Source organism: Leptosomus discolor, chromosome 5 (assembly GCF_034619465.1).
Source record: "Leptosomus discolor isolate bLepDis1 chromosome 5, bLepDis1.hap2, whole genome shotgun sequence".
In the NCBI taxonomy this organism is placed as follows: Eukaryota; Metazoa; Chordata; class Aves; order Leptosomiformes; family Leptosomidae; genus Leptosomus; species Leptosomus discolor.
Window position 1 is genome coordinate 488,445 of NC_141395.1, and position 142,855 is coordinate 631,299.

The window sequence follows — 142,855 nt, forward strand, 5'->3', positions numbered from 1 at the left end:
TCCACTACGCACAACGGGTTCGTCTCCATCTAGCACGCGAAAGCACCAACTCCTCCCAGAGGTTCTCGTTTTGTACAAATGGGGCAGATTCATGTTTTCTTCAGTAGCTTGCCAATCCTCATACTGGTTAAGCATGCAGTGAGGTTGGAGGTCACCAAAACAGGTAATACTGTCTTTTGTGTCTGATTGAATGGTCAAGCAGCAGCAAAGCAAACAGGTTCAGTGTGTTCATCTGACACAAAGCTATGCTTTTGGGGGGGAGGTGGGGGTGTATTTTTTGAACCAGCCAATCTTGCAGCCACATAATCACTGATGCAAGGAAGGAACAAGAGTACACAGTTGAGAAGGACAGAAGAAATTAGAGAAATCACTAAATTGAGTGCAGGAAAACATGTTTTAATTCTTCATTATCGTTAGTCTCCACTCCACACCTTTCTCAGGTATCTGGATAGTTTTGCCAGCACCGAGTAATCCCTCTCCCTGTAGCGCAGGCACAAGGTGAAGCCAGACCTTCCCAGGTGTCTACACTCAGCCTGTTCCAGGGCTAACCTACAGCAGTTATTCTATCACCCAGTGACCCCTCCCCAGTTGAGAAAGGGAATCAGGAAAAGGAGAGGAGATCTGAAGGTTGAAGCAAGAACATTTAATGAAACAACAAAACAAATCAAGTGCACAAAGGTATACTCAGCCTAGAACGTCTGACCCTTACAGTCCTTGGGAGCAGGAGGAACCCAAGCAGGACCTCAGCGTGAACCCCAGCCAGAACTCCAGCAGGAACTGCCCCCTTCCTCAGCAAACCTTCCCCCTTTATAAGGGCCACGACATCATGGTCTGGGCTACACCTGGAGCTCACTCAGGGCAGCTGCCCTGGCTGACTCCAGACTGCTAACAGCCTGCCTGGCATGGCTGGGCTGTGCTTCTGCCCCAGCCAAACCAGGACAGCAGGTTCCCTGCAAGGCAGCAAAAGTGGTGCTTTTCCACAGCTTCTCACTCACTTCCCTTCGTATTCCTCTTGCCTTCCTTACACAGGTTATTCTCCCAAGTTTTCTCCTTACCTGTGTTCCCGCTTCTGAGCCTCCCATTGCTGACCTGAAGGCAGTAACAACAGTCACCAGAGCAATTTGTGCCAAAGAGGTAACATAATTCTCATGAACTTGGCCCTAGGATAGGATAGACCGTATCCATTTCATGAGGGAAACATGAGAAAAACAACGAGCAACACCTCATCACTAAAAATCCTTGTATTTATCTAGCTACAAGATTAACTCAAGCAAGGAGTAAATCACCAAGGACATCAGAGCGATATTCATCAGTACAGAAGAGCTCCAACAAGCTAAAATCAACTTGCTGTGACACTGACATGTTACTATTATACAAGTTATTCTTCTAAATCTACAATCAAGCAACAAGGCACCTCTCAGCCCTTGGTCTAAGATTCTTCTTTTATCATCCTTTATAGCATAGGTGAAAGCCAAAACCAAAACAGGACTTGATACATTTCTACAGTTTTTACATGAAGACATGATTAAAACTTATCTGATTTTTGCGTTACTTCACAGGCATGTCTGTACGCTGCCACGTATGAGTAGTTCCCATTAGCTCCATCCTGCTGCAAGGATGGAGTGTTGCTCACCTACAAATCAGCAGCGATTTACATTCCCAAGCTTGGTGCAACCAAGTGACTGAACTAAGACAATCTCTGTATTGTGTCTACCAGCCTATAGTTATGTGTTTGGATGAAAAGACAGCAGATGACAACTTGTCCACTTGCAAAGATGATGCAAGCAATTAAAAATGGATTATGTAACAGGTGGCTCAAACATTTACATGGAAAACAGGTTTTAAAATTTCCAGTTGCAGTAAGTCAAGATACTTCAAATACCAGAGTTCACACAGGCTAAACATTCTGTCACGATACCACTTTTCTTTATGGACATTAGCAGCGCAGAAGTTCTGTTCAAGTGGACTTAGAGATGAAAGCAGGGAGGTAAATGTATTATCTGATGAAAACATGGAAGAAACTGAATTCTGTCATGACAGGTTAAAGACCCACCTGCGCAATCGTGCAGACTGAGTCCCACAGTAACAAAAGAAACCTGCTGCAACTGATACACTGCCCAAGAAATGTGGGAGATGCGTCCAGCTGTCTTACTGCTGAATTTAGCGTCTTCCTCATCCCTTTTTCTTTCCTGGATATGTTTTTTCCTCTCTCTCTTTTATTTAAATACATGCAGGTTCAAAAGACATTTGGCGCTACGTCCTTTTTAAAATGTTAAAAAATTATTACCATAGCTTTTGGAGAAATACATTTTTGTTACAGCTCTTAGTAAAAGACAGCCCTTTTTTTTTTTTTGGCCAATGGCTACATACTTGAACTCCACTCCAGTGAGCAGGCAAGAGTCTACATCTGCAAAAATCCAGTTGTAACATGCTCGCGAGATTAATATTTTTAATAGCTTTCAAACTAACCATTCACCAGAAGAGATCAGACAGGTATAGCAAGACGACCATTTTGAATAAAGACATATTTACGATCATACCCTCAAAGCCTGAGGCACCATTTGTAGCTCACCTTAAAAAAAGAAGAACCTTTGTCATCTGAAGGATGTCTGGAGAGTGTTCATGCTTCACAAACATATCAAGTACCACAAGCTACCTGGCAATAGAGTTTTCAGTAGTTTCAGTCAACAAGGCCCTGTGCCTTAAAGGAAAGGCAAACGACAGACCCCAAATCCAAACCCTTCCTTTGGACCATCCCAAGTCTGTATTGCTCTGGTCTGCTGATGCGTCTGGATGCACCGCCATTTAGAACCACCTCATCGGAGCACAGTGCTCAAAACCAGCTCTGCAGACTGGCAAACAAGCCGCAGATTTAACCCGGGGCATATAGTTCAGCCTCACCCTAGTGCAGACTGAGGGGGAGGAGGGACATGTAGCATCACAGAAGGATTTTAGATTTTCCAGACAGACTGTTGGTGACAAAGACATTCATCAGTTATTCATTCAACCATTCATAGAAGGATAAAGTCTTAGCTTGGTGTTGGAATAGTTTCAATTAATGTAGGGTGTGAAGTCATTCAGAATGAATGCCACAGAACAACATAACTTAAAAACTGTAACAGCTGAGTAACTGCAGTGCATGGACGCTGTGCAGTGCTGCTACCCAATGCTTGCAACGTGTAGGAGCTCCAAACTGACACCTTTCAAACCCCCACCTGAAAACTACTGTAAACAAGCAAACGGGAATTAAACTGACAATAACTATAAGTAAAAATATAAACGCTACCAAGCAGAACAAAAGCTGCAGCTGCTATTCAGTTTCCACTTATATTTTTCTCCTGGCCCTGTAAAATTGTTACTGAAGTATTACTCTACACATCATTGCTAGATATAATGCTCACTAACTGTAGGCTGATATATTTCAACTGGAAGTATTACTGAACCAAAGTTATTTTACATGCATTTATAAAAGTATGCTTCTCAATTTTATCATGTAGTATGTTGGAAAAAAAATTACTATATAAACAATTTTCCCAAAATAAAAATCAACAGCTACCACCACAACTTTAAAAGACAGCTGAAGGGTTACAGACTCCCTGTGTTTCTGAGGGATGCGGTATAATGTGCACCACTGAGATCGTCTGGAACTAGATACCACCAACCCCCTGTGCATCCTGCCTTTAAAACCCCCCCGACTAGATCAGCAGTGAGACTTCACTTACAACACAGACTCATGTATTTTTACGGACACTGCAGTCTCCATCTCTGTGCTGAGAACCGTGGTTCAGGAATGAGAGACCAATGAGCAGCAGCTTCAACTAGGTTTAGCAGGGAGAAAATTCTGGTTTTACTCAGATACATTTATAAGTTCTTTAATGCAACCTATGGTTGTTCCTGCTCAAAGGACTACTACAGAAGTAGCAAATTCTTGCACGCCATGAAGATAGATTGGGGAATACCACTGTTCTCTAATAAACATGGCTATGGATTAGGAAAAGGTTTTACTAAAATGAGGTTTTATCAGTCACTAAACTGTAGCTTACCCTTCATTTTGCTCTGAAACAGAACTGCACAGAAAATCTCAGTTTGCTGCTAGGAATGCTCTACATGCAAACTTCTATATTTATGCAAATGGAGTGCCCTCCTCTTCTGTTCTCCAAGCTAGAAGCTAAAAAAAGCGGCACGTAGTAGCAAACTTTACATGAATTAGCCAAGAGGTGTCTGGCTTTTAAGGCCAAAATCACCAATCAATCAGTTCTCCAGTCTCCCCAAAACAGAGGTATTCTTTTTCTGAGGTATATTTGACTTTGTTTACCCTAAAAAACTTTAAGTACTGGTAGCAGGATTACACATCACTCTACTCAATAGAAATACTAAATTCTCTATAAACACTTTATAAAGAGATGAAGAGCTGTGAAGCATCCACATTTACAATTGACATTATGATTAGAGGAGATCAAAGACAACGGAGTAACTTGAGGAAAACCGTAAAGCAAGGTGAAGGAGCTAACGTTGGTCAATAGGAAGTTACAGGGATGATTCCTATCAAAGTGAACCATATGCCTTCCCACAGTAAGGGGCGGGCGACAGAAGCTAACTGTAAAGTCAGACACACTTCGGTTAAAATGTTTGGCTAGGCACAAAGACTTTTTGCAGAAGTGTCATATGGGGAAGAACTCAGGTCAATGGTACATTATTTAATGTCAATACTTTTAACCACTCTGAAATAGATGCCCACAGTGTCAAGCATGGACAATTCAGTACACAGCAACAAGAAAATTCAGAGGGACAGAAAACTATATGCTGAAGGAATGAAGATTAAGTGTGGAAATGGTGAAGAAGGGAAACAAATACTGAATGATGGCAATGGTTCAAGTTTTTTACTGATGCTCAGTTAAAACAAGAAGAAACTCTCAGACCAGTATTCACAGGCTTCCTGTTGTGTGGAAGTACCCCATCTTTATGCAGCACTCTACGATGATGCTAAAATGCAATTTTCTTCCCTCAGTGAAAAACATTTCTTCCTGTAAAATCTGCTACAGGCATACAATTTTGTCATGAGATGGCAATATTCCGCATCAAAGTTTACCAGTTGGAGACGCAGTTTGAGAGACCTTTCCTGCCTCAGTTCCTGACTGAAAATATGACTCAAATGTATTTTAAAAGCTCAAATCCAAACTTTCAAAGGAATCTCAAACAGTGGTCACAAAAACATCATTCTTATTTCTACCTTTTAATTCCCTGGCCCATATTCTAGTCTAATTCTAATTTATGAGACAGGAAAATTAAGCACACCAAAGCCAGGAACAGGCACTAGAACTTCAAGTGTTAAGAAATAGCGTGGATTTGTCAAGAGTAGATTATCTCAAATCTACGTAATTTTGTTCTATGACAAGAGCACTAGAAGAAATACATCTCGAATGTACTTGACACTGCCACATGGCCTTCTGACAAGCAGCCTAGATAGCACAGGTGAAAACATCATGGGGGAAGAGAGGTAACCTGTGCAACTTGTTAGACAGTTGTAATCAAAGCAGCAGTTAATTTGTGTCAAAAGAAGGCTTGAAATGGGGCTCTGTCACAGGTGCTGCCTGGACACGGCTACCCGGGACAATGAACGAAAGCCAGCCCCACTGCCAGCATCCTGTAGATGACGGCTGGGGCAGGGAGGGGAACACGGGCACCGCTGAGTGGTAGGGCCAGCATTCAGAGATGTCAGCTATAGGAGAATCTGCCTAAAAACAAATGCCAAGCTCAAAACCAGCTGACGCCAACAAACTGAATGCTGAAGCTTGCCTGCCCACCCCAGTGGCACCCGCTGATGTCGTGTTACCTCCACAAACCCAATCCTGCCCTGCCTATGTTCAAGTTCACCCAGGCTACAGAGATTATCAAAGTCCTGCACCGAAGCGGGAACAAATGCAGTACAGAAGGCAACCAGCAAGACAACAGCTCTGCAGAAAACAACATGAAGCTGGGATGCCTGTAACCAAAGCACTTTCCTGTGACAACGAAAAAGGAGGGGAAAGAAAAAAAAGAAAAAAAGATACCTCATTTATCAGTCCTGCTTATTTTCCATTTCCCACCGCACTGAAATGCACAATCTTCCCAGTCTGCTTAGCGAAAGAAGTATAGAAAGCTTTGTGCATGCACCCAGTTTCAAGTTGGATCAATTGAAAAGTCAGAAGAGAGCAACCAAAGCTATGCAAATTTTATGTAGGAGTTGCCTGTGTTTGGATACAAAACAGAAACTATGGGGAAAAGCTGAAATATTGAAGTCACTGCAGGAAAGACAAAACAATAACCAAGGATAGTATTTAAAAGCTACTGCCATCTTCTTGCCAGCTATCAGTCAATATCCATGGCATGGATTATTTAAGTGTTACTGTCTCTTCTAAAAGGGATACTGGGTTGCTCTTCCCCCCCTTCCAAATTCCATTTTTTAGACCTTTTCATAACTACAGATAACAAAAAACCCTAAATGCTCACAGTTAGGATTTAGATATGCCTGACAATTAATACTGATATATTTAAATAAGCAACTCTACCACCAGAAAAGTCACAAACTTAATCAGTTCTTTGCACTGTGCTTTAACATAAAGCTCAAAACGAGGGCTAAAACACAGCTATCAAAAACAAATCCTCTCAATAACATGAAGTAGTTGAAAAATTACACCATCTCAAGTCTTAAAAAACCACAACAATTCAATACTGTTTTAGGGGTTTTCCACTTTCAAAACAGAGAAAGCGTGCTCTTGCTTGCTCTGTGCAAGCCCAGGAAAACGCCAATGTAATAACTTAGCAGGAAATACACTCATGGATGACAACAGCAGAAAAGAATGCACTTCCAGAACTTCCAAGATTGCTATTTCATATAACACTTAAATAGTAATTGTAGTTACAGGCATATCTTTCCATTTTTAGAATGTCTTAAGCTTCATAAATATACATGCAATTTCAGATAGCTGATATCAAACTGAACTTTGTGAGCACTGTAAAGTAAGGAGGAGGAAGCAGCTGGGCACCAGGCAGGAGAGCACCCCAAGCCAAACAAAGCCCCAACACCCTGCAGTAGAATACAGTACTAAAATCAGTCCTGTTTGGAAGGGAGGAATCAACAGGAAACACCCGTATTACTATAACACAGGACCTGAAAATACTTGTTACACATATCATTTATGCTACCCAAAAATCAAACACTTCAGCAAGGTGCTTCAAGTCACTTGCTAGTTATCTTTTCAACACCACAGACAGCAGGATAAAATTACAGATGTTAACAGGGTAGGTATCTACCTAATTGCATTTTTTGCCTTTCTATTTGTGAGAAAGGCCACTTCAAATACAAAAATTTTAAAATTGAGCTTTTCAGCAAAGGCACAGAAGAGGTGCTACAGGGGGTTTAACCTCTTTTTTTCTTTTTCTTCTAAAGCTCACTGAGCACATTCCCCAGTAGTTCAGTCCTCATATGACCAGACAGGTAAAGCTGTAAACGCCAGAGCAAACGTTAACGTCCTCAGCAAAGGAGGGGCAAAAATGGGCTCAAAAATCTACCTTACATTTGTCTTGTTTAAGGGAAGTGTCTAACAGTCCACTTCTTTTGTCAGAAAAAAAAAGGACAACAAAAACTTGATGAAAAATGTCTGCACTATATAGTCTGCATATAACTATTTCTTCAAATAACATTTTTAAAGCAGATGCTTCCTTACAACGGCAAATAAAGTTTGTAACATTTTTCTCTACAGTACTGCTGCTGGTTAACTCCAAATAACTCTCCACACACCTTCTGACGGACATTGTTAAAATCTTTTTTATGTGTTTTAAAAATAGACTGCAGCGAGACTATTAATGCAGACTTCAGATCAACATGTCCAAGTATGGCAGGGTAAACACACACACTCACATATTACCTTGTCCCGTTTTTATCTGGCTTTAATATTGATGCTGTTGCTACTTCTCAACATCCTCTTGTTGAGCCACAGGAAGGATATGCCCAGCAATTCTGTCAGACGCATGGAACGAGCCAGAAGTCCCCCAACTTGTCATTTACAGTAGTTTTAAAAGGTAGCACTTAGTTGCAAGTGAACTGCTAGAGTAACATGCCCACACTGCTTGGGAGAGTCTCTGTCCTCGACCAGCGAGGAAGCCCACAGGGCTCTGAGCCAGCCGCCACCGAACAGAGCACGCATCTCCGGCACAGAGAGACGCAGACACAGAAGAAAGAAGCAAGGCTGGCCCAGGACAACACAGGCTTCCTCCCAGGAGGATCACCCTGCCCACAAACTGCTGCTGCAGCGGCACTGCCAGTGCTGGGGACAGCGGGAGGGCTCTGCCCCGCACTGCTGGGGCTGCCCGTGCTGTGGGGTTGGGTCAGTCTCCAAGGCTGAGACAGATACCGGGGATCCAGGCCTCACCTCGGAGAAGCCAGTCCAACACTCTTTCAAAAGCAAGGTCACCACCATCACTGCTCCTACACTCAACAGGAATGAGAAATATTAAGCCTTCAGACAAAGGAAAATGTAGTAGAACGGGCACAGGACAAAGCTCTGACACAAGGCTGGTGACATGTTCCATACTTGTCACCAGCAAACACCTCACAGGGGTGGGCCAAGTCTTTAGACCTCGTTATCCCCAAATAAGTCATCACGGAAGTGAAACACTTTATTTACTGGAACAGCAATACAAACTCCAGATTTCACTGAATTCTGAAGAACTGATGATCTAACCTCGCTGATGACCTACCTGCAAAAGACTGAAAAATTCGTGTCCATGCCAAGTGCAGCACGCTCAAAGCCACAAACTTTCAACAGCAAAAAACTCTTCCTTAAAAAACTATAGATTCAGTGTCTTCACAACAGACTTTTGTGATATTTCCAATTTATTAGTTATAAACTTGATCCATTGGTGCATTGTAAGGCCCACTGACCAAAGCATAATTCCAAAGACAGGATAGTCACATTACCAGCTTTCAGCTTCAGAGAGAAGTCATCTCTCTGGAGCCTGCTCACTTCTGTAAGTGGGTCTCCTTCATGGGAAAAAGGACAGAGTTTGCAGCATAACCATTAATGCTTTTTAGTGACTCTCCAACAGCAGAGAAGAGATAGCTGCTAGAGTGGCCACTCAAACTTTGGGGAGGAAGCCCTATTAGAAACAAATACCACTGGAAACTTGGTCCTGTAAGACAGCTTTTCTAGACTTTGATTGACGCATGAATAACCATCACCATGGTGGGGCACAGTTATTCCTTTCATGGATACGGTGATGAAAGACCAACTAAACCAACAAAAAAAAAGACTACTTACTCCACAAATTCAAGCCTAAAAGACAAAACAAAACAAAAAAATCAGTTGCTGAAATAGCCATGGACCCCATTGTTATGGACTCAATTAAATTTTAAATGGAAGGATAGTTTAAGTAGGCAGATGTGTAACTGAAGTTGCTGATCTGAGAAGAACAAATCTTAGGAAGTAGCAAACATCATAGTGAAATCAACCAGCTGAGGTCAGTAGAGCTGCCTGGCATTAGTGCTGCCCATGGAACCAGTGCTTGGCCAAAACAGTGGAAGGGATGACACGCAGAAGCATGCAATGTACATCTAAGCCAGCAAAGAATTACTTGTCTGGGAAGCGTACTTACTTTCAAAGAGACACAAGCAAAAAAGTAGAGCAGCCCAAGAGGAGAGGAGGAATCTACACATCCATAAATTTTGAGCACTGCTGTTCTCCAAGTCAAATGACATGGAATTAGGTGAGTTACAGACAATCAAGCCAAACAAGACTTGCTAAAGCAGCAAAGAAATTCTGAGAGTAGCAAAAACATTTGTCTGTAGAGGAAACACAGTCAGGTAACGCCCTATCAGCTACCTATGGCAGAATATGCTAAACATGGTCTCTGTTTTCAAATGATCACGATTATGTATTCAGCCTGTTTATGGGAAGGAAGATAAAAAAGTAGTGTTAATGAGAAGCTCCATCTGGAAAGAAGTTTCTCCACTAGGACTTCCCTTGTGATCCATCATGTTTAACACTGTCAAAACAGCTGGCCTTCATGTGTCTTCCAACTTTGTAGGGCCTTTGGTAGGCAAGAAGGGCTTGGGGCACTAAGCAGGCATGTTATTATGGAAGACCTCGAGGAATTAATCTTGCTGCTGTTCTTCACCTAAGCTATAGACAGTGACCGATTAAAGTTTCTGTAACAGATGATAAGGTCACCACAAAGCAGTGACTGGTGAGAAGAACATGGACTCACTAGCTGATCCTGAGAGATGGCCACAGTAACAGCACATGACATTGCAGAACACATCAAAAATACGCTTTCAGTGGAGATTCTGAAGTGTTGCTTCCAACACAAGTTAACCCAGTGCCTGGTACAGGTCTTGTTTCTGACATTTGCAGGTGGTTGTGCTGGTCTGACCGAACCCAAAGGCTGTCATGATGATAAAGGGACCAAACCTGCCTTTCGCACAGGCAGAAACCTTACAAAACAGAGACTGAGGAGATACTATTTTCTAGGAATACTTGGGGTAAAAATGAGGATGAGTAGATATTTGAGAAAAGACCAAATAGGTCTTAAATTACCATAAAGAAATATATCTCTGTAACTGTAAATTAGGAAATTTCTCAATGTAATGAACATCTTGGAAAAATGAAAAAAAAAAACCAACCCCACAACTGAATACATCACTTGAGAATAGAATTATTGGTGGCTATTTTCTTCACTGTTGTAATAGCACTATTAGGATCCTTGGAGTTGGCTCCTATCATACTGGTATACCAAATTTATTTTTTATTTATACAAATAAAATCGTATCTACCATAAGGGAAGCCAAACTACTTCAAGCACATAGTTAAAACAGCAGAAACTAGCCAGCTCCTCTGGGATGTGTTTCCAGTCAGTATTGTTTTGATTCATATCCTGCTGGCAACTTTGCAACTGGAAAATGTTAAGGTCAAATCAAGGTGATTTGCTTGCTTTCCTTCTGTGGTAGGGCCATTTCAGTTAGGGCTCTTGAATAAAATATACACAAATATCTTCAGACAGTAGCTGAACTTATTAATAATCAAAGCTATTACTAATTTAGCATCCACCCATAGCATTCTAACAATGCAAAGCTCATCTGGACATCCACGGGATTTTTAGAATCATGTGTTCAGGTTCCACCATGTTTAAAGGTACAAATCGGCATCTGAAAACAAGCAGTTCAAGCCACTGCATCTCCCCCTCTGCTAGCTTTATGGTAAGACTTCGCATTTTGGTTTAAGTTCATCGGGGATCTGCTCCTGCCTGTTCCGTTGAAAGCTAGTCAAGGCCAAAATGAGTAGCACAGGAAAACCTACACAGCTGTATTGTGTCACAACAAATGACAAATCCACTGAGGGAGATGCTGAACGTCCCCTACCCAAGTAAATCTGCACAGGTAACTCACCATTCTATTTGAAGGTAACCTACACATAAATCCTACACAGGATTTACACAGCCACATATTCTTTGATCTAGATGAAGAAAGGATCTTGATGTTGGCCAGGTGAGAGGGGCAGTCACTGCATCTCCCAACATATGCTTCGAATAAAAAAGGCAAAACGGAAATGAAGTCAGGCACCAGCCCTACATCATTGCAAGATGGAAATGAAGTCAGGCACCAGCACTACGCCATCCAATGTTACCAGGTCCACTTCCAGTACACTGGGCAAGACTAACTATACTGAACACTAGCTCTGCCTTCAAGGCGAAGCTGTGAGGAAAACTAAGGTGCACTTAATACTGGAAAGGCGCAGTTTGTGTTTGTACACCTACGAAGTCGTAAGTCTTATAAATTTAAAACATCACATTGTGAGGCAACATCACGCCTGCTGCAAACTGCTCCACGTTCGTATTAGAAAAGCAACTGGCAAGAAGTACAAACTTTGGACCGTACAAGGCTGTCCTTCAGTTATGTCCTCCGAAAGGCAAACCCAGTCCCCAATACTACTGTAAAGATAGCTGCTCACTCCACGCGCTATGTAAGATTACTAAATGCCTTAAAAATAAGAAAGCATTGTCTTTCAAAAAACAGCATATCCTCAGTTACAAGCATCGTCTTCAGCTTGGATCATTCTTTTTCAGAGACTGAAAAAGTTCAAGTATCACACGCAAGTAGTAAATCCAGCTCAAAGATCATCAGAAAAGCTCCACTGCGTCGGGCTAGGGGTTCACCTCGCAGGTAATCCTGACTGACGACGGCCTACAGCAGCGCTTGAGAAAAAGGGGCCAGAGAAGTACGCGCTTCTGTATCCCCAGGTTTCTCCCCCAGCCACTGCGAGGAAACAAGTTGGCTGTACAAACAAGACTGCTTCCAACCTTGCATGACTGCATTCAGCTGAAACATGCGAATTTAGTGGTAAAACAAATAAAAAGTCCCAACTTACTGTACCTTTGAAAAAGTTGTGTAAAATGAAGAAGAAATATTTTGAAGGGACACAGAATATTAGCTGTTTCCCAGTTTGGCTTTTTTTCCCTCCATATTCTGTACAGAATCTTCTTTTAAAACGCTTAAATACAAATGCCAGATTCTTGCAACAAAACATGCTGAAGAACAGGAGTTATTCATCTGCTGTCTGGAACCAAAACTTGTTTCTGAAATAGAGTCCAAGCAAGCTTAAGAGTTTTGAATTTCAACAGACTATACTCTTCCGTAAGGATTTTCACCTGATGCCCTCGTGTAAGAAATTACAAAAGCTGTTGACAAGTGTAAATATAGAAGACAGTGGTACGATGGGAAGGTTGATAAAATGAAAGTTGTAAACACTAAGAAAGTTAAGTTCAGTTCTCACAACTACATCTTTGCTCTCCTCCTGTCTGAGGTTGTGACCAACTGCCAGAGCAGAGGCTCTGTAGTCCGCTGTTGATGAGTTCATGGGCAGAACGGCATCGCAGAGGTTTCACACTTAGTATTTAGCCATACTGGGGGGAGAAGGACACGTCACACTTGAATTCCTGCAATTAGCAGGCCCTTTTGCACCCAAGATAAAAGTCTGTGGCCTGGCTATAACTTGTGCAATGTGCCAACCGTTTCAGTCAGCTGCAGCCCACCCGTAAGTCGGGAGATAAAGCGAAGGCAGCCTGCCACGCGACCCTGGGCAAGGAGGGAAGGAGCAGACATGGAGTTCACGCAGTAGGACGTCCTGCCTCCCCTGCCTCCAACACGTTTATGTTTGCCCATCCAAAGATGTGGAAGCGAGGCGGACATGTCAAATGGTTGGAAAGAAACGCCTAAGCAGGTGGGCGGCTGTTTGCCACGCAGACAACAGGAAGCACCTTTACCCACTGCCTGCTTGTTGCAGTGAACCTGGGGAAAAAAAACTCACTTAGGATCACACAGAGCCAATTATTAGCTCAAAGAGAAGCATGAAATGTTGAAGAAGTTACTTGTTTAGTGTTAGTAGTCCTTGATTTTGTAAGAAAAACCATTCTATACAAGTAAAAGAAAGTGTTCGTCTGTTGGACTGCAAGATGAAGGATCCCTGAGCTGCTATTCTGATGACAACACGCGACTGAAGGAGGTGCTGTCGTAAGGCTTCTGAAGCGTGATCATTCTCAGCTTCCATTCACAAGGAAAAGACAGCGTTTATGCCTCAAAGCGCAGAAAGCGTTTGCATAGCAAGATACTTTGTCTGCACAATACTCAATCATACTACAATCATAACACACAGGTTTGAGAACACTCAATCCAGAGACATTGTTCAGGAAACACCAGGAAAAAAAGCCCCAAACACTGAGAAGCTGAAGACTCACAGGTGTTCTCTCAAGCAACCAAACCAGCAACTTAAAACCAACCCGCTGCAGAAACGTTTCTACTGGTGGCAATACTGTATTTTTATCATTTGTATTGATGCATCCCGATGACAAAGCTGCATGCGAATTAACGACTCTACCAACCTGGTATTTTTGCTTCAGCTGTTTTAACCTGCGAAGATGCACTCCTAGGACTAAGTAACTAACAAATGAGCTTCCAATCAGATAGTCTGTGACGCTGTATGTAAAGCATTATTTTCAACTTTCTCTAACAAAACCTGTCTGGAATGTTACCACAGTAAAACATTTTTGTTCTGCTGTAATACGACGCCTATGATGCTTTTAGATGATGGGAAAACTCTGGGAAAATTGCAATAATGTGCATTACCTTTGCTATCTAAAACAAAAAAATAATTCTATCTGCCTTTCCTATTTCCATTTTCAGTCCTTCTGAAATATATTAACATTCATATTATAGAGTAAATCAATATACTAGTAACACGAGACAATTTAGTAATGCAACACAAACTAATACAATGAACTGTACCATTAAACTAGCATTTGCTCCCATTCAAATAAGGCAAGGCTTTCCAAACCTGACAAACGGCCTGCGTCCTAAAGCAGGCAACTTGTGATATAAAGTATCTTCTTTTACATCTATTACAATAAAAAAATATACTAAAAAATCTAGTCATTATGAATACCAGTAAATATATGAAGTTTAATAAGAGTAAATTTTCAGGCTTCATTAATGCAGGAGCAACTGACTGAAGGACAGTGGTCTTCCTGCTCCTTTCCAAGCTCTCAGGGTTGGCCAAAATAAAACTCAGTAGCTCACTGGACAAATCCAATTCCTGTATTCAGTCTGCCTTGCTAATTCAACAGATTTTAAGTTACCGAGTAACTTTGGGGTGGGGTTTTTTGTTGCTCTTTCTAGTTTTGTTTGGGGTTTTTTAATATCTATTTTTTTATTTCAGTGTCAGTACATGACTTGGTGATTTTTTTCTGTTGCTTAAAAATAACCTCTGTTCCATAACAGCATTAAAAAGCTCTCTCAGTATTGGAAGACTGATTACATCAGCCTGAACACGAAAGCATCCCACAACAGGCAGTGTTCTCTACCAGCACTTCAGAACTTCCTTGATAAATTTCAAGTCTTTGAACCACAGTAAGGTTTTGTGTCAGTCTTGCTACTCTGTAAAGAATTCTAAACAATTATTTTTAAATGTAGCTTCTAGAAAAGAATGCATTTAATTACAGTGAAATCTCACTAATCTCGACGTATGCTGATGCTGTGATTTATGCTAAGAAACAACGGCAAAACTAAGAAAACTTAGTAATTTTTTTTCTTTATTGGATAGTCCAAACAGCAAGGAGCAAATGGACACATCTCACAGACCCATGCGCCAATCTGAAAATCCTGGGTTCAATGTTTCTTCATCTCATTTGAAATATAAAAAAGCTCCCAGAAACAAGTGATGTATTGCATCGATCATCTCACATGCCAGTGTTTTCCATTTCAGATAAAATACAGCACTGGTTATTTTCATTGCATTAGTTAAAAGGACAAAGCTTGGTAGGAGGGATACAGAGAAGCAACAGATGGCAAGTTCTGCTAGCGTGTCTTTGATTAAGGCTGCATCAAATAACGTGGGCCAACAACGCAGCGTTATTACTGGACGACAAGCACCCTGGATGAAGGCAGGTACGCACTGCAAAAAGTCACATTCTTGGTAGCTTCTCCTCCGCTCGTTTCATCTATTCCCTGAAGTTTTGCCTTTTTGTTTGTAAGCTCTACGGAGCACTGATTTCCCTCAACTTCATAGAAGGGCACGTCTATTGGGAGTTTAGGCACTGTTACAGTACAAATGAAATGTCCTGCCATGATATGCTATCATTTTCATAATGTTGTTTTATTTCTTAATAACAAAATCTGGCGATTTTGTTTTTAAATAAAAACAAGATGAAAATAATAACTCTTTTAAAGATCTGTTTCCCTATATATCTTTAGTTACCAGGCAAGACTTCAGTAGGAATCTGCAAACAACAGTGACAGTGTCACACAAACACATCCGCACACAGAACTTCTCCCATTAACACTCCAGCACATCGCTTCTCCAGAAGTCCTTGAAATTAATTGCAAACATCCACCGTCGTGGTTTTATTTTTGTGAAAGATATGAAACACTTCATTTTTAAGCATGTCACACTGACATGGAAGCTAAGGAGTTGTCTCTTGTCTGAAATTGTTTCAGAGATCAGTGAATTTTTTTTTTTAAAAAAACCCTGGAATTATTACAGAAGTGCCACTACAAAGTAAAAGTGTTAATTCTAAGTGGAGCCACTGTACTGAATGTCAGCATATTCGGTAACACCTATCAGTACCAGTGTGGGCTGCACAAATCGATCCAGGAAGAAACATCTGGGAATTCGTATCCTGCGCTCATACTGCATCAGCAACCGAAAGCTTCCAGCGGGCAGCTCAAAGCCAGCGGGGAGCCTGCTGCCTGACCCAGCCGCGTACACACTGCGCCCCAACCCACAAGCAAACCTCCATCAACCCTGCTCCGCACCAAGAGGCTAATGGGAGCTGTCACAAGGTCACCAGTGTTCACCCCCCAGGCTCACCTTCACGGTAACAAGCGCACCAGCACTCAATTCATGGGTTATACAGTAACAGAACGTTCTGCCGATACAAGATGACGAAGAGTGTGGTTTTGGAATTGAAAAGATTTCCTTTAGGATGCATCTGCCGCTGCCGTTCTGGGCAGGAAGAGGACAGAAGTACACAACAAACTGGAAAGTCTCCTGTTCACATTATATTTCTAGCAGAGATGGCGTAAGTAAAATTATTTAAAGGAAATTAAGATATGAATTTGATGCTTTCTATTTGGACATGTGTCATGCAAATGCTTTTGAGTACATATATAAAACCCCATTAAAAGTACAGCACATGTGATAGCCTAAGGCTTTCCATACCACATATGCACCATAATGAGGTTTCGGTAAGAAGGTGAAGAGAGGAGAAGTTTTTGGCACCCACACAAACAGCAATCTAGAATTTTTCTAGTTTTTCTTCTTTCCTGTTCCCTTACAGCTGAACCTCATTTGAGAAAAGGCAACGCCTGGCACCACACTCCAGCTCTTCCTCAGATCTCTGCCACTTCTTACCGTGCCTGGCACTAGGAAATGCTACCACCTCCCTGCCTTCAGCCCCCCCCTGCTCCCAGGACACTCTCCCTCTTGCACCTGCTGCCTCCAGAGGTGGCTCCAGCTCAGCCAAGGACAGTACCGGACCAGACTGACACCGTGCAGAGCTGCTCCTGCTGCGGCACAAGTGCTCTCCAGACAAGCAAATCCCACCGGAGCTGTCCCACTTACTGCTCTGGGATGCACCTCATTTGTAAGGGAATGGGACCCGGCGCGCTGAACTCCTATTTACGAATTCAGCGAACAATAAAGGCTACCTAATTACACAGCAGCTATGAACCATCCGCTTTCAGACCCAGGAGCTAAAAGGTAACTTTGTTCACTGCCCACAATTGCCACCCCACGGTTGCATAAACAGCAAGTACATTAAAAATCCCCCATTGAGCTGTGATGCAGAGAGCAAGTTCCAGCTCGTACACCTTCAAAGGGTTTACAAGAGATTCCTTTTTTAACAATGAACTAATCACAATAGCAATCAGAATATTCAATTAGCTATAGTATTGATTTAAGGGTCACAAAACCCCACCACATTTCAGGTCGAACACTCGGATCACAAGTCTTTTACAAGCAAAAGGCCCCACTACATGGGGGTGGGGGGGAAGAAGTCTTAATTTTAACTATTCCTTGAAGAATGGATCACTCTCAAGCAAAGTAGTAACCCACAGATTGATTTTCTCCACTAAAAGGCATAGTTGAAATGATTTTTAAAAGCCATTAAACACTGGTTGTCAACGTCTAGTGCTAGGCAAAAGCTTTGTAAAACGCTCTGCAAATTGAAGTGGGGGGAGGAAGATCTGTAAGAGATGGCCATGGAGACATTTTGGAGAAAAACAGTAATTTCTTTTTCTCTTTTAACAACAATACCTTAAAATTGCAGTAACAGGAGGAAAACACATGTATATTGAAGGTACGCCTAATTTTTTATAAAAAAAATTCTGTTAAAAAGGCGTCTTGTTTAAAACTAATGAAACACTAAGAATGGATTTTCCCTAACTTTTCCCAAACGTTGTCTTCCTTTGCCTGTAAGAGTGGGATGCAATGAAATGACTGGAAAGTTAGAGACAGCCACAGAAATCCTCTACAGAAGGGGAAGGGGAAGGGGAAGGGGAAGGGGAAGGGGAAGGGGAAGGGGAAGGGGAAGGGGAAGGGGAAGGGGAAGGGGAAGGGGAAGGGGAAGGGGAAGGGGAAGGGGAAGGGGAAGGGGAAGGGGAAGGGGAAGGGGAAGGGGAAGGGGAAGGGGAAGGGGAAGGGGAAGGGGAAGGGGAAGGGGAAGGGGAAGGGGAAGGGGAAGGGGAAGGGGAAGGGGAAGGGGAAGGGGAAGGGGAAGGGGAAGGGGAAGGGGAAGGGGAAGGGGAAGGGGAAGGGGAAGGGGAAGGGGAAGGGGAAGGGGAAGGGGGATTCCACGGCATGGTCCACCACCGCAGTGCCCCCACTGCTCTTCAGGAAGCAAGGGCTGGTGCACGGGGCCGATCCTGCAAGGAGGACAAGCCTGTGCTGGCATCACCTCCCTGACCCCGGGACACACGCCCGCTCCACCGCAGACTGGAAAGGCACGTCCGCCTGCCTTTTAGTGCCCCGGAGAGCAATTAAATCTCTGCAAGGTACCATTCAAAGGGCTTTCTCCTTAAGCCTTTGCTTTTAATGATAGTGTTGGGGATTTCATTAGTAAAAATTAAATAAATAGATAGACTGCGAAGCTAAAGGAGTCCTCCCTCCTGAACGTGTCTCTCCTCTGCCTGGGAAGAAAAGGGAATGAGGCACTGGGGCAGAGAGGGAAGAGGCAGGGAGTGGGAAGGGAGCACAGCTCTGGACACCGGTGCCAGCCGCAGAGACCTGAACCAACGAGAAGCTGCGATTTTCTTCCGTGCAAGCAAAAGCTTTGGGAAGGTCACCCGAGGCAGTTTTTGGCTGTCCTCATCTACCTCCTCCCTCCCTCTGCAAATCTCCCCCAAGCAGAATGAACGAGTACTCCGTTTGGATAAAAAGCACATGAAAAGCTACCCAATGAAGCGGGACCTATTGCGGGCCTTAGGAAAAGCAGCCGAGGGGCAGAGAAGCGTCCACACCAGCCCAGAGAACGGCTCCACGCTGGCAGCCCCAGCCCCCTCCGCACACCGGTGAGGTGGGCTCCACCGCGGGAGCCCAGCACAGCTCACAGCGAGATAGGCTGCGCCGAGGGCTCTGCTTCTGCTCCCACCGAGCTACTCGCCACCTTCACCAGCATTTGAACTGCCTTACCGCCAGCAATACTTGCAATCAAGGCAGAGACAGCAGCAAGCAGTATTTACAAGCCATGCCCAAAACTCCACTTTCGGGTCCAGCTTCCTGTTCCCTTGCACAGAAAGCTACCCTAGGCCAAATTTACTTTTTTTTTCTCCTTAATTAGTAAAGTTTGAACCAGTTTAGTTTACTTTTGAAGTAACAGTGCATGCCAGAGTCACAGCGATTCACTGCCTTATTTTCACTAGAGAAAAAACCCCACACAAACCTCACCAAAACCTCTGAAAATCCCAGACTTTCGAACAGCACCAACACAAGTGACTCACAGGACGTGCAGGCGCTTCTCACCAGATGCCAAAACGGGCTCTTTCTGCACGAACTCCTGCCAGGTGTTTCCCGCCAAACCCTGGCAGACGAAGGCGCTGTTCCGTGGTGACCAGCCTGCAGCCTCTCGTCCCGCGTCCCTGCAGCACGCCGGGCTGGGGCTGCCTGGCAGGACGGGCCCCGGCCACGAGCAGGGCTCCCCTGCCCCAACGGCTGCCGAACCCTTGCGACACCAGCCCCCCTGTCTGCGGGATGGCCCCATTCAACCGAGCTGTAGGGGCTTTTTTTTCCCAGATATGTATCGTGAGTTCTGCTTGCTTTGTATGGGTCTATAACATATTACAATAACTACATTCTGGCAATAAACGAAATTATTCTTGACTACACTTACAACAACTTCGTTAAGCTCAGGGGGATCTCTGAACTAGTCAGTGCTTTCTTGCACCAAATAAATAACCAGGTAAACACCTGCAGAACTTGCTCATTTTCAGCATCACAACTAAGGAAAAAAAAAAAAAAAAAAAAACCCGAAATTAAGACAGTACTCACAGAGCCCCGTCTTTTGGAATTGCTTTAGCCTTTCATCTGATATAAACGTATTTAAATCATCTACATAAAGTGAAGCACAAGTACATAAAGTTCTTGTTTATGTTTCCTGTTTTGTTACTACGCAGACTGTTTCTTCCACTGAGGCGTCCCTCACAATGCATGCAGATTTCCTACACTGAACACCTGACGCAGCCTACTAATTAAGATTACTATTATTTTTACATACCACGTGCTATCATTCAACATTAAAAAATACCCTAAAATGCGTTATAGATGCTATTTTGCTAGTACATGAAGCTGCCATAAAAAAGTAATGTTTCATCTCACTTTCCTTGTTTACATTGTGTGACTGAATTCATCTGTTCATTATAAAAGCATTCTGCTTTACTATTAAAAAAAAAGCAAACACCAAGAGGAGTGTTATATTGTTGACATTTTAAGAAAAATTAGAACAAATTCTCCCCTCATAGAGGGCTACTCTCTCACGGAACTTGCTCCAACTGTGTTTTATAGCAGAACTTCCATTATTATCACTGCTATTTATCCTTAACACCTAATAAGATGAAAGGAAGAGAGACATCATTTTTACTGGTAAAGGCCCATCAGCTGTTCTACCTTTAATTAAAAATATTAACAGCAACTTACTTCAGTAGCAAGATAGCACTTCACAAGCAACTTAAGCCACAGGAGAAAGTTACTGCAATCTGTCTTTTCACAGGCAGGTTACATTAATTTGCACATAATATTGTAATAATTAACTGAGATGCTACAGCATGTCAGTGCCAGCAACAAGCTTTTGCCCCCAAAACACACTCCTCCCATTCTAAATGTCTTGGACAAGACTGAATTAGTGTATCTCCATAAACTAAACAAGCACATTTAGTAGGCTGTCATATTTTTACCTCAGTGAATGTATTATTTGGTGGTTACCTTAAAAAATACAGTTATTATTTAAAGGGGAAAATGCTACCGTTCCTGTCTTCTAATCTCTGAACTCCAAGAAATCAAAACATGAGAACGCTGAAAAAACTGAAAAGCTAGTTACTGAAACATTACTCCTCCAAGTCCAACCACACCTTTTCCTTCAAACAGTCAAGTCTTGAAGCAATGACTAATGCAAAATTAACACGGAACAGAAGGTTATTTAAAAAAAAAGTACAAAGGTCTACAGGCCAAACACCAGCGCTTCAGAAACGCAGAGCTCTTCAGCGAGACACCGCCGCGTTGTGAAGCGCTAGCTGGGAGGGGGAAAGGGCCAGGCAGGGCTCAAATCCAAAACGACGTTTTTCTGGGGCATTTGGTATTTCTTCCTCCCAAGCAAGTTACAATCGCATAAGCACAATTTTCAGCAGAAACAGCCTGTGTTCAGCGCCAGCATTAACCCTACCCTTCCGAGGCTCGACTGCAGGCTGCCCCAGCCCCGGCCGCTCCGTCCCTCCGCCGCGCTCGCACCCTCCGCCAGCCCGTTGCGGGGCGCCCCGGGCACGACCCGCGGGCAACCTTGCTGGGGCTACCACGGGCCCGCGTGTGCCGCGGCTGGCCCCGTGGGTTCCCAGGTGCGCGGGCTGCTTCTCTCCGGCCCGCTTCCCTTTTTTTGAGCGGGGAGGGGGAAGATCAACTGCCGAAGTTACCAGCTCCGGCAGCCGCGTTCCCGCTGCACGGGCAGAGGACCCCCTGCCAGCCCTCCGGGATCGGTAACGGCACACAGCTCGGGCGCACAGAGCTTGAACGAGCCTCAGCCGCATTCGGGAACGCAGCGACGGGCGCCCGCCTCGGGGCCGGGGTCCGCCCGGCAGCCCGGGACGGAGACCCCCGCCCGCGGGGAAGCGCGCTGCCCGCGGCCTCCCGGCACCATGATTTTGCCCGGGCGGCCGCCCAGGCCCGCCCCGCCGGCACCCGCGATCCCCCAAAGTTTCCGCCGCGGCCCCGCCCGCCCGCCCCGCACCCGCGGCGCCGTCCGCACCGCCCCACGCCCCCCGGCTGCGCGGCGCTGCGGCCGCGGGACGCGCTCGGCGGGGCGGCCCCGCTGCTGCGGCTCGGCGCGGCCCCGGCCCCCGCCTGCAGCGCCGCGCATCGCCCCGCGCACGCGGCGCCCTCCGGCGCGGCCGCTGGCTGCGCATCCGCCGCCCGGGAGGGAGGCAGGGAGGCGGCGGCCGCGCCGGGCTACAGGCGGCGGGCCCGGGCTCCGCGCCCCCGACCCACGGCTGCCATGGGGCCGGCTGCGACCCCCACTGCAGGCTTTCCGCGCCGGCCCGCGCGCACCTGCCCCCGCGGCGGGACACCCTACCCCCCGGGCTGCCGCGCTCCGCCGCCCCGGTGCCCGGCGCGGAGCCCAGGGCAGGGGCCGGGCGGCAGCACCTCCGCCCGCAGGGCCCGGGCAACGCGGCCAGGCACCGGGCGGCAGCACGGGCGCGGAAAGCACGCCATGCTCCGCCCGCGCGGAAGGCGGGCAGTGGCGCCGCGGGCCGTGCGCGGGTCCGCCCGAGGCGACGGGTCCGCCCGAAGCGGCGGCTCCTCGGCCCCGCTGCCCCGGGCCCCCGGCGGGCTCCGCCACCTCACCTCCCGCCTCGCCCCGACCAGCCCACGGCCTCCCATAGCCCTCACCTACTCACCGCGCGGAGGAAGGAGGAGGCGGCGGCGGGGCGGCCGGCCCCGCTCAGCGCGCCGGCGGGCCGCAGCGGGCCCTAGCCCGGGGTCTCCATGGTGGCGGTGGTGGCGCCGGCGCCGCCGAGCCCCGCCGCCCGCTCCGCTTGGCCTCGCTCCGCCCCGCTCGTGACGTCAGCTCAGCGCCCTGCCCTGCGCCCGCGCCCATTGGACAGACGCCGCACAGGGCGGCGCTTCATTGGCTACTGCCTCACGTTAAACCCGCCAATGGCGGCACGAGTTGAGGTTGCTATGGTTGCGGATGCTGTGAGGCGGTGGAGTGGAAGGAGCTCCCGGCTCCTCAGCGCGGCGCGCGGGGGTCGCGGCCGGGCCGTAGGGACGCGGCGGCCCCGCTCCGCGCCCGGGGCGGCGGCCGGTGGGGTGCCCTCAGGGCGGGCCCGCTGGGGTAGGGGACCCCGCCGGAGCGGGAGGCTCCTCTGGCGCCGCCGCGGAGCCCGCCGGCCTCCTCGCGGTGAGTGTCCGTGCGCGGCGCGGGCGGGGCGCAGGTGGCTGGAGCAACCGGTTGCAAAATGGCCGCTGTGGCGGTGCCCGGGGGGGTGCCCGCGTGTGCTGGCGGCCGGGCTCTCCCGGCGTGGCAGCGGCCTCGGCGGGCTGCCGCTGCGGGGTGCCCCCCGCCCGGCCGAAGGCGGCCCCGGGAGCGGTTGGGGACGGCGTTGCGGCCGCAGGAGTGGCAGCGGGCGGTGCCTTCGGCGGGGCGCTCCGGTGGCTCCTGGCGGACTGCGGAGCTCTGGGAAGGAGGGAGCCGCAGCACCGGCAGCGCGGGGCTCCCGCCGGGACGCACGGCCCTCGGCTCTTCGACCTGACGGGTGAAGTCAGGGTGTTTATGGAAAATGAGGGAAGTACTTCAAAATCCCACCTTTTTGAAGCTTCTAGTACTGGCCTGACTGTTTTTATGGCGTAGAGAATGAGAGATGGAGAAAAGAAAAGCCGGTATATCTGAAGATACTGTAAAACACCAAAAATAAGGTTTGGGTGAGGGTGTGTGTGTTAAATGCTTGCTCTTCTTTTTGAGTTGTGTGACCGTCCCGAACACAAAACCCCCCTGTGTTTCTCAGGGGTTTCTGGCTGATACCATTTCCTCTCCTCCCAGTCCGCTGCTGTCACAGTTGCCATTCATTGACTAATCCGGTGATAACCCTGTAAATGGCAAAAAGAAACCAAGACCACGTTGTCGCTTGAATCTTCCCAGAAGTGCATGTATCCTCATTTTACTCTCTTAGGCTTCTGCCCTTTATCTTTTCCTGAAGTTTCTCTAGTACACGAAGAAGGTTCCTGTAGGCAAACTTGTATTTGGGGTGTAATTCAGTGAACAGCTCTTGCTGTCTTCAGACGTTGTCTTATTCAACCTCTTCCATTGTGTTGATGCAGACTGTGTAGGAATCCTGCTGGAAAATAGCTGTGAAAATGGTACCTGCATTTTTACTAGTGTCTCTCCTTCCATCCAGATTAGTGTTCCAGTTCAGCATGCAGTGGTATGCACCATATTTTTATCTTGGCATAAGGACATGGGACAACTCTGATGTGTCCCATTTAGTCAGTTCTGATGCTGCAAGTAGAGCTATGTCCTTACCCTCTGTTCAGAAAGGAACTGCAGGAAACACGTAGGGGGTAGCTGAACATGGAGAGTCACCTGTAAACTCAGAATTCATACAGTCCGTTCTTTTAATTCCCACTTGGAATGTAACCTGCTATGCTGGAAACTGGGTAGGGTATTGGTGTAATTGTTAATCTCTGTAAAATTTGTTGCCATTTGTGTGGGTTGATACTGTAGGAACCCCTCCAGTATGATCCTGTGCCAAATGGGAGACACGTGGCGGATGTAAACAGGGGTCTTGATTTCTCACTGCCCTGAAAGTCTCATGATTCGTACTATGTTAAGTGGATATAAAATGTTACAAAACCAGGACAGTGGCCTCCTCCTAGGAAAGAGGAAACTGGAATCCAGAGGAATCGCAGCAGAAACTTAGTAAAACACAGAGTAACAAGGGTGCAGTAAGATGATCGGGGAAGGGTCAAATGAGAGTGGAGAGTGAGAGAAAAGGAAATGTAAAATGTAAAATTAGAGTAAGTGGACCTAGAATAAAGGGACAAGAAAGCACAGACCTGTGAGAGCAATGACTTTCATTAGCTGCAAGGTTGCTTCTACCAAAGGTGTACTGGATTAATTAAATGAACTTCAAATCAGCCTCAGCTGGTTTTAACCTGTAATTTGGACATGGTTACATTGGCTTGGCTTCCATGGGTAACAGCTTTTAGAAAATGAAGCAGCTTACTTGCCTGCTCTGGTAAATTGAAGCATTTCTGAATGTTGCTGTTGACTGTGGAAGGCACAGCGTACTGGCAGGACATGAAAGGTGGCATGATGCCACCCCCGGGCCTTCCAGGTTCGGGGTGGTTCCAGGTGGACGGCTGTAACCCTCTGCATCGTTAGGAACAGGCTGTTCTGGGTGCCCTGCATCCCTGCAGAGCCACACTTTGCCAGGTCTCGCTGTATTTTAGAGTGTGCCGCTGGGGCAAGATGGGAAAGGGTGAGGAATGATGACGAGGAGGAGAAAGTGATCTTGAGCCAGTTTGTTTTGGCACAACTGAGGTATGAAGAATTAAAAATAATATTTTGAGGTCCTGTCAGATTTGCAAATCTATTGAATGACTTATCAGTGAAGAACAGCTATTTCATTCTGTCTGGTATTAGTCATACAGTCATAGCTTTTTTGTTTGTTTTGGCACCCAGAGCAGCCAATACATTATCTAATTTGACTGCCACGTATCACAGGCCATCATTTATCAGTGTACTGAGCCCAGCAGGGACAAAATATGTTATGGAAAGGCACCTCGTTTTAACTTTCCAGTACAGAAAGTTGCATGGTGTAGTGATTCTTTTGATTTCTTATTCTATTAGCTGATAGCAGCCTTTGTCAAACACACGTTTAAATGCTTGTATCAGTTTCAGGATCAGCAACAATCAAGTACTGTTTCTTTTTGTTCACCTTCCTTAGGATGTGACTTGAAAGTCAGATGATCTTTCTTTTTCATTCTAAGCATCGTTTGGAAAGCACTGATTCCATTATGTTTGCAAATCTTATAAAAATCTAACGGCATGTTTTCCTTCAAACGTTCCTGGTTTCTTATGAGCCTTAAATCTGATCTCTTAAAATGATGGTGCTCATTTTCCAGCTTTTGAGACGAGCAATTTAGTTAACAGGTATTTGCTGGCTGTTTTGCTGCTGTTGTTCTCCTCCAGTATTTCAAGTCATTAATAAGTTTCCCTGCTTCATTTAATCTATTCTGAAATAAATTTAAACTGGAGTCTGTTAATATTCCACAGATGTTCGCAGTCCTTGCAGAACACTGGCATGCCTATCTTTAATTTTAGTGATTATTTCTCTATTTGCAAGATTACCTAGGCTTTCTCATTTGATGTCAGCATGGAGGCACTGTGGCTAGAAAGTGGGAACTGTCAGCACAGAGTATTGGGTCTTTGGAAATGTGGGATTATGAAGATAAATATCAGTCACAAAACCAGTATTGCCTTTGGTTTTTTGTGGTGGTGGGTTTTTTTGGTGGTTGTTTTTTTTTTTTTTCTGGGAAATATTTAGTGCTACCTGGTTTATCTGTAATCTCTTACAGGTACTGAAATTACAAAGGTTTGGAAAAAATAACTGGAGAAGAGGGTGATGCTTATGGCAGGCTAACTGAACAAATGGGCAGCTGTTTAGTGCTCACAGGGGAAATTATTTATGTGGGGTTTTCCCCTCATTGAAACCTACAATTTGATTTCAAAAGTTACTGCAAGCCATTGTGTTGATATCACAGCAACTCAGTCAATCATGTTGCAATTGACTTTGGGTAATTTGGAAACCAATTTCATTTGGTTTAAAAAGCAGTAAAAGTTCTCTTTCTTTTTTATTGTTGCTCTGGGGAGGTGTGGCACCTAATAGAAGGTGTATTTCTGAAGTAGTAGTGGACTGACATTTTACTGTTTCAGCAAGTGTTTTTACAGCAATTTTAAGTTTCAGGCAGCGGCATTCAAAATTACTGCTCTGTCATGGGTATAGATTTCTCTCTCCATGTGGTGAAAACAAAATATTGAGGAAAACTATTTGGATACTGCCAAGTTGTTTGCATTTTCATCTTTTTTTTTTTTTTCTTCCATGGCTTCGAAGAATCAGGTATGAACATTTGACTTTAGGTCCTGCAAAGTGCTCAGCCTGATCACCAAGCTTCTGATTACACAGCCACTTTAGTCTGACTCAAGCCCAGCTGCAACGGAAAGGGACAATGCTACCCTGTCAGGATTGCTCTCCAGCTTTCCTTGTGCCAGCAAACATGATCGTGCAACTATGCAGTAAGCTAGATTGCAAAATTGATCCTGTTTCCCCAGAAGCCTCCCCACAGCATGCACTCTTGGTTTCTTAGTTGGATCGATTTGCTGATCTAGCCCCTAAAGCCTGCAATAAGGTATTTGCAAGGAGCCACCTACAGAGGGAACGGGGGGGGGGCTCCTCTTTTGGCAGCAATGGGGAATGTCTCTCTTTGGCAGCAACGCGACATGCTTTGCCCTGGGTACCTGTTTCAGCAAAAGGGAGGCATGGGGAACAGCTTGCTGGACCACAGCAGAACCTCAGTGGCTGAGTCGATCCAGGTTTAAGAAAAGTAGCTTTTCTTGGCAAAACAAAAGAATTCTGTACCAACATATTGACCCGGCTCACAGTGGGGCACTGCGAGTGGTTGTGATGGTGTTTCGTTTGGGGGTGGCGCACTGCAGTGGGAGGGTCGGAAGAAGTGCCTGGAGCAGGGCAGGGCTGACATGAGCGTGGCTGTGGCCACCAGCGAACGGTGGCACTGGGCTTCGCCGTGCGCAGGCACCCGCCGGTCAGGGCTGCCCTTGGCTGTTCCTGCAGCTGATGAAACCAGGCAGCTTGGCAGCAGCCAAGCGGGTGATTTGGTGAGAGGATGCGAGGAAAAGCCGAGTGGGATGTCCAGTAAAGAAAAGGTGATTATCAGTCATTCTGTTCCGTGGGTTTTCAGGTCCTGAGCTTGTAAGTAATTTTTTAGAAACCAACAACCTGCTCACGCACCCCCCCTGCCAAAACCCACAGGCAAACAAAAAAACCCAGCTCTGGAGAAGTCTGGTACTTATATCTGCTCAAGAACAGGCAAAGGCCTGCTAAAATGCTTTGCGGTTCCTACTGACTGCTACAATTCTCAAGCTGAATAAAATATTAGCCATCTTTCTTACCAGGCCATATTTGAGGCCTGTAAAAAATGTTGAGAAACCTACCAAATTGTAATCTTTCTTATCAGACTAGGGATACAGAATTTCAAACTGAAATCTAGAGATCCTTGTGACTAAGGAGGCAACAAAGAAAATGTATATGCAAAAGGAAGGTTGATTCTTGTTTATGGACTATGTTTCCAGGGGTTGTTAATGAGAGGCTTCAGAGAAGCATGCTTTGTTTTTTGTAGTAGGATATTGGGCAATGTTAGGCATTAATTTAAAGTGAAGGCATGTCAAATGCTTCCCTGTATGTAACACTGCAAATTTGGCCTAGCAGAACTGGCAAAAGCTGTACAAAATGATACTGCTGCTTCTGACAAAATAACCCGCAGTGGCTTCTAAATCATGTGAATTATCTATCCCTCTTGCTTGCTATCTCATAGGCTGCAGACAAATGTTCTTCTCTGACACCAGCTATGCTACTGTCAGAGAAAAATCAGCTAGGCTAGCTTAAGGTATGGTGATACAGAGTCTTTAGAGTCAGTACTAACTTGCAAAGTCCTGCTTCCTCAAGTTCCTCCTTCCCCCCAATGGCTATTAGCCCTGTTTTTGCATCTTCACCTTAACCTCAGTTTGTGAAGCAATCTGTTAAACTCTGAGGACTGATGCAGAATTACTTTTAAGCATAACCATAAACCTGCAAATCGCTGTGAATGAGAGACAGTAGCTTCTCATAGGGTATAACAGGAAAAAGTATCTCAGCTTAAGGAGAAACTGGAGTAACATGTTCTTGAAGCACTGATAAAGAAAAATTGTACCCCCATACGTTATGAACTAAGCCAGCTGATTTCTGCCAGAAGTTGGTTAAGAAATGCTTACACAAATTGGCCTGTCAGCAGAGCTGTGGGGAGGCGGCCTCCAGCAGTGGATCAGTGAACCCTTCCACACAGGTTTGCTTTTTTAAAGAAAAAAACATCAGTAACAAAGCTAGCATGAAAATGGGGTAGATGGAAATGCTTTCGTTTAAAATACTACACAGAAGGCAAGAGCACAGACAGGAGCATATTGTCCTGGTTTGGTGGGTGCAGCCCCTACCGTAACGTCATGGTCATTATGAAGGGGGAGGCTGGCTGAGGAAGGGAGCTCCTGTGGGGTCCTGCTGAGGTTCCTCCTGCTCCTCCTCTGGCTTCTCCCTGCTCCTGAGGACTGGGTATTCACTTGGCTGAGTATAGCTCTGTGTGTCTCTGGGGGTAGTGGGGGAGGTTCATTGAATCTGCTCTCCCTCCCACCCGTGGGTCTGCTCTCCTTTTTCCCGATTCCCCTCCCTGGCTGGGGAGGAAGGGTCGTTGGGTGATAGAGCGATGTTATGGTTTAGCCCTGGGTACAGGCTAAGTGTAGACAGCATTTGTCAAAGGTGAGGACAACTTAAAATCACCTATTCCATTCTATAAAATGAAGAATTTGACTTCTGTTTATCTTCCTGCTTTAAGAAAATCTGAGCTTTAGCTAGTTAAAGAAAATGAAACTATCATGACTCTGAAAACTGTATATTTCTAATTGTTTATTTCACAGTGCTGGAAACAAAATCACATCAGTTGGCTGATCTGAAGAGCAGTGGGGCTGTGATTTAAAACAGTCATCCAGATACTTTGTTCAGAATTTTAAGCCCAGACTTCAATAGGTAATTTCTTTTTAGAGTGACTTGATGACTTCTGCACACTCTGAGCTTCTTTAGCTATCTTCCACTGATCTGCTACTGCTTAGTATTGATTATTTTAGTATCTGATGGTTTAGGAAATGTGATGCTGCTTGTAGGACACACTGTTCTGCTACAGCTCCTTTAAGGTCTATCTGCTTAACTATCCCTGCCTGCGAAATTACATCCTTATTCCACTGGCCTTGCATCATTATGCATGGAATCCATCTCTGAAATCCCTGTGGCACTGTGTGTATCCTGCCTCTTGATAAGAAGTCCTTTCAGTTGAATCCTTGCCTACTGCATAGGCATAACTTTTTACCAGAAAAGAAAGGAGGCCCATGCTTATTTGCGTGACCAGGTTGCCTGCAGTGTCCCACTTCACTGATGTCTGTGGCAGCTGGGATCCTCTGCTCGAGGAGCCCTGTGCCGGGCTGGTTCTGCAGGATTACAAGCCATCGAGCAGCGGGCATTGAAGGGTGAAGCGACGTTTCACGCTCCCCTGCGGAGATGCCTCTTTGCAGAGCCATGTGGTCAGCCCTTCCCACATCGGGGTGGTCATGTGGTGGCAGGAGGCCATCGCTGGTCGAGAGCACCTCAGCGTCACCCTGCACATCGAGCCACCCAAGAGCCGGCCCTTCTGCTGGCGTTGCTCCTCCCTGCTGGCTGGCCTGTCCGTGGGCTCTGAGCTCTGTAACCTCCTTCGTTTCTCTTGTCACTCAGTTCCTTGTAGTCTCCTGAAGATCTGTTCTGAAGTATTGCCTGCTCTCACTCCACTCCTTTCCTCCTTGCTGTTTTACACCTCTAGCAACACATCCTTTTCTGATTAAACCCTCCTTTTCTTCCATGAAAACTGTAATGAAAAGGTGCTGCTTCTGTAAATCTTACAGCTTTTAGGTTATCCTCAGAAAATTGTATCTTGGCTGACAGTATTAGTCCTGTGAAACCTTCCTTTCTGGTTACTTACACAGCTTTGGTGATTTTTTTCCTTTTTTTTTTTTTTTTTTTTTCCAAAAGGATGCTAGTTCTCCTAGAAATACAGTCGCTTGCTTCCTCTTGTATACTGGCATAGTATCAAGAATATCTAATACTGACCCAGAGTTTACAAAATACTTTGGTGTGTTTAAGCTTACACATGCAGTTATGTGCTGTATTGGATCGAGAATGGCCATTACCTTGCAGAACAGACTCCTCAGGAGGAAGTCCACGTGCTTGGGAAGGAGAACGGCACCAAAAAGTTTATATGGAAATAAACAGGCAGATGTTTTTTCTTATGCAATTTGGAATGATTTGTCTGAATAATGACTTTGTTCTGAAATGTGTTTTAAATGCTGAAAATACTGCCATTTTTAATTTCCATACAGGTTCAGTTTGAAGTGCTGTGCCTTGCACAGTGCTAGGTGCCACTTGTTAGAGAAAGAATGCATTTTCTTCCGTTTCCAAGGTGATAGTTTTATTTATTTTTTACCGTGAAGTTAAATGTTCTAGTTACGTACGAGCAAGAAGAATTTATTTGATTTGTTTTAGCAGTTAGAAGGCAGATCAGATTTTGGACCAGAAGCACTGTTTCATTGGTGCTATCAAGCAAAGAAATCCTAAACAAGAAAATTACTTCTCTCGATACTTTTCTGCACCGTTAGGTCTTGTCTCCTTGTTCATGTGAATCAGATCTCTTTTGGTTTTAAAAAAGAAGAAAAGACTATATTGGTTTTATAGGGGTGGCTGAAATGCTTAGTTCCAAAACTGGTGGGCCTTAACCGATAATGAAATTGCAATATTTTGTTCCACTAGTAGCAACCTCTTTATAGAGTCTTAAGCTACTGCTTTGGCTTTGTTTTTCATTAATAGAAAAAAGGCAAAAAAAAAAAAGCCAAGGCAAAGCCCAGGTACTTTGTTGTAATGCAGGGAATGTTGATTCCATGGGCCTTTTCTGTTACAGCATCTTTACTCCTGTTGTGCTAAGTGAGTAATGTAGATTGAAGCGTTTGATCTGCTGGGTGCCAGAGCGGCAGAGTGGCAAGTTGCTCGCTGCACCATTACAGACACCCTGCTTTCCACATAGGCTAGCAAATAACCAGGTATGCTTTAACCAGGTATGCTTTAACCAGATACACTTTACGAGCCAGACAGTTAAAGGTCAATTTAACTATATGTTTGTTATTTCTTAAGTGATGGGGAAAATTGTAGGGTGCTATAATGGATGACTTGGACTCACATCTCCCAATAAATCTTTAAATGAGTATCTTGAACCGTATTGTTTAAGTTGTAACTTACTTTTTCTTATACATGGAGGTAATAAATGGGAAGCTAGATGGAACATTAATAAAAAAGTATATAACAAAACTCTGCCAATCTCTTGTGTTCAAATCCAAAAGTCTGCAAATGGTGCCTCGAGATTTCTGCCTTTAACTCAGCAAAGCAGGATTTTGTCCAGGATTGCTGTCTATGTTCAGCCCATGCCCAGGGCTGAACTGTAGCAGTCGCTCTGTCTCCTGACAGCCCCTCACCAGCCAGGGAGGGGAATCGGGAAGGCGAGAGCAGATAATCTTTAAGGCCTCTTCTGACCCAGACCATTCTGGGTAACTAACTACTGAAAGGGTCAGAGCATTTTCTCATTTTGTCCTCTCTTTCATTAAACTTTGCAATTGCCAGGTGTGGTGTCTGCAGCTGTCTCTCTCTGACATGGGTGGTTGGTCAGTGGGAATGGATCGTGCGTGCTCTGTTCAAAACAGCGAAGTGAAATGCCAGTCGGCTCGCTTGATTCGAGGCTGCGTGCTGGGCATCTCCTACCCTTTTCATGTCAACTTCTCAACTCTGAAGAAATTTACTTCCTTTCTTTTATTTGCTTGTTGGATTTTTTTTCGCTATATGAAGTAGGTTTTAAGTTTATTTTATCTTGGATTTGCTACTTAGAATATTCAAAGCATAGAGAGGGAATAGTAGTTCCCGTGTAATGTGCAGATATACTCAGAAAGCAGATGAGCTGTTTCCCTCCCCCCTGCCCTTGCAGTGTGACAGACTACTCCGTGAAGCTGATTGTTTTAAGTGTTACTCAAATTGATCTTCCTACTTTGGATTAATTTTTACTTAGTGAGCAAGTAATGAGATTATCGTAGACAAAAAAGGCTATGTCTCTTTGGGGAACGTGTAATTTCTGATACTTGACTTTATTTCAAATATCCATAGTTCATTCTTTAGGGGATGCAAATTTAAATGATAATCAAAGTATGGGACTTCTATAGCGACTGTTTTGACACTGAATGATGAAAGTATTATACTGTGTATTTTCTTCCCGGAGAAAGGATTGACTGCTGCAAGATTGAAAGGTTCTGGAGGGGTGCCTTTTTCAGACAGTTCAACTAGAAGAAGAGAATGTGTCTGATTAAAGGATAAAGCTGGTTATTTGTTTGTTAGTTTTACTCTGTGCTGTACAATGGGAGTGATTCTCTACCTCTCTTCCCTAATAATTAGGATCAGAGGGTTCCAACAACTGCATGTTAATATTCCTTCTCTTTGAATGCAGTAGCTAAGCAATTAACATTTCCTTTAAACTTTAACATCTAGAAAAAAGCCTTCCACAAAATATTTCTGACATCTCCAGATATTCAAAAGAGAGCACTGGAAATAAGAGACTTCTATGCATGTTTGTTTGTTTTTTTTCCCGAGATTGGGTGTTGTAGGAAACATCTGTCCTCATCTATAATTGAAGTTCCCATTGACGTTGTAGTCGAAGCTTTCGTTGAAGTCCAGGGTTCATTTCTGGGTTTTGTTTCTGTTTGCCCACCCGTGATTTACAGGGGCCACCGACAGGATTGTAACGCCTGCTCTTGCGAAATTAAGCAACCTTCATCCGCACAAAATATGAGTAGCTATTAAACTGTCATTGATTATGCTGTTAAATTCTATTTTGTGTAGAGCTGATATGGCTTCATATTATTGATTTTACATTTAATAATTTGTCTGATTTGAAACATGCCCAAGAAGTTTTGTTTTAAAAAGCACGTTCAGATCAGTAAACACTGTGCCTCCCCACCCAGTAATCTTGCCCTTCTGTTGATGAGCAGCAGTTTAGCCGAGAGGAAAAAATGACACTCGTGACCCGAATCTGCAAATATTTGTGTTGCAAATGACTTGTTGAATCGAGGCAGTGAAATCTAGACTCCTTTAAGGTTAATGGTTAAACCCATTGGGAATGCTTCTGGTTGTGGAACCGGGACCTTACCCGGGCATGAATCATCACCAGCAGCAACATGTGGCAGGGTGTGATTGGCAGGCTGCAGGCTGTGCCTGCTCCAGAAATGCTGACTAACACTTGTAGAGCTTAATTTCTATTTAAATGAAAGGCAGTGGGATCTTGCCTTAATATTTGGTGTTCCCATATTTAAGGATATACTTAAGTTGTGCACCTCAGGCACAAGCATTTACATGAAGAATGCACTTAAGTGTTATGTTGAATTGGAGGCATAATCTTTTAAGAGGTCGTATTTGTTATTACCTGAGAGAGTGCTGAATTGTAGTGAAATATGAAATTATCAACAGGAGGAGAAACAGAGGATTGTGCCTTTTACTGTTATTAAAAGATTTAGTCGTGGCTGGTTGTAGACATAGCTGACGTAGCATTCTTAGGGCACAGTTTTCTATGTACTAAAGGAGTCTGCCTGCTTCATTTTTTGTACTTCTTCTTTCTAAGATGCATTGAGACTTCCAACCTGGAGGCAGTATTGAAGTTTGAACAAAGCCTTGAAGCAGAGTATCCAAATTCAGGCTTCGGTGAACTGTAATAGTATTTAAGAGGTTTTTAGATATATCAGCATTAAAGCAGAAATAAATTTAACTTGCCATGCTCTTATCATTTTGATTGGTACATTTTCTAGTTACTGAAGATAAAATACAGGTTTGTACAGGCCTTGCCCTTTCCAAAACCGTCTTAACATTCCTTTTCAGTGTGTTAGCGAAGTCATAATGTTGAACTTGTGATAACAGAAGATAATGTCTGTTAAAAGGCGGAGATCAAATACAAATGTGCGATGTCATTGCAGAAGAGAGAAATGGGTAGACTGGAAGGGAATAAGCACTTATTTAAACAAGCGCAGTAGCCCCCAAATTACAGAAAATGGACAGTAAGTTATTTTTTGCATCAGTTCCGTTCCGGCAGATGTACTTTCCTGCTTTCTTTTCAAAGGAGATGGAGCTAAGGCAAATATGTGAAGTTTTGTTAAAATGCTGACATTGTCAGAAACACGTCGGCAGAAGGAAGAGATATTAACAATTTGCCAAAGGGATAAATAAATAAAGAAACTGGACAGGTAGCTTTGCTGCTGCTAACTTTACTAGTATCCATAGTTATTTTTCAAAAAGACAGCATTTCTTGTGTCGGAAGAAATTGTCATTTAAAGCTGGCCAGGTGGACCCAGGTTAGGATGATGGTTCCCAAAATGCCTGCTACAGGAGAATGACGCTAACGTGGCAGCTGGGCAGGGAACAGTAATAAAAGGGTTTTTTAGAGAGAAGTGGATGCAACAGATCCAGTCACCTTAAAGCTTTCAGGTACTCCCAGTTTTTCATCAGTAGGTTATTTTTGCCTTAATACACAGTTCAGTGAGAGTCACCGTGTGGTACTCTATCCCCAAGTTTATCAATAGCAGTAGTGGCAGGATGGTCAGAAACCAAAAAAGCAGGCAGGAGGAAGGCTGTCTCTAGCAGAAGAATAGAATCTTTTAAGCTTGTGAGAGACTAGATTGTTATCTCCCTGTGCAGTTATTTTTCTAAAGGCAAATGTTTTGTCCAGCCTTTACATTACTCGTAATTGTGAAATGTCTCTTGAGCCTGATTTGTTTTATTTAACCTAGTAAAATCTTAACCCTACTAAAGGTTCAATGCAGTAATGAAGCTATCAGGTGGTTTCCCCTTTCTCTCTATTGCCAGCTAAGTTCCTGACCCTGACCTGTTTTTCTTTTAATTTATTTTCAAATCCCACGCTGTTGTGCTTTGACTGTGTACAATGGAGCCAGAACAGGTGCTGTGAGCTGATGGGGAAGGCAAGAGAACAACCAGAAGCCAGCTTGGAAATCTCACTGGGGATGAAAAGTATGGGTTTGTCTGTGCAAGACACTGCTTATCCTGTCAAACCTGGATACGGATCGCTGATACTTGAAAAAGACAGCTTGCATCCTTCTATGCAATTGCACAGCGTGCAATACTAATTGGGAGGGATCCCTAACACACCTTTTTATTCTTCTTTTAGAGCTTCCCTCCAAATCTGCTGAGTTGTCTAGTTCTTGGTTCTTCAGCTACAAGAGAAGTTAATCTGGTTTTGCTGTTAGGTACAACTCCTGACCAGTCCTTGCATTCGCAGTGACAGGGGGTAGCCCCATGTCTAGTCAGCGCGCTCGGGTACTGAACCGCTCTGTCCCAGCCTTTCCTGCTTGCTGTTGAGAACCAATCTGAGCTTAAACTTCCTTGCGTCCCCGGTACTTGGAGACAAGCTTGCACTCACCTGTAGGCTTTGGAGTGCCTTGCAGATGGCAGAGTGAAGGGAGGAAGGTCTCAGGGTGCGCTCCCGCTAGCTTGGACTTGAGCTTGCGTCCGTCAGTGGTGTGGGAGCACGGCCCCCCTAGCCTGGCTGGCCCCGGTGGTGCTGGGGCAGACAGTCATCAGGGTGCTTTCCTGGAAGGACAGTGAGTTCTATGACACGAGGCATTAACAGCTTTGTAAGGACCACTTAGGGTCAGCAAACGCAGCATGGCATGCCCTAGCTGCTTTGGATCAAAGCCTGTGGGGCACTTGGATGGTCAGTACCTCCTCGTGCTCTTGCCCCAGGGGCCTCTGGAGTTTTTCTGCTTCACAGGCTGGCCACACCAGGGGAGAGCCAAGAAAGGGAACCCAGGCAGATTTTATTTAGTTAGTTTACATTTTTTTAGTTATTGGATAAAATAGAAACATTAAAATGGCATAATATCTCCTTTTGGTTTAGGATGTTTGGATATGGGGTGTATGCAGTATGCAAAAACCTTCAGAGTAGATTATACCTTAATGTGCAGGGTGTGAATAAGACAACCAGCCAATACGTGGGAATCCTTGTGGTTCCCATGCTTAGGAGACCCTTCAGAAAGGACATTGGAAACCCAGGTTTTCCTCCTTCATGCCTCTATCCCTAACCACTGGGATACGGTGTTTTAAGGAAGGGAAGGTCCTTTTCTCTTTTGTGAATTGTACCCAGATTTCCTTGTGGCTGTATTCTAAAGAGTATTTTAAAAGTTTAAATACTAAGATGTCAGCCTTCTTGAATCTTTTCTTAATCTTTCTGGTCACAAATATTAAATGGATTGACCAAGTTCCTGGATAGTGTGTTTGTTCAAGCTTCATTTTATGGATGTTAATAAACTAATTGCTAAAAAAGCCCACAGAAATAAACCTATTCCCAATGAAAATACACTAAGAGTACCAGAGCAAGAGAAGTGAAGTTCTGTTTGTTCTAAGGAGTACTGCTTACTGAATAATCTTCTTTCAGAAGAGAAGTATGATAATAAAGGTATTCTGTTGTAAACTGTGAAGGTGAAAGGATTTTTTTTTTTTTTAAGGCAGTGAACTCTTCTTGAAATTGATATTTCTCCTTTTAAGTATTTTAGCTTCAAAAAGACATAGGTATATGGAAAAAAATCGTTAGCTGTAACTCATTAGCTCTGTTCAAGCAGCTTCAAACCTTTAAAAATTGATAATTTTCAACATGAAATGTGAAGTCTGGGTTGTAAGCTGTAATATTCACTCAGTGCAAAATTTCAATTGAAGCTGACAGGGAGCTTGCAAGGTAGAGGTTGAGGAAGCACTCCCAGAATTTACCCACCACTATCAGTTAAATTTGTCATCTTTAAACCCGCAAAGAATTTCGTCTTTGTAAAAGTGTCATTATAATGTAAATGCACCAAGCCTTGCTCTAAATTTATTTCCATTCCCCTTTTAATACAGACTCCACAACTGGGAGAAATACTAACAGATCTCAGAATTTAATGAGAGCATTGACATAGTGGAAATTACTCTCTTACGGTTATAAAATGCAAAAATTCCAATGATCTCATCAAGAGGAAAAGGATGAAGGTGCTTAAAAGCACTGCCAGATGTATTGAAATGCAAAATCCAGTGGCTCTTGTTAAAAACTGAAATACCCCCTGAAATACTTGCATTACTTTCTGTGAACTAGAAGTCGAAATGCAAGAGGAAGTAGAAAAAAGTTCTGCTACATATGATTTTCCATGGGTTATGCTTCTGAGAATGAAAAATGGAAGTAGATTTTTATCCTATTTGAAATTGCTGAAATCACAGTTCTTCCACTCAGCCTGGGGAGACTGAGATCAGCAGGGATTTCCTCGGCCTGCTGATGCAAACCCTGTGCTCTAAGAACACTGCCCGACAGCCATTTGCCTACGTCTGTGAAACATGTCTCTGCTGGAGTACTGGTGTGAGTGAATACAGACTGTGAGACTGATGATGGAGGCTTAAGTGCCCTTTGTGAGGACTAACCTGGTGAAGAGCAGAGTCAGAGAACCTTTTGAGGTAAATGGTGTGTGTTGTACTCCTTTACTCAACTATACCACTGAATTCCCTCTCTAACTTCAGCGTGGGGAAGTTGGGTGCCCGGAACTGCAAGTGCTAGCAGGCAGAGCAAAGCCAGTTTTCGTTGTTGCAAATCTTTCATTTTGACTTTGCAAGGAACTTTGATGTCTCACTCTGGGCTGTTTCAGATCTAGCAAGTCCAAATGGTTCCACAAAGCATGTGCAGACAATCTGCTTCAAGTCTAGTGCAGAGATATTTATTTCTGTTTGCAGACTCTCAGAACGTGGTAGCCTTGCTGATACCTTTGCTCAGGAAGATCAACATTGCTGTGTAAATAGCACACAAAAACCCTCAAGAGAACTTGCTGTTGTTTCAAAATGGTGCTGCTGAGCTGTAGAGCTCGAGTGGCTCTGCTTCAGAATCCTCCTTCCCCCTTGTTTCCTTGGCCCTAGGTAAATATAGGATGGTGTAAGGAGAGACTTGGTGCAATTATTCTTCACTCTTATGTTAGTAAGAATATAGGCAGGGTTATGGAAGTATCAAGCCACAGTGGAATGTTCACGTCTTCCTGAATGAGGCTAGGAATTCTGAAAACTTGTGATATTTCTAAGAAAAAGATGTATGAAAGTCTGTTCTAGACTAGTCAATCAAAAAAAGAAAAAAACCCCAAGAATTTCAGTATATTGTGATGCTCTCTCTTTTCTCTAAATTCAGGCATGTGGTTGATTTCAAGGAAAGGGTAAAATTCAGCAAAGCAAAAAACAAAGCCTGGGTTTCTTTCTTTGTGATTCACGTTGAAAGCCTTAAGGAGAAATAATAGAAAAGTAGTACTAAACAAATATTTTGAGTTTTTGTATAATTTGGGGGGTTTTCACTTTTTGAGCTTTTATTATTAGTGTGTTAAGTCTTCCTGTTCAACCTTAATCACTATAAAGTCAGTGGAAGATTGTCACATAATTGTGCTGGAGTTTCTGGAAAGTGCTGAATAGTCTAGATTTCCATGGGAAATTTTGTTAGTTTTCAGGGTTTCACTTTTTTTTTTTCTTTTTCTAAAAGATTCACCCTCTGGCCCCTTTTTTAATTACAGAATTTCATGATGTGTCTACTTCCTCTTCCTTCTTGTAAGAAGGTTTTGGAGGCTGGAAATCTAAGGGAATTATGATGCTAGGGATACTAAACTAAATGTAATTTACAGACTTGTGAACAACCTGAATAAAAATAATTTTGTTTAAATGCCTTTTTAAGTTTATCAGCCTATAGCTTAACGATTTGTGTGTTGGTGATTGAGCATTTCTTGTTCCAGTTATATTTCCAGTGATTCTTCCAAGCCCATGCATAGTTGAGCTTTCTATAAGAAGCAGAAAATATATTTTGTCTTTAGGGGGAAAAGAAGCAACACTTAAACTGTCTTTGTGCATCTTGAAGAAATAAGTAAGGTAAATCCCATACTTTACTGCGTTATGTAAATCCCTACCTTAAGGCTTTACATGTATATTTAATTTGATTTTTTAAAGTATCTGTTCCAAAGTATATATGCAGTTAGGAAACTATATGCAGATAAGTTGATGTATAGATAAAACTTTGCCATGACAAACAGGCCAAAGTTGCTTCTGATACAGAGAATTACCTCATTTGTCTGGATGAATTTGGCAGTGTTATATGGTTACAAGTTGAAACCAAATAATTGCTATAAGCGGAGAAAAATGGAATCAACAGTATGAATGTGCTAACTTTTTTCTTCCTTTCTTTTTCCCTTGACTTTTGAGGAATATGTAGACTTTGGGATAGAACTGTGAATCTATTTACAGGTGACTATTAGATTGTAAAAAAACACATTAATCTTTGAAAAGGGGAATGAAGTCCCTCGTGTAGTCACATTTTCTTACTCTTGTGTATCTTTAAGTCCAGTCTTTGTGATCAGATGATGACATTCGAAGTAGCTTCTGACCAACTGATATTGTCAATTGCTTTCAGAACAAATTTGAAAAGGTCCTGTTGTTAATGAATGGCCACTCTTGGGTGATGACAGATGACATTTAGACTTTCATTTCTTGGTTTAGTGCAAGGAACAGTTTCATAGCATTGTTAAATAACACTGAAGAATATGCATGAAGAAGGATTGAGAAATGTTACAGTCTATCAATGATGAGTGGTCACTGTTTTCTCCTTGGTTTGGTCGTGGGATACTCACTGTACAAAGCCTGGTGGTCATGAATTTTCTTTGCCTTGTAACTGGCGTAGTTAACAGGTACAGAATTAACATCAAACTGACTTTGAGCCACAGAAACAGCAATGTGTGTGTCTGTGTACTGTGGTGGCTGTAATTTCAGCTGCACTTGAGATTTGTCTGCAGTAATAGGTCAGATCTTTACACTTTAGCTGTTTTTGATGATTCAGCAATGCAGAATGTTGTCTTGAAGAAGCACAGCTCACAAGGGAGTACAATGCTAAGTATCTCTGGTTGCAGTCTCACGTTTTTATTTGACTGAAATTACTAGCACTCACTCGGAGTAGTTCCCTTTCCATTGCTTCTGCTGTTCTTCCTTCCCTCCTCCTTGCTGCATTGTGCCATCCTTGGCATTTGTGTGGATGCACTGGTTCAGCTCACTGGAACAGCAGAGAAGTAACTCCATGATACACAGATATGAACAGACTTTGCTGGTCTGCTCTTTGCTGTGCTGCTACTTGCTGTGGGACTAGCACGTTTGACCAACTGTCAGAGACGTGACAAAACAGATGGAATTTTGTTTGTGGGAAATTTTGTATGGTAGAGCCGGATTTGAGGGAGAGGGTTTGTGGGGAGGCTGGTTGAACATGACCTCCTTCTGGCATAGTTCAGCTGTTGATTCAGCTCAACTGAAACACCTTGCTTTGAGCTATCACTTTTCTTTGTATGCAAGACCTGTGGTGGTGCCCATGCATGCTTAATTAAGGTGAAAGTAAGGGTTTTAAGACATCAAAGTTTTTTAGTATGTTGTATATCTTACTGCATCTTAATGTCACGTTTATCCCAAGGTGATGTGAATACTTGATACGTGCTGCCTGTCATAGTTGCTCATCAGGAACTAAGCTGCTGTTGCTGAAACAGCTGACTTGGGTTGACAAGTATTAATACAGAGACTCTTAAAGCAGGTGTATAGGGATCTATACATAAACCACAGTCTCCAAGAAAAGAGTGATCTTTTCAGGCTTAGTTTCTAAAAAGCAAAGAACACCTCAAAAACTTACCTTAGCATTTGGGTCATCAGGACTGTTATATTTTGAAAAGCACAAAACAAAGAATAGATGATCTATGCAACAGCGTAATAGATTAGTCAAGGAAATAATATTTTGTTTTCCTTAGCTTCTGAATGATATGAGGCACATGAAACCTCTCTTAAAATGAAAGATGAACTTGTGGAGTTTCTGTCTAATTACATTTTTAGTGAGATGTGCCCTCTCTCCTCAGAAAACAATATGTATTTTTTTGAATGTGTACTTATGTTGCATCCACAATGTTGGTATTCTCAGAACATCTGTTTATTTCTCAACAGGTAGAAAAAAACACATAAAAATGAGTGAACCGGACCATGGAACATTCTTTACAACTCGTAGGATTAGTGATGTAGGTATGTATACTATCATGTTCAAATGTGAGTGTTTTATCACAATCTAGAATAAAACGGCTTATGAAATACTCTGTGCAATTAATAGCTGCATGTGGAAGCTGCTGTGGCATTCCGATCACAGAACGGTTTGGGCTGGAAGGGACCTTAAAGCTCATCCAGTTCCAACCCCCTGCCCTGGGCAGGGACACCTCCCACCAGAGCAGGTTGCTCCCAGCCCCATCCAGCCTGGCCTTGAGCCCTGCCAGGGAGGGGGCAGCCACAGCCTCCCTGGGCAGCCTGTGCCAGCGCCTCACCACCCTCAGGGTGAAGAACTCCTTCCTTGTACCCTGATTCTGGGCTGCAGGTGCACATTGCCAGCTTGTGTCCAGTTGTTCATCTGTCAGGATTCCCAAGCCCTTCTCTGCAGGGTTGCTCTCGGTCCGTTCAGCACCCAGTCTGGGCTCATACTGGGGACTGCTCTGGTGGTTGACTTAAAAATCTTTCTACAATGAGGCATCATCAGGAGTCATGTTGCCAAACTTCCTGTAGGCATGTGGCAAATGAAAATCCTTAGGGGGAGACTTGAAGGAGGACCATGGGATAGCTTTGCAGGATTCACCTTAACGTTTCATACGGGACCCGTCTGCAAAACCGTGTGTCAGACATACCGCTTCCAGCCAGCATGCTTTTAATGGTGAACGGAAAAAAATCGTCCTACTAATACCTGATGGCAAATTTCCTAAAAGAACCTAAAAAAGAGGTTGGAAAGAAAAGGCCTGTTCCTCATCCCTGTAAGCTTCCTAGCTTATGTAAAGTTGCTAAGGATCTGTGCGCTAAGACTTTATGGTACCGGGGCAAAAGTTCATGCATTTACACTTACTGTTATAATTGTGTCTCAGGCTTTAGCAAGTATTTGTTATAGAAAATTGGGAAAAGACATTTTAAAATCTAAAAGTTTAATATTTTATATTTTTATTCGTGTATATGTGTATATATTTGTGCGTGTATACATATAAAATACATAAAGCTTATTTTCTTTGTAAAATATAAGACACGTCCTATACATTACCTATGAAATACAAAGTTTGCATCCTATATGGCAAGAACCTGATTTTGGAGTTAATATTGCATGGAGAGACCCTACTGAAAATTCAGAAAATTCCTCAAAGTAAAGTCTCAGTAGCAGAAGAAACAGATAAGGATTAGTGGTGGAGATTCATAAGGTTCAGAAATACAGGCTAAAGGAAAGAACATATTGAAAGCAAAGATTAAATTATTTGAGGTTAGAGGGTTGGAAATTGAACCTGTCTTTCACTCCTTCTCGTTCTTTTCTTAGATGTGAGGGACACTATTAAGTTGGTGAAGACGAGTTACCTGAGGAAGTACTTTCTCTTGCATTAGTTCTATGCGTAGCTATGTATATTTATGTTTTATATAAAGCTTTTCTAAGAGTGTAGAAAATATCAGATTATGTTGCTAAATCAAACTTGGGACTTTCAGAGACAACTCTAAGGCTTCCAAACACTGCCGCAAGCTTTTTTTGGTTAGAAACCCAACATAGTATCAACTTTTTTTTACCTAGGTACCACCAAGTTTAATCTTTTCAAGTAAATGGATTCTCTCTGCTTATTCACTCTTCTCCAATACACTTTTTTCTGTGGTTAGAACAAATTAAGACAACCCATCCAAAGAAAAACAGGCTTCTGCTTCTTATTTTATAGCATCTCTTGTTCTCTCCAGCCACTCGTTCAGTGGGATGGTTCATTCTCCCTCCCTTTTTTTTTTTCTGCACTATTTGTTGCTGCTTCCTGTACATCAGTATACACTTTTACATCGTTCATCCTGGTTTTCCACCCTTTTGTTGTCAACCCTCTTCTCATTTTATGCTGTGAGAAACAAAGGGTTGAAAAAAATTACGTGGATTTATTTTTTTGATCACATCTCTCATCCTTACTACACTGTATTCGGGAACAAAGCTGACTCAGAGAAAGCAGGGTTTCAAAAGCCAGTGGTGAATGAGAGCTGTCAAACAGGAGCAGCGAGCTGTAACTGTGTTGAGCAGGTTAAGGAGATGACAGTGCTGACACAGACCAAAGGAAACTGGTCAGGATATTGCCGTTCCGAGTGCCGTACCCAGACAGGCTTCCTGCACGTGGGCGTTTATGCCACAGTTCAGTGTAAGTGATGTGAGACCCGTGCTAGTGAAATGGTTTAGGAGCTCCTTCAGACCAGGGATCGGATGTTAGAGCGGCAAGGCTAAAAGCCAAGTAGCATGAGGAATTTGTGAATGCATGTAGGAGGCCTGTAGAACACTTCCAAAAACATCGACGCTGGGTACTTGGAGGTCTCTGCAGCAGCCGCAACAGGCGTTGCAGGGAGAGACTTGGATCTTTGTCTCCTCTGGACGATGACAGTGTTCCACCTTTGTTCTGACGCTTACCTGCATTGTAGTATGCTGTCCTGGCATTAACTGAGGATCTCTGGTGCCGGAACATCACGCTATCATGCTTTTCAAAGATCATGAGGTTCACAAGCACCGTACCAAGGAATTGTACGTAATGATTCTCGCAGTAGTTAACGTCGTCTAGTAGTTGTAGTAGCAGTTACTGATTCTTTTCTAATGAATATGGGGGGATGCATCTGCTCCCTTATCTCCCAGGTGTCCTCAGGCATTTGCCGGCAGGGAGCCTGTGTGAGAAATATTACGGAATTGCTCTGAAGCTCCTGCCATGCCCTGCTGCTCCTGCGTGGGGACACCGATGTTTCTGCCCGAAATGACTCCTAGCAGACTAGAAGTGATTGTAAGCCTTTGGGAGCCGTAATGAAGGAGTAATAGCCTTAGGAGGAGGAACTGAATGAGTGGCTTTTCAGAGGGACTGGCGACAGAACTTTTACTTCTTTGAATGTGGAATGATGTTCCATGATCTCTGCTGGACAATGTTGTAAGCAACCTCAGGAAAAAAAAAAAAAAAGGAAAAAAAATCTTTACAAAAAATCTTGATGACTTGGGGATGAAAAAAGTTTGGATTAATGGGAATAAAAACCCACAGATGAACAAAGCTACCTAAAGGCCTAAAAACTGGGAGAGGGTAGGTTATTCATACTAATCTCATAAGAGGAATAAAATGGAAGAAATCAGGATCAAACTACTGAATGTTTTTTCTGTAAGACGTACAGAGAATAAAAAAGTAGTCATAATACAAGATCAAAGCTCATAACCTGGTTAGCATGACACAGATTTGGTGGGATAAATCACGTGTTGAGAAGATTAGTGGTGAAGAAAGCAGGACTGACAAGCAGGAAGAAAGAAGGAACCCTTCCTTGTATGTAGGTGGTGTTTTTTCTCGAGTTCAGAGGGACTCAAAGGGATTGCCTGTGGAAACGGTAGGTGATCATTAGAGGGGAAGAAAGATGCAGTTCTGTTTGGACGGGAGTCTGACACAGGCCAATAAGCCAGGAAAACCTGTTCATCAATATTAGGCAGCTATGTGTCTGAGGTTACCCTGAGCGTGCTTCTCTTTCCGTTCACAAATCCTGTTCAGACAGGATTTGCAACCTTGGTTTTCTGGATTTGTTCTGGTATGGCTGCTGGTCTTCTCAGTCCTTGGCTCACCCAGTTTTAAGTGTGTACATAACACGCTTTGGGCTAAAGTGACCATGAAATGGTGGAACTTATCATTCCTGGGAAGCTGGCGAGGGGGAAGAGAAATAAAGGTAGTGGATTTTAGGACTGTGAAAGTAAGCTCAAAGGAGGACTCCATGGTAAACTTGAGGTAACTGTTGTTTAGGGAATATGGCAATCCCTCTGAGAAACTTCTGAAAGGAATCATTGTAGGTTATCCTCACTGTGTAGTGCAAGAGCAGCTTGGTTAGATCTTCGTTGACTTTGAATGCTTTTTCGGCAAAACTACTTCCTCTGGGTTTTCGTTCAACAATCTGTCAATACTGTCACAGTCTTCCAAATACTGGTGATAGGACTGGGGAAAGGGGACATCATAATCCATACTTCATGCAGCAGAAACCAAGTATAAAGTTTTCCTTGAAATTTGGTGCCTTTCTCTTTTCTTAAGGAAGTACATTGTTTTCCCAGGGGCCTACAGAAATTATGGCTGGAGATCCAATGGGAAATGTAGTTGCAACTCATTCTGTTTACACAGAATTAGTAAAAATTTAGAAAAAATTAATCCTATTGCTCAATACCTAGGTTACAATAAATATTGAGGTAGTTTTCCAGTTTGTGAAATAAGAATGCATATATTGAAACTTGCATATTTCTGTACTAGAACTTACTAAAATTCCAGTAAACCCAGTTTAAAGTGAGATATTCTGTAAGTTCACATATAAAAAAAGAACCTTTTTAAATAAACTCTTTGTAAACAGATAGATGATTAATGTTTCTTGTATAATTTCTACTAGCTTATGTTTGTTTCAAATTCTTGTTCACCAACTAACAGTCTCTTTTGTTATGGGAACTTTTCATGTTTAAAATATACAGTTTCAAATTTCTACCTATAATGCTTTCATTTGATGACTCCCACTTAAAGTATTTCTCCAGAATTTGAACTAACTGTATGTGTTTTATGTGATAACTAGAAAATCTGGTGATTCCGATGAAAAATGGTCTTTGCAGCCAGAAGTATAAACCTGTGGACTACAAACATCTATATGAACTTGCTGCGATAGAAAAAATGGCATCTGCAAAAATTCAATTAAAGGTATGATTTTTCTGTTATTTGTAATGTGAATGATTTTAAAATGCAATGATCGTATTTCTTTTCACTGCCCCAAGGAATCTGAGGATAAGTAGCATAACAAATTGCTGTAGCCGTGTTCAGCAAAAGGGGGCAAGAGATGAGAGATTATCGCAGTTACCGTTATTGTGATGTGGACATGTTAATGTCAAAGTGTGAAATTTCTTTGAATCAGAGATGCAAAGTAAGTGTGGATTCTGCTTCCCAAAAAGACAGGAAAACTTCGTATTTGAGTACTTTGAGGAAATTCGTCGAGACTCGTTACACAAACAACTCAAAATACTGAGTAATGAAGAATTTACGGGAATAAATGGGAAGGGGAGCTGGATCCAAAAAGAAAAAAAAAATCAAAACAAAAAGAAATGAAGTGAGGATTTCCAAAAGTCAAGCTGAGGTAGATCTTGAAAAGAAAATTTAAAGAATTTTATAGCCATAAAATGTAAATGTAGAGCTAGACAGTTAGAAAGGTATAAATATGGCCCGAATGGTGAATAAGAAGGTAGGTTTTTTTAGTAATAGTTAAGTTTAATGAAAACTTTACTTTTATTAAGAATGATTACTCATGATGTGGGGACAAAGCCGCGTCACTAGCAGAACTGAAGTACTACTAAAAGTCTGGGCTGTTGAACTGGAAAGGCGAAGTACTAGATTTTTGTCATGTCAATCCTTGGGTGCCTTCGCCGTTGATGTAGCCAGCAGATTTAGATTTAGCCTGGTACGCTGGCTTGGGTTCGGCGCTGCACAAGCAGCTCTTGTGCCTCCAGAGGTCCATCTGTTTGTGAAACTGTTCAGCTTTCGTGTGACGGAGCGGCTAAACTCCTAGGTCCTGTTGGACCTCAGCGTGGAGTCGCTCAGATGCCTTTGTGGCGCACTTTGGGAGCTGGAGGGACTTCAGCACTTGGGGACCTGAGATGGCTGCTGACACTTGGTTGCGTTGCAGGTCCCAGTAGGTCTGACCAGCTGCTGTGTGACACTGTGCAATTTGCAATCAGACTGAGCAGTGGGAGTTGTGAGACCTGAGTCTGCAGTACGGGGGAGACCACAGGGTGCCTTTGGCAGCAGCCAGACCTCACAGGGTAGAACCAGCCCAGTTAAACTGAAGTAGCTTTTAAAAGATGATGTGCTGGAGTGTCTTTGTATCTTGCTTCCCAGTGTGTCCCCTATGGATATATATTGCCTGGCCTGTCAGTCTCAGTGACATACCACACTGGAGAGCTGATGGATTTTTATTTTTTTTTTATTTTTTTTTTTTTTTAAATTTTGGGCCATTCTGAGGGGGTGGTTCTGATTGCTTCCAACATTACCTACAAACCAACAGGGAAAACATGGGATGTTTTTGTGAACAAGCTCCTTAAAGAGCAAACCCAGATGTAGGAGAAGACTGCTGCTCATTTTGGCTCTCATCCAGCTGTACCCTAAATAGTTCATTCGTGGTTTTGCAGTGGGCAGAAAATAACATATTTTAATCTCAAGACATGTGTCTTGAGAAAATAAATTCTTTGAAACCAATTTATGAGTTTAGGTCTTTTCCTTACAGCTTGTCATCATGCTGTGGCTACTAAGCCGCAACAGAATTCGAGTGTTGCACGTGTTTTTAATGAGACAGCCAAGACATGAGTGTTCTTTTACACTGGGTTGTGCATAAGTACTCGTGTATTACAGCTAGTAGTTGGGGCAGGGTTGGAGGGTGAAGGCGGTGAGGAATAAACAGGTTTTAGCTGTGGATGTCCAGAAACGTTCTTTGGATTTGTAGTTTTAAGAACTTTGCTTTAAAAAATTGTGCTTACTTTGAAGGAGAGCATATGTCACACTGCCAGAAACGCAGATGCTGAAGAAGTCCCCAAGCTCTCTGGGCCATGTGTCCATGGCTCTGTGTGGTTTCCTTTTCAGTTGAGAGGAAATAGTGTAAAACGTTGATCCAGAAACATTGTGGGGCGGTAACTCCTTGTGAGAGGGAACTGCTTTTAAGTGTGTAACTGTTTCACTGATGAGTGTTACATGTTTAAAAAAAAAAAAAAAAAATCGAATTCACAGGAAGAAGTGATTTCTGAAGAAATTGACACTGATACACATTCAGCTAAAATAGTTCCTTTAGGCTGAGACACAAAATAAAAGAGGAAAAAAATAATCAATTTGAAACAGAGCCCTCCAGCAGTAATGTTATTTGAATGCCTTTTCAGAAAACTACAAATCCAGTGTAGGGGTAACAAGTTTTGCATTCTTAACCTGTGCTCACATGGCAATTTATTGTCTTGCCGTTCTGCTGAACAGCAGAATATTGTGGGTGGCTTTTGGAAGGAAAGGCCATGCTGAAGGGTGTAGCAACTGCACGAAATGCAGTGACTGAAGTTTTCTTGTGTAGATGACTGAGGGACCTGATCAGATGATGTCTTTGTCATGTAGAAAATATAATTCAGAGTCTTCATTCAGATGGGATTGAAGAGTTCAAAGGGATATTTGCTGAAGAAATATAGGATTATGATAAGAGTTCAAAAAAAAAAAAAAAAAATCCTTTAAATTCATGTCTAAAACATATTTAGAAGTTCTTTGAACAGAAGTTATTAAATTAAATACGTTGCTTAGCAACATAACCATAGATGTTGTTTTGTTCTGATGCCGTTTCTTAAATCTCAGTGAATGGAATATACGCGTAGTACCAACAAGCATAACTTACTGGTTCACACTACTGTCCTGAAGGCCTTGCAACAAAAAAAGGGGGTTGCTCATGCAGCTCCTCTATATTTAAAATAGAAAAGGGTGGCAGCAAATGAGAGAAAAAATACATACTTTCTCCATAGTATTGCTTCTTTTAATGCATGTGGGTATAATGTATCAAAACCTCTGGCAGGTATTTCTTCATGAATTGGCAGTACAAAATTCTACTAAATTCATTGAAGCTTTAAACTAATTTTTCATCACCTGTCTTTTGCTATTTCATCTTTTCAAGTGTTTTCCAACTGAGTAGGTAGTAAAATATATAGGCTGAAAGCTCCACAGAGATCAGAATGTGTTCCCACGTGCTACTGCTTTGTTGCTGATTCAGGCTATCCAAATTTTGAAGTGCTGAGTTACTCCTCCATTGAGGTAGAACCAAACCAGCAAATGGTAAATCGGTTGCTGACCATTAAAAAAAAAAAAAAAAACAGCATAGACAGAAAAAAGCTGATTTTGCAGCAGTTGAACATAAACGTCATTGCTATTGCTGTAAAATAATTTCAACAACTTATTAAACTTTATGTACAGATCTACCTCAACTTCTGTTTCACTTTAGTTTTAGAATTGATTTGAAGATGTATGTATTTTCAAATTACTTGAAATACAGTATTCTGTTTGCTGGTCTGGTAATCAGGAGGAATCTGTAAGTTTTTAAACATTAAAACATGTAAGCAATAAAAGTGAGGAGACATGATCTTTGATACAAAAGCATTGTAATGTACCAACTGAAAGCATAAAACGGGTGTTTTCAGACTCTCTGATAGTACAGTCACATATGCAGCTTCCTCTAAACACCGTGTTTCCCACTCACAGTCACATAATCTCTCCATAGCACCTATTGCAACTTCTTACTCAAATACACCACTAAAGCAGGATTGCTGCAAAAGCACAATGGGTTAACCACATCCTGGTTGTGGTTCTTCCTCATGTGACTATCTAGAAACCGGGTATGTTCAGCCAGTTATATTAAACTCAGTTCATCTGAGAGATGTAAGTGGTTCTAGTTTCAGAATTTTAGGTGTTTTGTTTTAAACTTTGTTGGTGGGTGAATGAGAGGCTGTGATTTGAGGAGTGATGGGATTCTCGCTTCCCTGTGCGCGAGTGCTGCCCGGGAAAGCTCTGCACTTCTCCTCTGTAGAAGCCTGCTGGTATCGCCTGCCCAGCCCGTGGAGGGGACGGAGAGCACGCTGCAGGGCGTTCTGCTCTCCATGTTCTTGTGCGTGTGCACGCAGAGCGGGCAATGAGCGGTCCTGTCCAGCGCTCAGCAGGCAGGAAAGTTGACTGAGCATTTTAAACAGCAGATTACTTCCACCAGAGCCAAATGGAAACCTAGCATTTTTGACTCAGAACAGCTTTTTATTTCCTGAACTAGATCTGGAGTGAGATCTTAATCCATTTCTCAAGTTTCCAATTTTTTTTTCTTGTCTGGCTACCATTCTGCAGTAGAACAATGTAACTGCACGAAGAAGGTCTGGGAAGGAAAAGAAAGCAGGGTGTGTGTGAATTGTGGGAGCCTCTGGAATTGGAAGGGGTTTTGCAACTAGAAGAAGTTGGCTGGGGCAGGGATGAGGTCAGGTGTTACGAAGGAAAGCAGTGGCAAGGCGGCAAAAAGAGAAGGAGCAGGAAAGGAGCCAGTTCTGAGCTGAAATGCTGCTTTGTCCTCCTGAGTATCCACTGAGAGGCTAGAAGATGGTCTTGATGGTGGGAGGAGGGGAGAAAACTGGCTTGGCTCGGGCTTCTGGCAGCCACAGACGACTTCTAGTCCTCCTTCCTTCATTGTTGGTTGGCCAGAGTCATCTGGCTGCCACTTCATCAGCCTTTCTCTGAGGGCTTTTCCCCTAGTTTAAGCAGTAAATCCATCTATCTCAAAAGCATGTATTTCTGTTTTATGTGAAGTTGGAAGCAATGTTTTTGTGAAGCCCTGAGACAGTTTCAGATCCTCTTTAATTGGATAGATTTTGAAAAACCACATTTCGTAATCAATTTTTGAAAATATTTTTCTTGAAAGACACACTTTCACTCTTTGATCTTCCCACCTGTAAGAAAGTGTATTTTTCTTTCTCCTGCTTATCTTCTTCCTTTCACCTCCTGGGAAATGGGGACGGGAAAGAAAAGGAGAAAAAGGAAAAGAAGAAAATGGATTGCATTTTTTTCACTTTCTCCTCTCATTCAATTGTGATTTGAAATGGAATCAATTTTTTTCATGAAAGTGAAAGAACCTGTTGTTCTTTAGAAAAACACGGTTTTGAAAAAAGCTTCTACGTTCACCATTCTATGTTTAAAAGTTTCTGCATGAAGCCGTTTTCAAATCTGTTCGATAGCTTTATCAATACTTACAAACTTTAATTTTTCCTGCAGATTGAAAAGACAGAGCAAGTTTCAAAAATTAGCAAAGAGCAAATACTGCTGAAACAGCATCGGCAAGTGTGGTGGCAAGAGCACAAAAGACTGAGTGAGAACAGGTGAGAGCTGAGGAATCTGAATTAGCTGTTGTTGAAGCAACACTTCAGTAGAGAGCTTCTGGTGGGGCATACGTGATTCAAGGGGCAGTAAGAGGAAACAATTGAAATACCCGAACTGAAGATAATTTTTTTGTGCAGGGCATGAGGTTTTGTGATCAACATTGAAAGGGGTCTGTAGACATTGAGGAGAACACCTCCAGGGAGGGAGAACAGAGCGGGTGTTGTTCTGTGTGTACCTCTCCGGGATGATCTCGTAGCTGCTCAGTTGAACTGTCAACATCTGAAGAGTGTATATTTGTAGGAGTATCAGAAGTTTTCAGATATTTTTTCCTTCAGACTCAATCTCAATGTGTCTATTGAGTTCGCACTTATAACAGGGAACATTAATATTGTTCTTGTCTGTTAGCTTGCGTCCTGTATGTACAGCAGATCAATGAGAGTGTTTTTCCCCCAGAGGCGGGTGGCTTCCATACCACCTTCATGTCCAAGTCCTGCACTTCATACCTTCCCAGGCAAAGAATCCCCTTTTTTACTGAATTATTAGAATATTTGAGACTTATCATTCTTGAAAGCTTAATGAATAAGAAGTTACGGCTTCTCAATATTCATACCTTCCAGGCAAAAAGCAGAAGCAGAAATAAAGACTTTTCTTGATGAAGAAAGCCATAAGCACAACTTTTTTTTGGATATGAGGGACTTGGGTAAGAATTTTTTATTCATTTTGTGATTATTTGTTATAGTCAAAACTATCTTGATTATTTGTTTGAGATTTTAAATCCCTGTCTTGACAGGTGTAGATTTAGAAGGCACAGTGCTGTGTAATGTTTTGTGTGTTTGAGAAAGCCTTATGTTTCATTTGGATATAGAGCATAAATTATCAAAGGAGCGGGATACTTACCAAACAAATACTATAGTTCCTATCTGGCAACTAAAGGAGAATTTGAAATTCAGGCTGTCTGAAATGCAGTGTTACCTCACAGAAGAATCTTGTCTGAAATCTAAGATCGATCCAGTTGAGATGTTACAACAGGTTGGTATTTTAACTTTTTTTTTTTTTACAAATTATTATCACTGTATTTTTAGCATTTTAATTTATTTTTAGGTGATAATTTGAGAGTGTAACTCCCATTTAGAGTATCCAGTAACCTCTGTGCTTGCCATAGTGAAAATTTGCTTCACTAAAATCTGCAAAAGCATAGCAATGTAGAACTGGAAATCAGGCTCTTTGCTCTAAATAAGAGCTTTCGTATTATAACAAGATAATGAAGTAACAGTAACATATTTCATGAAATAGATCAAATTTGTGAAGAAGCAACAGAAGGCAATTTTGGAATTCCTTGTCCTTGAAAGTCTGGCTTTGGAAAGAGAGCTTGAAGACTATAAAACAAAAGTAAGCTTTTCCTTGTAAGTTTAATTGGCAATTTTGAGAGAGGAAATGTAACGCAGAGTAGTCCGCTGAGTAGCGTTTTTTCATCACAGGCATTAGCACGTTCCTTTGAAGAGATAAATGGACTTTTCCTTGAAGTTCCTTCAGCACTGCTGTCTTTGGAATGCCCCTACCCTGATCTGAAGACTTTAGTTATCAATGAATACCGAAAGCTTGCAAGTGGGTACTGGTCTAAGCTTCAAGAGATTGATCAACAGTTAAAAGTTTTATATAGGTAATGACGTCCGTTTCTGAATTTCTTGTGGGTATAAAATAAATAAATATAATGTGTTTTGTAATCCATGGGTCCTGCAGTTGCCTTTACCATTACAGTTGGCTCTGTTTTATGCAGAGCAGAGACCAGTTGACGCACTGCCCAGCTCTCTGGGGTTAAATGGTCAGTAAGTGTTTGCACAGCTGAGAGAATTGAGGCAGTCCTTTCAGAAGCTCTCATCTGAAATAATTAGCGAAATGTTTTGTGGATTAAAGAACCAACAATCTGGTGTGCATCAAACGTCCTCTTCACATGCTTTTGTATGAATAGAAATGATTCTTTCTGTATGGTAATTTATGCCAGAAAAGTACAGTCTTTCTGAGAGAGATCTAGAACAGAGTTATCTATGAAGCAGATAAATTAGTCCAATCTTTTCACGAATTTTGGATCGCTGCAGAAATTCTTGTCACAAAGAAGTGTAAAAAAAAAAAAAAAAGTACGTGTCTGATTCAGAATAACTGACAGGAGGAGAGATTTTTCTGTAAATGAAAAATTTTCTAGAAAGAACATAAATATTGATAATGATCTAGAGATGTAACATACCTATTTATTAATAGTATAAAGCTTAGCTTTTCTGCTGAGGCTAACTTGAGTCTAGGAGACATTTAGTTGCAGTTATTGGACCAGCCTTGACTTCTTTTTGCCATCTACTGATATTCCTCTGGCTTAGACTGGCATCAGGCTTTAAGAGGACTGAGAATAGAAAGGTCAGTGGAATTGTTTGTAGCCTGGGCAGAAGAAACTGGGGAGAGCCGGGAAGTCCCTAAGTTTCTGTGGTAAAACAATCACACGCTGCTTCCACATCTCCTCCCTCTTTTTCTGTATACACCTGCAGCGCAGCACTTAACCCAGCAGCAGTGGCAGAAGATTTAGTTGAAAAGTCTACCATGGTATTTTCATTTATCTTATACCAGGTTTGAATTTAGGTATTGAGCTAGCTAATTTTGCACTGATAATTAAGTAACATCAAGATTTAATGATAAAATACAATATTTATAAGGGAAAAAAATTCACTTGTAGGCATGAAAACATATGCAGTGGTACTTTGAAGGAATTAAGTACAGTATCTAGGTGGGAAGAAAGGAATGGATGTAGCTGGAAGAAATGCTGGTGGTAGTGGCAGTGGCAGCAATCTGCTGGTGGGATGTAAGGGTGGGTTGTGTAGGACAGTTTACACAATTTGGATCAGCGTGTGCCAGTGTTGTTAGCTGGGGATGCATGGAATCGTACATGAACCATCAGCAATCATGTTAGGCATTTTGTTTAAAGCTAGATCTTGGTCCTTTTTTTGTCTGCCTTCTGGTCTCCAAATCTTTAATGTATCGCTCATTTACGTTTCTATGATTTTATCCACAACAACATTAAAATTGCGTTTTCAGTTAAAAAAAAAAAAAATTCGTTCTTGCAGAATTGCTTATTTCCGAGATCTGGGTTTTATAAAAGACACAACACCCTTTGTCACTTCTTACATTTATATTGACTAATTTGCATGAAAGTGTTTTATGAGTTAGAAAAGACACAGCCTTGTGATTTGGATATTCTATTAATTCATCAAGCTAGCTTTGATCCAGCTAACACGGATAAAGCTGTCAAAAATTGAATGACGGAATTTTGACCATGGCTTGTATCCACTTTACTGATTAATATAGCCTCAATGAAGCCTTTGCAATTATTGTCGTTGCTATATACCCAAAGATACCAAACATTCTCCTGCAATTCATTTTTTTCTCATTTTTGTAATTTGAAAAGCTGCTCAGTAGAACGTGATTATGTGATAACATAACTTAGTCACTTAATCTGAGGATTACTTCTCTGCTGTTCTTCCTCTCTCATCACGTGCTTGAACGTACACTAAAGAAACCTCAAGTTAATACCAGTCTTCTGGCGTTGCACTTCTCATTGTTTAACTGTTCAGACTGTCTGGAACAGAAAATTTGGAAAATGTGCATAGAATTTCAAAGAAGAAAAATTCTGGTCTGCTATATTCTTTGTGTGCTTTTCAGTCCTACTAGAACACACATTACAGTGTTTATTGCTTTCAGAAACTGAGTAATAATTTGGGTTTTTTAAAGCGTAATATAGGATTGTAGTGTTTTATAATCTAAATTCTTTTCTTTTACTGCTGCTAAAACAAATTTTTATGTTTGGGAAATACCAAAGTCCTGAGTTATCCCACAAATTGTGGACTTGGAACTGATGCGTTTTGTTATAGCTGATCATTCTCGAAGCACTATAATATTTTTTGCCACAATTTCCAAGGGTGTCTGAATTATTTAAGTAACTGAAGGATGAACGGAGTACAGCATATTCAGCACTGTATCCTCTGCAGCGTTCTTTCAAATGAATGGGATATAAGGGCTAAGTCAAGTAAATTTAGCCCCTCTTTTCAGGCCTCTTACCAGGATGTTTCTGGTACAACAATCAGCAATGACATAATTAATAGTCAGGGAGGTTAACAGCTCACTTGGTGGTATTGTTGCAGCCTGTGTGTCTGCAGATTCAACAAGACAGCAGTGCATCAAGTAGACATTGCTATTGCAAAGGGTATGTGGGGATTACAGGGTGGAGAGGGAAGCTTGCCTTCCGAGTTGTTTATATTCTTTAGAATTTGTAAAGCCAGGGATTAATGCTGGGTAAATGTGTTTCAAAGGAAGCAGCTGCCTCAGGGTTGTTGAATGTAAGACAATTGCTGGGTTTCAGTTCTGATAGAAAATAAAGATTGTACTGTTTTCTGGTAGAATGATACAAGAAAAGCAAGCACTACATTTTAAATGTGGGTCATGCATTCAGCCTTGTAAAAGTTTGACAATATCTTGACACTGGAGAAGCCTGATACTAGCTTAAATATTAATGGAAAATGTGTTGGCACTTCTCAAGCTCATTTTACATGAGATCATCCTTTCTGGAATTTTACGAAAGTTTAAGTGAGGTGACATCTTGAATTCAATCAGGCAGGGGATTTTGAAATTCTCTGTGCATTTAACGGTTATGAGTACACTGGGCTGGATCATGCTGCCTTTTTTTTTTTGGCTATTCGTCTGTGAACAGCTGACAAAATCTCAGCACAGCTGACAAATTTTGACACAGCTGACAATCCAAGGCATTGGCAGTCGGTTTGTCCCTACTTACAATAAACTACTTGTAGCTCTATCTGATTGCTCCCCAGAGTATCTTCCGCAAACCTTAATTTCTCCACCTCGTTCCTGAGGAGCGTAGAGATTCATTGTTAGCTGGCCATTAGAGGAGTATACAGGTGGGAGGGAACCTTGAGAGAGATGTGAGACATAGGAGGCAGAAGCTGATGCGGCAACTGGTGCATCTGCCCTTGTGCGCCGGAGGCAGAGGAGCTCACCAGACTGGCCTTCGGACCACAGCATCTGTGGATTTCCCTGCTCTCAGGTTCATGGTGCAATGTTTCCTGACCACCGTGTATCTCACTCTACTTGCAGACAGAAGCTCTGTATTTGTTCCCAGACCTGTATGGCCACAAATATCTAAGGTAGATTGTTACAAAAGAGAATCCCAGCTCTTAGAACTGTCTTGTTACTGTCACTAAAATAACGTGTTCAGATGGCGCTACACCGAGGTGTATCAGGACTTACAGGAGAGAATTACTGATTTCTTTCAGAAATTACAAGAGGTGGTTCAAAATCCAACCCATAAACAGCAAACACTCTCTTGGGATGGCTGGTACTCCCTCTGAGTAAAGGCCAGCAGGGTTTTATGGTTCTTCTAATGAATAAATAAATAAAATATTGGGGCTGGAAAGGCAAGAATGCTATGTGTTATCTTAAGAAAAAAAATATTTGTGTGGTCAGTTCAACTTCAGTAGGAGCAGTTGCAGTGAAAGAGATTTAAATTGTAGCAAAGAATAATTGACTTGTTCATTAAAGTTTTTCTTCAGAAAGTCTAGACCTCAGAATATCAAATTATGACATGAAGATTCTAAAATTAATAAATGAACTGATTTCATAGAAAAGCTCGCTCTAGAGAAAAGGGAGGAGTTTAAAACATTAATTTCTGAGGATCAGTTGCAAGTCGTTTTTCTTCTTTTTGGCAGTGGATGTTGCTGAAATAGCACATCTTTCCAATACCGCCTCTGTATCAAAGCTCAGGGACTGTTGTCTGTGGAGAACTGGGTCTGCTGTTCAAGACCTCCAGCTTGAAGGTTATAAGATATTACTGCAACCGTTCCCTCTTCGAAGGATTCCTTAGCCCTGTTTCATTTTCCATGGCACTATTTCTTCTTTAGACTTAGCATGTGAAAAGGCAGCTCAGACATCTATATTCATGATCTGTTGTGGGAAATTTAAGCAATCACCTATAAAGAAACACTTTCATTGCTCTTCTGCTTTTGCTAATGTAATTTCACTTTTAATATTGTCTCCAACATGTGCTTGGTAGCTGCCAGTTGCTGCAAATAAACTTTTTACAGGAGCTAGATCTTTTCTCGCCCCCATTTTGAAGCCACCTCCATTTCTTTTCATGATGGCTGGATTTAATAGCGAACAGCTGGGTCCTAGAAATAATTTGTCAGATATTTCACACAGTTTATAAGAGAAAGGAAAATAGGTATGTATTATTCATGCTTTGCACCTATCTCATGCAAGCTTGTAGAGGGAATGCTGTCTCCTTCCAAAACTTTATGGATTGTAGCCTACTAATGAGTCTCCAAGTCAAGATTATTACTATAGTATTCCTAGTCCTAACTCTGTTCAAGTGGCGTGGAGCTTCTCTGTATGAGCGTGTGCTGCTGTACTACAACACATCCCCACACAGCGAGTGCTGGAAGTCCTGTGCGAAGGGGCAGGTCATGGGCTGCAAGGCAAGGCACGGCTTGGTGGTGCTTGATCCGCCCGCCCGGCGCCCCTGGGAGCGCTAGCTGCGAGCTGGCTGGTCCGCGCTCTCTTCGTGAGAGGTGGGGTTGCTGCTGAATTCTGGGGTTTGTTGTGTGAGTTAGTCTAGAGCTGCCAGCAGATGCAGACTGTGAACCATCCTTCTGCGTGGAAAAGCGAAGAAAGTGTTGGTGTATGCTCTGTGCCCTGTGACGTCGTGCTGCTACCTGTGGACGCTTCGGTCTCGTTCAAAGTTAGTTTTCTATGTGGTGCTTTCATTTTACTCCATTGATAAACAGATAAGCTACTCAAAAGCACCACTGCAGAGGGCCAGCTAAGAGTTAGTGCGTCATATGTTCCCGCAAAAAACCCTTTCTCGACTGGAATCTGTCTGTATGCAGTACAGACATTATTACTGCAGGGCTCTCTGGTTCGATGTGTTGTAGCACTGATGGCCGTGATGATTTATTGGAGTTTATGGAGGAGGTAGGATGTGGTTTCTCCTTACCTGGTCGTCTTCATTGTGACACTGTCTGCATAAAAGACAAGTAACTTTTAACATTTGTTCAAAGAAAAACAAAATACAGAAAAAGTACAGAGAGTGCAAGAAACAAGGTGTTTGTTACTAGGGAATAGTAGCTGTAACATTTCCTCATACCTGGCTGCGATTGTTGCCACCATTCAGATCCTGGAACAATGATTCTGTACTGGAAATGATGCAATAAGCCAAGAATAATTTTTATTTCATGGAAGTCAGAGGATGAAGAATTGAAACAGGGAGGAAAGAACCTCTGATCACTAGCTGTCTCCAGAAAGATAGGTGAAGGTTAAATCTTTCTTAAGACTGTAAGGGTGAAAATAAAGCCCATTAGTCTGCCTGAAGAAAACTGTAAAATAAATGTCTTTAGGTAGGTGAAGATAAGTGGGCCTCTGTCATGTTTGTGCCAACTTCATGGCAAAGCATACAGCGGGAGCAGAAAGTGCCAGTAGAGAGGAAGAAAGGTGAAATGCATGTCATCAGGAGATTGGGTTCCCTTGCCTGACAAGATACTACTTTGAAAATGGTTTGTTGAAACGGGATATTGTGTCTTTGCATTCTTCAGATGTGTCTGTAGGTGAAGCTTTCCATTTCTTAAAACTGACAGTCTAGGGATATTTTCTTCTTCCCTCTTTCGGTGTCCCAGAATACTATACGATGGTGAGAATACACTGTGGTTTTACTGTGCTGTGGTTTTTTAAGGAAAAGTGTATTAAACTGGATTACATAGAATTATTTAATACTTACGTTCACTGTTCCCTCTTTGGAGATAATGCTAGATCATATAATAAAATCCAGTTTGATATTATTTACAGATGAGCATCTCACTAAAAATCCTCTTTTTTAAATACCTGATATTTCTGCCTGCGTAAGAATGGAGTTGTTCTAACATCGTGCTGAATCCAAGCGCTATTAAGTACCAAGAGGCCACTGCTGGCTTGGGGAGTCTGAGAGCTGCAAACAGGTGGAGGCTGCAGGAATTTGGTGGAGGGTAGAGTCATATGAGCACTGCCTTTTAATTTTCCCTAGGCTTTCAGTCACTTTTGAAAACAGGTCACTGGGATAGAGAGACCTTTTGGTCTGGCTCAGTGTGGCTGCTCGTGCATCAACGCTGACAACAAAAGCCTGACGTTAATCCCTTCAAGGCCAAGAGTTCAGATTGAGGCTAAAATCTAATCTACTAAATCCAAACCTATGGTACTCTGGTTTAGTTTTGTGTTACTGCTTGCCACCCTAACTTTCTGAAATACATGAATGCATACTGAGTACTACACTCTGTTTTAAAAAATTGTGAATCTTATGCCTTGCTGATGAGTTTATGACTGTCAGAAGTTCGTTTTTCAACTAGTTCTTCATTTAGCTATGTACAGGTATTATCGCTTCATTAATTCAATTTTGATCATTTATTTAGTGCTCAGTGGTAGAGACTGATCATCTTCTCCCTCTTGCACATTGTTTTTCCGTGTGGTGTGACTACTCATTAATGTAACGATTTGAGAAACACGGTGTTGTTCCCCAGTAAAAAGCCGGGTTAGGAAGGGAACAATTGGCTCGAGTGGTGGCACAATAAATGGTCACGTTAGAAAAGCAATATAGGCTTGCTTTGCTTCATTAAAGCAAATCTAAATTTCTCAGCTCTGTTCCAAAATCCAGTTTACAGGTTCAGGATTGTGAGCCCACTGAAAGGCAAGGCCTTTAAAAATAAACTATCCCCAAACTCCTCCTTTTCAAACGTTAGGTTATACTGGGGCTGACTGTTTTGCATTTCTGCAGGAACACTGACTGGAAGGAAGAAGATCAGTGGGTTTTCCAGACTGTTATCAATCAGTACCCAAGTGATCTTCAGAGGAGGAGGACTTTGTACCTTGATGTGCTGCAGAGATACCTTCCTCACAAATCAAGGCATGATCTGGTCAGTGATGTTTTAAATATTAGATCAAATATATAAATTCTTACATAAATCATGTAGTGGTCATGTTGTGAACATTTGTATTAAAGAATGTTTATAAAAAATTTTAATTTTAAAATTTCTTAATTGTAGATTTGATTCTACACAGGGGAGAAAGGATGTCCCTGTCTTCAAAATGCACGGATCTGAAAACTCATCACTTCAGTATAAGCACTGTGGGGATTTTGTAATTCCGCATGCTCTTACAGCCAAACTCAGAATTAATTTGTTAGTGTTGCTTTTGCTGTACAGTTTTATAGTTATGTCACGCTATTCTGCTTCTCTTGGTACTTTTGTTTTTTATGAGGATGTATAGCATTGTCACACTGTCTAGGAAGAGTTGTTTTAATTGGTCTGTGGCACATATATAGCAGGAAGAGTGGAAAGTTATCTCCTGCTCTCAGGGAGAGGCTATTTTTGTATGCATAATGCCTTTCAAATTGATTGCTGATTCCTTTTACGCTCCACAGTGAACAAGCATATAGAAGTTAATAGAGAAACCCATTTCAAGGCCAGAACACTTCAGGATGTCATAAGTAAAGTAGGAGTCTTTTTTTATCGCTGCATTTATTTTTAGACCATCTACTTCCTTGTGTTTGAGGAGTGTCTAGTGCAAAGGAGTGACAGTGAAGTGATACTGATAATTAGCAGAGTTTCACCAAAAATAAAGTTCTTGTGGATTTCAGAACTTTTGCCTGTGAGAACTGGGCTAAATAATTACGTGCTTTGTACAATGTACGTATATTTTAAGCATGGCCATTATTAATGGGTCTACCTAATTCTTTGAAGGTTCATTTAAAATTTAAAAAAATCTAAATTTACAAATCGTAATTCTGCATTGAATTGATATCTCTTAGTATGTATATTAGCATGACAAATACAGAAATATTAAAACAGTACTAAGAATCTATTCTTACAATGTTTGTGTTACGTTAGAATACTGAACTTAGAGCCTTCTATGTCTTCTTCCCTCTGAAGAAGAAGAGATTGGTGGACAGCCACTGAGTGCTTGATCCAGCAGCAGCTCATCAGAGGTCTGTTTTTAGAAGTGCAAACTCTCCATCCCGTTTCTTGCTTATGAGTGTCTTGCTGTAAGCGCTTGCTAGTGAGGCGGCAGCGATGGCAATGTGAACTTCTGATGCAGCGGCCTATGTGCATTTGACCAAAGCGAAGCTCCAGAGGTAGTGGTACCGCCTTATCTTCATCCAGCTGTGAGCTGGTGGGAACATCTGTGAGCTAGGCACTGGATGAGTCAGCATGCCCCTGTCCCCTGCCAAAAGCCTGGAAATTAGCATCAGGAATGGTCCCCTTGACGCTTGTGAGCAGCCAGCCATCTTTAGAATCTCCTTCATCCCTGTAACTTGTATTTTTTGGGATACAAGACAGGTCCAAGACTCTACTGCCTCAGTCTATGCAGCCTTACCTGTTACTACTTCTATCAAAGTCTTGGAGCTTGAATGTCCTTGGAACCTCACTGAATAAGGCCAAAGAAGGTGTATTTAAGATTAAACACTCGCCGTTTTCTTGTTAGGTGGTGACATTAGTGGTGGCAGCATGCTGCTTGGCAAGCTAAACATGTATTTCCAAATTTCCTGTCAGGAAAGGTGAAGCTGATTCTCATCTGTACTGCATTTGTACCGTTGCTTTAACTGGTGTTCAGTTTCTCTATGGATGATAATTTGCTACAAAGAGCCTCGTCTTGCTAAAAGTGCTCAATATCTCTAAAGATGTATTGAAAGAACCGGCGTGCATTTTATGTGCTTTAGGACAGGAAGGAACCCTTGCATTTCATTTATTCATATTACAAAAGCCTAGTTCAGAACAGAACAGTGGGACATGAGGATACTGAAGTGCCAGGGAGTAGAGGCAAACAGGGAAAGGCTGCAGTGGTATTGCTGCATACCAGCACCAGGAGACTGCAGCGTAGTTGGCACCTGACAGAATACTTTTGGGGCATAAATTGTGGATTCCATAGGAACATGGGTGATATAATAAGTAAATCATTTATATTCAAGGTTTGCAAAAACATCTAGAATAGTTTTATTTTATTAATGCATAGTTTTTAAAACTTTCTGAAATGCTTTACTTTTTTAGGTTCTTCATGAGAAAGCTTGGGCTCGTTACCATTTCATTAGAAATCAGCGCAGAGTCTTGATGTTAAATTGGGCTCAAGCGAGGAAAACCTTTTTACTTAAGGCAGTGGCGACTGCTGCTGAAGCCTCCGCCGCTCATGAGGCAGAAGCGGTGTTGGCTAATACCAGACAAAAGCAACAGGAGATGTGTGCTGATCTGAAAGCAAAGGTAGGTACAGTTATAAATCTACCACAGCAAATCTGTGTTTTACTGGGAAATTCAAAATGAAGTTTGTGTTTAAGTGAAGAAAAGCTAACTGAAGGTAGTTGTTGTGATCCTGTTCTTTACTGGCCTGATTGAACTGTTTTGGGCAGTTAGGGGTAAAAAGCAATCTATAAGCTGTTGGCAGAGCTCAGTATGTTTGTGAAGCTCAACTTGCAAATGGTTTTGAAGATGCTCTGTTTCGTTACCAAGAAGGATCCTTGTTAGCGTTTTAACCAGCTCTTGAACTTAGATTGTCTTTTTTTTGATTAAGAATTTTAATACCTAGCACACTTTAAGCCTTGCTGTGAGGTTCGTTCTGTGGGTATAATCTCTGTATAAACTGTGATCACTTTAATTTTGTTGGATTTGGAACACCGTCGAAGAGTTTGAGCTGTGTTTCAGTATTGGAAGAACAAGATGTGTTCTGCAGTTTACAATGCAAGAGACTGTAAGCAAGCTGCAGGAGTAGAGGTCTGGCATAGTATTCCTTGGGTTCCTTTGTAACATTGGCAAATCACAAAATATTTCTCTCTTTCTGTTTCTTCCTCACAAGGTGGGATTGATATCTGTACTGTCTGAGGCTTAGTTCATAGTTGCTTTTAAAACTAGACTACTCAGAAGTGGACGCAAAACATTCCATTCATCATCACTACCACCAGTTTTTTGGATTAATGCTAGTCTGTTTTCAGAGAAATAATGAATATCTGTCTTCCTTTCTGTTTATTTTCAAGAATGCTTTTGCAGACCTGAAAAAAATGGATCCCATAACTTGTTTGCCCTTGTTATGGAGGTTTTGTGATATTCTGAAAGGTGATTTACTGTGTTTAGAGGTGAAAAAAAGATAAAAATACCTGGGTTTTTTTTGGTAAGAGAATAGAATAAAATGGGAGGAGCCTGGACACCAGAGGAAGGTGTTCTGATGTTGATGCCTAAGGCGTTTGTAAGGGGAATCACATTTCTGGGCATGAAAGGCATGTTAAGATTTGTTTAAACTGCTATCTGTGATTTTCCACTTGCTCAGACATTAATATCTGAAAGCGTATGTGGTGTATTATTCTCACTTTACCAACGTTATCTCTGTTGAACCCTTACTTTTCAGTGAAATAAAGAATAATACTAAACACTTGATTTTGTTTTTTTGCAGGTAGTAAAACCTGTACTGTGATTAAGATTTTTTTGATGTTGACGCTGTTTTTTCACTATAGTAGTAATATAAAAACCCTTCTGTCTCCTGTTGCTGGATCCCTCTGTCATAGGAGGGTTTGAATCCGAACACTTGACGGTTAGAATCCGTCTGGGCTTGAGTGAATGGGGAGTACCCCGTTTAACTCCTGCGGCAGGCTTCCCTGCAGCCAAGTGGAGGAAGGAGTAGCTCTCTGGAGTTGATGGGGGCTTTTGGTTTTGGTGGTTTGTTTGGGGTTTTTTTTAACCTAGGCCTCCCTTTCTAGAATTGCTGTGTCTCCTCTGCACAATTAGAGATGGAAAGGCCATTTATTCCAGAGCTGTGAATTGAGTCGGTCTTTCTTTTCTTTTTACTTTTATTTTTTCTTCACCACAAAAAGTAACAAGCAAGTATTGGAGTACGTATATTGCCTCCATGAAGCTTAAAGTTCTCATTGATGCATTGAACGTTGTCTGAAAGGTTCTTGAATTCTGACCTCCTGTTTCCAGTAACCTGGAACTGTTTGAAACTTAATGCTATTAGGCCTGCTCTTTTCAAGGGCTGCTTTCAAAGATGGCTTTGTTAAATATTGAATGCTTGAACAGAAACAATTCGCTTGTTTCCTAGAAAAGAGGAACGGAAAAGGTACTTTTTTTTTTTTTCGTTAAAGAGGGATATCATTGTGACCTTGTTTTGATCAGCTGTACAGATGAAAGGGCTTGAGGATGGAAGTTGAACTTGGGCAAGGAGCTAGCTGTTCTTCAGAGAAATTGTTCTGAACGTATCCATGGTTTTTGCGTGGATTCGATGGGTACATGCATTTGAAGACCCATGCTTTACCCTGTTATAGTTCATTTTACAGACTTCTGAAGTTGCAACTGCAGAGTGTCGCACATGGAAAGCGGCTGTTGGGAGCTGCTGGGTAAACCAAAACCCTCAGCCTAGTGCTTAATTTACGTCGATAAAACCCATCCTGGCGGGGTTCCGTAACGTGGGGTGAAAAGTGAGTCTGTCTGCAAGGGAATGAGCGTAGAGCTGGAAATCAGGGATTAGGGCCATTCTCCCACTTTTTCTTTTGGGCCATTAATTGACTTAATTTTTTGCATTTCAGTAAGTTTAGCACATGGAAATCTTACTCCTATCACTTTGCCAGAGGGAAAACGCAGTTGCTGTAACGATTTAGCAGTATAGTAAACTGTAGGTATGCCTGGGAAGAGTTTGTGTCCTGAGTGTGAGAGACAGACCCCCTTCATTACACCAGCGGGTTTCAGAGAAAGACGTGGCAGTTACACGCCTGTTTACATCGGCTGTAAAATGAAGGTACGACACGCACACTGTGAGAGATGTGAGCAGCTCTAGAAATGCGGAGGATTGCTGGGTTCATTTTGCAGATAGAATATGCAGAAATACATTAAAATTGAAAGGGATTGTTTAAGCAGCTGTTAACAATGGAGTGGGAGAAGACTAGACTCTAAATATGACATGTTTCGTTTAACTTCCAGTCAGCAAACCATTTAGCCTGTTTTACGTATTTGGTTTAAAAGGGATAATCTTTCTGTAAATTTCTGTGCTGCTTTGAGTTTGTGGGGTTTTTCAAAAGAGTTTTTCTTTCTCCCTGTGTGTGAAAATCAGTTTGTTCTAATTGCAGTAGATTGATGCAAAAGAGGAAGAAAATACCCGTATGTGACAGGCTGTGCGCAATAACCACATGATATCACCTAACTTTTATACAGTTCTTTTCACCTGTCATCAACAAGCCAAAGGCACAGTAAACAGACTAAAGAATACATTATTTAAAGCTGTTTTAAATGCACTAGAAGCAACTATGCCATCAGCAGGATGCCTTGTGACTGACAAGAGGCAATAACAACTAAAAAGTAAAGTAGCAGAGAAGTTGCATTAATGTTTATAGAAGTTCTTACTTGGGGGAAGGACTTTCTAATTCTTATTCCGTGTTCCATGTCATGGAAGATCAACGTGTGTCCTCAACAGAAATCATCTGAATCTCTGAGGAGGAATTTTTAAAAAACTCAAGAAGCTCAGGTGAAATAAGTCATGAGGGCCAGATGGTAGTTATCTGAATGAAAAAAAAAAAAGTGTGAAATGGATAATACTAGTGAGGATATACTGTACCCTCTTAAAGAGTAAGTGTTCCTGGTACATATCTTTAACACCCTTGTTTGCTGTAGGAAAACAAACAAAATGAAGCCATGAGGGGGGGGTGTTACACTTTCAATAAATGATGGAGCGTCACTCATGTTTGGTGTGCTTAATACTGTGTGGATTTAACCACTTTCAGGGTTCTGTAGCAGATGCTACGTAAAAAACTTCTCTTTCTGTGTAAAATTCCTCTTTCTAAACAACATAGAGAAGCAAACTCTTCTACGTCACAAGGTAGTTAAGGAATGAAGTGAGAGCGCGATCTTTTAAGAGGGTTGGTAGGGTGCTGCTTCGCAGTTGGTGGTTGAAGGGTTGAAGTACTTGCTGTAATACATGTAGACATTCAGTCAAGGTATCTGCATGCATTCAAAACATTATTTTTCTATTGAATTTGTATTAAAATACCTATAATCCAGTGCTTTCTGTCTTCATGTAAAACAATTTAAAAAGAGCACTTAAGGGAAGACCTTCAACAGCAGACAAAGGGACAGTTGAATCTCCTGTGTATGATGCATAGGGTGGGATTTTTCTTCCTTAGCATAAAGCTATGTGCCTGCCTGCCTGCCTGTAAATCTTTTCCCTTTCTCTGTCTGTGTTCCGGGATTAATCCCCACTCCAGTGCTAAAATCTCTTGCAACACATTTTGAATTTTTGAAGAGCAACTCCTGCACTTCTTATCCTCGCAGAAACTGAGATAAATTAATTTCAAAAGGAAAAGTTAGGTGGCATTAACAGGGATATTGCAAATCATATAAAGCATGTTGCAGGTTGCCCTCCTTTCTCCCTTGCTGTATAACGAGAAGAAAGGATGTGTCAGTAAACTCAAGGAAAGAAGTTGTATCTCCCTCTTCAGCATATAGTCAAGTCACTAATTTGAATGACTTGACTGCCATGGGAGATCAACACTGAAATACTACAACTGAATGTAGGAAAAAGACAACAAACAAAGAAACAAAAAAACCCTTCTGGATAGGTATCAAATCTGGTACTTCAACTATAATCTGGTCATTTTGCAGGAAACTTTTTAAAAAATCAGTATTTAAATAGTGGGATATTTAAAAGAACAGTTTTCTCTTTCAGAAGCATTGTCTGTTCGCTGCTGAGGTGACCTGTTCATTTGCTGCATATTTGAAATACAAGGAAGTTTTAATAACCTAAATTTTAAATACGGATACTCGTTCAGGAAGTGTGTGGTGAACTTAAGGGTTGCAGGATGCTGTAATGTGGATGTGAACAAATATCTAAGATTTTAGCATTCACCAAAGGTGAGCCAACTCTGACTCAGTGGCATGTTTTTAATCCAGAGCTAATAAACCTGGATTTATTAGTTTGAGGTCAGCACGGCATTGATGAATTACGTGGCTTTTGGATCAGATAAAGCTCATACACAGTAAGCTTGAAGCACATGCAGAGATTGTCTCTGCAGATTTTCCTTTCACCCCTCCTTTCACCCACCCTGTTTTCCTGTACCATATGTGTTCTATCACATGGTGTTGTTATTTCTGAATCTATCAACCTCTCTATTGAAAATTCTCACAATGTGTTACCTAATACTCTGTCTGAGGACACTGCAGATTTAAGGGGTTACCATCCCATGTGTTTTTTCTTGCCTCCTGGTGCAGTTCACAGCTCTGTAATGGTGATGCAACTGTAAGGCCACAATATAAAGGCAGAAATGTTCTTGTAACTCCACCCTCTTTCAATACACACACAACAGAAGTAGTTGAGAAACGAATTTGTGAAGTGTGTAAAAAGCAGATGTTCTCTGTTTCAAGCTACAAATGAAAAAGTAGTTGTCCTTTTTCCTAACTAAGAAAAAGTCATTAGCAGAATACAAAGATGAATAGCCAGGTGCTCATTGTGTTAACGAGACCCTTACACTGTATTTCAGAGGGGTTTGGTAAGTACTAATCCGAGAGAAACAGAAGTTCAGACTTCAGCTCTTGCTGATTTCACAAACTGTTTGCAGTGGGATTTGTAAGCACCCGTTCTTTCTGCTTCCACCGATCTGGTTGTGTCGTGGGCTGCGGGGAGCAGGGGCTGCATTTGGCCGTGTGAGGCGATGCGCAGGTGGCGGCCAGTGATCACCTGAAGTGGTGAGCCAGCCCCGCGCTGTGCCAGTCGCGTGCGAGGTGGGTTGCCTGAAGCTGCCTTCGCAGTTTGCTCCAGTGCTACAGCTGGGATTTGTGCTACGTGGGACAGGGTGCGGAGCTGAAAGCGCTTTGCTTGTTGTTTGACCGTAACAGGGTTGGGAAGGACGAGGCGCGCGCAGAGCCCCGCGCTTCAGCGAAGCGGCAAGGGGCAGCTTGTTAAACCGGGGTCACTCCGGGGGGGGTGTGTCTCTTGAGTCTTCTGGGGACGCCGCCACGCCACACGCCTGCGTGCTTCATCTTCTGTACTGGGCCTGAATTGCAGGGTTCTGGTAACGGGGGCCTGCAGGGGCACCTTGCATGGGAGGAAGCCGTGGACTGAGTTGTCAGCTCTGAGATCCATTTAAACAACCCGTTGCACCCCAAAACTTCAGCCAGTCAGAGGAGCACGTAGTGCCTCAGCCTGAGACGCGTCTTGCTCATTTACCTGGCTGCTAGGTTTATCAACGCTTGTAGGATCTTAGGTATGTTTGAGATGCACACGTATGTGACACATTTAGCTAAATCCTGCAGTGACCCCCAAAACTGCTTGAGGATGGGTAGCTGGACAAGCAGACAGCTCACGCTGGCCTTGTTTTCTTAGCAGGATCATCTTCCCACTTCAGCTAGGAAAGCGGCACCTCAGGCAAGCAAAATAATTTGCATTAAAATTTTGCAAAAGTAGTAAAGGATCAAAGGAGCTCTTCCTATGACTGCAGAAGGAACTGGAAGAGATAGTACTGTATATAAAAGGGCAGCAAATTTAGCTAAGTAGTTGTGAATAGAAATGCAGCTTGCTGAAGGTTATGCATGTGTGAATATTTACGCCTACATAATATCTAAACCTATTAATAAAATGTTGACACTCCAGTTGTCGAGAACAGAAAGATGTTCTGAATAATACCAGCTGAGAAGAGAGAGGAAAGAGAAGGACATCCTGTGAAAAGTAAACTGTTCACCCACTGTCGTGAGCAAAGATCTTGTACCATGCTCTCAGCTCCAGGGAACGAACACCGGTGCTGCACTGGATCACAGGTTTTATGGGTACCAATCCAGGCCCTTGTGACTACGTTTCCCAAGTGAAAGGGAAGTTTCCGAACTGAAAACAATGTATCTTTTTACTCTGCAGGTTATGACTGAGGTTTGTGCTCAAATGGTTTTCTCTTGCATCCCTTTTTCCAATTTAAACACTCCTATAGCTGAAGAAAATGTCTACAGTTCCGTTAATGATCAAAACTGTTACTTTTAACCACTTTCTGATTTTCAAATTAAAATTTTTCTAGAGATGGATATGGATTTTTTTTTTTTTTTTTTTTTTATGTAACAAAATTAATCCTTGTGCCAGTAGCCTTGCTTTTCTCCATTATTTCTCACAGACCCTCCTAGAGGCAGCCTGTGGAGCACAAGCTGTTCAGGAGTACCAGTCAAAAACCTACGAGGGTTGTGAACTTTCATTGGTTTTCTAATCACAGCCACAACGAAATATCTTCTGAGATTAACAAACAAACTTGCAAGTGTATTATTTCTTAATTACCCCATTGCCAAATGCTTTAATACTGGATTTCTCAGTGGTGAGGAGAGTCAGTAAGTCAGTCAGGTGAGAATGCTGTCAGCTTGTACCGTTTGCTGTTTGGTCCTTCAAGACCCTGTGGAGGCTGGACGTGATTCCAGGTGCTGTTCGGAAGCTTTCAGGGTAGGAGAATCCCCAGTCTAGAGAAGAAGGAACAGGTTTTTAGAGCTGAAAGTTATTGGAGAGTTCAGACCATCATCTGTGAATATCACAGTCGTTCATGTTGATGTCATCTCTAACTTCACGTACTAACCGTGTGATCTTAGGAGGTTCTGCGCTCTCGGTAAAAGCAACGCAGGCGAGTTCTTCGCCAGGACGGGAGAGCTGAGCCTTGTCCCCCGGGAAGGTGACCATTGCTGTCACTGCTAGGCTGCCGAGTGACCTGTGGTTGTGGAGTGCTGGCTGCCCTGCAGTCTCTGTCGTGGAGGGTGTTGGGCTTTTGTGTTTAGGACTAGGTGTGAATGAGGATTTTGAATGCTCAGTGTTTGTGGGGAAGCTGAAGGCCAGCAGAGTTTTAAGCGTTGTAGCGCAGAGCACAGAAGCAGGATGCCTGATCAGCGTGTTGCTTAACCTGCTGGCAGGAGGCACCAGCTCATCACCGCAGCTCTCTGGGCTGCTGCCACTGGCATGTGAACGGAATCATGTGAACAGCAGTGGTTCTTGCTAAATATTTCTACTTGATCGTGATATTTAGTGTGAAGGTGTTGTTGTAAGTCTGACCTTCCTTCCACCATAAACCAGCGACTGACACGTCTGCGATTTTAAACGTTCGTGTCAGTTCATGAGGTTGCTGGCACACAAGAAAAGGGAAGCAATGTGTGTGATGCTTATAAAAAAGGACTTTCCAGACTTTCTAAACTTAAAAAATGGTGGCTTTTTCACAATGTTTTGACAAACTCCCCCCTGCCCCGTAATATTTTAGACTCCAGGGAACTGGTTTTAATACATGTTTTAATTTTTTCCTTTTTATAACCTCTGGTATTCACACCCCGAGGCACCTGTCTCATTATCTTTCCAATTGGGAATATATGCATACACTTTCTGTTCTTACTTTATTTCCAAGAATAACACTGTTAATATTTTATATTTCAATGTGTGGTGGGTTTTTGTGCAATTTTTTTTTTATTTATTTTCAGTTGATACAATTATACATCAGTAGCAGGTCTAGTGTACATCCCAGTTTCCTTGGAGATGTCAGCTTTGTTGGGGTGAGATTTACCTTCCAGAGTCTTGGCAAACAAGTTGTTCACTGGAAATCCAGACATCCATGAGATGCCCACTGCGCAAGCATAGATCTGCTCTCCAGTACCTGTGCTGTGTGTTCTGCCTGTGAGAGCGCTGTTGGAATTACTGCACGTGGGCATGTCTTACCAGTAGGTCCAGTGTTTCCGAAATTTCACTTTCATGTGTGCCCACACCATCTATAAAGACTGTATCCATCCCTTCCTGTGAGGGTCGGGGTTGCAGTGCAAGTACTGTGAGGCTCCTGTCTTTGGGAAAAGCCGTAGCGGTTCTGTCCTGGAGATGCAAATGTTTTACAATGCATTCATTTCCTTCGTCTAGTCGCTAGCAGAAAGTCTTAGAAGTTTGAGTAGGTGAAGTGGGGTTTGTAATGAGAAATTGTGGGTGCACGCAAGTAAGTTTGAAAACACTTTTTTGTTTTTGTTTTTTTTTTTTAAAAAAAAAAAAACGGAAATGTGCTACTCTCTAGTAGTTGTTGAATAGCTATTTCTGCATAATTAGTGACTTTAAAAAATTGTTTTAGTTTTGTTACACAGCCTTCTATTGTCCTGTTCCATTTACAAAATATTTAAGTGTAAGGGATTTATTATTCCCTTAACACAAGTGGAATTTATGTGCTTCTGTGTTAGAACAGACATTATCTGGGTGAATCCTTGTTCTTCTGTGGGAGACTATGTCTTTAATTTTTTATTTTCCTCCACGTTTCCTCACCCCTTTTCTTAAAAATCTTTCCTTTTTTTCCACCTTAGAATGGAACAGAGTTGCTCAGGCAAGAGACATAGATCAGCATGCACTACTTTTATCTGAAGTGTTAACAACTGAGCCGTATTGCAAGCGAAGAGGCTACACTGCTGGTAACAAAAGTCACCTTGTAATGAGTTTTCCATGTTAATCTTCTAGTGATCTCAGTTTGACTGTGCTCTTTGGCCAGTTCTGTAGTAGATAAAAAGTAATGACCTTCTCTTGTGTGGGACAATAAGGAGTTTGCCAAATTCATTAAATCATCTTCGTTGATTGGATGATGTGTCCATTAGGAACTGAGCTGTGAAGAATATCAATATTGAAGACCTGATGTTGCAATCCTGTCATTCCTTTAGCCCATAACTTTTTATCACTTAGTTGCATTTACATCTCTTTTGCTTAACTCTGTTTTTCCAGACACCCTAGAGATGCATAGCTCTAAACCGGCCTTTTCTCTGTAAACAGAATTCCTTAGGTCACCACCTTGTTCTGAGGCTGCAGTCTTTATCTTAAAAACATGAAGGGAAAATGTCGTGGCTGACGTGGTTTGAATCCAAACTTGCAATTAAGAGACATTTTTTCCCCTCTGTGCCTTGTGGCTTCCATCTGGGAAAATGAAGAGATGTCTCTGACTTACCGGAAACCAGATGACTCTCAGTTCCATATTCAGCAAGAAACAGGGCAGAAGAGCTGGGCAGAGAAGATGATGATGACACAGTGGTGCTGGGAAGGAGGGTAAGAAAGGAGAGGATCTAGTCCTGGCAATAGAAGTAGATCAGTCTGATTATCCGAACTGTGGGCATGTCTTGCTGTGCTTTTGGGCTCTGTTGATTCTGAGCTTCCTCTTCCTTTTGAGCTTCATAAGAGTGCTATGTAAGTAGCTATAGGAAGGCCTTGGAGGACTCTAGCCTGAATAATCCTATGGAAAGGGAGCAGGTGCTGGTTCTCATGCAATTTGGTGCTCATCCTTTCCAGAGTGTATTTCATGACCACTTGGGCTCTATCTGGACAAGCTGAAAAGCTGCTGAACTTGCTGTCTGTTTTCAAGGGTACCTTCAGTAGCCTGATGTGGAGCTGTGCCACAGAACAGGAATTTTATCGCTACTTGTACCAGTTTTTGGCGCAGATGACATGCACAATACAACGCTAAGCTCAGGTAGTCTGTGCTGTCCCAACTGTAAAACTTGAAAACACACTTCACGGCTATTACTTGGGATTTCCTGCCTGCTTTGCAGAACAACCAGTGAGAACTGTGGGACAAAGGTATGTAGATGCATTCTGTGATTCCTTGGTTTATGCTTAGGAATTTTTTAGTATTGAATTCCTCTAAATAGTATTTGAATCACTAGTTATCTTGTAATCACATGTCAACATTTCTGACCACACAACCCTGACTGCAGCTGCTATTGCTGTCAGTTGCATGATGACACCACTATGAAAATGCTGGTTCTTTCACCAGTGCTGAAAGAGCATTCTGTTGTGTGCTTCCTCAACTCGCTCATTCAAATGTTGCGGTGCTTCTTTTGCGACGTGGCATCTTCATTTGTGAAGTTATTTTTGTGGAAGAGACCCCTGAAAAATTTTTTCCCCAGGCATTCTTAGAATCAGTTGTGAACAGTTTGAAGAGGAAAAAAACCTGCAAACCATAGTAAGGAAAGGTGTGCAGAAACATTTCAGAGATTAATAAAGCTCAGGCTGATTCTGCAAGTCTATTGGGATTGGGTCATTTTATGAGGTTGAAAGAGTGAGCTAGAGAGAATCAGGATGGGGATAGCGGGAGATTTTCTTTTCACGGTTTTAGTTATGACAAACAGTACCGACTTCATCACGCAATTATTGGGAATTCTTGCTTAGAATTTGAATTCTCGTGGCTGCTTATATCTGTGTAGCACAGCGTAGCCTGCGAGAACACTGATCTGGAGCTCTGTGTGGTCATTTTGTGCCACTGTTCCTCCCGGTCATTTTATGTCCTTTTGGTTTGGAGTGCTTTTTTGCCTCCATTTTCCAAGGCTTCTTCTACCCCTTGCATGACCTTTACCGTGCAGACCCTGTCTACACCAGCCAGTTGTCCCGTGTTCCTGTTTGCCTGACTGTGCAGTGCAGCTGCTAGAAGGAGCTTGATGCCAGCTCTTTGTGTCTCCCTAGGCAGCTTTGAGATGTGTTCATAATGTGAGTGTTGCTTAAAGAGAAAACCTTACGCAGTGCTGTGTTACCGTGTGCTAATTTAATGGGAATTCCCAAGGAAAGTGTCTCAAAAATTGTTGTGTCATTAAAAGAAGTGTATCTGTAGCATTAAGCACGTGGCAAATAGATTATTACTATTCAGGTGTTGACGTGAAAGAACTAATTTATTTCTTTAGTTCATAGTGTACTTTAAGTTATTGTAATATGCAATATTGAAGTAATGAACTGAAAATAGGTATCTACGCATTCTGTTCAGCACAGCTATTTAATAATTCACTTGGCAAAAGCTCCTCTAATAATACATGAACTATGAAATGTACTTGGAATGCAGGTTGTAATTAAAAACTTTCAGAATGTAATGTTGGCAGTGCTTGTACTGCTAAAATGTAAGCTTCTTTGTGAAACAGGCAATAGGGGATCCAGTTTTCAGTGTATTTTCAATATTAGTTTGACTACTAGGATTTTTTTAATATTTAAACAGAACATTTACTGTTGACACAGTAAACTCTACCCTTCTGATTTTGAACTCCTAGGAATGAAAGAATGCAATCAAGAACACATTAATTTTTTTTTGTTCATTCTGTGGTCCCAGATTACTGCCTCAGTGAATCAGAATTATTGTTCAGGATTTTTTTGTTGTTGTTCAGATCTGCATAATACTACCTCTGGAGGAAAAGCCCGATGAATACAGTGGGTTTTCTTGAAAAGCTTAAATTGTAGGAGTGCTGGAAATTCAGCATCAGGTCGTCACTTTCAAACAGCAAAATATTAAAAGTATGGAAATGCATGCCACAGGGGTTCCTCAGCTATTCTGCTCCATTTCGCTGCCTGCCCTTTATTGCTGTCTCTGTTCTGCAGCAGGGCCCAGTGGCGCCCAGGCAGGACTGGGTTCCCACAGGGCCGTGCGTTGTAGGAGCTCACAGCGAAGCGCACTTTGCAAGGCGAACGCAGAGGCAGGCTGGGTTTCCCAAGAGGGAGTCCGCTGTGTCCCTCGGCACTGCGGGCTGAGGCAGTCTGGCTCCTCGTGTTGGACCCTGTGGCACTATGGACCGGGGACTGGTTTGGGAGCCTTTCCACCCTGGCCCTGCCGCCTGCTGCAGTCGGTGCTCCTTGAGACGGTCCCCTCTATGGGCAGGCTGGCCCACGCTGTAAGTGGAGGCTGGGGGACTGGAAGTTCTGTCTAGCAGAGAGGTGTGTTAATGTCCAAAGGTGGTTTAAAAAGTGAAAGGTGTTGACATTTGAATCAGCCGTTTAATTCCGAATTTTTGGTATTTTGCACATAATGAAAGACTTTAGCTCAGCTCTCTTCAGAACATTTTATCCTATATGACTTTAACTCTTCGTGGGGGGAGGACATGGCATAATGCCAACCTACTGAATCACATTTTATAAATATTTTGCAAACAGTGTTTTTCTGGGTTTTACCAATTTTTTCCTTTTTTGTTGAAATTATGAATAATTTCTTAAAAGAAGTGACTCCTCTTTTGCCTTAATGAAAAAGCATGAATTAGATAAACGTGGGAGGGGCAGGGGTAACGTAAACTAGCTTCATAGGCTGCCAACAGAAAGGAATAAATGGGTATTGTGGGGAGGTGTGATACAATCACCTTCCTTCCCTCATTCTTGTTTCCCCTTTTCTTGGTTGGCAATGGGCTCATCCATTCAAAAAAACCTAACTAGACGAAAATGAGAAGCGGACTCTACCCACCAAGTAAACAGGTGTGTTAGCAGTGATTTAAGCAGCGTAGGTTGTGTTGCAGAAGGTAGTGGAGATATGCACGAAGTTATTGGCGTATCAGTTTTGTCCGGGGAACCTCACTGCATGATAAAAGTTTTGTCAGCCAAGTGAAGCTGTGTATTGGATGCTCTGTTATGCTCCCTTGTTTGCATGAAACCTGTTGAAAATCTAGATTGTGTCTCAGTGTTGATTTCTGACTTGAATCAAAAGCCTTGAACAGAAGAGCTGTGTGAAGGTAACTAGGGAAAGCGATTAAGGGCTGTCATGAGACTGGTGTGTAACACATGCCGAGCAAACAACTGCTGACTGAAATGAATGAGTCGGGAGGCTTGAGATGATCTTAGACTAGACTAGTATCTGTAACTGCTTACTGCTCTGTTGTTGTTTGCTTTTTTTCAATCAGTTGTCATCTTGACAGGCTCTCTGCTGGGCCAGTTCTGTTCTCAACATCCATTTCCAGCCAGTTGTTCCCCTGCAGTATCAGTGAACTGCAACTTTTATCGAGACCAATTTAATGGACTCACCCTGCTAAATAATGGCTGCAATGAAACAACTAAAAAAGATCCCTGGTTGGTAGGTAATTAGTATCTAGAGGAGACTAGTAAAGGATGAAGAGGGTTCTTGGACTTGCAGGAAATTGAAGCTGTGTCATGTCATGAGCCCACATACATTGGCATGTATCTCGTTCTTGTAGAGGGTTTGAAAGAAGTGTGAAGAAGGATGTAGGAGAAGACAAGCTTAAAGAGCAATTTTTTTGTTACTTAGTTTGACTGTTACCTCATTTCAGTTGGAAAATCTCGATGATGTTATTACAGAAGTTTGAAGTTCCTTCAACTGCTTCTGCAGTTTATGCTAGCTCCAATCTGAGCAGGCTTTTAGCAGATTTCATTCATTTTTTGTTTGTTGTTAGACTTTAAAGCTTCATGTCTATGTTTTTGCTTCAGTCTGTTTCAAAAGTGAGGTAGAAATGATTGAATGTTCTTCCACATTCATTTTCAAAACATTTCTTTTGAAGTTTATTAGTGTAGCAAGTGAAGGGTGACTGAAACAATTTAGTGTTTTGTTTTAGATTCTTATACTGCTAAAATACATGAGCAGACTGCTGTCAAAATTGCTGAATAGACAAAGACCTTGTGTTACAATTTTCAGTGTGGAGGAGGTTTCATTCAAGTATTACAGTTAAGCTCCAGAAAATAGGGTCTTTGGAAGTCGACACCTTCCCTTTAGAAGTCTCTTAGCTGCTAGTATGGTCATCTCCTGTAATCCTCGCTCTATTTTTATTGTTCCATATTTCTGTTCAGATGGATGGTTTAAATTGTAATTGGCTTCCCTTGGAATTCTTGCTTTAGGATGCGGTGCTGCTATGGATTTCTTTGCCCACTTGATGGTATTCTTATACTTGTATGGCTTAGAACCAATCAGTTTGTCATTCCCCCTGCAAATTCCCTCTGCAGGCCCAAACCTGCTGGCTTCCTCTGTAGGATCCATCTAATAAACCCCTGCTACACAGCAATTTTTTGCGTAAGTCCTCATTTATCCATTTTCATCCTCGCCAAGCTAAGCAAGCTGTTTATACCCCATCTAGTGCTGAATTTGTTATCAGTGTCAGAACTATAGAGAGCCCTGAAATAAAGGTCTGAATACATCTTGGTCCTTATGCTTCTCTGTTCCTCACCTTCAGTGACTCGTCAGAACTTGGGAGACTTCAGACAACTCTCCCAAGAAAGCATGTTAGATCCTCTTGCCTGCATCTTTCCTGCCTTTTTGGTGGTGCCGCATGCTGAACTACGTCACAAGAATCCTTGCTTTGCATCTTCCTCAAGAAAACACATTTCTGTTATGCCCAAAAACATTGCTAAATGCCTGACTCTCTTTCTTGGAACTTGCTTAAATCTTACAGCATCTGCTTGTTGACTTGACGTTTTTAACTTGTGAACAAAGTTATGGAAATAAGACCTCAGGTGATAGGAGAGAAAGACTTGAGAGAGAGAGCTGGGACTGTTCAGCCTGGAGAAGAGGAGGCTCAGGGGGATCTCATCGATGTGTGCAAATACCTGGAGGGAGGGTGCAGAGGGGACGGACCCAGGCTTCTCTCAGAGGGGCCCAGTGACAGGACCAGAGGCAATGGGCACAAACTGAAACCCTTGAAATGCCATTCCGTGCATCGCTTCTCTACTGAGACGGTGGATGAACACGAACGTGTTGGCCAGAGAGGTGCTGAGCCTCTACCCTTTGGAGGTATTTAGACCTTGATTGACAGTCCTAGGTAACCGGCTGTAGCTGACCCTGCCTGAGCAGGGGGGGTGGCCCGGACGGTCTTGAGAGGCCCCTTCCAACCTCAGCTGCTCTGATTCTCTTCTCTGCAACTTGGAATAATTTTAGCCCTAAACATGGCTTCATGTTCCTTTGTACAGAATAAAGAAATGAAGGTGGATCTCCCACAGCCTGGGTAAGAGAGCTCAAGGTGTTTGTGCTGTGATATGGCAGACTTGTTTAATCAAGTCATTAAATAAAGATTTGGAAACTCTTTGGAACATAGTGCTTGGATTCATTAATGGGATGACCAAAAGCATGATAATACTGGGGGGGAAAGCTACTATTTTTGCCCAGTACTTCTTTTAATAACACGTTTTGAGGAAATTAAGGTAAATTATTCATATGCAGTATATATTCAAGTGGGACCAGTCATATTCAGTTCTCTTTTCTGAAAAAAAAATGAAATTACTTAATGCAGATACTTAGAGCTATTTATATTACAGTACATGTCTAAGGGTTATTTATGTCGATATGTCACTTGTGATTAATGGAGAATTGGGGGGTGGGGGGAGAGCAGGTGTTCTGTGTGTCCCACAAGCACCCAGTGTGCTCCCCAGTTCTCGGAAAACCTTAACATACCTGACTGGCAGGTTAAGGGATTTGAGGGGGAGGGGGGCTTTTTTCTTTTTAGGAATGAAAGGATAGTTTTACCACTGCCGAAGAAGCTCTACCAAATATGCCATTCATTAACAATATTATTATTGTTATTTTTTTTATTATTGTCATTTACATGAGATCCTGTGAAGGGAACATTTTCAAAGTTCTGAGGAGAAAGATCATATGTGAAGAGTAACATCCGTGCTAAGGAACACTGCAGTAACATTTTTAATTTTTCTTTCCATACTGTACAAGTTTGAATTCCAGTTTGAAATATTTTAAGAAAAACGAAAAGAAAAACGGCTGTTTCTGTGCTGTCTGCCATTACAGTACTGCACATTCCAATACCTATGGACCAGTGCAGTTTACATGTATGTATCCTCACAGATCCCCCTTGCATGCTTTCAAGCATCCCTGCCCAGCTGCAGTTTCCATGTGCACACGTTTATGTTCCCTCCTCGCAAACCATCCTACTCCGCTTTGACATTCATTCAGTGCCGTCAGTACTTGCTGGTACAGACGAACTTATCCCTGTTTCTGCCCTGCTGGCCCATGAAACAGTTAATAGCACTGTTGAATAAGGTGGAGAGGGAGGGGAGTAGAGAGGGTTGGGTTTTCGGGTTTTTGTGCTTTTTTTCTCGTAAGTGCCTACATTTTCCTAGTCACAAGGATTATGTTTGACTTGGGCATTTGCTCTTTTCCTGTAAAACATCTAATCGGTGAAGATGGCTGTTCCCTAGCTTTTTTGTGGTGGTTTTGTTTTGTTTTGTTTTTCTGGAGAGGCGATTTCAGAAGAGGTGAAACACGGTTTTGAACAGGACTGCACTGAGTAGTAGTTACAAAAATGGAAGAAAAGAGGTTAAAAAGAGTTTAATCCTCAGCTAAATCACAGTTCTTAACTTTGGGGATTGAGCTGGACCTGGGAAAAGTTCTCTGTACTCTAAGAGAATAACAGTGTAAATGAAAGTTGCTTGAAGAACCCTACAACTCGCTATTTTTTATGAAAACATGAGAACACACCAGTTAATGCTTATGCTTGGGTATGGTAGCAATCTGCATTGAACTTGTAAAGATAAACTCAGGTTGCAGGAGACAAAAGTAACTGTTGTTGGTCTGTGTACACATGGCATTCAGTGCAGGCTGACTGTTTCTTTAACAAGCTATCTTCAAATCTTTTAATAAAGAGAGAGTTTAATTTTACAACCACTGTAAAATTTCATGTAATTTTCATGTTATTACTTTGCCTGCACTACAGGAAAAGTCAGCAGTGATTAGTCTATTGGAATGCTTTGCAAAGAACAAAATGTAATTGTTATTTCAGCAAAGAAGCGGGGCAAACTCGGCATCACTTAGGAGATGCAACTCTCTGAGAACCTCAGGCAGAGGGAGTGCTGGATTTCTGAACAAAGATCTTTCGCAAGCACGGAGCAGAGGAATTAAGAGTCTGTGCACACAGCTAGTGAAATGCAGTAAAGGTGGAAAAAATCTAACTAAAGTATTTTAATATCTTAGTCTTAAAGTGCTTACTGTAGACTAGAAAACCAGATGAAAAAGGCTGAAATGCATGTTGCTTTGAGGGATTCGGAGTTCTGTTACCACTTGACAAATCCGTTGCAAAAAGCGCTGGTGAGCCAACGAACAGGAGACATCACAAATCCTATTGAAACCAGCGTGAAGCAGATGGGCACACAACTGCTCTTGACAGCGTCAAGTAGATCGGGGACCCCCACTGACGGGGAGCGGTGTGCTCGAGAGCGCTGAAAATGAGTCCCTGCCCGTTGCCAGTTACTGAGGGCGCGTTGTCTCGGTTAACCCGTACGGCGTGTCAGGAGTGGATTTTTGGTGTGCTGAGCCGAGTGCCCCATCCCGTCCCCGACAGGCTTTGCTGAGGTGCAGCGGAGCTGACCCCTGCCCTGCTAATGCACGCGCCTGACCAGCGGTGCGGGATGTGCTGGGCTGCGCTGGCCTCTCTTGCTGCGGAGGAGGGGGATGTCCAGACTGTTATGGGCACCGCTCACAGCCCTGGAACAGGGCACGGGGGTCCTAGACTACCTGTGCACAGCTTGGAAGCTGACAAGAGGCGAGGTCTCTGTCGCTGGAGTCCGTTGGTTTCCACAGAGTCCTGGCTGGAAGGGCAGTGCTGTTACAGAAACGCCTGAGTTGAAGGTTGCGAGCGGCCTCTGGTCTGTTAGGTCTCCATCCATTCAGAGGTTCATGAAGAAATGTACGTGTTATGGGAAGGCTAAGCGTGAAGGGGAATTTAAGGTCTGATGTTACTGAGATGGTTTTGGCAATTTTGCCTAAAATCTTTCGTGTGATGTAATTGCGTGTTATGCCAGTCAGCTGTGAATTGCGCATTAGCACGCATAAAGGTGGTGCTTCCTAAAGGATGACGTATTGCTGAGAAGATCATAAATCTTAGTTTGTAAATGGATCACATGGGTTTCCTTCCTGGTCTCAGCTTGGTGGGATCACAGTATTACACAAGTCTGCTGCAGGGACCGTCTTTTCAACTGTTTCTTCCAGGTTCTGCAGTGGAAAGCACAGCAGGAAGAGGCTGCTGAACTAGAAGCTGCTGTAGCTGCTAGAAGAAAAGAAAAGAAAGATGAGAAAGAAAGGCTACAGAAAGAACAGGAGATGATTCGTAGAGCTCAGGAGAAAGAGAAAGTATGAGAAACTTTCATACATTTTTGCACATGTTAATGTCTACAATTGCCTTTAGAATCTTTAACTGGTCTCTCTACCTTGTATTCTTGTAAAGTATTAGTATAGAGGTGAGCAAATGGTTAGTCGAGTCTCGCTACTGCCCATTTTAGCTTCACAGCTGCTGCTCTCACACAGCAGTCATGTTACTTCATTACATTTCAAGAAAAAAAAAGGCGCACACAAAGAAGTGACCATCTCTGTGTCACGAAAAATCAGCATGCAGGCACTGCTGGATTTCTAGCTCTTACAGATAGGCGCTTTTCAGCAGCGTGGCAAAGACTATGAAAGCTTCCAATGCTGCAGTTAAGTATGCTGCAATGCAGCAAATGAGCCTTCCAGTATATTGTCTGCAAGATAGCGCACTGCACTTTGCAGCACAAGGACCTTAAAAGTGGGCCCAAAGCACAATGGCAACATTAACGTTTCAGGCTGTCAGAAGTCTGTGTTACGTTATTCTAAGTACTTACGTGGTGACTACTTGGGACATGTCTTTGATGTGTAAGTCTAAACTTCAGCTTAACTGAAAATCAGAAATCCACTGCAGTGAATGCAATGCTCTTAGAAGATCAAACTGTGTCACGTGTGTATTTGTGTGGACCTTTCTATTTAAATGATATGGCAAAAATCCAGGAGGTTGCTTTATTAGGACTTTACCTTTTTTTCTGATTGTGCTTTCACACTGAAATCTGCCATGCTTAGGGTTCAACTCACCTGTGGTGTATTTGTTAAGACTGCATCTTTATTTCTGGAAAAAAAAAAAAAAAGTCGGAGAATGTCATAGGTTCTTGTTTGTCTCTCAAATGCTGATGAGTAAATAGTCTCTTCTACTGTTACGGGACTACTCGTGCTAACATGTTTGCAAGAAGGATCCCTAAAAGCTGTGCTCTTATAACGTGCCAGTCAGAAGCAGAGTTAGGAAAGAAAGCTTAAACTATTCCAAATAGAGTATTTTCATGATGCATATGAAGACTTTAGTGATATTGGTGTGTGTCACACTATGGAAAGCTTGTGCAAAAGAAGGAAGAAAACAATATCTTTATATATGTTACCATGTTTTTTCTTTAGAATTTGCCTTCTTGTCTTTATTTATCTACCACATTTCTGTGTAACATATCTTAGTGGGAGCAAACATTTGCGGATGGGACTGCAACATGGCCAGTATGACTCCCTAGAATTTGATGGATTCTCATGTTGCTAGAGGCATCTGTTGCAGGGATATTCCTTGCAGGGGAAGAAAAAAAAAACAACCCCCAAACTATCCATACTAGAGCAAGTTGGGTAAGTTGTTACTAAAACAATTTACAACACTTACTAAAAGCAGAGAAGAAATTACAGCAGAGCAAAATAAATGACTTGCAGGTGGGTGAAACTGGCTGCCTTAGCAGAAGAATGAGAATGAAGTCCTACACTACTCGGAATTTCCCGATATCTCTATAGCACTCTTGTCCTTGCTTTGTCCAAAGAAATATGTCTTTGTGCCACGACAAACAGGGCAAGAGTGGGAGCTCTTGCGGCTTATTGTGTTGCTCGTGGTAGTTTGCATAACCCTCGCATTTGGTAATACCACCAGTTCTGCAGAGGCACTTGACTGAAAGTGGTACCTGGAGAAAAGGAGCTGAAGCTGCTGAAGCCTTCTTGGCTCAAGACAGAGACTGTTATCTCCTCATCATTTCTCCTTGCTGCGAGTTCCCAGAGCCAACAGTTGAATAGCTGCCTAATTTCAAAAGGATTTTATTTTATTTGTGAGTTCATTCTTGTTGGTTCGCATATTGCACGTGTCCAGTTTCTTCTCCAGCTGAAGAAGTCTCTGCTTACATTGGTCACCTGATTTTAATCTTTTTCTGCAATTTATCTTAAGGATAAAATACACATTCTTGGCAGAGCACGGTCTTTATGTTAAACGACACTAAATAGTATAGATAGCAAAATTACAACTAATCATCCAAACATCCGTTTCAAGAGATGTTTCCTTTTCCTTCAAAATACACAGAATGCTCTCGCTTTTTGTAGGAATCAGAGGAAGGGACCTCAAGAGGTCTCTAGTTCAATCTCCTGCTCAGTTATGAGGTCTGACCAGGTAACTCATGGTTTTATCCTCATTTATTCTTTTATTTATCCTTAAATTTCTTTGAGACTGTCATTTCAGGTTCGAAAGTCGAGAAAGCCATATTTATGTGTTTGCAAACGATCCACTGTCAGAGAAATCCTGGCTCAGTTTAAATCGGTGCTGGTTTTACCTTTACCTTTAATCGGCTTATTGTACATATTGTTGGTGAACGCTTTAGACACAGCCCTCTATAAAAAGACACAGGGGAATTTTTCAAGATTATGTGTATGTGCGTTGTGTTACAAAACTTTCTTATATGTGTGATTTTTTTTTTTTTTTTTCCACACTCACAGCTTTCCTGGTATTTGTTCTTGGTTGATATGTTGTTACTGTTCTTACACGCTGGATTTAAAGTTACAAAATAACAAATTAAGGCAGAACCTCTGCGTTTGGTGTCTGCACTCATCTTCTATAGAAGAGTTTTCAGGGCGAGATGCGATGAAACTTTGGCTGATATGGGCAGTGCTTGAATTATCTCAGTTGGAGCGTGTGATTGTGAGATTTTGTGGTTTCTCCCCGGCACTGGCAGCAGCGATACAGAGAGGGGCAGCCCATATCGAGTGATGGTTTGCTGCTTAGGTTATGAGAAACTCTGCGATTGCTTTTCTTTTCATTAGGGCTTGTTCTGCTGCTTTATCTTTAGTGGCGCTGCTCGTAGTGGCAGGTGGCTCCGAAACCACGAGGAGGAAGAGGCTTGCGGCGGCTGTGTGCCCTAACCACCAGCGGCCTCCATTTCATGTGTCGATACTGGGTTGGGCACTTTCCCCTTTGCTCTGGCCTGTGAGGACCAGTCCTCTGCCTGCGCACAGGTGGAACAGCAGCTGTTTGAGGTCAGCAGCCACGTCTTTCACTTGAGTGTATTGCATCTCACCCCTAGAGAGGGCTGCTGACCTTACCTGCGGCTGCTTGTCTGGGGGATGTTCTGTGGCAGCAAGAAGAAAAAGTAAAGTATCGGTGATCGGTGTAGAAATGCCCATGCTTGACCTAGCTGGTAACCTAGGCAGGGTATGTCAAGTACTCCCAAACCTGAGAGTGGGTAAAATGAGGTTAAACCTTAAATACCCACACTGCGTTTGCTCTACTGGGCTGCAGGTCAGATGTCCTCCTTTGGAGTTAAATAGGGAATTTCAGAAACATCCACTGCCCCCTAATTACTGTTTACGAGAGAGCCTGTAGAAAGGGAATAATTGTGAAAGAGAGAGTTTTGTTTCATAAATATAAGTATTCCAAACAATATTAGATAAAACCATTCTAAGAAATATGGTTATAGCTGTCCTTGTTTTCGTGTCCTTCCTGTGTGAAAAATGGCCTATATAAGGCAATGATGGGCTTATGGGTTGGGAATTCTTAAATACAAGCACTGTTTGGAAGACCTGCTTTAATCTCAGTCATGGTAGTTAGAGGTTTTTCTGCACTAAGGCAGTCATATAAAGAGGATGGTATTTTGACTGCCATTTCAACTGAAATCTCTAAAAAAAAGTATAAACTCACCGTAGTTCAGTGGACAGTGCAGATGTAGTTTTTATTGCCATTTTATGAAGCTTTTCCTAAGTGAGATGATTCCATAAAGTAAATTTCATTGTAAGAAATTACTTGTGTTTTGGGAGGTAGGATAAGGTCTCAGACCTTCACTGGAACTTTATGTATTTATTGTAAAATCAACAGATTATTGAAGTATAATTTCAATTGCTTTTATAATTAATTTTATAATTAGCATTTTCTTAGATTATTAAAATGTTTACAGTTTTCTTAGATTTTTGCATCTTATTCTAAAGCTTCTATTCTCTATTTTTCCAGCTGTATTTTATGTTTTAGAAACTTAATGCTGTTTTGTCAGTGAATGACAAGTGGCAGCATTTTCATACACTTCTGTCATCATAAACAGTCTTTTCAAAAACTCAGTCTTTATTTTCGAGGTAAACTCTGTCTTTGTTTTGCTGGAAGCAATGATTTTTAGTGAATTTTGTAGCTTTTCTCTTTCTATTTGTCATAGCAATTGCTAAGAAGTCTGGTAGGTCTAAGGAACTGAGGAGTTTCTCTGATGCTGATGTGGTTTGTCAGTTTAGTAACCCCTCCCCAGGGACAATTTTGGGCAGTTGCCTGGCCTTTCCTGAAACATGTATGAACTCCCTGCACCCATCAGCACAGAGCTCCACCAGCCTTCCACCCACTGCATGGAGAGCTGTCTCTTCTCTTTGTTCCGTCATCGCTCTCTGCAACTACCTGAAAGGAGGTTGGAGTGAGGTGGGGGTCGGTCTCTTCTCCAAAGTAACAAGTGATAGGACGAGAGGAAATGGCCTCAAGTTGTGGCAGGGGAGGTTTAGGTTGGACATTAGGAAGAATTTCTCCACCAAGAGGGTTGTTAAGCACTGGCACAGGCTGCCCAGGGAAGTGGTGGAGTCACCATCCCTGGAGGGATTTACAAGACGCGTAGATGTGGTGGGCTTGGCAGTGCTGGGTTAATGGTTGGACTCGATGATCTTAAAGGTCTTTTGCAGTCTAAACGTTCTGTGATTTCTAAGGTATGTCAAGCAAGGTGGGAGTTACAAGCTTGCTGAAAATTCCACCAGTTGTCTTTGAAGACATGCCCTGGCTTTAGGAACGGAATCCTGCAGGATTTATTCAAATGAAGAATTTAGAGTTTCACTTCAGCAGTATTCACTTCAAATCCCAGTTCCTCCTTTTGCATCCAAAGTCCTCATCCTTCCAGATAAGCTTCCCTGCTTGTGCTTCACTATCCTGCTTGAGGCCTTTCTTTCCCAGTCAGCTTTGGAAAAGCTTCATTCGTACACAAGGACCACTCGTGCTTCTTCCTCTTCCTCAGCGGGCCCTCCACCTCAGCCAAATCGAACTGGGCTGGTGGGGGTCCAGCTGCTCGAGCTAACCTAGGACGTATGAACTCAAGGAACGTTCACTCGCTTGAGCTGCGTAGTTAAAGGTTTTGATGGCAGCGTAGCAAAGCAAGGGGCAAATGAAAGCAGTCTTTAGCCTGCAGTTGGAAATTACATTCAAATCAGTGTCTGCAGTCTGACTTTACTGTTTCTGTTGTGGGGACTCCACACCCTCTTGTTCTCCTAGTAAATCTTTTGTTAGCCCGTGCTGTTCTAAAAGAAAAATTTTATTCTAAAAAGATGGGATTTTCTTTAAGTTAATGCTTTTCTTGCTTTATTTGTTCTCACTGCCTTGGCTTGTGAATGATTGTTATTTTTTGTTTACTGTATTTGTTCAAATTGTAGGTGAAAAAGTACCGGGCTGAGAAACAGCTCAAGTGGCAAGACCAAGCAGAGAAAGATCTACAATGTCTGGAGAAATTAAGAAAAATAATGGCTAATCAAGCAGTTAAAGACAGAGAAAGGTAAAATAAATTAAATGTGAATACCTATAGTATCAATAGGAACTTCTTCTGATCTAATTTGCTTTGATCTCCCAACTTTCTAAATTAGAATAAATTGAGATAAGCAGGATTTTTTCCTGTTTGGCAGTTACCCCAATCTATAGGCCCGGGGTCGCATCATGATGTATCCTGGATGCGATTTATTTGATCATTTGAATTCATTCATGTCATCAAGGTTTTAGACCTTTGTAAGTGCTAAGCTGTTGTAATCGTGATGGGGTGCACAATTAAGACCAGCTCTCTTTGTGATTTTTTTTTTTACTTGTAGCTGGGTAATAAGACCTTCTACATCCCCACTTTGCAAGATTATTTATAATCAGGTTTGTTTTGTTTGAGGCATGAGTGAGAGGAGCATGTTAACCGCTTAACGGCCTCAAAGATACTTATTATTCTTTTAGAGGCTCTTAAGCTGTGCATCTAGTTGGAGATGCTCTTTGCCTGTTTGATGTAGTTTAGGTCTTCAGCCTGTAACACCTGAATCCTTGCCAGCTCTTCGTTGCAGAATACGGCCTTTAGTGACCTGTTGAAGAAATACCTGATTTAGTAGAGGAATTCCTCTGCCACAGAGGAGCATAAAACCCCCTGTGTGTAGTCTGGTTATAATTGCTCTCAAATCACAGGCTCACTTTTTTTACATAGAGGGAGACCCCAAGTTGTATGGACCAGAAATGTAATTAAAATAGGGTTAAAGTACCACTGCTGTTAGAAGATTAAACTTAGTCTGTGGGAAACGCTGCTTCAATCTTATTTGGTGTGATATCTTGCTGACAGCTAAATTTAAATGTCTGTATCCTTATGCTACAGATATATCTATACCTTTCCTTAAACGTACCTGCAATGATTTTAGCTCATAGCAAAAGAAGCACCATACTTGAATTACTGAGTTTTCAGCAGAATTAATCAGGAAAAAATGACTTTTCTTTAAGCCTGTGTACTGCACTATGCCATGCAGTTGGGGAATGTTCTTTTCTTATGCTAATAAACGTTGTAGAATAAAATACAAGGAAATGGCACAGCTCATTGAGGGATGGAGGAAGGAAATAATCACACCTTCGGGCTATTGTGAATCAAAAGTTGGTAAATGCCTAGCATTATGTGTCCCAGAACTGGTGTACTGTACAAAATAAAACAGTTTAAAGAAAAATGCTTACTGTTTGTGGAGATTAATAATTCTTTGAAATTACTTAATGCTTTTCATCTTCAAAGCCTTCAGAAACATGAATCAGAGCAGGGCAGGGAGATGTTACTGTTGTTGAGTACTGTAGTGCTACAAGCATGGTATAAGGCCTTTTAAAACGCGTGCTGTGCTGAGCTGAGGTCGACACACTGGCATGATGATTTCACGGCGCAGAACTGCGGTCCTGTAGAAACTAATGGTATTCTTACATGTTTCACCCGTCGTAGCATGTACATCGGTTTGAGTCTCTGCAGAACTCATCATGGAGGATGGCACAGGCCAGTATCACCGTTCTGATACAGCACATTTTCAGGCTTTTTTTGGATTGTGGGCTGACTCACTACTTCAAATATAAAATACAGCCTAGTGTAGTGCATAGCGTTTCTGATAGGTATGATAGATATCAAAAAACGGTCTGCTGTTATCCTGAATTGCTTTTAAAAATAATTTAAAATTAAGTAATCAGGTTTATAAAGAAGAAAACAATTACCACAGAGTCACTATGTTGCTCTATTCGTTCAGGTCTCACTTTGTAATTGTAAGATGCTGAATAGCCAGAGCTATGACCAGATCAAAGGAAAGGATTAAAGGCACCTGAACCTTGATGTAGAATTTCAAGTGACTAAGCTCAAATTTGCTCTCTAGAGCTCCTCTGCTTAGTGACTGTCTGACAGTGGAGACGTTTAGCTGATTGGACGTTTAGGGTTTTGGCCTGGGATTTCCTCGGTAGCTGCAGTTTTGTGTTGCATGTGTGTCTTGGAACTGTCTTCAGAGCAGCTGGCTACCTGGCGCTTGCCTCAGCCCCAGTGGGTTTAAGCTCATGTAAATTCCCATGGATGTTGATCGAGTAAAAGACGGTGGGAGTGGAGAGTTCCACACAAAACCCTAATAAGCAATGCTATCTGCATTCAGAAACGCGGGAGAGGGGAAAAGGATTGTGCTGTGATGTCTGCTCCAAGCACAACATCTATTCTATATTAATTTTTTATCCAACAGTCGTTTCATACAAAATTTGTAAAACAAAGTTAAAAAAAAACCATCACGGGGGCTGGGGTAGGAGCCTAGGTCTGCCCAGATCCTGTCAAATGCCCCAACAAGCAGGCAAAAATCATACTCCTTTTTTGCTTTCTTCTGCTGCCATTCATTTTGTGTTGTTTGCTGATAGTGGCCCAGCTATTAAAACACCTCTGCCCCTACTAGACTATTGTGTGTTCTCGCTGGTTGTGACGCTTGCTGATAATGCAGAATATGCAGATTTGAACTCCTTCAGACTAAAAACCTGGTACTAAAACACAAGAACTGTGATTACTGGTCTGTATCATAAAAGGTCTGGGCTGGCCACATTTGAAAAGGAAAGCCCAGAGTTCTGATTATTTTTTTGATAAAATTTAAAGGGTTAACAGATGACAGCTCCGGAGAGAGAAACGCTCCAGAAACGCAGCAGGTACTAGATAAATGGTGAGCGTTCTCCTTACTGGCATGCAGCAGGACTGATCTCCATTAAGCTGGGGTAGCTGGCTGGGTACTTCGGGGGTAAGAAGTTAGTGTTGGCAAGATTCATTTGTGGGTGGCCCGTTGCAAGCAGAGATGTAAGCGTGGATGTACATCTACTGCCGTTGGTCCTTTACACGTACAGAGGGTCACACACTTGCCTGCTCTGAATGTCTTAAGTCTACACGCCTCTGTCATGAGGATGCTGAATTATGAGCTCTCTTATAATGGGTATCAAGAACTGCAAACTACATTTAAGTCTTGCCGTGCTTCAAGAATTAGCATCCAGAAGGAGAGATGTTTGTCTGTTACTAACAGTGCACTTCTCCCTTTTTTTAATCCATGCAGTGAATTTCAGTCAGGTCTTCCATCAGGAGGACTGAGTTTCAGTCAGGTCCCTTAGGTATGGAATGGATAGAATATACATAAAATGTTCTAAAAGAACATTCCCCCAAAGCAGTAGATTTAGCATTGATGTTGCAGGGTGAGAATTAAGTTGGCATGGAATAGTGCAAATTTTTCTCTCACTACCTATGGGAAATAGGGTGGGAGAGTCCTGTTCTCCAGGGAGGCAGGGAGTGGGAAACATTGGTGAGTGTTTAACTCAGCACCTGTACTGCTGCCAGTCCTGGCCCTGGGCTTGAAGGGCAGGGGTGGCAGAGTCACAAGGAAAGGATTGCTCTGTGCAAGAACTTCTTTGTCTGACTGACCGCCAGAGCAGTGGCAGCCGTTGCCATGCAGCTCTGTGTATCACACGCGGGGGTGAAGGTGCTGGTGTGTCACATCTCTCCCTTCCCCTGTGCTCTCCGCAGCAGCTCCTTGCCGGGCGTGTGTGCAGGTAGCCTTCCCTCTCCCCCCTCCAGCCCACCCTCAAGGGTTTCCTCTTCCTGAAGCGCAGCTCTCGACGGCTCCCCCGAAGCCCTCCCACTCCCCCAAGTCGTGCCCCGCGTTGAAAGGACACGGAACAGAAAGAATCCGGAAAAACTGTGGACAAACCACGGGGTGTTAAAGCCACCCCTAGGGCTGGGCGAACGAGAGGGCTGTTGGCACCATCGCTGCTCGCAGCAGCTCTGCTTCAGCTTGAGCTTACGTTGGAGAACAGCTTCAGAGCCGAGGGCCGGGTTAGGCTGTGCACGGCCTCAGCGCTCGGGCTGCGGCGCCGCCTAAATTAGGAAAGGATCTGCCCCACCAGCTTTGTCGTGGGAACCGGTGGCTGCTTCCGAAAGGTTCAGATTAGTGTGTAGAACACTTGCTGTCCCTGCTGCCTCGTGCCTCGGCGGCGTTGCGCGTCGATTCGGCCTGGCACAGGGGGAAACACAAGCAGGACTTCTCAGCTGCTGAGATAACGCTTTCTACTGTTTCCATGAGGTTTACTCAGCTGACAAGAATGAACAGGATGTGTTGTGATAGAGGGCAAAAAACTATCTATGTCATAACTTATTTTTTTTAAGTTTTGCTAGAGCTTTCATAATGAACCTAGTAGTTCGTTATTTCCTATTGAATATTTATGAGATGGTGTCTGAAAGCAGAGTTTTAATGACATTATGCTTATCAAAAGTTACGTGTGTGTACCCACAATACTTCAAAAAGGTAGCTTTGCTGAAACTAATCAGCTAAGCTCATTTCAGCTGGTGATTTATTAAAATTGTTTCTTGCTGTGGTACTTATAGTCAAAATTGAGTATTAAGACATTTTAATTTTAAGCTTTTCTGCAAAATTAAGTTTACTTTGAAGACATAGTAGCTAAAATATTACTAAGTATAATAGAGTGAAAGAGAATTAACAACTTTATTTGGATGTGGACACTGTGAAATCAAAGCTCAAGTAAACATTTAAAGCCAAGTGTTAAAAGTATTGGAAGAATGTTCCAAATTAGGAACACAATGTATGGTTGAATGAGTCTTTACAAGGTTCTCTGCCTTTCCTGGGTGTAGATTTGGTAGCTCTGCCATTGCTCCCTGACAGTGACACTTAATCTTTGTTAATGTGGCCGTGGTCTCTCCAGCATGAGCACGGTGATGATCTCCTTCGGACAGCACAGGCGTGACAAGGTGAACCTTCTTCTGAGGAGCAACAAGTGCTGCATCGAGGTGCCGAGTCCTTGCTCTGCCCCAGTCTGCCTGTTGGTTACTTTGGCGCCCCGTTGCAATCACTGACGCCTGTTCCCCCTGGGTGTGCGAGCACCAGAAAACATTCCTGCCCGCAGTGGTTTCTGTTCTGTGAACATGAGAACTTCTGCCGTGGAGACAAAGTGTTTGCCGTCAGACTGGGATGGGCGCCCCTCAGTTTTCCTTCCTGGTAATTTACACAAGTTTCCAGGGTACTGAGTTTTGCATTTGATAACACTGGAGTATTTTAGAACATGTGTCATAGTAGTCAACAGAATGAACGGTTTTCAATATAATACAGTTTTTGCCATTTTCCCAGAAAAATACAAATGTCTGCTTTTTATTAAATTTTCTTCATATAAAAGATGAGGCTTTCTCCCTGGAACAAAATTACCTCTGAAGATGACTATTGTAAGCATTCACCTGCCCGAACAACGATGGCTACAGTAAGAAGCTGACAGCCTCTCTGGGGCACTCTCGGGACAAATTTGTTTGTCCGATAACTGTTACTGGATTATTGATGCAGTGATCTTTTCTAGCTGCCAACATAACTGCATGTTTAGTTCTGATTTTTGCAGCTTGTAACACAAGTTATATACTCTGAGCTTACTAAAATTTCAAGAGTAAAAATATAAAAATACATGTTTCACTGCAGTTGAAGCAGCTCTTTCTCCTCCATTTCTCTAAAGGCGAGTTAAATTTGAAGGGCAAAAGAAGGAGAATTCTCTGAATGCAAAGCATGGCAATGGCAAGTCCTATATACAGATTGAAAGGGACATACCAGAGAATACCCTGCACCTTTATAAGAAACAGAGTTTGGCAGTGGACTGAGGGTTGTTAGGAAATACGGTCATGGCAGTACTATTGGGGCTATAGAAACCTGCTGTGAGAAGCTGGCCAGCAAAAATAATGGCACAGGCAAAGTTTCAGGATTATCTGTGCTAACCTCCAGTTTTCTGCTTTTGAAGAAGGTGTAATTCTCAAGTTTTCTTGCTTCTTCCAGTAACAAGATGGGGAGTGATGTGTTTCTTTAACGGAAAGGGTTCTAGGAAAGAGTTCTGCCGTACACAGATGTCGGAGAGCATTTCTTCTTGGCAAAGAAAATGGGAGGGGAAAAAAGAGTAACAGGGCTATATAAAGCATGCTAGAGAAAATCTGCATTCTAAAAATGAAATCTGAAAGGTTAGCCAAGTTGTTTAACAAAAACCAACCAAATACAACTCCCCAAACTCCCTTCCCCAAAAACCCCAAACCAAAAAACTGCAACAAAAATAACACATTCAAATGAAAAAAACACTTTTTTTGCATTTTTCCATGTTTTGATGAGCTGCTGTATTATTATTAGGTGAATATAGAAGACATCAGACTAGTTTTCCAATTGAAATACCATAACAGAAACTTAGAATTACACCTCGCCAGTGTTTTTTCCCTTTGTATGTATGCTGCTTTGCAGGGTGAAGTTTAGACAAGCATTACTGGAGAAGCGGTTGCTGGAGAAAAAGGAACTGGCCCTTCAGGAAGCACGTGAAGAAGAGGAAAGAGAGAAATGCCTTGAAGCGCTCCGACAACAGGTGGGTTTATTTCCTTGATGCAGTATTCACATATACAGTGATGATACAAACACATACTGTCATATTACGCGTGGAAAGCAAATAAATGAGGAGGTTAAAATGCACTTTTAGTCTGACTGACAGTAATTCCGTCCCTTTGTAAATCCGATGTGCTTTGTAACTGACAGTGGGAACACCGCTATGTTACATTGCACCGTAGAAGCTGCTGATATCTGAAGAGAGATAGATACTGTTTTTCTGGGTGGGGTGTGATTTCTCTTTTTCTACAATTTTTTTCTTTTAAATAATCTCAAGTCTGCCTTGGGTCTTAGGCAAGATTTATGAGCTATTTAAATTCTTTTTAGATTCTGAAAACTTACAGACCTTGGACGACTTTTCTTCAGAGAGAGATTTAACTGTCTGTGAAACTTCTGCACGTTCTTTTAAAAAGGGCATCCCAGAAAACGCTTGCTAATGTTTGTCATAGTAAATGTAGTGGGTTTTTTCTTCTGCTGCTGAGTTTTGAAGGAGTAGTTTTACCTTCGTTTATATTTTTGTATCCAATCTCCTTGGTTTTTCCTCCAAAGATTAAAAGGAAAATCTGGAGTTCACATTCTTTACACTCCAGGAGCTGCAGCTTGAATATGTGGCCCAAGGAAAATAAGGCAGGGAGAAAAGGTGCTCTTCAACTCCTTTTCATTTCAGATGATTTAAACAGCACTAAGGCAGCAGCTTTCTTCCCGGGACTGCCTGTGGTTGATCAAATATGGTATTTGATGCAGCCTTGACCTCACCTTCAGCATGTCCTTTGGCTCCAGGATTAACCATCCCAGGACAGTGTGCATGCCAGTGAAATTCCTCCTTAGTCCCTCATGGGCTGTCTGTGGCCTTGTCAGTGCTGTCACTTCAGCATTTGAGTGTACAAAGTCAAGAAGAAAGAAAAATATAACAGAGGTCAAATACTCCAAGCCATCTTCTGTGGGAGAGCTGAGCCCAACGGGAATAAACAAACTCAAGGGATCATTCGTCTATTTCAGTTGTTTCTTAAACTGTTGAGCTCAGGCTCATTTCCAGTCAATAAGGCTTTATTTTTACTAATCTGATTGGGTTAAATGTTTTGCAGCATTAACAGTGTTATTTTAGGTTGTCAATGTGTTTTTAATAACAACTCTGTTACGTCTGTTCTAAGTTACTGGTTGAACTGCATTGTCTTTTGCATCAGATTTTACCAGAAGCCAGTTGAGAGACATGAGCTGTTGATCTCTTCTGACTGACCCAATTCTCTTACCAAAGTAGGAAATGCTTTTAGGATGGCTTTTGACCGGGGTGGTGCAGTTCCCACTTCGTTACATTTTTCTAACCAGTATTTATTCTCTGTGTTTCGCACTAATGAAATGCTGCTTCATCAAATATGCCCCTTGGTTGTATGTGGGGAGGGAAAAAAAAAAAAAAAGATCTTTACTAAAGTCATCCAGTCTGTATATTTATCATACACAATTTTAAGTATTTTTCCTGGTTTTAGCCATTCGCATGGTGTCCTGACTTTGATTATTTTGCTCATGCATCTTTCTGAGTTTTCCAAAGAAGTATTGGCCTATATCTGAATACTTCAACACGAAGAAAATAAGCAACAAAGAAAGGTTGACTCTTGCACAACATAGTGTCTGAAAGAGTCTCTGATACTGATCTAGCCACAGGAAATTAAACGGTTAAACCAGACACACTTAAAAAGCCGGATTAATAGGTTATTTGTGGCACATCACTCAGTGTTGTTGCCCATGACTGTAAAAATGATGAACTACCAATCTGAACACCTTTGCTTCCATCAGAAGGAAAAGAAGGAAGTTTGGAATTCCATGAATTGTGGGTGTTGCTAAATTACGAGTCATCTAGTTCCTTTTGGTTCCTGGTTTTGAACATCAGAGCTGATGGCAGTCTCTGCTGGAGAGCCGAGGGTGCTGTTGCTTCTCTAGACAGTGCCCGTGCTGAGCCAAGGCCGCCTCCGCAGCCAGGACCATACGCTGCTGCTGCGCTGCGAGGATCAGCAGTGCACATGCTCTAGGCGAACCTGCTTTGGCGGGGGAGTCGGACCAGATGATCTCCAGAGGTCCCTTCCAGCTCCTGCCGTTCTGTGAAGTGCTGTTTCCCGGTAGCCTTAAAGCTTAGCGTACGCTTGTTTCCCACCAGGGTATGATGAGGTAGCAGCATAAGCTCTCTCTTCGTGGAAATGCTGTCCAGCTTTCAAGCTTGTGTTTTCAAGGACTGACAACTGGCATTCACAATACCCAGGTTATTCTGCATTACACCTGCCCACGTAGCAGGCAGTTCTCCAATTAGAGCAGTTCTGGGCACCCACAGCGCTGTGTTAAGTCCAGCCAATTAAATAGTCTCCATTGGCAAACGGGGGGAAAAAAAAATCTCCCTGTTTTTTTTTCTTTGTCAAAGTGGTTTTACTCTGGATTCAAGTTTTAAGCTTTACAGCTTTTCTGTATGAATCCAAGGTGGTTTAAGACTGCTTTTGAAATTTCTAAACTAGGTAAACCATCGTGTTCTCAAAGGATGTGTTATTGAAAATAACCTTTTCTCACCTGAGGTCTACACAGAGTAATCGTTACTTTAATCTCGTGTATTTTAGGTTGCCGTTGTTGCAAAATTAGATCCAGCTAGAGTAGTGGCTGACACGATGGCATCTAAAGCTCGGATGGGCATTGGAACCAAAGAAGAGTTTGATCTTCAGAAGCCGCTGTTCAAGTTGCATACGTACAGTGAACAGCAGGTAATTGTCGGTAGTCGTACCGTATAGCTTACGGTGTGCACGTGTATCTTCATAGCGATAGGTGACAGTAATCCGAGTAATATATCCCAAAGAGCAATATTAACGGTAGAATAGAGAATATCATGTGCGTAAAAATAAAAACATGAGGGTTAATCTCTCTGACCCGATGTAGATGCTGGAAGAGCACAAGAAGAGTGGACCATAGAGGTCCATTCAGCTCCAGCGTAGGACTCCTGGGCTCTCCCTGAGCAGCATCTCCTATTGCCACCACTGGAGAAGAGGATACTGGGCCAAAAGTTCCTGTGTTTTCTAGGCGTTTTGACTGCTCTGTTCGCTATTTTTTCATTTCAAAACTGACCGCTTTTACATTTGCACGCATTTATTTAAAAGCGTGCCTCCTTTTCACCTGCTCCAGTTAGTGCTGTACGAAGTGTTTGAAGGGAATTGACTCAGCATCAAAGTTCTCCTGGCTGTAGACAGAAGAGCTAATTGCAGGTAACTTAATTATGGGGCATTCTTTTTTCTTGGAAGACTACGCACAGCACCAATCTCTTCATAAGCTGAAAATTAGTGTCTTGACTATTTTTACACCATTGCTGAATTGATGATCAGTTGGGATGTGTTATGCAAGGGCTAAAGGAGAAGAAACCAGTGAAGTGTAAAAGAAGCAGGAAACTGAAGTAACTATACTCCTGTGGTCACGTTGCTCAGATTGCTGAGGACAGTGCTAGCTCGATTTCAAACAGAATTAAGCAACATAAGGGAGGATTTTTTTATTTCCTTGCTGTTCCCCATCTGCTCAGTCTATGCAGTTGAAATTATTCCCGCTCTGGAATTTGAAAATTTGAAATTATGTTTACAGAAAGAGAAGCGCTACGATATAATTCTATGGCATAAAAGCTTTCTTTTAGCACTGAAAGCTGAAATTTAATGATTCCACAACTAAGCTTGTCCAGCACTTTCCATTTTAAGACATTTAAGACTCAGTTTGGTAAAGGAGAGATGTTGTACAAGAGATGTAGTTTCTGTTTGGCTATTAAAATGTACCCAGATCTGGCCGATGTATGAGGTCCTGAAAAGCCTTGGCCTAACAATGCTCTGAACGTGTGTATTTGGGATTGATACCTGAATTCTCAGAACATTCTTCCTGTTTCAGCTCCAAACAGGTTTTGGCTCTTCTCAGGCTGCAGTATGTGATTCCTGCGGAGCATGTAGGCGTGCTCAGTCCCAGAGCTGCACTGGTGATGGACAGTGTTGCCCAGTGTTGGTCTTCCCAGCAGCTCTGGGCACTGTGGCAGGTGATGCTAGAACCGGAGGCAGTGTGACACCCTCTCCTGTACTTTTGGTGCTCGCCCACAGAAGAGGGATTTGAAAGAGGCTTACAGATCTCGTCAAATAACCTTATGACAGACTTTAGAAGTGATTTCACTGGGCGTTGTGGTTATGTAAAACAGAAGTGGTACTGCTGCGTAGTCACAAGGCAGCGCCGTGAGCAACCTCGTAAGCGTGCTGGAAGCACTCGGATTCCACAGAAACAAACGGGAAGGGATTAGAGTCTTGCGCTGAAAGCTGGGCTGTATTGACAGGGAACGTTAGAGAAGTCAGCAACTCTTTAGTGAGTTGGCTGAATTAAAAGTCACTCAGTTTGTCATCTGACCTTTGGGTTTTGCTGAGGAATGACAACCAGGGCTCTTTGTTAAAATCGTTTGTGATCATTAATATTAAAAAGGATAATCTCAAGATACATGAAGTGAGATAAGCCTTGTTCACTGTAAGTTTCTCTGCTTCTGAAGGCTTTATTTTATGACCATAATTTTCTGACTGTCTTTTAAAGCTTTTTAAGTATATACATCCACAGATAACCTGTAAGATGCACTGTGTTTGAGGAAAGTATGGGCTTGTTTCTATTTAACGTTGCTGTGGTTTATTTTAACAGATCATTTCTGACCCTAGACTTCGTGTGGAGCTAGCTCTTCGAGAAGCTGGACTTCATAAAACACTTTATGCAAAAGAGATTTTACCAAAAATTCCTCCACTGAAGCTTCCAAGAAGAGATATGGAATCTACAGCTTTTAAAATGTAGAGTGTCTCTCACATCAGGAGTGGAGAAGCGCCAGGGATATGGTCTGGCCTATAACGTGAAAACTTTAAATAAACTTCCCTTAGGCTGTGTCGTGGAACCGCTTCATTCTCCGTGTGTGCAGTCATTCAGAACTCCAGCGTGCCTGTCTTGTGCAGTGCTGCACCGTTTTACGCCCGCCTTGGTGAAGGTTTTATGGAGGTCTGGTGGGTGTAGGCTGTTGTGGTATGGTTCCCCATGTCCCTTTCTGCTGGGAGATTGGACACCCATACGTGAGAGTCTCCCACAGACGTTACAGGCCAATCTGATATACAGCATCTTGAGTAGGAGCTCTGATTTTCAGTTGGCAGCACAAATCCAAAATAGCTTTGCAGAACAGTCACTTTGGATTATATTGTGATACACGAATACATCCCACAACTTTCATTCCAGGTTTCTTGAGAGTTTGATTCTTTTAATTGTAAAATCTTCATTATCATGAATGTTTATGTTATAGCAAGAAGAAACGTAACCTTTGTCTATATTTAGAAACTAATTTGCTGCATCGTATTTACAAACCAGTCATGCAATTTCATACTGCAGATTGGTCTTTCAGTATAAATTATAAATTAGAAATAACATTTCAGAGCTGGTATCTTTATTTTGAAGCTGAAACTACTGAATATGATTCTATTAAATCATAGAATTTGATGTCATTTCTGTAACTGATTATGTTTTCAAGCCTTACTTAAGATGAATGTAAAATGGACATAAACAAGTTATAATTCACAGTTTAACCAAAAATGTCTAAGGATGATGTGTACCAGACAGATCTGAACATCCATAGCTGTGCATCTAGATAATTACAGGAACTTCATTAATGTAATATCATAATGCCTTATAGGATTAGATGGATCAGGCACCCACAACGCCTTGTGAAACGGACAGCGGTGCCTCACTGTCAAGGTGAGGAATTGAGGATCGGGGTAGACGAGACCCCTGGCTGTGTTCTCCCCAGGAGCCCACCGTGCAGGCCCGGCAAACACCGAGAGCAGGGTTTTACTGGTGGCCTCTGTGTGCCACCTCCTGCCTGGCACGGCCGACAGGCCCTCTTCCCTTGATGCACTCGGCGGCACCAGTGGTGCGGCGCCTTCACTCCTCACACCGACGGCAACGTTGGCAGAGCCGGGTCGCACAAGGCTGGTTCCAGCGGGTGTCTGAGCGCTGCGGGAGGGAAGTTTGCTCTGGCCTGGCTGGTCAGGGTGCAAAGTCAGAAGCAGACAGAGACTGGCTCCCGTGAGCGTGCAGACCAGGAGCAGCACGGCCCGAGCGCTGAAGCTCAGTGCTCTTAGTGGGGGCAGGTGCTGCGGAGACTGCCCCCAAGCCACGGGAGCTGCGTGTCCTCTGGAGCTGGCTTTTGCATGTCTGTGCTAAAATTACAGTTCTGTGTATATTTGTATGTTTTTATTTTGGTATGTCATTTGGGGCAACTCGTTATTTTTAAAACACACTTGGCCGGCGTCACCACTTGGATGTTCCTGCAGGGGAGCGCAGCATTGCTTTTCTTCTCTTTTGGAGACCAGATTGGCTGCGAGACTGCTTCCCAGAAACTTCAGATCCCAAACTTAAGGCAGTTGGGTTTTGGTTTTCTTGCCTTTAAAAACATATCTCCAAGATAATTTCAGTGGTGCAGAATCTTTTCAGATCGTTGTTGTCTTGTATCTTTTATAAATACCAAAACATTATGAAAAAGAAAGTTTAAATGAAACAGGCATTTGTTTTTGAAATAAAGGGCACTGATTTTTAGGCAGTGTCTTGCAATGATCTTCACGTCTGCTGTTTCTCAGGGAATAGACTGAGTAGAAGTCCGCTTACACAGTAGGACTCTCATACATCGGAGGATCTATGCCTGCTCACTGCAATGGTAAATGGGGCCTTGTTATTGTTTTTGTGAGGCCAGAATGAGGATGTTTAGCGGGGTTTTCATGTAGCAGTGGAGGTGCAGGTCAGTGAAATAGGCTTCAGGCGTTGTGCTCAGCACAACCAGAGGCTGCCCTTGCCAGGAGAGTTCCTGCAGACCACCTTGGCCACTCTCCCTGGCCCGGCCAGCGCCTCTCTTCTGCTCCCGCGGGAAGGAGGTGGATGTTTTGCCTTACTTTGTTGTCCTCACCGTAGCACTGTTCACAGGAGATGATCAAAGCCCTCCAGGAAATGGAGATGCTTATAAGGGCATCTGTTTTCATGATAAATGCTTTCTGCACTTTTTTTAAAAAAATGAAATTTTGCAAGTTGTTTTTGTACAAAGATGTATGAAACTACTTGCACATAAAAATAGTATTTTAGCAAACGTTAATGGGATACAGACTTCTCAACCAGCATCTCCAGCAGCCCTACTTGGTTGGTTTTGACTCGGTAAGGTTAACAGTTCAGAGTTCAGCTATCCTTCATGCCAATGCGCGAAGCGTATGCAGTTTGACCAGCAATCTGATTTCTTAAAGCCTGAGAAAAACTTCTTTGTGAAAATTAAGTTATTCAGTTTGGTAGTCAGAAAAGTGGCTTAAATATTAAATAGCGCCTGAAAGTCCTGGCGCAAGATGAGTTGGTGCAGTATCCAGCTGTTGCAAAACACTTTCTTTGTGCCAGCTTGGGTGCATGTAAGCTTATATGTGCATTTACGTGTGTATTTATAGAAAAAGGAGGATGTCAGTGTTTGCGATGCCAGCTCTGACCCCTCTGAGAATAGAGAGGGGGTCTTGCAGTGGTGGTCAGTGTTTTGAAAAGGAGCTCACCCAGGACCCCTGTTCTGAGCTCTGTAAGATACTGACTCGGCTGAGACCCTTCGAGAGTGTCAGACGCTGTTAGCAGAGAGGTTTCTTGGGTGGACTTTGGATGTGGCAGAGCTGAGTTTGAATGCAGGTTAGATTGCACGTTCAGCAGCTGGAGTGGTTTTCTTTCCCATCTGGGGGGACACTGGCTCCTGTTTTGGGATTCCTTCCCTGTCAGGTTAATATTTGACCCTGAAACCTGCCATCTCGGAATGGAAACTAGGAACCAGTCGCCTTTTCTTGTAAAAAGTGGGGTTTGCTTTTTCATGGCAGCAAACTGAACGTGTCCCAGGTCAAAGTGCTGGTAAGTTGTTGGAGTAGCTCGGCGGCACCATGAAAGTGGGGTCCCAGGGCCAGGGGAGCCCAGCAGGGGAGCACCCTGGGTGGCCCCCCTGTGCTGCCGGCCCCACACCCCAGAAACAGACCTCTGCGAGCAGGAGGAGGCAGCGTGACAACATGCAGGGGGGTGACGAGAGGGACGCCAAGAGAAACCCGCGCATTTGGCAGGCAAATCGAGCTGTACCTGAGCATATCCAAGTATTTCCAGGACTAGAGGGGTCCCGAGGTTGCTGATGAAGCAGATTTTTAGGATGCTGACCAGAGAATGGATACCTTGGGGATGGCCTCTCAACAAGTCTGTGAGTATCTTTAGACTTACATGTTTTGTGCTCTTAATATTGTTAGTTTCTTAAGATCCTTTCCCATGTTTTTTGATATATTAAGATTTTGTTTACCAGAACTCTTAAATCCTGTAAGTTGTTGTTCCAAAGGTGTCAAAATTCATTTGGAAGCAAGCTTGTTAGTGAACCTTGAGAACTGGAAGTGATATCAGGGGGAAATTCTTCAGGCTGTAGGTGACCCTCTGTGAAAAACCCCTCCCCTCAACCCAGGCGCGGTTTAGTCTCTTGCAGCTTGTGGTGACACTTTGAGATGATTTTCTGGGTCGTGGATGTGTGTTGGTGAGCAGATGAGTGTGAACGGTGCAGTCCCTGGCAGCAAGGTGAAGTCAGGTCAAGGTCGTGTCAGTAACATCTGCTCCCCATCCCTTTCCCTCTCGAGCATCCCTGTGTGCCCCAGGCCCAAACCTGCCGACCCTGCGAGCGGGGCGAAGCTGCTCCTGCTCGGCTGGGGAGGGCCTGCGCAGGGGGGGGCTTCCCGCACGCCAGCCTCCTGTGTTCAAACACACTGGTACGCGTCAGGCGGTGGCAGATCTTGAAATATCGATGAATGAAAGTCTGAACAGCCTTCGTAACAGCAGTGAGTAACAATAATAGTCACAAATGGGGATTAATTTTGCATGTCATTTACTTAGGTCTTGGCTCTATGCCAAATGCAAAGAGCTCTCCTTCCTAGAGGATCACTGGGGACAGGAGTGGCCCTGGCAGGACAGTCCTTCATGGCCACCAGGGACGGGCGTGAGGAGCGTGCAGGCACAGGCATGTGTTTGGTAACATAGTCTTAGTTTCTGTGCAAATTTTGCCTGGGGCTCTCCGTGGGTGTGCAAAAGTGTCGGTGCGATTCAAGCCGTATCGGAAGTCTGCGGCTCCTGCGCGGCAGCGTTGGCTGGTCCGGCCGCCCCGCTCGGCTGCGGAGGGCACTGGCCCTGTGACTGAGCCTGTCTTCTCCATTGCCCAGAGAAAGGGGCCGCGGCGTGCCGGTGCGGGTGGGTCCTGCACGCCTGCTGCCGGCACGGGGGCACAAACCCGCGCCGCGTCGCCCGTCAGCACGTGGCACAGGGCGCGTTCCCCGCCAGCGGGCGCAGCCCCAGGCGCTTCTGGATGAAGGCCGCGGCCAGGCGCTGGGGCCGCTGCTGGTACTCCTGCAGCACCTCGCGGGGCGCCCGGATCTGGTCCCCCTCCAGGCGGTCCAAGAGTGCCACGCAGACGACGGCGGCTGCGGGATGGCCGAAGCGTGGTGTTAACCTCATGCCTGATGGCGGGCGCCCACTGCCTTAAAGAGCTGCCCCGTGGGGAAGCAGGGGAGGCCCCGCTCCCGCCGTGCTCGCCAGGGCTGGCTGGGGGACGTGCCGGAGGTGCTGAGGTGTCAGGAGCCCCGGGGGAGCTGTGGGCCACAGTGCCGCCCCGCAGGCACCCTCCACTCACCCCCTTTCTTGTCCAACAGAAGGGGGGAAGGCGGCTGCGCCGGCACGGCCGGACTCGGTTTAGGGCCCGGAGAGGGATGAGGGGGGATCACGTTTTGTTCTGTGCAACGCTCGCTCAGGCCTTCTAAAGCAAACTTTTTTATCGATAGAGCCACAAAGTTTGTTTTAGCGCACTTTTCTAGTTAAAAACATTAGGAACACATTTTTTGGCCTCCAGGTTGTCTGAATCTCGTGCTGAACCGAGCCCTCAGGTCGGGTTGAGCCGGAGGGGCTGGGAGGATGTGGAAGCAGCGCGGGAGGGACTCACCTTTCAGGCCGCACAGACCGCACAGGGCAGCGAATGCCGTGGACTCCATCTCGATGTTCCTCACACCGGCATTGTAAGCTCTTTTTAAGTACTCTAACTTTTTTTCGCTGGAAAAAGAGCACAGTGCTCCGTCTAATCTCCCCTGCCCTTGAAAGGAAGCAGAGAAGCGTCACTGCTGGCCCTGCCTGGAGTCACAGTCACGGCGACTGGGGTGCAGTTTCGAGTGGGAAGCCCAGCAGTGCCTATGTTTTGTCTGAAGTTGATGAAGTTTTCCTCTAAATAGTTACTTAACTCATATTAACCTCAGTGTGTGAAGCCAGTGCGCTATGTCGCTATATAGAGGAGAAAATTAATCAGGTTTTAACATTTGTAAAAAGTAGAGTAAGCCCACGGGTGTTCAGTACAGGGGGTGTATTGCACCCTGCAGGGGCGAATCATCGCAGCTCCTCTGAGGTCAGCTGCGAAGGTCTGCCAGGTTAAACCAAAAATATGCCAAATTACTGTGGAAGAGCCAAAGCAAGCTGTGCAGAACCAGAAAACTGGGGAGAGGAAGACCCACTTAATTTAGGTTTAATTTTTCTCAAGGGGCTGCCATGGATGGCAGGGAGCTGGAGCTGCTTGCGAGTGGTGTTCCCCGCTCGGGTGGCATCGGTGCTGGCCAGGGAGCGGGGTCCCGGGGCACTGGTGCTCCCTCCCACTCCTGCCACAGCACCAGGCATCGCTGCAGGCAGGACCTGATGCCACGTTCAGTGCGTCCAGGCGCAGGCATCTATCCCAATCCTCTCCTCGAATCCCACTGGGGTGTTGGCTGTCCTGCAGCCACCCCTGTGGCCACAGAGCAGACCTGTGCCTAGTGCAGCTATCCCTCTTGCAAGCAAAATGTATACCTGCAGCTGCACTAACCTGGGCAGAGTGCTTCATTTTATTGCTGTTCCTACTGTTAATCCTCTCAAATGGCTTTTTGTTTAAATAAAACATGGCCTTGAGCAATACGCAGATGGTCGCATTTGCAAGCAGATCCAAAGGTTTATAAATAGTCCTCAGATTATTAATTCTTCATTTATTACATTTCATCTACTCTGCAATCAGCATTTAATTTTGCAAAGGAAACGGTTCCAGAGTAACCGAAGTTTGTTTACGTAAATGTCACACGCTTCCTGATGTTTTTCTAGTGTTTGGTAGTTCTGAAGTTACAATCTTGTTGTAGGAAGCAGCACAACCCATCTGCTAGGCTCACTACAGGATTGTGGACAAGGGGCTCTTTTCTTTGCCAGGGTGCAGTGACCAGCCTCCCGCTTTTGGAGGGTCTGCAGCCATGCAAGCCTCCCATGTAGTGGCCGGACTGGGGGGCAGCGGAGGTCCCCCGGGCATCTGCACTGTCCCAGGGAGCAACCGCTGCTGGGTGGATCTTTGCTCCTGATCTGCCATCAGCTACAGCAGCCCTGGCCTTGCAGGTGACATTACAAAATTTAACTGTCATATGCAGAAGAGACCAATTAGCAGAGGAGGTCTCACTCTGGCTGAGTGCCGAAATTGGGATTGCGTGTTCTCAAGGCGTACCCTGCTCTGACCGCTGAACAAGCTCTAACCTATCAGGTGGGTCTGCTCCTGCAGCCCTTCGTCGGCTTTGGTAGCGTGGATAGTATTGCCTACATAAGAAGGTAAAGACTTGGCATTATGTCTGGGGGGAGGAAGGACAGTCAAAGACCATTTTACCTTCGTAGAAGTCGTAGGTGCACATGGTATGGCCGATGAGCGTGGGGAAGTCAGGAATCTCCTTGCTGCAAGCGAGTAGTTCCTCCGCGAGGTCCTTGTCCAGCTCGGTGCTCCGCACCACCACGTCATCCAGCACCACCTGCTCGAACTGTGGCCTGAAGAAGGAGTCCACTGCCGTGTCTGTGATCACAACGGACCCAGCCTCGATCCCTGTGAAAATGAAGGCTGAGGCTAACCCAGAGCTTGTAACGCTTGTGACCTGCTGCAAAACTTGAGTGACAGGAAAATCTCTATAGAAATGTGTGTGACTGTGAGGTTGTGCTTTTTAGTGAGTAAAACAGATGTGAGAGAGTAATTGAAATTCATGCAGGAGCACAGATGTGCAAGTAAAACGTACAGAATCAGCACAGGATGAGTGACTGGGGGAACGTGCTGAGCGACAGCATTTTAATTGCTTCTGGCTGCAGACATCACGCCGCACCACCGGCTCGTGCAGGCACAAGCGGCACCACTGCCCTGGCTGGGGGGCCCACCAGCACAGAGGACTACAGGCACTGGGAGAGCTGGGAGATCTCAAAGCCTGAGAGTGACTTCCAGTCATGTGTTTTCAGTGCTAAAAGTGATACGCAACTGTTGTGAATTCAAAGCCTTTGTTCGTCCTGAAAATGTGCACTCTGCTAAGCCAGTTGCTAGAAGTCTGCTGGGTTTTAACCTAAAACAAAATATCATATTATTTGATATTTGGGGACCTGACAAAATGCTGAAGCTCGTCATTGCATGACCTATTGCTGAGAATTTTTTTTTATTAATAGCTTTTTTTCTCTGAAGAAAGACCGTGGATAGCTTACCTAAGCCTCCAGAAGTACCAATGCGTATAATAGTAACATCTCGGCATTTTGCGTGGTGCAGCATTTTGATCAGTTCATGAAGCATGATGGAAATGGAAGGGATGCCCATCCCGTGCTGTTGGGAGGAGAGAAGAGAAAAATGTCATTCCTGGTGATGCTGCGGCAGGTGACGCGTACACGACTGGGAAGAGCTCAGGGTTACACTGTGGCCTTTTTCCGCTGATGGGGCCAACAGCCATTTTCGGAGGGGGGAGAGACCTCTCGGGGTCTCTGTTGCCTGTCCAGGTAAAGTGTCTAACCCTCTTCTCCTCCCCTCGGCACTTTTAAGGCTTTTCTTAGTGATAGAGCCGGCGTTCATCTGTGGGGACCAGTACGTCAGGCACGCAGACAGTGTTTCTCCACAAATGCATCCCAACAGCTGAATGCTCCGAGCACTTCCCCTTCTGTTGCCCGTCCTTGCGCCACGTGCTGACTCCCGTTCCGTGTCGCGTCCTGCGCGTACTCTCGGAGTGGTGAATTTTGGTGAGGACAACCTGAGCCTCTGCTTCTCTGGGCACCTCCCAGCCCGTCCTTGCCCCACACTGGAGCCCTTCAACCCGCGGTGCTGGGCACGAAGGATGATGGATGGGTTCGTGCCCCTCAGCAAGGGCTGGTTTCGGGGTCAGGCATTTACCGCGTGAAGCCTCATGCCTTGCAGGCCGCCCGTCCTGCTTCCTGGCGCCCACCGCCCACCCCGGTGTCCCTCCGTCCCCAGCGCCTGCCTGGCTGCCTGCAGGCTCTCCCCTCCGCTGTCACCGGCCCGTTCTCCATCCTCTGCCATGGCTCGGGGTGCCCTGCTGTCCCGTCTCCGCTGCCATTCCTCTGGGCTGGCAGACGTTTTGCACATCTGGAGCTGTTGAGGCTGCCTCTGCTTTCTGCCCAACGCTCCCTCGTGATCTTCTGCTCCATCGCTCAACCGACGTCCTTTTCTTGGCTTTACCTTTGAAAACAAAAGGTGTTTGGTGGTGTGGGGATTGGTTTTTCCCGCGAAAAATGCCTCGTGTCTTTTTGTTCTTGCTATCGTGTTCAAAAACCTGAAGGAAGCGTATGCAAAGAAGCACAGTTAACTTAATGTATGCAGTCAGTCCTCGTATTGATTTGTCTCTTTCCATTTGGCTGTGAGACTGCTGGTCTATTAGGCCCGTATCAGGTTTTAAATATGCAAACTTTTTGCGCGTTGTTATTCTGGAACATCAGCCTGACTTATTTGCCAATGCCCAAAAAATTTATTCTCATTGTAAATATTCAAAACAGGAAACTGTGTTCCTGCCTCGGGTATGTTTGAGATCATTTGTGTTTCTAAGCAACTTGCAAAAATGTGATGTTGGCAGCTGCTCTGCACGAAGCGTTTTGGGGGAGGCTTGCTGCATGCTCTGCCCTGCACCCCCTCGCAGGGATGAGCCCGGGGGACGATGGCTTCTGCATTGGCGCAAAACTGGTGCGTGGCCAAGAGCTCAGTGTAGGCTTTTCTTCTAGCTCTGTCACAACTGCTGCCAGACTGGGGAACAGCAAAACTTGTGGGATTTTTCCTCTTGGATCCTGTCAGATTGATTCCCTCAGGCTTTTCAGTTGGTCAGGTTTGGTTTGGTTTTGTCAGAGGGACCAAACGTGAGCTCTGTCATGTGAGTGACGCTGTCTCCTCTGAATCAGATATAAGGCTGTTCTTGTGCCTGAAGAAATGACGTCAGGACCGAGTCCTGAGGTATGAACACTCGCCAGCACAGCCTGTATTTGCTTTTTCCTTTGTGCTGTGCTAAAAATTCTGCTTTTCAAGAATAATTAGCAGTAAAGCAAGGTTTTTACTTTAGAGCTCATGTCAATGTAATACATCCAGCAATATTTCATAGTTCATGCATGGTGGGAGGTGGTCTTTGCCTCTCAAATTGCCGGACTGCTGAGCTGAGCAAAATACGTGCATGTTCATTTTTCATACAGTGCTTTTTAAACTGAACGTGCAGGGAGCCGAGAAACGTCAATTCGAACAGAAGCGGCTTTGCCACGGCTGGAAGGTTGCACCGGTGGTCATGGCTGAAAACTGAAGAGAGGAAACAAACCTGGCAGCGGGTGTTGGAGGAGGCAGAGGCGTGGGAGGGAGAGGTCGTGCCAGCCACCCTCCCAGCCTGCTGCAGCAAACCCCGGGGCAGGGGCTGCCGGGAGTGCCCGGGGTGGAAAACACGTGCGGTGCGGCGCAGCATGGCGCGGTACTTACGCTGATGGAGAGCACTGGCCCAGCCCGGTACATGGCGTACCGGTCCGTCCCGGCGCAGATGTCTGCCAGGTCCTCCCCGTCGCCCGCCAGTCCCAGCTCCTTGTGCATGAACTGGGCAAATGCCCTCATCCTGTTTGGGCTCCCGCCGACGCAGACAAACTGGGTGTAAAGTACAGTGTGTTGGTACGTTTCAGCTAAAATAGGTACCAAGATTCACTCGTAATGTGGCAGGGGCAGGCTGTGCCGGAGGTGTCTAACCCGGGGACGCAGTGGGATGCCGCTTCCTTGCAGGCAGTCAAGGGACGTCAGAACAACTGAGGGTCTCAAAACCGGGAGTTAACACTAAAGCCAAGCTGTTACTCCTTTAGGGTTGTGACTATGCCAAGCCCAGACAGCTGCACATACTTGGGTGTCAGTCCCAGGCTAAGAAAATCTAAAATAATTCATCAAATTTAAGCTGTTAGTATTCCTACTGACAGCAAAGCAAAAGCAGATGTTAGAGTAGCTTGTCATTTAATTTATTCTGTCAACAGTGCCAACCGCAATTAGTGAGCACTGCTGATGACACAGAGGCCATAAAGTTAGGGAGAAAAAAGGACAAATTTTACATATTAAAGGAAAAAATGCTCTCTGAATGCAGGAGGGGGACCAGCATGTGGCTGCAAGGGCAGCGCTGCTGATCTGGCTGCCAGCGGCGCAGGGGAGCGGGAGCCCGCACGTGGCAGGGCTGTGCCAGGCTGCTCCAGCCCCGGGGCACTGCGGCTCGTCCCCTGTGCTGCTGCGGAAATGCTCCGATTTAAAATGGAAGAGGATGCAGTTTGTGATGGGCTGGTTTTGACAGCAGGTCTCAGCCAAAAATATGACATCCTCTTTCCCCTTGTCTCCAGTAGGTGATGATCAGATGCTTTGGACAAATGCTTCCTTTCTCTGTCCTCCAACATGAGGGCCAATATAAATTAGGTTTTATGGTGCTACAGGTTTTTAAAAGGATAATTTTCTATTGAGATTTCTGCCTAAAACAAGGAAGGATGGATGACCTCCCTTCCTGGGCTGCCCCAGGTCACTGAGTCCCTTTGTTGAGCAGCCGGACCCTGTCCCCGGCAGGAGCATCCGCAGGGCTCTGGCATGGGACAGCAGCGCTGTGGGACAAGGGACTGCAGAGCCCTGCGGGGCTGGGGGCTGCTGCCTCCTTTTGCACCTGCCATTTACCTTTATGTCCCCGAACATTGCCGGCAGGTTGTGCGTCTTCGTTCCCAAGTCCAAGTGATAAAGAATGTCCTCCTCCATCAAGTCCAAGTGCGGGTTTTTAATGTGGACAGCCCCACTGCTGCGGGGACACAGGGTGAAGATGGGTCAGGGGCACTGGGCAGTGCCTAAAGGAATGGGGACAGGGCAGTACAGGACATCGGACAGCCTGGGAGCCTCACAAGGGGCACGCACGGCCCTGGTGTCAGTGAAGGGATGGGACAGGGACAAGCCAGCTCTGTGGCATCCAGGGTGGCTGCCTTTCTGTCAGAGCCCTGCTGTCACATGAGCTGTCCCCCTCCTTACATTCATCACCATTGGTAAACTCTTCGACATCTCTTTTATTGTGTCTGTGTATTTGGCAAAAAATGTTTCTCAGTATTTATCATCAATTTTTGTCAGTGGCAACCTTAGCTCACTCTTTCATATAATTCTGCCAGAAACATCTAGCGGGTAATGTACTGTGCTCTTCTGTATGTGGCAGCTATTTGCTCTTAGCAAATCAGGATTTTGTATTTATATTGTCCCAAAAACTGCCTAGCAGTACAAGTGCAAATTAAATTCAGGTTCTGCAGACAGCAGGAGGCTGGTTTGCCTTCCCTTTCCACCTGCTTTAGTAGATGGAAAGCATCTAAGTAACAATACAGGTCAATTTTATAAGTAAGGATTAAATAAAATGCAGAGAACATTTTTGTTGTCTTATTAAAACAAATTCAAACCCTCCCCTGTTACTCACCTGGAGTAATCTGTTGTTTCGGTCATAGCGGCTCTGCCAGAGCCAGCTGAAAGAGATACTCTGCAGAAAAGGTAAGGAAAACACCCTGCTATTTCTTCAGCTGTTGGGTTTTGGAGCTCAGAAGAGGTTTGAGGGGCTCTGCAGGGGGTTAAATACCCTATCTGGCTTTGTGTGGCTCCCAAGATCAACAGGGGCCAGTCCCCCGCCCGCTCCCCTTTGCCCCGTCAGGTGCGATAGGTTCCTCCTCGGGGCGGCGCGGCAGCGGGTCCCAGATTGGCTCTTTGGGCAGGTGTGTCGCCGTTGGCCTCGACTGGCCCCTGAGCGCCGGGGCCGGTGACCCGCTCGCCCTCTGGCCGGCAGGGTGGGCACCCGGCGCGTGGCAGGCACACGTGCGGGCTGGGGCGCCGGCCTGCCCCTCTCTGCCGACGGCTTCGCGCACAGGCTTTGTCCGAGCTGGCTGCTGCGGCTCCCCCCCGGGGATCGGGTCGGCGCTCCCGCCCCGGCGCCTGCTCCGGCCCTGCCTGTGGCCCTGTTCGGCCCAAAGGTGAAACCGCTCTGCGCTCTTCTCGGGTGCGCGAAGAAAGAGTCGGTGCCGTGGAGGACCTTGGCATGCCCTGCGAAGGGGCGGCGGTGCCTTGGGAGCGCCTGCGCCGCAGCCCCCGCCTCGGCACCACGGCTGGCAGCCGCCGTGGCCCCGGCTCTTCCGTGGGTCCCGTGCGGGCGCAGCTCAGCCTGGGCCGGCGGAGCAGCTGCCTCGCACCCGGTGCACGGGTGTCTGCGTGGCGTCGGCCTGCCAGGGCACTCGGGGGGACACGCTCCCCGAGAAGGACAGGGCTTGATGGGTGGACTGGCTCAGGGGTCGGTGCCTGCCAGCCCTGGCCAGCCTACCTGAGGCTGGGGTGCCTTTTGCGTTTTGAACCGTCGTGGTTCTCCCAGCTGGCCCAGCAGACGGTCTGAGGAGGACGAGAGGCACAAGGTAAGCGTCAGAAGATGGATGTGCCCGTTCCCACTAACCCCCATCTTCACCCTCGTGGCTCTTAATGCAGAAAGTGACTTTGTTTCTCTCCGTGGCCAAGCTCCGCAGAAGGCAGCACTGCTGACTGCCGCAGCGGTGCCTGGGGACGGAGGTCGGCTACTGCCATTCAGGCACAGATCCTGGATCCAGGACTAGTCAGTCCTGGCCTGGAGACGCTGATTTTCTTCTCAGGGAGAAGACAAGAGATACTGCTGCCGTCCCGACACGACGTGAGATGTTGCCCTGGAAGGTATTTTAGGCAGCGGCTGGAGGGGCAGAATCTGGGTTTGCTGTTGGCCTCTGGGAATGGTAGATGAAAGCTCTGGTTAATTAGGTAAGTGCTAGGTAATTAATAGCCACGGTGAACTGAACCAATAAACACATCTGATTTCAGTGCAGGTTTTCTCAGCCAATGCTTTTGATCTGCTGCTCTCTCGGATCACTTCTCTGTGATTGATGTGATCGCCATCACCGGTCCCCCGGCTGTTACGGTAAATGCTTGTCCCAGCAGTGAACTGCAGAGGAGCACGAAGGGTCTGCAGAAGCAGCCAGTGCTGTCATTACAGCCTCTGGGCAACCTTAATTGCCTTCAGAGGTTTTTATTATTTTCTTTTTTCAGCTTTGACAGCTTTTGTAATTAGAGCCTCGTGAACATGGCAGGGCCTGGCCGGCGGTGGACTTTGCAGCCTGAACTGTTCAGGTCTGGGGTGGGGGCCAGGCATCCTTTGGGTGCTGGTGGGCTCCTGCGCCCAGCCAGGGGTGGCCGAGTGGCCTGGGTTGCTTCCCTCAGCAGAGCTGATGCCTCCCATGCTGCTTGTCCCTGGGGGTCCTGCCTTCAGCTGGTCACCAGCCGTGCCCGCATCTCTGGGGTCCTGGGCTGAGGGCCGGGCTGCGACACGGGGCCACCGGCAGTCCAGAGTGAGCCTCAAAGCAGCACAAAACCTGATGTTGGCTGCGTGCTCGGCTGTGTGACAGGCAGGTCCTCTGCGTTCCAGGCTGTGAGGTGTCCCACGAGGCGGGGGGATGAGGCTGTCGGGCTTGCCACCCTGCTCCTGCCCACCTCCCCTCCTGCTGCCGCAGTGTCCCCCCATCTTTTGGGCTGGTACTTAACGACGGCTTTGGCTTCTTTCAAAGTGATTTGCAAGGCCTCCTCCTTCCAGGTGCCTCTACCCTTCGTGCACGGTTGTTTTCTTCTTTGCTATTTAGCTGGTTAATAAGCACTAAAAATAAATGGAAGAAAATCAAAGCATGACTACCATCCCTTCAGCCCTAGTTAGAAACCTGTCGTGTGTGCCTGCTTGCAGCACTGCATCCAGGCAGTAACCAGGTCCTGTGTCACTAACGGGACGGGGAAGGCAATTGCTGTAACTGAGGCAGCCTTTTGCTGGGAAAATACATGTCCAAACCATTAAAATTGCAAAATGCTGTATAAAACCAAGTAAGCATTGCAAACCAGTGCTGCAGAAAAGTGTAAATCGGGTATCTTGCCCAAGACAGGGTCTGGATGGATCTGAAGGGGGATGGGAGCAGATCCCTTATGGATATTTCAGACTTGCTGGAGTCGTACCAAAGTCAGGCTGGAACGATTTCTCTGCTCTGATGAAGTTCTCCCCTCCCTGGATGCTGTTAACATATGCCTGCCAAAGATGACTTATTACTGATGCTCCACAGCACTGCTGAAGAATAAGGATCTGGAGCCTCTTTTTCCTTTTAGAGTGCACCAGATTGCACCGTGAGGTACACAGAGGAAAGTTTCCTTGGGGCTGCACACACATCTTCCTCCTGCAGCCTTGAACTGCCTAAGTCACTCTGCAGTTGCTGTATTTTTCAGCATAAACCTCGAGGTTTCAGGCACTTGCAGTTACCGCAGTGATTGTCAGTTTTGTCCAACCGGTGTTACTTCATCGGGAGAACGTGACGGGAAGGTTTGCTGCTTGCGCTTTGGGGGAGGTGAGGTCAAATCCCACGGGTTTGCCTGCTTCCCTGGGCGCCTGCTTGTTCGGTGGAGGGAAACAAGGTTCCCCTGCCCCACACCTGCCGTTCGCAGTCCTCGCTCCCCAATGGATGCGGCTTCCCGCCGGGGGCTCTGGTCCGGCAGGAGCCGCAGAGCTGGGAGGGAGCACTGGCTTCTGCCCGTGTGCCGTGAGCCACGCTCGCCACGTGCCCGCCGCCCGCAGGAGTGCCGACGGGCTGATGCCAGGGCAGATCCCCAGCCATCGCGGGGAGGCTAATTTGGCACGCGGGGCCCGTGTTATTGTTGTTGACGCACGATGGAGAAGGAACAGCTTGTGTGCTGAGCCCAGATGAGTCTGTGGGATGAGTGGGCACCTGCTTGCAAAGGGAGCGCAGCTGAAAGGGAAGGAACGGCGCAAGTCCTGGCCCTGCTCCCTTGTTTTCCAATGGCTCCGACACCAACTTATGATCCGCAGCCCCGAGGGGGTTCAGAGGAGGAGGGACCTTGGCTTCACTCTGGCATGGTGGCATCTTGGCCCTGTGAAACTTAAGAACTTTACTTTATGAACTGAAACTTTACTTATGAGATAAAAATAGGATTCCAGCACACCCAGCTGCCATTCGTGACACCCTTGCCTGGTGGTCAGCGAAACGCCACCCACGACTCGCTGCAGCCCTCTGCCCCGGTGTGCTCGGTACCGGGCAGGGCCCCCCCCCGCACCCTGTGTGTGGCAAAGGGGCAAGATGCTGGAGGGCAGCCCCGCTGAGCGAGCAGACCGAAATCTCCTGGAGCCATAGCTCTGCCTGGGAAGGTAGGCTGAGAAATCGTGAGTAAGCAATGTTCCTGATGGTGTTTGTCCCTGCTGTGTTCCAGGTGAAAGGAGCAAGCATGTTCTTTTTACATAAACACGCCTGCACCAAGGGAAACTGTTGACTTGTGCTTTTGGCTTCCCAGAACTGGTGTTGAGGGGAAGGGACGGCAGCCACCACGGCCCCACAGGTTTCGATGCCTGCCTCTGTGCAGGTTGCTCGCTGCCTGGCCCGTACAAGAAGTCCCTCACATCTGGTTCCCTCCTTTGTGATTATTTTTCTCATGGTGGTTCTCCTTTAGGATGGCTTGAACTATATCCCGAACTGAAGCATGGCTGCTGTTCTCTCACCAACTGCAGGGTGACTCGTGCGTTGCAGGCACCGCTTGCCCTCCTGCTTGCCACGGCAGAGGCTGCAGGACTAGACTAGACAAGAAAAACCAACATTTTCAGTTGAAAGGGACCTACAATGACCATCTAGTCCAACTGCCTGACTGTTTTCTTTTGCGAGGCAGGGTGGGGGAGTGACGGTGGTGAGAAGCAGAGATCATTGCCCTGAGCGAGTGTTTGTTTGTGACTGATTCAGAGCTAAATGCAGACTTTCTGAGCGCCAGGCAGTAAAGCTGTTAGCATATGTGCTAAAGGGTGGCAAATAAAGCACGATGAGAAATACGGCAGAATAACATATGGTAATCTAGACAGGCACTCAGCAAGAGAAGAGCTCGGGAGAGCCAGCGCTCCTGCACCCATCCAACACCTCTAGTCATGTTAAATGCTATTTTAAAACAGACAGCCGCATGTCAGCCTTTGCACAGCAGAAAGGCGTTCCTCCCGCTGTGTCCTGCCCGAGCTGCTGCCATGTCTGTTCCGAACAAGCCTGAGCAGTTTCTTCTCCAGTCGGCTCGTTTCTGACTTCTCTCCTGCGGTACCTCTGTTGCAACGCCGCGCTCCCCGAAGCTGCTGATAAACCAGCTCCTCCAACGGTTTGGAGAGCAGCCCTGGTCTGGGAGCGAAGGCGGGCGGCCCCTCGCAGCGGCGGGTCTCGGGGCTGGGCAGGAGGGGACAGATTGCGCTCGTAGCAGGAGCAGGCTCTTCCACCGCCGTCGCAGCAGCACGCGAGCCCACGCTCACACACGTGTGTTACTGTCAGCTTTTAAATTAGCGGTTCCAGTTCATTAGCAGAGAGCTTATGGAAATGCACAACAACCTAAGAGACGTCTGGTGTATTCCTCTAGTAATGATTTCTGGCAATCAGCATAAAGGAGCAGAAGCAGCACTGGGGAGAGTTTTCACCTGACAGAAAGGAGGCTGTGTGCCAACAGTACAGACCTTCCCCCTCCCCGGCCCCAGCCCCTTCCCTTCCCTGTGTTGCAGATCCAGAATAGCAAACAAGGTGGGCAAAATGTAGATTTTTATCAACCATTTGCTCTGTTTTTTTTTTGTTTTGCCTTGTTTATTATTGGCATAAATCTGTTCCTGGCTTCGGGAGAAATCAGTAAAATGCTCTCTGAAGAAACCAGGCACCACACGTCCTTGGAGCACGCGAGTAACTACAGCTTGTCAGGACACGCTTTCCCCTGAGGTACAGCGCTGTTGTAAACCCATTTATTTCAGGCAGAAATCAGCTGCCTGACGTGCGTAGCTATTCAAGGAGCCGCTGATCCACCCGTCCCTATCTTTGCTGTGCCAGAGGGGCTGAGCACTGCTGCTTCGTTACAGGGATGTTTCTCGGCTTTTTGGACAAGGTTAAGTTGCTTTCCCCCCCCCGCACCCACTCTGTAGCCTTGCACGCAGCATGCTGGCTCCCTCCTGGGGACAGGCAAGGGCTCTGCCTGCTCTGCAGACCCCTTTCTGCCCAAATCCTGCCCCGGCAGACAGCAGGGGCCGTGCCCACGCACCGGGCATCCTGCCCCGCCGCTGCCCAAAGGTGCGGGTGCGAGGGCGGCAGCCACGCGCACCTCAGGGAGCGCCGGGCTGGCCCGGGAAAAGCTGCTCCGGTTGGGTTTAAACCCGCCAGTTTCTGGCGGGGGTCAGTACTGGCTTTGTTGGAGGAGCACGGGGCGTTGCCCCAGCGCTGCCTGGCTCCGGCGGCCTCGGCCCAAGTGGCCATGTGGCGTTTCCCTCCGGCGCCCACTGCGGTCGGCCCCGCTGCGTCTTCACAGGCGGCAGCATGAGGGTTTATCGTAGTTTTGGCTGTACCGCTGCGGCCCATCAGTGCCCTTCCTTCCCCGGCCCAGCCCACAGGATCAGCTTCAACAGCGAACGCTGCTTTTGGCGTGTCGCTTCTCCACATGCGGGGTCCCTTTTGTGCCTTCTCGCGGGACGGACATTGAAGTGAGAAGACAGACCAGTGGTGGGGCTGTTTGGAGGTAAGGACCCCACGGGCAGGCTGGGTTATGTTTCACCTTGCCTCCCTTGAAGCTGCTTTTTGTTCCCGCCGGCTGCAGCCACAAAACGTGCTTTGGGCATGAGGGCAGCGCAGTGAGTCCCTGGGACCGTGCGGTAAAGCTGCGGTGAGCCCACGGCCCAGGGACGGCTGTTGCAATTGTGCTGGACCCTCCGTGCAGGGCTGCTTACAGGGATGGGCTGGAGGGACCTGCACCGCCTCTCCGCGGGCACAGGGACCCCCAGGCTGATGCTGTGCTGGAGACTGGGGTGGGGCGACACCGCTGCACCGCTGCTGGCACGATGGGACCGATCCTCGAAGACTTCAGTGAACGCTGGAACAGTCTGCGGCAAGCAGAAGCCGTGCCCGTTGGCTCTGCCCGTCGCCACGCTGTGTCACCAGCAGAGCTCCAGGTGAGGAGCTGCCGTCCCGTCCCGGCACCAGCGCAGTCCCCTTCTCCTCTAGAGTCTGGGGCCGTCCTCTCCCATCTCGGGTGAGACTTGCAGGCTCAGAGCAAACTACCCCACTGAGCGGCCACCATGCTGCTCTGTGCTGCTGAACTCATTTACTCCACCCCGTGCGGCCCTCTTCCTGATGGCCAACGCTTTACACTTTTTTTATCACATTTATTTATCTATCAACACTGCCAGCTGCTTTCCTGAGCAAGGCCGGTCAGCCGGAGGAGCTGCACTGTGCTACGTGTCCTCCATGCGCCTTGTCAGCTCTCCCTCTGCCCAGCACCCTTCGGTCAGCGAAATCCGGGTGCCAAGTTCGGACACCAGGCTGGACCCCTGCTTTTCCTGACGCACCTTCTCCGATCCCTGGGGCTGACGGAGCTGGACTTGGCTGTCTGCACGTGCCCACCTTCGAACAGCGTTCCCAGCCCTGGGCTCCCCCCCAGCGTGGCCATGCCGCTGTGCCTTTCCCAAAGAGGTGCTTGCACCGACTGCGGGCACTTGGGCTGTGGCTGAGCGTGCCCTGGTCAGGGCCAGGCACGTGGAGCTGTCTGACCTGCCTGGGCCATCCCCTGTGGTGCCTCCGGGACGGCGAGCTGGGCTCATCGCTGCCTGTGAGCCACTGCGGCACCTCCTGCGGGTGCTCAGTCACAGCCGTACCCCGTGAGAGGGGCAGGAAGATGCAATGCAGGAGCTTGTTTATTGCTCGTGGTGCAGCCGAGCGCTGCAGCCCACCTGGGGACTGCCCCGCTGCTGCCTGGGCAGGGGCAGCGGGGCACACGTGTTGTGGGACAGTTCGTGCATCCACCGCAGCAGGCGTTGCCCATCCTGGAGCAGAGACCCACAGCCTGGAGGTAGCCGATGGGAAATGGTCCAGCTCTCCCCAGCTCTATCGCATCAGGTTACTGCTCCCGACCAGCAGCAGACCCGGCTGGGGAGGGACCCCTGCAGGAGCTGGTGTCACCTCAAAGCCCTGCCACCAGTCCCCACCACCAGCTCCCACCCAGGCTGGTTCCCAGTGCTGCCAGTGCAATCATGATGTCCGAGCCCTGCAGGTGGTCAGCCTCTGGGAATTTTGAGTTAAAGTGGGAGTAATTCCTCTCTTTTTTACTGCTCATTGATTAATCGGAGTCGTTACACACTATAGGGATTCGTTTCTTTTTAAAGTGCTGTTTTGTTAACCAGAGGCTTGGGGAGGATGCTGCTGAGGGATGTGCAGGAGGAGGACAGCCGGGTCCTGGGCACAGTGTCTGGGCAGCCTCTGGTCCCGTGTTTCCCTGTTTCACAACAAACTCTGTCTCCTGGTGACCTGACCAGGCAGAGCTGAGCCAGCAGCGTGTCCAGGCTGGGCTCTCACAGCCCCATCCTGCACACCCCAGTGGTGCCCGCCAGCTACCCAAGCCAGGCACTGACCCCGCGGTCATTGCTCCTGCTGGTGTCACCGCGGTGCTGCCGGGACCAGCGGGGTCAGCAGTGCCGAGCTGCTCGCCGCCAGAGCACACGACGAGGCGGTGCATGGAGAGGCTGTGCCCGCGCTCTCCTGTGTCATGGTCGCACCGTCGGCTGGCCTGCTGCCTCCCTGCTCCTGCTGCCAGCAGCACCTCTCCCCCTGCCCCAAAATAACCTCTGGCCCCTGCCAGGCCGCTGCCGTCGCCCTGCGGGTCATTTGCAATCCTCACCCTGCCTCGTCCAGCAGCACGGAGAAGCAGCATGTTCCGTCCCACAAAGCGTTACTGTTCCAAAAAGGCGATTTTTTTCTTAAGTGCTTGGTAAGCGTGGTGGTGGTGGTGGTGTGACGCTGTACGGTTGTCGCTGCTGTTGGTCTCCCTCCTGTAGCCGGGGGATCCCGCGCTGATGGGCACAGGGTGCCCGGATCTGGTCGTCCCAACCCGCCTCGTGCCCTTCTGTGCAAACGCGGCTCCTGCCCCGGCCGACTCCGGTGCCGCCCCAGTGGCAGCCGCAAGGTGCGAGGCCTTCGCACGGGGAGCGGTGGGGCACGAGGAAGACGGAGCCGCGGCGGCTGGACAGCCCCACTTGAGCAGCCCCCGCTCTGGCTGTGTGTCCCCCCGCTCCCGCTGCGGGCTTTGTGCAGACACGGCACGGCTGAGGGAAACGCAAGGAAGAGAGCAACCTCGGACCCGAGCGCTTTGCCACGAGCGATCGCAAATTGGTTCAGCGGCGCGCCAGGGCAGGGACATGAAAGCGAGCACAAGGCGGAGGCGGCAGCAGCTGCTTCTGCACGGCGGAGCAGAGCCCCAGACTTCCCTTTCTTCAGCCTCGCAGGCAGAAAGCCTGCTGCGGGGTCAGCCGCGAGACCTCTTTTCCTTCCAAAAGCACAGATGCTCGTAGATGATAAAGTGACGGTTTGTGCTCAGAAGCAGGGGCTGGAGAAACAGCCTCGGGATGTAGTTTTGTTAATTGGTAAAGACATCAGCTCTGTCAAGTTTCTGTCCCTGCTTAGAGACTGGCTTGTACGACCTGACTCCAGCTGGGGCTGTTCTGGGGTGAGCTTGCCTGCAGAGCCTGCCCGTGCCAGGGCTCGTGGCCCCGCAGGTGTGCAGCGCTGGCACCTGCACGGCCGGGCTGGGAGCTGGGCACGAGCACCGGGATGGCACTGTCAGGGCGACGGGCAATGCCGGCAGCGAAAGCTGAGGATCAACTGAAGAGCCAAGGCTTGTGGAAGGAGGGTGGACGCTTCTGGGTGCTTTACTGGTGGCAACAACAGACATCGTCATTTTGAGCAAGAAAACGGTCTCCTATGGTATGTCCAGAAAATAAAAGAATTTGAGATATCATTTTTTTCTTTAAATTAACAGATTGCAAGAAGTTAATAGTTGACTTCACTATGAATTTCCAGTCTTAACAGGAACAACCTACAAGATCCTGAATAAGGGCTATGTTGAACCCAATCCTGAGAAAAAGAAAGGATCTCCGTGATATTCTCAGCTTAATTGTTAGTATTTTCCGTGTTGCTCTGTGCTCTGTGTTGCCTACGGAGGGTATGTTGCCTATGGAGCCCCATGGCCCCTGCTGAGAGCATCCACAGAGGCTTGTGCCCACCGCAGATGGATGCCAGGCTGCCCGGTTTGCCGAGCCGGGGCAGGGAAGTGGCTCTCCCTCACTGGAGGGACTGGCTGTGGGGAGAGCACGCACGGGCTCAGTGGTGCTCCCAGCTCTGCAGTGGCAAACACGCTGCTTGCTCCCTTCTTGCCCAGCACTTTCCTGCTCTCCAAGCTCTGAATACAGATGGTGGCTGGGGCTCTTTTTTCTTATTTTCTTTTTTTTTTTTTTCCGTGGGTATTTTTATCCTTCCATCTTTCCCTCTCTGGGCTTGTGGGTGCATGTTACAGATGCCGGTGCCTGCGGGTGCAGGCAGGAGGAGGGAGGGCTGGGAGGAGATTTCGACCACAACAAGGCAAATGACGCAGGGCTTGAGCAGAGTTCGTAAAGCCACTGCGCTTGTCGAGCCCAATCACAGCTCAAAAAACAGGACGAGAAACAGTTTCTCTTCAGGCGCTGTGTGGGGGTTTGCCTGACCGTGCCCCAGCCCCGTCCCCCCCCCAAAGCTGCCTGCTCCTGCCCACGCGCCCTGCGCTGATGGGTGCCCGCGGCGGGCGCAGGGCTGGAGCGCGGGGCCGAGCTGTTCCCGGCCCTGGGCAGTGCGGCTGGGCTTGGTGGTAGCTGCTGCATCGCTTTGTGTGCCAGATTTTTAGGACCTGAGTTTCCTCTTTGTGCTGCTTGGGCAGTTTCCTGCACCCCATGGGGGATTAGGGGCTTCCAGGCAATGACAAACTTATGCTGGCTCCATTACTTTAAAATGAAGTGTCCAGACCCTCACCTTACCCAAATTTATTGAGATGGAAACACATAAAGGGAATAAATACTGCTTTCAGAGGAGGTGTCCTGGTCCTGCTGGTGCTGGCTCTGCATTTCAGTGCCTCGTGCATACATGTGCAGGAGCATTGCAAAACCATCCCTCTCTGTCCTCCTTCTTCCCTGCACCCAGTCCAACCAAGCAGGCTTGAGATCCCTATTTTTTTTCTTTTTCAGACAGTTCCTTTCCTTTTCCCTGTATTTATCATCATTTCTCTCTTTTTACATCTTTTTACATCTCCTTTCTCATCCTCAGCCACGTGTCCCCATGGCCTTTCCCCTTCCGCTCCACGGAGGCTGGAGATGGAGGGTTTGTCCTGCACTCCTCCCCAAACTGCTGTCCCACTCCACGGGTGTGAGAGCCCGAGCCCCCAGCTGCTGTGCCAGTACTGGGAAGGTGGAGGCCATGGAGCTGGAGACAGGTGAGAGAAGCATGAGGGGAGTTAAAGATAATAACGTGAAAATCAAACTGGTTACTTGCAGCCTTTAGGACACATCCTTGCCTTTCTCTGCAACTCTGCAGACCAAGGACCTTCATGCAAGTAAGTGACCTTCCAGCTCCATAGCTTCACCGAGGTTTTTAAGGTTTAAAACCACCAAACACTGCAAGGCTTCTGCTGAAATCTCACAGTCTACGAAGGCAGGGATTTAGGAAGCCACAGGCTGAGAATGGAAGCTGGAAGGGGGTAGAAATAAATGGTGATGGGCCTTAAGGGTCCCTACAGCCACGTGAGCTGAGTTTGGAAAATGCACGTGCAAGGGATGCTGTGGGGGTCCTGTGTGCCACAGCACGCCCTTGGAGGAGGGCTTGGTGGAAACTGGGCTGTTGGCAATGCCGCCAGAGGAAGGGCACCCCTGTGCCTGTGTCACGACCCGGTGGCCGGGACGGCGGGTCATGGCGGGCGCAGCGGGCTCTGTGCGGGTCGGGTGGTGCGGTACCAAGGTCACAGGGCGATAGAGGACAGCCCTGCTCCTTCCTAACCCTGCGAACAAGGCTCAGGAAGACTTCTCACTGGTGTGACTCTTCTGCAGAGCCCAAGTTACCTGCAGAAGGGAGTACATGGGCCAGGTGACCCAAAAGACCCCTTCCTTCTCCAGCCCTGGTATCTCTGAGGGCTGCAGGCTGGAGGCACTGTTCACGCCTCGTTTGCACACTGTGACAAGGGATTTCTGGACTTATGGCTTCTCTGGTGCTGTTGGAGATGTGGGACTGAAGGGCAAATGGCTTTAGTCATTCAAGAAGTGCAATAACCCTCGAAAGTACACTTTTGGCACGGCCCATTTCATTTTTTAACTGTTTGTGCCAAGCACGTACTGGATGGAGGTGAGGAGTGTACAGTAAAGCATATAAATATCTGTGAAGAGTCACAGCTTATCTTAAAACTGTTCCAGATCGGCTAAGCGTTTATTACAGAGTAGTCACGTTACAGTCCCTGTGGCATGATGGTCATCTGATGCTCAGCTCAGGTAGGAGTAAGCTGATCAATTCATCATCCTGAAAGTCATCCACAAAATCGACCTTTCAGGTTTTTTTCTTTTTTTAGCCTAAGATATGAAAATCTCTGTTTCTCTGATCTTGTACCAAACAGAGGGGACTAGAAGTGCTTGAAACAGTCTATTTTTGTAAAATTGAACATTTTAAACAGATGAGGTACTCAGCCGTTCAAACTAGAAATTCATGAGAAAACCAAATAAACAGTACACGAAGCCAGGGCAGAGAGAAGTGAGTTAATAATTTGCCCTGCACAACTCAGGAAAATAGAAGGTCCTGTATTTTCACAATCACAGAGCTGAGAGCCCTGTGACTTTGACTCTTTCTCAGCCTGCATGTGATGTGCCAGGATGGGTAAACCAGAGCCTTTAGAGGAAAACTAAAAAAAAAGCCAGAAAGAGAGCCTTGAAACAAGTCAATACATGACTGACTGGGTTTGGGTTTTTTCCTGCATGCGCAGAGGTACCAGCGGTTGGCAGCTGCTCAGACTCTTCTATCTAACGCTGACGGTGTTTGCATCAGCACGTAAACCACCAGTTTGCAAGCCGGGCCGGCGGCTGCCAGAGGGCTCTTCTGGCACGGCGGCATGAGCCGAGCTGGCAACGCCTGCTGGGAACCCACCTGGCGCAGCTGGCGGGGCTGGAGCTCGCCTTGGTGCACCCACCGCTGGCCCCAAGCGAGCGCCCAGCTCAAGGGAACCTGTGGCTTAGAGACGAGTCGCTACGCAGGTCTGTGTGTACCCAAACCCGGTCTCAGCAGCCTCCTGCTAGCTGCCCTCACCGGTTTGTTGCCTTCTTTTCGAGTGCCAGTCTGCTAAAAGCCGCTGGAAAACGTCCCAGGCTGGGGACCACAGAGCTCCTTTTCCATCTGCTGGCCCCGCTGCGCCGCAGGCAAAAGCCGGAGGATGGGCCTGGGGCAGCCCCGGAGGGTCCTGTCCCACGGGCACCCATCCTGCACCGGGAGCCAAGCACCGGAGCGCAGTGTTATACAGACTGGGCGACCGTCGCTGGCATGGCTGTGGCACAGCACTGGGGTACTGGGCTGCAGGATTAACGCAGCTATAGCAATGGGCGGTAGCGACGGGAGTTACAGTCCCTTGCATGGCACCGCAGGGAGCGAATGGGCAGCACGGGACAGGGGAATCCCCCTGGCCAGGAGACCCTTCCCACGAGCCCACCCGGCTGGTGGCCGCAGGAGAGAAGAGCTTTGAATCTCCACCTCCAAGGATGGCACGGGGAGGTGTTTGCTGTGATTTCACCGGCAGGGCCATGGCAGGGTGCTGTGGCTCAGCACTGCAGATGAGTTTATCATCAGAGGACCTGTGTGCCAGAGCATCTCCCTGATGTTGGGAGATGTTGGCCCCATGGCACTGTTTCTGGGGAATGCTGGGCCATTGGATGGCCAGGCTGGAAGGGACCCAAGGACGTCACCTGGGCCACCCCTGTACGAATTGGGGCTGTCGTGTGAGGCCAGACCTCACCTGCAGTCTTGGACAAACTAAACCGTGTATGGGTATTGGTATATTCAGATATTTCAGCAATTCAATCTAATGCCACCATTCCAGCTGTTCTGCAAATACGCATAAGCCATCACAGAAACGCGGGACCTCCGTGGGCTGCCAGGTGCCAGAAACAAAGTCCATTTTAGCTGCAGGAAGAGCACCCTTCTGTGAATTCTTCATGCTGTATTCAAATCTACTTGCAGCGCAAGAATTCTGTTTCCTGAAAGTCAGGAACATGAAAATTTACTTTATGGCGGCAGCAGCATTTGGTAAGTATTTGCGTGATTTTTCTGATGATTTTGAAATGGGACATTTAACGGCAGCTGCATTTCACAAGGTAGGAATTTAGACAAATGACTTCTCAGACCCAGAACCAGCCTTCACATGGGTTTAAATCTGAACTGATTCAGCTGAAGGATGTGCAATTTCCATGCAGTAACACCCTGCCAGCGGTCACAAGACCTGAAATCAACCTTTCACAGCTTGGTGTGCTGAAATGCTGAATCAGAAGTAATGCCACCCCTGAAAAGTTGGGGGGTGTGAGCAAGGGAGAGCACAGAGAGCTCACGGCGACACTTGCCCACTGCCCCAGTCTGAACTGAAGCATCCGAACTGAACCGAGTCGGCGCACGGGGACCACGCATGCCCATCGGAGAGCACCACAGAACCCGGGTGTTTCCGCTCGCGGTACGTCGCAGCCGCAGGCATCGCCGTCAGAGCTGCCGGTTAACCTCCGACATGGCTGGTGACGGCACATCTTCAAGGCCAAGGAACGTGGGGTCTGCCCGCGAGAACCCCGGAGCTGGCGAAATCGTGCGGGTATGGGGCGCGGTGCAGCGAGGGTGTGCAGGCTGCGGCCCCAGCACCCGCGTTTAGGAGGGAAATGGGGCTCCACAGCACCCTGTTGGCTCGGCCGGCGGCAATTTTCACACAGGCCATTTTCCCATTGTAAAAGGCCAATTCATCAAAAGCAAATACATTCCAGTGAAGACAGTCCAGTTTGATGAATTTCCACGACAGCAAAATACCCAAACAAAAAGCGGTTCATTAATGTCACCCCAAGTTGACATTCTCAGAATGTGATGTCTAGATTGCCATGTAGCAACTTCATTACTTTGAAATATATTTCCTTTTACACTAGAAAAGGCCATTTTCAAAAAGTTGAAATTGGAGCACAGTCCTTTGATACACTAAAAAGTCTGCCCCTACCCCAACCCAGCCCTGATTTGAGGAGAAATACTGGAACTTCAAGTTCCACTCAGGATTGGGACAGACATTAACTGGTGCTGCTGGCAATAATGGCATTTTGTACCCTGCGACACGAGCAATGTGTCTAACAGCAGTTCTGCATTGCAGCACGCTCGAGGCTCTGCGCAGCAAGTTGGCACAGTCAGAAGGGCTGTGGGTGCCCGGGGCTGTGGGTGCCTGGGGCTGTGGGTGCCCACGGCTGTGCATGCCCGGGGCTGTGCGTGCTCAGGGTTTTGGGTGCCCGAGACTATGAGTGCCCAGGGGTTTGGGTGCCCAGGGCTGTGCATGCCTGGGGCTGTGTGTGCTCAGGGTTTTGGGTGCCCAGGACTGTGCGTGCCCAGGGTTTTGGGTGCCCGGGGCAGTGCCGTGCCTGCGCAGCGCACGGGCCCAGAGCACTCTGTGCTTTCCCCTGTGCTGCCCAGGGCGGCTCTGCCAGTGGACGTGTCCAAGCTGGTGCTGAGGGTCGCTCCAGGGATGCACTTCTGGCAGCCAGGCCCAGCCCTTGTGATGGATTCGTTGCATTTTGAGAGGAGCCTGAAGAATGGGAAGCATCTGGCTCTAAGTGGAGCCTCCTTGCCAACACCACATAACCCAGGATCCTTAGTTTCTTACAGAAAACCTGACAGAGGCACTACCTTTGCAATTCCTTCGTAACCCTGCTGTTCTCTGAAGTCTGCCAACCTAGACAGGTCCTGCAGAAAATTAACTCCCTGAGTTTACCAGCCCTGGGACCAGCTCCAGGACAACTCTGGGACCAGCTCCAGGACAACTCTGGGATGGGCCCGGGGACGAGGGTGGGCACATCAGGCTGCCGGACTCGGGGTGTCCCGCTGGTGCAGGTGGTGAGCACCTCGCTGCCCAGCACAGCCTGGGCATCTCAGCCTGGCCCTGGTGCTGTTACCATCTTACTACTTGAAGCAAGCTGCTATTTCTGGCTACCCTGTATTTCTAATATCTAATAATATTTTGCATTTTCTTTGTGTGGAAAGGTCAGGATGAAAAGCAAAAGCCTGCAGGGGAAGGCAGGCCTCTTCAGCATCCCGCATTTGAATGCAAAAGCACCTCATACGTCAGCAGAGCTGTAACTGCGCTGCACTGTGTATGAAAAAATATTCTGAAATGCTTTAATTGTGATTTAAAATTATAGGCATAAAACCTGAATCTCCATCAGCTAAAGCGCGGGGCAGATCTGCTGGGAGTCCATAAACCTCTTTGCCCATCTGCGGCAGGACGTGCCTGCCCGCTTGCCGGGGGCCGGGTCTGTGCCCAGGCCAGCTCGGGCAGCTGGGGGTGGCTGGGCAGGGCTCCCCTTTGGCTCCCAGGACCATCCTTGTGCCTTGGGAGGCTCTGAGTGAAAGTCTGCCCGTCCCAAAGCTGGGCACTCGGGAGCCGACTCCGCTTTGGTCAGCCTCACCCGCCTCGCCTGCTCCTATATCATGTATGTATGACCAGCTCCATGCCAGGGCTGATCATGGCAGAATTTACTTCTGTTCCTGATTGTTAGTGCCTAGGAAAAAAATAATCGCTAATGGCTGAATTAATGACGGATTATGCACCCTATTTACTAGGAGTTAAATTTCAGAGGATATGTTCAGGTGCCTTTTAGCTTCTCCCGAGCGAGGCCAGAAGGGAAGGAGAGAGGTGCCACCTTGTGTGGGAACGTTTCTTTGTGCAGTAGGCACACAGAGAGAGATTCTTTCCTTTTTTTTTTTTTTTTTTCTTTTATTGGTCACGTCTCTGATAAAATCTCCACTTCCCAGTGAAACGCAGCCAGCTCGTTATTAGACGATGCCAGCTGTTTAGAAACGCACAGTAGCGCAGAACCACTTTCACAGAGATGATGGTGAAAGATGCAGTTCGCGGTTTTAAGTGTTTTGCCTTGTTTCTCCATATGTTGGTGTATCTCTTCCCTTGCCAAACACACCTCCCTGTCCGGCTGCCCTGCTCCAGACAGGGTGGGCACCGAGGCATCGGCTGGGGGGCGGTGAGCTGCCGCGGGCACCCAGGCCCGAGGGTGTCCTCAGACTGAAGGTGTAGGTCACCCCGGCCGTGCCAGCAGCGCTGCTAGCCCAGCACCACAAGCAAGACCCACGGTTGCAGCGCCGGCAGAAGGAGAGGTCGGCGCTGCCAGTAACTGGCGGGTTGCTGGAGGAGGGACCACAGCTCCCTGCAGCCTGAGCTCGACTGGACCATGCAGAGGGCAGTGGGACTGGTTACCTGAGAGCAGGCGGATGCTTTCCTGGCAGCCGAGCAAAACCCCAGCTTACGCTTTCCTCCTGCCGCTTTCCAGGTCTGGTCTCTGCGTCCCGGCCCTGAAAAGGCCACAGGTGACACCAGGCAGGGAACAAAACCCGACGGGGCGATGCTGCTGGGCGCGCAGGGTCTGCATGTGGACATCTTCTGGGAAACCCAGCAGAAATCCTGAGCGCCACCGAGCAGCCCTGCCCTGCAGCCTCTCTGTGACGGCGCAGCCTTCCTGCGTCTGGGCCAGTTTCATTGCTTTGGGCAGTAACTCGTGTTTTCAAACGCCAGCACCGCTGAAGTTATATCTTCGTAGAGTGGTGGCTCTGGTGTCTTTTTCATGGAGGAGGCAAGTCAAAGAAGGCAAAACTAAGGCAGATCGGTGAAGGAGGCTTGTCCTGCCCGCTCGTTCACCCTAGCAAAGGAGATGCACCCTGGCCGTGCCCTTGGGTTTAGGGTGCTCCCCGCCGCTGCCCTCCCGCCTGCGCAGCCCTGCGCCAGGTACAACTCTGCTGGTGCATTTCTCACCTCAGGTAATGAACCAAAAAAACCCAATTTAATTAAGTATGCCAGGGCAAACAGCCTGCCAATCGATCTGTAGAGGAGCCTGATTTCAGCACTCACAGCTTCGGGACAATTTACGTATGAGCTCTTAACTCCTCTAATTCCCAAATACCCAACTACGCAGGGTTGTAATGGGGCAAGAGAGCCAGGCCTGCGCGTAGCGCGTCTTCTGTGCAGCTGTTCTTTGTTTCCATGCACCTCTCACTTTTTGCTAAATCATGAAAGCTCTTCCTTTATTTGGCCAGCAGTTGTGACTCCATCATTCAAGTAAGTCTCAGATTATCATCAAATCTATAATGTTTCCTTATAGCTTTGCAAAAGAAGCCTAAAACCAATAAATGACATTAAGGCCAGTAGAGCAAAGCATCCTTTTTACAGCGATGACCTGGCTTTATTTCTCATTTTGTGCCGGCACTCCTATCTGCTGAAGGCAGCTGCTCTGGGGAGCAGATGTTATACAACTGTTTGTCACTGCTCACCGTCCCCTACACCGCCTCACCCAAGCACTCTCTGGAGCTGAGCTGTGGCAGCGGCACTTTGCTACGCACCACAGTATATTTTAGCCAGGTTTTATCATGCACGTGAGAATTGTGCTCCCCAGAAAGGACCCTGCAGATTAGCAGACAGCTGAGTTGCTTTGAGCCCATCCAAGAGAGAAGGACATAAGTCAGGCTGTAGCCTCACCCACGCCAGTCACAGAGGATCTGAAGAAATCTGGGACCTTCCAAAGTGCTTTATTTAAAATATAATGGTGCCTCACAGCACACGCTGCCCTCAACTGCGTTAGGCTGTCTGCCCTCTGATACACTGCTGGGTTATTTCTGTCACGTCCAATATTAACAGGCATTCTCCCTCTTTCCCTTTCCAGCTGTTCAGAAGCATCACAGCGAGCAGACTTTGGTTCCTTGTCCTGAGTCAGATGATGAATTACACGTCTTCTCTTCATCAGCTACTTAATCAGCTGTTGGAGAGGAAGATAAAAATGGTGCCTGGCTTTATGAGAAGTGATTTATGAGAACTATCTTCATACTGAGGCTGCCACCCCTTTTAGCCTTTACTTCAGCGGAGCTGCTAAGGACCTACCCTTTGCTGCCCTGATCTCATGCCCTGTGCTTTGGAGGCATTTGAATCGTGGTATCTGCTTGGCAGATGTTGTAAAAGGGTGGGCCAAGCCCTTGCCTCCTCTCACTCCTAGGTCTAAATTTGGTGACTACAGTCCACTTCTCTTTCCTGTGTCTACTCTTTGAACAGAAGAGCATGTGTCAAGAGCTGCTCCGAAATACTCAGTGTGGTCTTCCAGCTCAGAGCCTGGCCACCGCCTCCGAGCAGAAGGCTGAAGAAATCTGTCAGAGAGTGGGTCTCTAGTGGTGGTGCAGGCGACGAGACCTTCAAGGGATTCCTCAGCCCATGGTGAGGTGGGAAGTCCTGAAAAAGATGAGTAAGAGAAAAGAACGCCAGCAGCCAAGAGTCGAGGGCTCCCTCAGCTCAACCCCTGGGCTTCGGACTGCAAGGAGACAGATCTGGAGACTGGCTCAAAAATCTGGAGGCTTAAAAATGTTTTTTTTTTGCCGTGTTGTCTGACTGAGCCTTTGGGGTTTACATCTCAGGCTCCATGCTGTGAACATACGGAGCAGAAGCCTCGCCTCTTATTCTTCACAACCCCTGAGGCATCCAGGGTGTCCAGGTCTGGGATGACCCCAAACCGGTGCCCGGATGGGCCGGTGAGCGACGGCTGGGAGCCACCACGGTCCCTTGCCCGCTGCAGAGTGGCGGTGCTGAGCAGCACCTGCGCACCAGGCAGGAACGCCCGCACACGCAGCGCCCCGGCACGGGCTGACCGAGACCGGCTGTCAAAGCCCGGAGGTTATCGCGACAGTGTGGAACAGGAGCAGGAAGAAGAGGCTTTTTGGTAACGTTGGATGCTGCTTCGGGCTTTTTCAAAAGCCAGGAGTATCTTTAGCAGACCACAGTGGGACTGAGGCTGCGCTTTCTGCTTCCCTCGGTGCTTTTGCCCAGTGCCCCTCCTGCGCTGCCCCAGCGCTGGGGAGGCAGGAGCGCCCCGCCGGGCAGCCTGGCACCGCAGGCTCCACGGAGGGGCGAGGAGCGGGTGAGGGATAGGAGGCCAGGGCCATGGCTGCTCTCTGCCTTTCCTTTCCAGGTGGTTTTTGCAGGCTGACGGCCAGGGCTGCAGCAGGAGCATTGAAACACCCACCCGTTAAGACATCAGGCAGCTTAAACCGCTTTCTCTCTTTAATGACTGCCTTTGGTTGAAGTCACAGCAGGCTGATGACCGTAGCTGGTCCTTCTGCCTCCTCCTCCACCCCACAGCACAGACCCATCTGACCAACCCGACCTCACCCGTCGTGTGCTGGCACTCTCTCTGGGTGCAGCCGGCCCCACCACAGGGCCCGGTGGTCCCCCGCGGGCGGGCGTTACCCTGGGGGAGCGCTGGTGGGCTTTGCTTCTCCCTTCTGGTGCCCAGGGCTTGGGGTGTGCCGGTGCCGGCAGCGCTCCCCGGTCACCCCCGGCAGCCCCCGCTCACTTGCTGCTGCACAGCCAGGGGTGACGCCCATTTGCTGGCACGGGCCCGCAGCGAACGCAGAGCAGGGTTTGGGGAGCCCTCAGCTGGGCTTGGCAACGGGACGTTAATAACGTGTGTTACAAGCCCTGGAACTCAAATATTTTGCTGCTATAAATGTTAGCAACGAGAGATCTCGTTACATTATAATGCCGGATGACAGAAGCAGAGGCCAAAAAAAGCACCTTCCCAGCCAAGCAGGGAGAGAAGGAGGCGACTGCGCCAGCGGGGCCGTCGGGGCACAGGGCCGGCACTGGGCGCGCTGGGGACGCCCACGCCTCGGGCTGCAGGGAGGAGGGGGCTGGTGCCTCGCTCCGCAGAACCCTGGCGAGCGTGGCACCAACTATGGCACTGAGTGTGGCACCGAGTGTGGCAGCGAGCGTGGCACCGAGCGGAGACATGCCAGCACCCAGCGCCCCCGAGGACGCACCGGTGGCCGCAGGGGAGAGCTCGCCCGTGTCCGAAATGGTAAAGAGCTCGCCGGCTTCTCCACCCCGACCTCCTGCGCTCAGCCGCATGCCCCGCGACTCCGTTGTGAGAGTTCTCATGGGCTGAGACTTGGCACTCGAGGTCTCCCACCCAGCTGGGGAGCAATTTTAATTGTTCATTTTTCTACATAATTTCAATAAATTCCAGTTGGCTGTTCCTAAATAACACCCAGAGCAGAAAGGAGTTGCACAGCCGTGTGAAGTGAATCTTTGCAATCAGAGAACTTGAACACTTTTTGGTGGGTGTTTTGGTAAAAACAAAACGTTGCATGTGATCGGTTTGGAAAGCAAAGAGGACTAATTACAAGCGCTATTTTAAAAAATGGAATGAAAACGAGTTATGCTGCTAATGCTCAGATGCAAGAACACGGTTTGCCTAATTCAATAATACTGTGTAATTTGTGTAAAACTGAATTTGCAGCAATTATATGTTATTGTTAATTATTTGGAGTTGGGTTCTCCTCTCCGGGCTCCTGCTGAGTCGCACTTGGCTCCTCAAAGCCACCAAAATCGTGGGATTTATGATGTAAAGGTGTGCGTGCAATGTAAGGACTTGAACAAGGAGAGACAGCGGTGGTGCTCGGGGTCAGGCCCTTTGCAGCACAGCTGGAAAGCGCGCACGCCCTCCCTCCTGTCCTCGCACTAATTAAATCTCCTCAGAGGAATTAATGGGAGTTTTGCACGCACGCACTGGAACTGTCAGGACAGGCCTCGCCGGCTGTCTTCAGCCGCCTGAGCGCGGCTCCTTTTGTGACTCAGGCGCCTGACTCACAGACGCCTGATGAAATACATGTAGTCTCAGTCAAATTTATCCCAGCTAAATGTTAAAACAGGCTCTTTAATTTCAAACCCAAGTACTTCCCGGGGTTTTCTCAGCAGCTGCACTCAGAGCGATGCTGTGTTGTACACTTGGGAAGGGGCAGGGATGTAACTGTCGCTACGTTACAACTGAAAGATTTGCTTATTTGCATGTATACATATATACATATATATATATATTTAGAAATTTCCCCAAGGCAAGCAAAAATAATTCATGACAAGCAGCAGCTTGGAAGGTCATCTGGGTTATTATTTCTGTACCGCAGCTCACCTCCAACACAGAAGCAAAGTCTTTACGAACTGATTTTAGCAATGCTGAGAGTGTAAAACCGTAGCAATATTCCAAGTAATTATCAGGTAGGCTTTTCCATGTCCTGCCTTATTCACATCCTTTAACAAAAATACCTTTTTCTGTGTATTTTAGAAGGAATAACAGTGCTGGGTTGTGGGGGGGTTTGCTGAGCAGGCCTCGTTGTTGGGCTCCACGCTGACCCTGAGCCGTCGCAACGCGCTTCTGCCGGCAGTGGTGCCCGTCCAGGTGGTCTGGACCCGGGCAGGTCCCTCCAGCCCTGCCTGCTCCGCTCCTGCGGCCACGCCGCCCGCCCCCCGCGCCTCGCCCGCGGCGTCACACAGGGCTGCGTCGGCACAGGACAATTCCCGCAAACTCCCCTGAAGCAGGTGAGCTTCGAGAGCGCCGAGTGATCCGGCTGATCGTAGTATGCGCCATCGGGGCCGCGCTCGTGAGAACGGCAAAGCTCCCATTCCCCTGAAAAGTCTAAAGGGAGATCATTTTACTAAAGGAGGCGACTGGTCTGGGGTCCAACAACCCCCTGGCCTTCCAAAAACGTCCTTCACGTCATCCTTAAACCGTGCGAGCTGTTTCTGCGCCCCCAAAGCATTGCGAAGCGGTCTGTCTTGAAATTTCAGCTGCTCCACAGCGGGGCAGAATTTACGAAGCACAAAGGGGTTTCAGGCTACCGCGGCGCCGATTTCAAAACAGAGAAGCCTGATTCTGCCGCACTTGCTGTCTTCTTGGGAGAGCTTCTACATGGCAGGATGAGTGGGTGAGCCTGCTCTGCAGCAGCAGAAGGTGTGCTCTGCTTGCAACTGTTTTCTGGGGCCCAGGTACTTCTGAAGAGCACGGTGTTTGCACTGACGTTAACGGGTTCATTCTAATGTCTGCGCGTGGCAGTTTACACGCATAGTGCTCCTCTCACGTGGACATGCCTTTATTGAGTGCTCCTCTCACGTGGACACACCTTTATTACACCTTGATTAACACAAACATTATCCGGGAAAATTTCCAAACTGCGCACTGGCATGGGAAGAGTCGCTACGAGGGGCATCCTGCTGTGAACTGGTAGACCCCAAATTTAACGGTGCTCCGCTCCTCGTGCAGCTGTGCAAAGTTGGCTGTGTGCGAACGTGCTCATTAAACCCATCAAACCTTTCCTGGGGGGACTGTAAGACGCTTGAGAAGCTGGGCGTGTTACCGCCCTCGCTGGGCCACCGCGGCAAGGGAGGCACGGAGAGACGGCCCGTGAGCCTCCCCGCATCACCGGGCAGCGGCAGGACCGGCGGCCCTGACTCTGAGACACCGCTGCCAGCCATCACATGGAACACCTTGTCACGATATTCCTCTTAGACTTCAGCCCTGTTTTTCTCCCCAAATAACATTATTACAGATAAAATTCTACTTACAGCTGGAATTTCCTGCCAACACTCACAGTACTGATGACAGAAAAGGTAATTGGAAAAATCTTTTTGGAAAGCAAACATGTTTGTAAGGATGCTTGTGATGATGAGTAACAAGTGCTATTCAAAAGGACAGAAAAACAGTCATGTTTACAGATTATGCTGAGATTACTTCACTAACCTAATTCTTCCCTCATCTTCACTATTAATTAAAAGTCAGCTTCATGTAAACTGTACGTGACCCGGCTACATGAGGCTGTGGGCAGGAGCTGCCGAGTCCTAATTCCAGTTTCTAGCACAGGTTCCTCCCGTGGCTTTGAACGAGCACTTAGCAACAGCTGTCCCTTAGCAAGCCATGCGTGGGTTACTCAGAAAACGACAGTTTCCAAAACTCATGCTCTTCTACCAAAAGTAAAGTAGAAACCTTTTCATGCAAAGTGTTTCTAACCCATGCAGTTTCTCATGTTGCCTGGAAATCCTGCAACCTGTCATTAGTGAGAGATGGCTTTTAATCCAACCACTTCGCCCTTTGTTCTGAGCTCTATTAACCATGTGAGCTCCTATTTTCGAAAGCGCTTTAGGCTGCAAATAAGCAGGTAGATTTTCAGAAGTGTTGGCTGTCAGCACCACCTGTGGAGCCTCAAGGGAAGCTTGGCATTACTGGAAATTTAGCTGTTTACTTAGATTCTGTAAAGTTGTGTTTAGATACCCAACCTTTAGTCTTCTCTTTTGGAAAATGGCCCTTGTTAGAGATGTATTTTCTCCTGAGGAACACCTACACACGAGCTACTTGAATGTCACGTTCAGTTATTTGGCAGTACATGGTGGAAAATTACTGGCCTCGTACTGTTGAGCCCAAGGTAGATCTATCTGTATTTTTAAGGGAATTAGTATTCTTTTCTCTGTTTAAAACATCCTTGTTACTCATAATGAGTCAAACCCTGGCCCCGTTCGGAAAGCAGTGCGTAAATGGTCTGCACGCAGAAAGAAGCTTCTGAGGGAGCACTTCCCAAACCCTCTGCATTCCTGCGTTTTCCCAAGGGAACCGGCAAGCGCTTCCCACCCTGACACCAGCGCTGTGGTTACGACCCATACCGTCCCAGCCTGACTCACGCTACGTCTCCACGTCTTCTGTTTTCACTTGTCTTAGTCGCTCACCTCCTGTCTCACAGATGCTCACGTCACTGCTTGGGAAGTGCCGTATGTTTTGAGCGAAAGAACAAAACACCTCCTCTGTCATACAGGAGAGGTGACACAGGGCGCAGCGTGCCTCTCCTCTGGCCCAAAATCTTTCCCTGCCACCTCCACAGCTGCATGCAGCGGTTCAGCCAGCCCTGGGGGCTCGTCACCGACACAAGAACATGGTTTGCCGTTGTCCTGGCGCAGACCTTTGCCTGCCTCCCCTGGATCAGGAAGGAAACCCCTGCCATTCCCCTGCTGGTACGTGCCGTGGGTTGTTGAAGCCCGCTGGGCTCCACGTCCGTCAGCAGCAGGGCTGTGCACGGCGGTGCCGCCTGCGACGGCACAGTCCCGCTCAGCCGTAAGGCAGAATGACGCTGCCGGCGGGCAAGAGCGTGCCACGGGGCGGTGGTGGCAGCTCCATGCTGGTGGCAGGGGGGCATGCAAGGGCGGATAAAGTCCAAAGTCTTGGGGAACAAAGTTAATGTTTCAGATGGGGTTTGACAAACGAGACCTGACAGAACGGTTTCGCCCAGCCTGAGCTGCTGGTGGTGTGGGACCACCTTGCCCGCTGCCTTCCGAGTGCTCCGCCATCCCATTGCCGTCTCAGGGAAACACGGAGCGTTGCGGGGAAGCCCCGTATCACGGGACTGCTGTTGGGAAGGTGCGCAGAGCACCACAGGCTCAGTGTTATTTGGGGACTTGTGATGTAGCCGGTGCACTCAGAATTGTTCAGCCTTGTTTAAAACGTAAGTTTTCACGTCCTTAATTTATCACATGATGATTTAAGTGCTCCGTTGACAGTAATTAGAGGCAACAATTCTGGAAATCTGCTTCATTATCCCTCTTAGAAAGATCTCTGTGCCTTTGCGGGAACTTCCAGGGACATTTACCTCGTGCAACCGGCACAGTGACCGCGGTTCAACCCCAACCCACCAAAACGAGGGTGTTTGTACCACGCCAGCCCGGATGTACCCTAGAGGGGGACAGAAGTGGCCCACGGTCCAACCCTTGCTGCCGCGGGCTCTTCCCTTCGGCGGGTTTCCCGTTCTGCCGAGCCGCCCGTGAGCCAGGCCCGGCGATGCCGGGGAAGCCGGCCGCCCTGCCGCCCGCCTCTGCCCGCCGGCGGGCCCTCCCGGGACACGTCCCCCTCCGAGGCCCGGGACACGGTGCGGACGCCCGGTCTCTCCTGCCCGGCTCGGAGCGACCCCGCTCCTTGGGGCGGCTGGCACGGAGCGGGCACGGAGCGAGCGCGGCGCCGCGCGGCCCTCCCGGAGGTCACGGACGGGCCCCGCGGGACGCCGCCAGGGGGCGCGGCGCGGCGGTCGGAAGTGACGCGACGGGCCGGGAGTGACGGCTGCCGGCGGCCATTGGCGGGGCGGGGCGCTGCCGCCGCCGCCGCCGCCGCCCCCGCCGCCCCGCCCGCCGCGCCGTCCCCTTTGTCAGCGCTCCGCCGCCGCGGGCATGCGGGCGGGCCGCGGGCAGGGCGAGCGCCGGGCCTAGAGCGCGGCGGCCGCGCCGCCCCCGCCGCCCATGGCCGGCCCGCCGCGGCCCTAGCGCGACCGCCGCCGCGATGAGGAGGTGAGTGCAGCCGCCCCGCCGGGGCGGGGGCCGCGCCGAGTCGGTGCGGGGCTGCGGGAGGAGCCGCCTCGGGCTGCGGCCTGCCGGCGGCGCCGGTGACCGGCCGAGGAGAGCCGCGGCGGGTAGCGGGGCCGGGGGGGCCGAGCCGGGTCCCCGCGCCGCGGCGGCGGGCCCCGCCAGCCGGGACGGGCGTGAGGGGGCTCTGCCCGCTGCCGCGGCAGGCCCTGACCGGAGGCGCGGGGGAGGGCGCGCCGGGGGGGTCCCGGCGGGGAGGCTGCGGCGGGCTGAGGGCTCGCCCCGCGGCGCGGGGGAGGTCTGGCGGAGAACGGACCCTCCGGCGGAGAGGGGAGCTGCGGGCGCCGCCGTCCTCGGCACCGGGGCTCCCACCGTCCCCCGCACACGGGCTCCCACCGGGCCGCGGTGGGGGGGCACGAAGGACTTCAGCGCCCCGCGGCTGCCGCGGAACACGCGTGAGGTGGGGAGCAGCACCGCGCTGTCCTCCGCGGGGCAGGCGGCCGTGCCGCGGCGCGGGGCAGCGGTTTGGGTCTCTGTTTTTTTTTTTTTTTAAACTCCATGGACTTACCCAAAGTGGAGGTGCCGAGCTGTGCTGCCCCGGGATGAGCTCTGTCGGTGTGACCGTGGCGGCGTTACCGGCGTCACCGTGCAGCAGGCCCGTGGCTTGGCCGGGGAGAGGAGGTGACAGGCCGGAGTCCCGGGTGCGGTCGGTGTCCCGCTGCCGAGCACGGCGACGTTCTGCCCGGCGGGGCAGCGGGGTGCGGGTGGGCCTGCTCACGGACAGCCGTGCCGCGCTGCACCGCGGGGGGACACGAAGCGGGTGGCGGGACTGGTGCAGGCGGTCGTTCTTTCAGCCCGCTCTGATCCACGTTTCGACGGCGAGGCTTTTGAACCCGCCTGTGAAATCTGTGGCATGAATGTAGTAGGGGAAGCTGCCTGGGCAGTCTTTCTGGCTCTGTTCGTCTGTAAAAATGTGTTAAAATAACTTTTTTTCCAGTAGTAATTTTACAGTAAACTGGGACTGAACCACTTTCTTTTCCCAAAATGGAAAAAGTCACATTCACGTAGGTGTACTGGAGGGACTTGGTCATCAAAACAGCATTGCTACTGGTGGCATCGTGAGGTGGAGACGTTCAGATTCTGGGCTGAGCTGCAGAACCGGCACTTTTGCATAAATACGCTTTCTAGAAATGATGAATTTGAGCTTTCGGAAGAGAACAGGTTCTCTTCCCAAATCTCACGTGTTTCTAGGGCATGCATTGAAGCTCATCTGTCACTGATCTCAGCCTTTCATTTCAGAAAGCTCCAATGGTTGTAGCCGTTTGCTGTGGGCAATGACAGGTCTATTTTTAAGTCCTCGGTTTTCTTTTGTTTCCTGTAAGAGGATCTTTACCATGATCCTTATACTTCATCTTCAGAGGAGCGGTAGTGGCCTGGAATGCAGCAGACACTTTGTAAATGCTCTCCAAATTCTGTCCTTGAAGGTCTGGTACTGTTTGAAGAGTACTTGGCTGCCTTGAAATTGAAATCAGTGAAAGCTGAAATCCTGGATGCAGAAAGCTCCCGAGTGCACTTTTTTTTTCTTTGGAGGAGGTGTTACAGATCTATTTTAGGGGAACAAAAAGTTCCTGTGTGCACTGTGCTCTCCCCGGGAGGTGTTAAGTGTGTGCAATGTTTTGAGAGGTTTGCCTTCCATCTCAGGATTTTGTTTGCTGGGATAAAACCTGCATTCCTCTGCTCTGTTTCGGGAGTGGGGGTGCTGCTGTGCCCGATGGCACAGGACTTGGGAGTAGTTACTGACTGTAAATCTCTGCTTATTTGTCTTCTCGGGCTGTAACGACAGGTGTGTTTCATTTTGTCTGCTTTTGTCTTCATTTCAGCACAAACTTTAAGGTCTGTTGCTGTGACTTTGATCACCCCTCAACCGTTTTGGTTTGTAAATAATCAGCTTTTACAGGCCTAAATTGTAGTTAGGCCAAAACTATAGAAGCTGAGGCAGTTATTGAAATGAAACAGCCTGAGGGAAGAAAACTGTATTGTATTTTTAGTTTTAAGCTTTCCAACATGTTTCAAAGTTGCAAGCTGAGAAAGGGAAATCCTGCTGACCTGATACTGATGATGTTTCCAGAGACAGTCTCTGCCCAAGTTCCACTGCACAGTAGTTCTTGCTAACTCGTTTTCTTGTGACTGGATTTTTTTGTGTGCGTTAGGAAACTGGAAATATTTTGGTTGTGTGGCAGTTGAGGTCCGTCCTTAATGTTTATACTCCCTGTAGAGAACCCTATGGCTGCAGTAGTTACTTATAAAAGTGTTTGTGAAGATCCGAATGGTGCATGCAGAAGTTCAGCCTCACCCTCCATGGGCTTGACTCCTAAAGTAACTTTGGCTGTATTATGTTCTTGGAGCTTCCAATTTAATGCAGTTTGAGACAGTAGAATTTTTTTTGTGCCGTAGTAGTTGGATATTTGATATTCTGATGGTTGTTTACACTCTTCTGTGTTAACATATATGAAGTTGGTTGCATTTTTTCTCCTGAGGTGATCTGCTAAAGCTTGGCTCTCACACCATTTAGAAAGATTCTTCCACAGGAAAATGCGAATGTGTTGAGGAGCTGAGGTGAAAGGGGAGAGCTAAATATAGCCATTTCCTGCAAAACTTATCTATTTTGGAGGCTAGCTCTCCAAATGAAATTCATGTCTTCCCAAGCCTGCAGAGAGGGTTCATTTTTCTCTTCCCCTCCTCACGGTTAACGCTGTAGTTGTCTGCAGCCTGACTGCGGTCGGCAGGTCCCAGTGCAGGGGTGAGGGAAAACGAAGGGGTTGGTGGCCCGGGCTGGGGACACGGGAAGACATGTGGTCATGTCACTTGACATGGTATCGTTTGCCTGTCCTCAGCCTGCGTCCAGCAGGGAAGGAATGGAGACTTGCATCGTCTTGCCAAAACTGCCAGACACCGCAACAGCAGAGGCATCAAATAGCTTATTTGGGAGGGATGCAAATGAGTCTGGGAGAGGGATAAAAATCGTTTAGAGAAACACTGTCTTTCTCTCTCAACCCCTGCTCTGTCCTTCTGCTGCTCTTTCACAAGCTGCGTGCTGCTTGGGAAGGGAGAAAGCAGTGGGCTCTTCAGCAGCAAAGCAGCTCTTGGGGTGGGAAGAGAACATAGGCGGGGGAAAGAACACCAGTGGGGTGTTGTGGGTGGGTTGTATTTGTGTTTTTTGTTGTTTTCCTGGCCAGCTGGTACTCTGAAGTCATGCTTAAATTTAATGAAAGCCTGATGCTAAAATAGGATCTAGGGACAGCCGTTGTAAAATAATTAGTCACCCTTTTAGTCCCCTTGTCCCTGCCAAAAAAAAACCCCAACCTGCTGGAGTTCACATGTGTTCTGAAGTGTTTGAACTCTCAGTATCTGCTCTTGTATCTTTTATCTCTTCTACTGGCTATCAACGGGTTAAAAACTTAGCCCACTCCCCTGCGTAGCTATACGGAGCTGCAGAAGATCACAGTGGTGGTGTTGAGTGCAGTAGATTTCAGAGTGGTAATTACTCTCTCCCGGCCTCTCTGTGTATGAGAATTCATGGCCATCGGTTGGGGTGGATTGCACCGTTGCCCTTGATGAGGGTATGCACGTGTATTAGGGCATCATTTACTTGCTTTGAGACCTGAGGGTAGTCAGGACTGCGACAGTTTAAGAGCAGGTTGGTTACAAAGGTGTCCAACTGCCTGAAAACGCAGGCTGTTGGCAAGTTGAGCGACTACACATTACAGATGCAAGTCATTTACATCTCTAGATATCTGTACCTAGCTGTAAAATAAGGAATGGTAGTATTTCCCAGTGGTGTTGGAAAGCTGAGTTCACATACTTTTACAAATGTTTTGGGATCATGAATTTAAGAAATGCTATTGACTATGAAATGTATGGAAATGCTTTCAAGAAATTCCTTTTGTCTTCGCCATGTTTGCAGCCAAAACACGGTTTTAGACTAATGCTTTCAAAAGCCTGAAAGTGTAGTCAAATAGCAATAAGTCATTGTAATGAAATAGTTTTCTTGGTTATATTGGACTGTGAGTATGCACGTGACCCAGTTTCGGCTGACAGGTAACCCCTTCCTTAAAATGTGGTCTTTTGCAGTTACGTGTGTACAGCTCAGGGTTCGCAGATTCCTCTTGCAAAGTGACTTGCATTTGTAAGTTTTACTGGTGTTCAGTACGTGCTCTCAACACTTTACCCTCGTAACAAGAGCTGCCGTGCACCAGCTATGTTTATAGAGTAGCGTTGGATCTGACCTTTGATGTTAATTCTGTGGGATGCTAATTGTTTTCTAGAAGGAACATCAAGAGCGTGCTGATATTCCTAGTGAAATAAGTACAGTACTACTTCTTTACGTGAAAGAGAGGAGTAATGTGTCTTAGAAATGTGATGGTGTTCTTCGCTAGCAGTTGGGACATCGGCCTTCCCCCTGGAAGGCCAGAGCTGCCTTATGATTCATCTGCTGGTGAATAGTCAACGTCAGGTGCTGCCTCGCGGCCTTTGCCAGTTATTATGTGAGCCCGTCTTTAAACAGGGTTCTTTTGATCTGCGCTTTCATTTCGTGCTGAATTCATCCTGATTGTCGGTGCTCCACCTTGTTTGCTGAGCCAGGTCTGGCTGTGCATGCTGCTCCATGGTGTGATGGCTGTGTGCTGGGTCCCGGGGCCTGTTGGACGGAGGATTCTGCCCAGCTCTGGCTGGAGTGTGTTTTGCAGCCTTTGTGCCTGCGAATTAGTGTGCCACCAGCTCCTAAACACCTCTAAAGCCCCCAAGATCAACGTCCCTCCTCTCAAATGGTTGTGCTCTGTTCTGTTTAAGCACAAAGGCAGCAGGAGTCTCTAAGCAATTAGGAGATTCGCATCGGCAGTTTCTTTACGCTTGTTTTGCATGGGGTTGGCTCAGTCTCGTTCTACAAAGCTTTGAGATCGTGTAGATACAGAAAACCGACTTGCTGAGGAGAGAAAGGTTGGAAAGGAAATGTTATAGAGGTCTTAAAATCACAAATGAAATGCGAGTAAATTGCAAGTGGTGACATTACATTATTTCTTATGATGTAAGAAACAGGGAATACCATGTGTAGTGAGTAGTCAGCAGTTTTAAAATTAAAAAAAAAAGTAGTTTTTGTGTGGTGCCTGTTTAAGTTAGAGAATGCAGTGGGACATTCAAGAGTTTTGGTGTTGGTGTAGTTTGTGTGGGTTGTGTTGGTGTTTGTTTTTTTTTTTTTTAAGAAAGGCATTGGGTAGGTTCATAGGTCTGTGGGAGGACTATAAATGCAGTAGTCCAGATGCAGTTTTGGGCTGGGTAATTTACGTCTGACTGGGAAGTGTGGGATCGGGGGAAGAGGTCTGTGGAAGAATGACCTTTCCATGCTGTGTCCTTATGCTTCTTCCTAAGCATCTGCTACTAGCCTCCTCTGGAGTCAGCAGGCTGTTGTCGAGTTAGGTGTACTTTTTGTTGTTCCTCTGTTTCTCCTGTTGACCTGAAGAGGCAGCTAAGTGGTTGCTCATCCCCAGAAGTCACTTTTGTCAGTGCATCTCCTCCTTTTGCCATGCTCCTGCCAAACCGTGTTACTGTTCGCTGCCTGTAGTATTTCTGAGGAGATGCCCATGGAAGTGTCTGTAGCTCGTCATAAACTAACTCAAGTTTGTCTTGGGAAGATGAAGACCACGGCTCGATTAGGAAAAGCTTATTAGAACAGAAGACCTCCAGTTTGGTGATTGTCCAAGGCAGGCTTTGGCCTCTTCATTTGCCTTGTCTGAAATGAACAAAGATGGAGGTAGGAGATGGTGGAAGGGAACACCACTAGCTGTTATCCAGGCCTTTTTACAGAAGGGGAGGTGATGCTGCAGCTCTTAACCTTCTGTCCTGAGTACCTGGAACGTTCCTTCTCAGCATTCTGAAGCCACAGATTGTCCTCAGTTGAATGGAAACTGGTCAGAGGTCCTCTTCCTCGTCTTACAGAGCAGTCATAACTAGTTGTGCTCACTGGAGGTCAGGCATTTCTTGTTCTGACTACAGACCTTACCTCTCTGCTAATAAGCTGCGGAAGAGAGGCCAACAAACACCTCTTCTAATTGCAGGTCTGCTGTTTGTCTGGCAAGTATCCTGTAACAGTAGGAGCAGGCTGGCAGCTCTTTGACAGCTGCCTTTGGCTGGGCGGATAGCTTGGAGGCTAGAAGTGGCTTCCTTTTGAAGTCCTGCAAGCTGCTGATCTCTGCTTTCATGAGTCAGTGTGCCTGAGCAGGCACCTCCAGCCTTCCTCTCTGAACGGCCTGGGGTTCCTGGCTGAGCAGTTTCAGGCAGTTGGTGCTGTGGTTGCACAAGCCTTTTTGCTGGCTACTAATGCCAGGGGAGCAAGTAGTCATGCTTGCCCCTCTCCATCTGCCGTTCTTTGTCCTGTTCTGGCATCTATGTGGCCATGTGGTGAACTGGATAAGACATTAATTTGGTTAAAACTTCGTCTGTCTTTGACAGATGAGTTCTAACTGGATTAATTCCTGGTTTGTTTTTCCATGCTGGTGCTAAGGAGGGATCTCTGAGCGTATGGGCAGACACAGAGGATTCTGTGTGCCACCTCAACGTGTTAGTGAAAACTGTTACCTGCCTTGAGTGCCTCGTGAGTGTCAGCA

The 142,855-nt window shown here is 46.0% G+C and overlaps 2 protein-coding genes across 2 annotated transcripts; one reads left to right on the top strand and one right to left on the bottom strand.

The window, feature by feature from the left end:
* Positions 1-41,751: 41,751 nt before the first annotated feature.
* CCDC148 (coiled-coil domain containing 148) lies at positions 41,752-98,302 on the top strand. Its single transcript, XM_009950854.2, has 14 exons — positions 41,752-41,806; positions 46,379-46,500; positions 51,610-51,713; positions 52,332-52,414; positions 52,580-52,743; positions 53,008-53,103; positions 53,193-53,374; positions 60,560-60,698; positions 62,829-63,035; positions 81,437-81,577; positions 86,960-87,078; positions 93,347-93,464; positions 96,079-96,219; positions 98,156-98,302. The coding sequence occupies exons 1-14, from the start codon at positions 41,752-41,754 to the stop codon at positions 98,300-98,302; spliced, it is 1,818 nt and encodes a 605-aa protein (XP_009949156.2).
* A 4,521-nt stretch (positions 98,303-102,823) lies between these two features.
* UPP2 (uridine phosphorylase 2) lies at positions 102,824-110,357 on the bottom strand. The gene is made up of 7 exons (XM_086465371.1): positions 110,305-110,357; positions 109,533-109,650; positions 108,324-108,482; positions 106,076-106,190; positions 105,228-105,437; positions 103,512-103,658; positions 102,824-102,996 (listed from the first exon to the last, which is right to left on the bottom strand). The coding sequence occupies exons 1-7, from the start codon at positions 110,328-110,330 to the stop codon at positions 102,824-102,826; spliced, it is 948 nt and encodes a 315-aa protein (XP_086321497.1). The 5' UTR covers positions 110,331-110,357.
* Positions 110,358-142,855: the final 32,498 nt, after the last annotated feature.

Excerpts from the sequence above, each read along its gene's own strand:
- CCDC148 (XM_009950854.2), top strand. The coding sequence starts at position 41,752 with ATGAGTGAACCGGACCATGGAACATTCTTTACAACTCGTAGGATTAGT. Across the intron at positions 53,375-60,559 it reads CAGTTAAAAGTTTTATATAG|GAACACTGACTGGAAGGAAG; the intron begins GTAATGACGTCC and ends GCATTTCTGCAG. Across the intron at positions 63,036-81,436 it reads GTGCTGATCTGAAAGCAAAG|GTTCTGCAGTGGAAAGCACA; the intron begins GTAGGTACAGTT and ends TGTTTCTTCCAG.
- UPP2 (XM_086465371.1), bottom strand. The coding sequence starts at position 110,330 with ATGACCGAAACAACAGATTACTCCAG. Across the intron at positions 109,651-110,304 it reads GAAACAACAGATTACTCCAG|CAGTGGGGCTGTCCACATTA; the intron begins GTGAGTAACAGG and ends GTGTCCCCGCAG. Across the intron at positions 102,997-103,511 it reads CGGTCTGTGCGGCCTGAAAG|CCGCCGTCGTCTGCGTGGCA; the intron begins GTGAGTCCCTCC and ends GCCATCCCGCAG.